The sequence below is a fragment of the Onychostruthus taczanowskii genome, unplaced genomic scaffold (assembly GCF_017590055.1).
Source record: "Onychostruthus taczanowskii isolate IOZ18803 unplaced genomic scaffold, ASM1759005v1 scaffold160, whole genome shotgun sequence".
Classification (NCBI taxonomy): domain Eukaryota; kingdom Metazoa; phylum Chordata; class Aves; order Passeriformes; family Passeridae; genus Onychostruthus; species Onychostruthus taczanowskii.
In genome coordinates this window covers 244,521-388,699 of record NW_024498796.1, presented here as the reverse complement: position 1 = coordinate 388,699, position 144,179 = coordinate 244,521, and the positions used below count along the sequence as shown (strand labels likewise).

Genomic DNA, 144,179 nt, shown 5'->3' with positions numbered 1-144,179 from the left:
TTCTGGAGAGGGAGGCTATATCTTCTGTTTATATTCAAGGAAATTAATGTCAAAGATTGCAATGTGTGTGGTGTAAATAAGAAAGGCCACCAGTGTAGAGCTTCCATTTTTGTGATGAGAACATAAAAGTCAGTTGCTTCTGTTCCAGAGGTGATATTTTACTTAGACATCTGCTCTGTTTGCAGAAAGAAGGCAAAACATCTTTTGTTACTGATTTGCAGACTGAGCGGGTTTGGACATCAATTAAATGTAAGCCTTATGAAAGTCCTTCTATAAACCCTCATGTTTTACTGATAGACTGAGCAGTTCTTTGTTAAAACAAAATTTACATGAGGGACAGAAGAAGTAAAGCAAATAGAAGATGTAAGTTATCATGAAAATAATTGCATTACATCCCTGGAGAACTTTGCCGCTTATAATTCATTTTCTTAGGCTGTAATTTTATGATTAAAACTTTGCCATGGGGAACTATAGCATGCTCTCTAAAGTATTAGCCATAGAAGAAAGCAATTTTTGTATATGTTCACTGAGGGGAAAAAAAATATTGTGAATCTGGCTGCTCAGAGTAGCCAAGGGTGATGGAATTTTATAGGAAATAATTTAAGGGATTTTACAGGATCCATTCTTCTTGATGTCTTCAGAACAAGGTCCTTACTCTTTGTAACAACTTTTGAATTAATAAAAGGAAGGCAAGAGTTGAATATTGGGATTTTTATTACAATTATGTGGCACAAATAACTGGCAATAAAGACAAAAACGTTATATTTAGTTATTATATATTTACCCTACACCATCATCATGCAAATAATCTATAAAGATTCTTTATGTAAAATTTATTTTAATTTCTGGATTTACATTTAGTTGCTAAATTGTCATGACTTACAAGGAAGTGGTAGATGCTTGTGTTCATTTGAACACAGACTTTGTAAAGGTCAAAAAATGAGCAGTCATTCAATACATGCAAGAAACAGTTCGTTAAAATACTTGAATTTCAGCTCTTTGCTGCACCAGTCATCATGAGAATAAAATAAACAGTTCCGATTATTTTTTTCTGTGCTGCAAGTACACTCTCTGAAGCTGTACTTAACTCCACTGTCAGTATCAGGACCACAAGTAACTTTATTAGCAATTGTTTAACCAGTATGTTCTCCATGTCCTTGTTACTAATGCTGTTTGTAAAACTGAGATCAGCCTGTCTCTTTAATTCCTTGAATCTTTGAGCAATGACTCTAAGGTACTATGAAAATACAATTTTTATTCTAGTATCACCATTACAATTGAAAGGATGCAACATAATCCAGACTCAAGCTCTTTAAAATTTCCCTCTTTGCATTTGATGCAATTCTTTATGTTGTTATGATACACAAAAAAATCTCTTACACTACAGAAAATACAGGTAGATGAAACTATTTGTAAAAGACTTTTTAAGCCACAGTTATTTTATTCTACTCATATCTCCTAATTTAAACAGTTCCGTTGAGGGAGGAAATACTAAATACAGAGAGGAGGACTCAAAAAACAAAAAACCAAAAAACAAAACAAAACAAAAAAAAAAAAAAAAAAAAAAAAAAAAAAAAAAAAAAGAGGGAAAAAAAAAAAAAAAAAAAAAAAAAAAAAAAAAAAAAAAAAAAAAAAAAAAAAAAAAAAAAAAAAAAAAAAGGAAAAACACATTTGACTTTGCAAAAGGACAATGTGCTAGAATAAAAAAAAGTAATGACTGGGACAGTGACTTCTGGCACCTTAATGTGTGCCCCACTTGGTATTTTTAAAGCAACTCAATAAAAAATTGAAACATGTATAGTTTTGTGATGAACCTATAGCAATACAATTGTGAGAGGTAATTCGTAATACTTACTGGTAAGAAATCTGACCTAAACAAAGACAGCTATAAATGGCCTGCTGCAGTAAACTCACAACTATATGTTTAAAATAGGTGATGTGCTTGTCATCTTTAAAAGTGATGAATATTACTTAAGAAAAACAAAAAATCTCAGCATGTCATGCTCAACAAGCATATAGAAAACACTTGCATTGTCCTTTTGAGCCATTTTGTAAACATGTTTCAAAAAGCAGCAGACAAATATTTTTGTTTTCTTTAAAGAATAAAACTAATTTTGTTTTCTATTGGGACTAGATAGAAACAATAAGTAATTATTACATGGATAAAATTAATATTCTTTTGTTCATAAAGCTATCATACACACTTCCCCTTGAGAAATTCTCATTTATGGGAAAACATAGTTACCTGAATTTCTTCTGCAAAACAACAAGCAAACTGAAGTGTTTGCATTGCCCAGAAAGTATGAGGCAAATCTAAGTGGATTTTCAGAAATTCCTAAGAATTTTGCAGGTCTGTTCTACAGTCCTATACAATATATGTAAGTGGATAAATCACCCTTTTCCCCCTATGCAACGTGTTAATTAAGGAGTAAGTACATACAGAGAGCATTAATATTAATGACAGTTCAAGTGGCAGAATATTCCACTGTGCAGTTGTTTTTCAGTGTTTCAAGGATAAATAGTTTAATTTGTGATCTAAGCTTAATATGGAAATAACTGAGAAAGAATTGGCAGATAATGCTTTAAGACATTTCGCACATTTTCCTATTTTCTCCTTTTCCATTCGAAAGTGCTCAACTGAGTCTGAATTTGAGCTTTAAATGTCAAAATACTTTCGTAGTAGATGGTGCAATGAATGGACAGTTCATGAGCTAGTTTTGTAAAGCTTTAACACTGGCTTTTAATTTCTTGAACCAAACCAAAAGAGATTAAATGTTGTGTTTCTATTTCCAGCTTTTTTAAGTGGGTTAGGGGCCTTCTCCTTTGGAGCCGTTTCCATTTACTCTGTGTTATTACTGCAACACGAATACTGCTGAGGACTGGGTTCAACTGGCATTCAAGTTCACAGTCCACATTGTGGTTGCTTGAAACTCTTTCTTTTCTTCAAGGATTACTTTTATTTAATTGCTAAAAGCCCACAAACTAACCATTTCAAAGGAAGAGATCTTTCTAATATAGAACAGTAAATTCCCCCATAAAAATGGAGTAAAAACAGCCTTATGTGTCCATAAGAACCTGAGAACCATTTAGGACCAAAGTAACTCACAGGCTTCACACTGCAGTGTTTTGCTTTCTTCATGCAGAGGAAAGGAAAAAAGGTGCCATGGAAAAGAATTACAGAGTTACTGTGTCTCTGTACACTTACAAAGTGGAGGGAAAGGCAATTTACCTAGAAAGACCCAGAAATGTCTAGAATTAAAGCAAAACAGATCCTGGACACACCTAATACAGTACAACTTTATTTTATGTTTTACTCAAGAGTGAACTGTGTCTTACTCAGTCAGTAGAGAAAATTAAATTAGTTAGTACCTGATGGAAAAAAGCATTAGAGACTGTCTTTCAGGCTCAGCAGTGTCTACAGAGAGGGCAAAGTTCCCCCGTCTGAATTATTTTGAATCCAGACAGTGGAGTGCTGTTTTACCAGCAGGACTGGTTTGCTGTGAACACAAGGACCAACATGCTATGAGCCCCAAAGTCACCAGCTGTTTGTTTCTGCATTTAAAAAGTTGGGGAAGCTTTCAAAAAACTATGAGTCTTGCCTTTCTACTCTGGCCTCAGGGATTCTAGTGGCAAATCTGCCTACTTCACAGAATGTCATCCGTGGGATAAGATGACTGAGTCTTGTGTTGATATACATGGGCTAAAATAAACATAACTGTGGCACTTAATATTTCCATTTAAATTTAAGTCAATATTTTTGTTATGATGCTCATTTTCAAAACAATAAACCAGAAACTGTTGGAATATTTGGAGGGTTGATTCTGAAGTTAGTGTTTACACATTTAAAAAATTTGTATGTTCATTCTGTAAAAAAAGTTGTTATAGCTCATCATTACCTCTCATTGGGCAGCACTCTTTTGAAACTTTTGAGTGAGACCAGCGTTTTTGAAGGTCTCACTATAGCTAACTTGTGTTTAGTCAGGCAGAGCATTTTAAGCACTCCAGTTCCCAAACCACCCAAGAAATATCACCAAGAGGAGAAAATTAAAAGCATGAGCTACAAGGTAGGAGTTTCCATATATTGTCTTTGTGAATGTACATTGATCTCAAATATGTCTGAGATGTTCCTTTCATGTCTGATGCAAAAACCAAGTGTCCTGCGAACTGAAAAATGAGGGTCCAGAGGAAAAATGTTAAACAGATCTCAGTGGACACGGATGGCTGTTTTGAATTCCATGGAGGCAGGAGAGAATATTAGTGTTGTCTGTATTAAATAATTAAGACTAAAAGATGTTATTATAGTTGGTCTTAAATGCAGCGATTCTAGCTTGAGTCTGCATTATTTCTGCAAGGCGCTGTAGTTGGAGTCCTGCCACTGGGAAATCTCCCAGCAGTTCGTATGGCTACTGTTTTACTTTGCTTGGCTCAAAAGAAAGGAAAAAAAGCTGTGTGGAAAAATCATGGATCGTAGGAGGAATTGCAGTGCCTCTGCAAACTCATGAAGTGCTAGGCCAGGAAATTATCTAGAAAGGCTGAGAAACATCAGCCAGTAAAGCAGAGCAGCTGCTGACATGCCCAAGCAGGAGCTGTGCTGTACATACCACCAAGATACGTAGTGGTTGACTGTCACCTGGGGGAATAGGGCACTTGTTCCATGTCTATGGAGTGTACAAGAGCCTCTGATTGCTGGTGGTTGCCACCTGCAATGTCACAAAGTCACTTGCTACGTGCAAGGTTTTCCAGGCACTCCAGATATATAGGGTAACATACATCTGAGGATGTAAGTGACTTTGTATGGGCTTGTGTGTGTTTGGTTTAGCAGCTCCCTGATCAGAAGATCTGTGGTAGTTAAATGTCACAAAGTGGATGGATTCTTATCAAGAAACTAAAAAAGGGGGAGGTAGACATCTGAAACCAAAACTAACTTCAAAGCATTTTAATTGTTACAGTCACATTTTTCTTAGACTTTAAGACCATTTTAATTACAGGTCCTATTCAGATAAACATCCTTACCTCATAATCAGGATAAATTGTTTTCATACTTACTGTATTTTTCATAGTAAACCTATTAAAATTACTTAATAGACAGCTAAATTTTAATAGTTTCAGTTTGAACCAGTTATCAAAGACCATGTCTAGATTTATGTCTCTGTGGTGTCTAAGGTTTTAGAACCTTTCTTTGTTGTAATCTGTAGCTACTATTATGTATTTCAGGTTTCTTAAAGGACAGTTTCACTGTGCATTTGTAAAGTGTATGGGCAGATGTTACAGACATAGTCATGGACCTCATGTGCAAACACAAGGAGCCTGCAATGCCAATGTACATGATTTAATTTTTGAAACAAGATCAAGCTTTTGTATAAATATAGGAGTAGATGGAAGAATATAAAAGAGAGACTTTTCCCATATCCCTTTTAGTAAACCCCTACAGAGAACACCACATGTTCATAGTATAATTCAAGTGTTTGGTATCTGCTTTTAGGAGAGTATATTGAAAATATGTCTCATCCTTATTAGAAAAATAGTTTATTCCAGAAAAATTGCACTTATAAACTGTCACTCTCTAGCAGAGATGTCAGTAATGTCACCCACAAGCTCAAATCAACCTACTTTCCAAAAACATGTCTGCAGATGATGGGAGGTTTTTTTATTTTTTTCCACATTAGCACCACATAACACCTGCTGACCTGATCAGCTTTCCAAAATGGGAAATGCTTATTGGTTAGCAGCAGCTAAAAGTATTTAAGAGCTGATGAACATGGGTTTACCATACATAGGAAGTAGTGTCAGCAGAAGCCTGCATTGCTGATATGATGCTCCTTCAATTTGAAGACTACCACAGAAGGATTATGTATTTAAGAAATATACTGTCCTGTATGAGAAGAAAAGGAAGGGAATTTCTCACAACTCTTTTTCTGCCCAAATAGACTTTGTTTCTACAGAGATGAGATTAAGTAGTATATTTTCTTCTGTTTTTCTTTTTTATTGCTTTTACTATATTTTCAAAGACTGTGAAACATACTACTTGTACATATTCAAATCTTAAAGAAAAAACCCAAATTACTTTGAAGACACCAATGTTTCCCCCCTCCCTTTTAAAATGTTTGCATGAAAAAACAAAGCAAAACCGGCCCACAAATGACTCAGCACTCTTACAAATCTTCTTAGTACAGCAAATCTCCCACCAGATTCAGTGGGATGTCATTGTGTGGTTTGCTTTGGATTAATTTAAAAGGGATAGTGCAGGCAAATCATAACCAAAGCAGATTTCTGAAGAACATCTTGCCTGATGTAGTCATAATTCATCATAGTTGTGCATGCAACAGAATACACAACAGTTTTGCCAGCCTGTGGGAATAGTAAACACCTTCTCACACTGAGGTTAGCAGTGTCAGGTCAGCACATTAACCGCTGCAGTGCCCAATTTTTAGGTACCTTAAGTACCTGCTCTGGAACACACTGTCCTAGCTTTGGGTGTCTAGGTTTCCTAAAGCCATGGCTAAAATAAGAGAGAAGGATGTCTAATCATTGAACCAGCAATAGCCACCATGCTGTACAGAGAAGGGGACCTTCAATCATATTCTGCTAAAGATGCTCCAGTGCCAGGTAGGACAATTGAACAAGACTTGAAGCCAAGGATGCAGGAAACAGAAATTCTCTTTTCGTAGCATATTAGATGTATTGTTCCAAACTGCAAAGTTTCTCTAACCCAGGGACTGAGGGTAATGGAGATAAATGCAGGAAACCATCAAGAGGTATAACACCAGCACACCTCTCCTCTGTAAAATAGGGTGTGTCATACAAACTGTTCACTTCAGCTTAGTCTTGAAAGAAATGAAACTGTCACATAAACTGAAGGAAAAGCTATAAAGGAAAAATCTCTGCAGAGTAATAAAAGATATCTGTGACTTCATAAAACATAAAATCTTGTTTTTCCCCTGAATTTTTGGAATATTACATGAAGGAAGAGGTAGTGAAATTGATACAGATGCTGAAGGATACCTGAAGGTACTAGGATTCCCTTTTTCTGAAAAGACCATGAGAAATTTATTGGAAAACAACCTGTTGACTGGTACAAAGCCACCTCAAAAATATTAATTCTTGATTTACTAATCCTAATTCCTGCAATGACATCTAGTTGCATATGAAGAGCAAGAATTTGACACACTACCTTTTGATTTCAGAGGGAAGAGAGGTCTCTTTAGGACTCAATACTACCATAAGTATTGTCTCACATGTACCCAGAATCTACAACAGAGTTTTGCCCATGTTAATGACCAAAACTCTGAGCATCTCAGGCGGTTGTTAGTGTAAGAGAACTCATTTCTCAGAAAGCTTAAGCATAACCAGTGAGAAGTTAAAAATCCCATGCAATAGGAGAGTATTTGTGTAGGAATGAGAGTAATGGGTAAGATCTCTGTACAGGTAGTAAAAACAAATTAGTTTGTGCTTGACAGTAGCTGCTGGATTCTGTTTTCCATGACCAATGCTTTCAGCTCTAGGTAAAATGTGTTGTAATAACTCATTTAGCTCTCCTTCTACTCGGAGACATTTATGAGCCTCAACTTTGAAAACAGAAGTTTTTTCCCTATTTGGGTTTTCTTTCTTCCTGTCTTCCTGTAGAAAATCTTGACCCATTTGCTGGTTCCTTTCTTTAGTGTTGGCTAGTGTTGCTTCTGTGTTTTCCATGCCCACAGGGAACAGCTGCTGTGGTCCACACTGTGAGATATTGAGAAAACCTACAAAAGCCTTTCAAAGAGAAAAGTTTGCATGGTTTTTTTCTAAAATTTGGTGGTTTTGTAACTGTGAATTTGTTTTCTTAGGATTGTCAAAATAAGATTTTCTTCTCTCAGATCCTTAGAAAAGGATCTTTCATTTGAAGACTTTACTTTGCCAGCCTCAGCCATGCTGTAGAACAAAGTTTGCTAGATAGTCAAGGCATGCCATTGGTTCATGTCAGTTAAGACCAAGGAACCTGAAAAAACCTTGAATTAAGAGGACTGTTGCACTTGAGTTGAAGGATTAACAAAATTGAGTAGATTTCAATAAAATCCTGGTTTCAGTGGTGTTATTTGGAATATTTTTAATGAGATTATGCAAAAGCTTATCAATAAAAGAATAATGTTTGTCATGTGTATTTCGATCATACTGTCATACCTGTGAACACATGCAGGTCATGCATATTCAGATGAAAAATTCTGAGGAAATTAGGTTTTGTTTGTATATAACTCACTGTGTAACTCGCAGCTGTTTTTGCATTCTTGAAGACTCCCATACTTTTTGAATGAATTTTTGCTTCATTGCATAAAATTGTTTGTTCATGAAAAATAAACTACATTTCTAAGCTGATGCTTCCTAAGTAATCACTTGCCCCCACAAAAGCCAGAGCCTTGGAAAAATGTAAAGAGCAGATCTGGAAGTGGTGGCCTAAAGTCTGGTAATCAACTAACAAAGAGCATAATTTTACTGGCAGCAACTTTTACTGTCTTGTGGCTGATGGTAGCTACCTCAATAGGCATTTAGTCAGCCTGTAAAGGGATATGCTTTTTCCTATAATACTGCTTGCTACTCAGCACCTCCTATGCCTCCTCCTGATGAAGTTGCTTGAATATGTTTTCAGAATATAATTTCTCTACTGAAAACATCACATTTTGGTATCACCTATGCATAGCTCCCAAAGACTGTGACAAGTTTGTTCACAATGGTATATTTCCATGGAGGTTGAACATTTGTTAATTTACCATACTTGTGCAGACTTTTAATTGTTGCCAGATGTTTTTCCTGTACTAACAATACTAAAAGCTCTCTTGCTCTGTTCACAAATTTAAAGAGGGAGAGAAAAGTGGTTTAACATTGCCTAATTATTTTAGCCTTCATTTCTTATTCTTTATTGTCCAGTCCACTATCAATCTCTTCTGTCCATATATCTTGCCCAAATTTTTCAACTGATTTTTAAGAAGGCTGTGACAAGATGTACAAAATCTACTGCCACATGATAGAAGTCCTTCCTTCCTTCCTTCCTTCCTTCCTTCCTTCCTTCCTTGCTTCCTTCCTTCCTTCCTTCCTTCCTTATTTTTTAAAGTCTACTCCCTTTTTGTCCAGTTCCTTTGGTCTCTCATTATGTACATTATATTAGAAAAAACTCTCCATAAAAGTAATATACCAACGTTCTCAGCCAGCTCTTGAAGTGTCCACTTTCATGATGATAAGAACCAGGACAGCCAGAGAAGCCCTGATCTTTTATAGTTTGCTGTTTAAAGTACAGAAAGTCTTCATGTCTCTATTGTGTGACAAACATAAAACAGTAATAGGCCTCATTTCTGAAAGCAATGTTAATTAAAAAAATATTTGTACCATTATTTTATTTGCTAATAAAAAGCAATGTGGAAAACATGAGCCATTTGGAACACTTCTGTATAAAAATAAACCTTGAGAATGGACCTAAACCTTCTCACTAATATAAGCATTTAATTTTTTGCCTTCACACATTTTTAATAAGGATATTCATGATAATCTGAAAAAAAAAAAAAAAAAAAAAAACCAAAGAAACTTATGACACTCCTTCCTTCCTTCCTTCCTTTCTTCCTTCCTTCCTTCCTTCCTTATTTTTTAAAGTCTACTCCCTTTTTGTCCAGTTCCTTTGGTCTCTCATTATGTACATTATATTAGAAAAAACTCTCCATAAAAGTAATATACCAACGTTCTCAGCCAGCTCTTGAAGTGTCCACTTTCATGATGATAAGAACCAGGACAGCCAGAGAAGCCCTGATCTTTTATAGTTTGCTGTTTAAAGTACAGAAAGTCTTCATGTCTCTATTGTGTGACAAACATAAAACAGTAATAGGCCTCATTTCTGAAAGCAATGTTAATTAAAAAAATATTTGTACCATTATTTTATTTGCTAATAAAAAGCAATGTGGAAAACATGAGCCATTTGGAACACTTCTGTATAAAAATAAACCTTGAGAATGGACCTAAACCTTCTCACTAATATAAGCATTTAATTTTTTGCCTTCACACATTTTTAATAAGGATATTCATGATAATCTGAAAAAAAAAAAAAAAAAAAAAAAAACCAAAGAAACTTATGACACCAGGATTTCTCTGAAATAACAAAGTGGTCAAAAAGTAATCTTTAACTGGAAATGTTCTTTTAAGGTGTGGGGTTTTTTCTCATAAATAATATAAATCTCATTCTTTGAAAATACATACTCATGTACCACAAGTAAAACATAGTCAGAGATGGGTTTGAATCGCAAACAATGAAGTTCTAAATCTGAAGGAAGGTAAAGAAAAAAACCGAAAAACAGACAAGATGCATCTACTCAAAAATTATACTCAAGAAATTTCATTTTTCAGAAAAGCTGTGTTTTCATGAGGGCTAAAAAAGATGCCTATGCAAGCAGTATTCTAATACCACTGCTCTTTACAGTGGTAAAGCAACTTTACGATGCAGATAAAATTTCTTTGAATTTATGACTTAAACTTTCTTCCAAGTTTAGCATCTTCATTACTTGTAATAACAGAAACCAAATTTAAACAAAAAAATTAGCATCTTAGAACAAGAGGTTTTGGGGTTTTTTTAAAAACTACCTTTAAGTTGTTCTAGCTCTAACACCCTCTACCCTGGTCAGAGACACTTTATACCAGATTGCTCAGAGCCACATCCAGCCTAGTCTTGAACACCTCCAGGAATGGAGATGCCACAGCCTCTCTGGACAACCTGTTCCAGTGACTCACCACAGTCACTATAAAGAATTTCTTCCTAATAGCCAATCTAAATTTACCATCTTTCAGTTTGAGGCCATTACCCCTTGTTCTATCACTACATGCCTTTGTGAAAAGGCCCTCCCCAGCCTTCTTGCAGACCACTTTTTGGTACTGAAAGGCCAAAACAAGATTATTCTCTGTGCTGAATAACCCAGTCTTAGGACTTCATAAGTACTCTGATCATCCCTGTGGCCTTCCTATGGAACTGGTCCCATAGGCAGGTCAAAAGCCTTCATGTTCTGGGGACCCTGGAGCTGGATACGGTACTCCAAACAGAATAGAGAATAGAGGGGGAGAATAGCGGGGGACAATCACTTCCTGTGACCTGCTGGTCATTCCTTTTGATGCAGCTCAGGATGCAGTTGTCCTTCTGGGCTGCAACTTGCTGGGTCATGTCAACATTCTTGTAAACCAACACCTCTAAGTCTTTCTCTGCGTAGCTGCTGCCAATTAATTCACTGCCCAGCCTGTATTTGTGCTTGGGATTGCCCTGATACAAGGCCTGCACTTGGGTTTGTTGAACTTTTTGAGATTTACAAAAGAGAGGCCCACCTCTCAAGCCTACCAAGGTCCCTCTGGATGGCACCGCTCCCTGCAGCGTGACTGGATCGCACAGCTTGGTGCTGTCAGCGACCTTGCCAAGGGTGCACCCAATCCCATCACCGGTGTCACTGACAAAGACACTAAACAGTGTCAGTCCCAGTATTCGCCCTTGAGGAGACCACTCATCACTGCTCTCCACTCTCATGAGGATGTCATGTGGGACAATGCCCAGAGCTTTGCTCAAGGCCAGACAAATTATATTTGTTTCTCTTCCCTACTCAGTCTGTAACAGCATCATAGGCAGACACCATATGGTATGATCAGGCATGGTTTGCTCTTCGTGCAGCCATATTGGCTGTCACCACTCAGCTCTTTATTTCACATGTGACTTCACATGGTTTTCAGGAGGATCTGCTCCATAATCTTGACCTTGGCCATAATCTGCTCATAATCTGCTCATAATCTGGACCTTGAGGTGAAACTGCCCGCCCTGTAGCTCCACATTTTTTTAGCTCTTCCCTTTTAAAAAAGGGTCTCAGGTTTTCTCTTTTTCAGTCAGTGAGAACTTCACTACACTGTCATGACTTCTCAAATATGATGGATAGTGGCTTAACCACTTATTTGGTCAGCTCCCTCAGGCCCCTCAGAAATATCTCATCAGATTCTGTGAACTTGTGAAACTTCAGGTTCCTTAGATGTTTTTTTCTTGAGTAATAGCATTATTGAATTCCTGAAAATGTTAAAAATACTGTTACTCATGCTGAAAATTGCTGAAAATGTTAAAAATACTGTTCGATATACTGTTACTCAGTATATTATGTGCCCTCAGAGACAGTAAAAACAAGATAGATACAAGTCTCAGGGTAATGGTACTTCAGTAGGTCTACTGCCACGATGTGGGCTACCTTTTTGCAAATATAAACAAGTCTGCAGTGTGTAATTCTCTCCTTTGAAATGTCATTTTTAAAGTCTTTGTTTCTCTATGGTGTATGAACTCTCTATGGTGAATTCTGTTCAGAAAATATAAGGCAGCTGGATGATCTGCAATTGATAGAAGCACAAATTAGAAGTTTTGCTTGGCTATAATGTAACAGTGGAGTTCATCTGTCCCTATACTTCGATGACCAAAAGATTTTGAATATCTTATAAGCATGGACAAGTAGATAGCAGAGTGTCCTCCTGACCCTCTCTATTTCTATAATATAATGACCTTACACTAACATTTTGCTGAGAAAAATTCAAATAGTCAGTTCAGCAAACCAGGTGCAGTCACGGGATGTGACTATTCTTTGTTAGACACATTTCAAGAATAGTTTTTAAACCAGCCAATGAGACTGGAAACAGACCTGGATGCATAAAATGAAAAATTCAAAGCTGAGCATATAAACAGCTCTGTGTTTTTTATTTAGCTAATTTAATTACATGAACTTAAAACAGACTGAACAGCAACATTCTTCTATAACTTGATGTATTTTAGATGCTGTGAGTGTTTTTTTGTGGGAGAGAGAAGAGAGGCACACAAAGCTCTCTCTGAAAGCAATTAAATACTAATAACAGAGAATGACATCATGCTGCATGACTTCTTCAATTAGAACACCAAGCCATTTCTGACTTAATCATTCCCACTTGTTAATTTGTTCTCTAGAAGTCTTAGCAGACCTGCTTCTTGTCCCAGTTTATTACAGGATTTCTGAATATGGCACCTTTAAAACAGAATTTCAGTTGGATGCAACCTTCTCTTAAAACAGAATCCTGTATTTTTTCCTACAGCAGAACAGGACATCAGTAAGTCACAGGAAAAATTAATAAGAAGTAAATAAATTTCCATAAGTGCTTTCATTTGCTATTTACCAAGAGTGGGGACTGAATCCTCCTTATATTAAGACTAATAAGAAGTTTTGTCATTGACTGCAGCAGAAAGCAAATTTAGCCCAGTTTATGTAAATTACTGTACACCTTCCCAAGAGCTCACCATACAGTTTGTAAGAAAATTATGATTTTATGTCTAATCATGTAAATTAAGTACTTGGGGGAAAACAGGTGAATTTGTAACACTAGTCATTTAAAGGATACTACCAGAGTAACAATAACCAGGGATATTCCTATCAATTATAAGACAGTAAGTATGTGATTTTGGTCTTGCTATGCGTAATTATTTTTGTTTCTCTAACCTGAAGATATTTCCCATTCTGTGTTCATATTAATGAACATCAACATGTTGTTGAAGGATTCTGTTTTTCAATCTTTTGTGCTCTAAATCTAAATGACTGACATTTCAATTACCTGTTTCAAAGTAGTACAGCAACAAGTTACTACCTGTTTCCTTAAAAGTCATTAATAACATTAGAAAGATAACTTTGAGAACAAATTCTTGTTTTCCATCCTCAGAGCAGGTTTGACTTGTAGGAGGTAATTTTCCATTGAAGTAATTGTGTACTATTGATTCCAAAATCCTTTCTAATAATCAACCAGCCTCTCTAATAGTTATAACAGCTCCTAATCTTTCATATGGTTTTGACTGAATTGACAGTGTTTGTCAGGGTAATTGTTTACAAGGCTGTCAGAGCTATAATTGGGCCTGTGAGGAGTACTGAGGCTTATCTGAGCTGAATGTGTCCTGGAGAGTGTAACTGAAGACAAAAATTATAAATATTATGACTCTTTTGCAAAAAATGTGCAAGGAGAGGAAAGAAAGAAGAAAGGAGGAAAAATATAGGTGGTGAATAAACAACAAACAACAACACGAGAAAAAAACCCAAGATCTGCAACAGTTTTGGAGGGAATAAAACTTATTCCAACGTATACATTGGAAAGGAATAATATGATTTTAAAACATCTTTTTTCATGAAATTTTACAAGCTCAATATCTTTGAAATTAAATTCAGATAAATTCAAATAAAATACTAGAATTTCAATACCTCATCTGAACTGAAGCTTCCATCTAGTTTTTAAGGACATAGTAACTTCTTTTCTCTGTTACACACTTCAGAAACTAAAACCAATAAGACCTCCATATAGCCCTGCAAAATATGTAGTACCCCTGTTTTACACATGAAGAAAGACTAAGTAACTTGGATTAGACCACAAGAAAATGATGCTTCAGAGTCAAATTAGAGATTTATAGTTTCTAGTTCTGTGTTCTGGCCATTAAATCACATCTCTGTTCCACCCATGACTATTAACAAACTGACCTCTAAATTAACAGTGAAACATGATCTTGCAATCCTTCTGCAGTATCCCTCTTCCTGTTTCTTCCTTTTTCAGCAGAGTACTCACAGACTTTGTTTCCTAGTGAAAGCTGAAATAGTGGGACCTACTCGGGGCAAGACATTAATGTGGAAAAGTCCCTGTGCGACAAAAGTGATCCAGAGCTTTCTGCAGTGCAGAAGGTCGTGCATCTGACATCTGTACCTGGTGAAAAGCTATTCAAAAGAAAACAGTGGAGCCATTTTCCAACGGCTCCATGTGTGCCCCCCACAGAGAGCTGCAGCTTCTGGCTCAGGATATGGACAGGAACTCTGTTACCACTCTGTACTTTTTCAGCAAGAGAAACTTCTAAACATATAACAATTTAGGTGCCTCTTCATTATTAAGTATATGGGTCTGTTAGCCTGCTGTACATCCCTTTTTCCCAGTAAAAAATCTCTAGTAATCATCTTTATTTATTATCTTTCGTTTCACGGCAGAGTGTAGGCATAGAAATGAAAATGTTCCAGTTAGATCAACTAATGCCGAATTTTTCAGATTACTAAAACCTAATAATTCAATGAGCAGCTTCTGAAGATTTCACTAGACATTTTCTTCTTTCTTCTATTTTTCTCTGAGTCTTATCTTTTATTTTTGTGTAGCCATTTTATTTCTGTTTCACCAATGTGGAAGAAATCCTCATCCCTTTGCTGCCAAAGGCAACAGTGAATATCTCCCTTTGCATCATGGTTTTACCACATGCATGTGATTCATGTGCAATGATCAGCCTTAAAAGCTTCTTGCTATTTTGGAATATTCCAAATACACTGTCTTTCTATCTGAGAGACACATATCTGCTGTATACTTCACAGCAGTAAATTTTCTAGGACAGATGGAAAAATCAGTGCTTGCATAATTCCAGTGGAGTCATTAGGATACCAGAACACAGCATCTTTTTCAGGAGCCGAGAGCCACCTTGCGAGAATGTGAAGGTATAAAGATTTTACCACAGGAAGAAAACTAACATATTTGACTCCTTTCCTAGGCTTGCCGTGTCCTACAAGGAGTATGGTTGGTGGATCACTGCTGAATGTTATAATTTAGAAGAAAATACAGTCTCACTGAGCAGAGATATACAAGGTACTGTAATGTAAAGAAAATACAAATCCTGACTTAGAAAAGCTCAAAATATAGAGGACGGGAGAAGGAGGGAGACATATAGACAGAATGATAGACAGATAGATTGGTTATAATAACAAATTACATTAGGACCACAGTTTTGAAAGATTTCTGTGAAACAAAAGTTGTTCTTACAAGTAGATGTCCTTGCAGAACATGGAGAATTTTTTACTGAACAAATACCACCGTCTGTTGGGCAGGCTGAGGTGAAGCCTACCTCCAAGCCTTGAGGTCTGGATTCTCTCCCACTCACCACAGCTGCTGCTAGACTGAGGAGAAAGCCTGGCCCAGATATTTAATTCCTGTTAATATAGCACACTAAAAAAATTACATCCAGCTTTGCTGCCAAGGCAGAACCACAAGAAGTCTGCCAGTTGTTCCAGCTGGTATCAGTCCCATCCTTCTCCTCCTTCATTTAGTTACAAGACAGTAAGATCAGAGGACTGGGTTTGAAAAAGATATTAGAAAAGCTTGAGTTACCCAGAGCTTTGCCTGAGTTTGAAGTGCAGGTGCTGCAGTCATGTTGAGTGCTGCTGGGTGACACAGTTCAGCTGACCAACCAGCTGATACTATAGAACTGCTTCTCTGCCTAGCAGGGCACAGTGACGGAGTGTGTATGCATATTTGCCTTGATAGTACCCTCACCTTACCTTTGACATGACAAAATTTGGGAATCTAGAATAGAGAGGAGGAGCTGCCTTCAGAATGACCTAGGTGCTGGTGTCATCAGAAGACTTTTTGCCAAGTGGTGCAGGCTGTGTTCTTATGTAATTTAAAAGAAAATTATGATCTCTCAATTTCATCATATGCTTATGTGGGTTTTTCCTTCTGCTTTTGCACCCGAGGTGCTGCACCCAAGTAGAGGCTGCAAAACATAATACCTCTGAGAGCTCTGTGGGTTCTTCTGAGCCCACTAACTTAGGGAAATTTCGTAATCAAGACTTTCGAGCTGGAATGCATAAATACATCAGCCTAACCAAAAAGATTTTCTAGTGCATCCAACAACAGCCAGACTACTGAGGCTTTTGTGATTCCCCGAGTGACACAGGGAATGAGCAAACCCTAACAGGGAAGGAAGGATAAGCTCTGCCACCCTTACTTGATTAAGTAACTATTTTATTCACAGGCATGTAAGTTGCCAGTTGCAAGTTAAGAATTAGAGAACTTATGGGTTGCAAACCTCATTAATGAAGCAATGAATTAGTGACTTAATATATTAGACTAGTCTACAAAGGAGATAGAGCCTTTATTTAACATATTTGTATGTCTCTTTCCTAGAAAAAAAAAAAAAAAAAACTAATTTATGGAATACCTTGTCCTCTAAATTTGAGATACAAATGGACTGTGACAGTTGTTATGATTTTCTATAACTGCTTCTATAACTGTTCTATATGTCTATGAAAATATTAGCTGAAGGATTTAGAATCACAGAATCATACCACACCTCAGGTTGTAAGGAATCCATAAGTACCACCAAGTCCAACACTCTGCTCCTCACACCACTACCTAACAGTCAATTGTATCACCAAGAGTGTTGTCCAGACTCTCCTGGAACTCTGACAGGCTTGGTGCCATGACCTCTTTCCTGGAGAGCGTGTTCCTGCCTCTTCTTCAGGCAAAGAATCTCTCCCTAATGTCCAGTCTAAACTTCCCCTGAGTCATCTTTGTTCCATTTTCTTTTGACTTATTGCTGGTGGCTAGAGGGAGGAAATCATCGCCTCTCACTCCACTGCCCCTCTGAGGAAGCTGTAGACAGTAATGGGACCACCCCTCAGCCATGTCTTCAAGCTGAACAATCCAAGTGACCTCAGCTGCTCCTCATAAGTCTTGCCTCTAGACCTTTGCAGCATGTCAGTCACCCTCCTCTGGACATAGTTTTATTTCCTTATGTTGTGGCAGACACAACTGCCCCCAGCCCTCGAGGTGAGGCTGCCCCAGCTCAGAGCAGAGCAGGACAATCCCCTCCCTTGCCCGGCTGGCGATGCTGTGCCTGATGCACCCCAGGACAGGGCTGGCCCTCCCGGCTGCCAGGGCACTGCTGACCCATGTTCAACTTGTCATCAATCCAGGACCCAGGATCTCTTTCCCTGGGGCTGCCCTCTATCCTCTGACCCCCCAGTTTGAAAATATAATGAGGATTCCCCCATCCCAGCTGGAGAATCCAACACTTGTTAAATTGCATTCAGTTAATGATTACACAGATCTTTTTTCTATCCAGTTCTCTCTCCACCCCCAATGGAGTCTACAGCTCCTCCTAATTTAGTATCACTGGCAACTTGACTTAATGTACATTCAACTCCTCTGTCCAGATAATTTATAAAAACACTGGGGAGCACTGCCCCTAAACTTGATCTCTGGGGAACTCCACTGGTGACTTCACCACAAACTTGTTGAAACCCCCTTCACTACTACATTTTGGACCAGATCCGTTCACCAGTTGTTCAACCATCCTGGTTTAGACTTGTCTAGTTTACTTGATTTGTGAGACAAATCAAAAGCTTTGCTAAAATCCCAAACTACCAATCTACTGGCTTCCCTTGGCCAGCTGGATGGGTGGCCTAGTCACAAGGAAATTAAGTTAGTTAAGACTTTCCCTTTGTGAGCCTGTGCTGTCTATGATCACTGAAGACTCCATTGTCTCTCAAATGTGTATCTATAAATCTCAGGAAAATCTTCTCCCCAGTTTTGCCTTGCAATAAAGTGAAACTCACAGGACTGTATTTACCAGGGTCTTTCTTCTTACACTTACACTTTCTTGAAAATTGGGACACTTTATAGAATCATAGAGTTATAGAATAGTCCGGATTGAAAGGACCCTAAAATCAACTAGTCCAAAATCCCTGCCATGGACAGGAGCATCTTCCACTCAATCAGGCTGCTCAAAGCCCCATCCAGGCTGACCTTAAACACTTCCAGAGATGGAGCTTCCACCACTTCTGTGGGCAACATGTTCCAGTGCTTCACCACCCCCACAGCTACCTCACATTTGTCAGTTCAGTCTTTAGACTGTTGAAAAGTAGTGGAGAGAGGTCTTGTTATGACATCAGCCAGACCTTTCAGTACCCTGGGATGAGTTCCATTAGTCTCCATAGACTTATGTGCATCCAGCTGGATCAGCAACTCACAAACAAGTTCAGAGATAACTGGGAGTTTATATTTCCTCCAGTTACTATCTTCCAGCTCTCCTGGCTCTGGGACCCAGGGATGATTATTGCTATTGAAGACAGGGGTAAAGAAGGTGGTAAAATTCTCTGCTTTGTCCACACCCCAATTTGTGAGGTGACCAGCCTCATCAAGTAATGGGTCAGTGTTAGCTTTGCTTCTTTCACTGTTAACATATATTAAAAAGCTATTTTTGTTGTCCTTCACAGTGCCAGCCAGCTGTAACCGTAACTGAGCTTTGGCCACGTGCATTTTCTCCCTACAGTGGCAAACAACATCTCAGTAGTCCTCCCATGTTGCCTGTCCTGGGATCCAGTGTCCATACACTTCCATTCTCCTCCTAAGTTCTAAAAGATTCCTCCTGGCCCAAGCCAGCCTCATCACCCTCTTGCTTGACTTCCAGTATTTTGGAGTCACCTGTTTCTGCACTCTTAAGACAGGGCTCTTAAAAAGTTGCCAGCATTCATGGACTCCAACACTTTCAATCTTCAGTTGTTGTCCCGTGCCTTTTGTGTATCCTTTGGCAGGGCAGGAAGAGCATTTTGAACAAATGTGGGTCTTTATACCCAGTATGTTTATACACTAGTGGGATCTGTAAGAAGGAGGTGGAGCTCCCATTACCATGGCCTGCAATCTGTGTGGACCTCACACACCATGCTCTGACAATTACAGTGGTGTTCATGTTAACAGTGAAGTTCCTATTGATGCCATTTGTGTCCAAGCATGTCCAGTGAAACCTACTTGGCTGCTAGATGGAATGTCACATAGGCAATTGCCAGGAGCAGCCCAGTGGTGGTAGCCTGGAAAAGACCCAGCAGCAGACCTCCCAGCTGAATTTTCTGAGCTTGAACAGGTCATGTCACAAGGTGAAATCAGCTGCAACAGGTCTTGCTTCTCAGAGAATAGTGTGAGATGTTTGTCCTTCACCAAGGCCTTGTCTTCTCCAGACCTGGTTAATCTGATTCTCCTCTGGAGACACCTGTCACAGACCTCAGGTAGAACTCCTGAAGTTGAGCATTTTTCTCTCCTCACATAAAATTCTCCTGAGTATACAGAAATACAGTTTTGCTGTGCTTCTAAACACACAATTACCTAGTAATTAACGAAAGACTGGTTTTCTCATGTTGGCCTTCAAACTGACTGAGTAATTAACTCTCCTTTTGCAAAAAGGAGCATTTTCTCAGCTTCAATTCAGACTCCAGACTGTGATTCATTTAGGGTTTTCACAAGAAGCCAGTGAGAAAAGGAGGATCCTAGAGTCACTGTAAATATATTTCCCAGATGTCTTACACTTCAGTTGGGATTTGTACAAATGGCCTTTGAGACTAAACGAACCCCACTTATCTGCAGTGCAAAGCTGCCTCTATTGCATTTTCTGTTTGTTACCACAAGCAGTAGGATGACAGTTTGATTACATTTATGGTGTTTAAGGAGCCAGGACTTCCCTTCTGTTACCAGAAGAAGAGAAATCACTTGCTTTGAAACAAAAGACCCTGTAAGTTCATTTTTTGAGCCTTAATCAATAGCTCTTCATGAATGTTTTATTTTAGAGATTAGAGGAAATTATCTCAGGCTAAAGGTATGTGGTTATGCATTACCATGAAAAAAAGTGGTATTCCACACTAGCACACCATTCAAGGACTGCAATTAAAACCAAAAAGAGTAAAATGTCACCAAGCCATAATTTCTGTTCACAACTGCAAACTGATGGAAATGCATGACCTTCTTGTACTATAAATAAGAGTCAGACTTTCTCCAGAGGACACCTCAAATCCAAGTAGTGAGACTCATATAGCATGTAATTTGAGAAAGAAGTAATGAACTTAAAAGGAAACGTAATTCAAATAATGGCTGCAGTGTATTTTAAAATTAGAGGCTGCCTTCACTGCAGTTTCAGAGCTCCCACCGAAGTCTCTAAAGTGGGCAGTAAATAACAGAAATATGGGGCTTGATCTTCAAGTGACTGCTACAGAAGGGACAAAACCTCTAACTAAATTCACAATGAAATGGGTATGTTCAGCAGGACCTTTTCTGGAGAATGAATAAAGCATATCATTTTGTACTAATTTAAATGGTTAATCTTATCAATCATTCTTTTGAATAGTCCTTCTGCTTATCAAAAATTCAAAACCAAAAATTCTCATCAGGAGAGGTAAGGCTGTGTCCATTATTAGCTTAATCCAGATAATCCTGTATATTTTATTTAGTGTGTGTTGCTTCATGTCAAAATTTCTCCATGTCTGTGAAAAGAGAGACGGTGGCTGGAGGGGACTGTGGAGGTGATAATCTTTATGAAGATTCTTGAATCTTTTCCTCACTTAATAAATCCAGCAGTGTCATCTCATAACGTCCTTTACTTTAACATGTCTTTCAGGGTTTATCAAGCTGTTCATGATGGATGCACTCTTGCTGAGGATACTAAAACTATATACATATATTAAAATGCAGTTTAGTTATTATGTAATTCCCAGAGCAGGTAAGAATTTATTTGGTAATACCAGTGACATCTACCTACTGATTTCTTCTTTTAATTTAACCCACAAAGTACTCCTTCCTTCAGAACTCATGAATGAGTGTTCAACAGTCTGGTACTTATTTTATTAAGAAACATAGTTTCTTAATAAAGAAGAAAAGTTAGCACTTCTAATTAGTTCAATTAGTTTCTAATTGGAATTAGTTTCAATTGTGATAAAACTTCAGTTCTCAGAAAAAAAGGCTCCGTGACAATGAAATCCTTAAAACAACATAATTTTTTTTAAAAGACAATGGCAATTAACCCTGTTTTGCATTGTCAAGAGTAGATAGGAGAAAAGAACATGCAAAGGCACATCAGTTATACATTAACATAATTTTGGTTTCTGCAGTCCCTAGGTAACAGTTGGCTACTGGCTTAGGTAGGGATAAGTATCAGTCATTCATGGGTATCTTAGCAAATATAGACTTACATATCTTGAACGAAATATAATTATATAATAATTATATATATAAATATATTACATATATAATTATATATGTAAATATTGTTTCTGTAATGAAAAAATATATAAAGCATTGTAAGAGAAAAAAACACTGAAGTTTTCCTGGAAATTGTGAGGCAACGCTCCTGCTTCTTCAGGCAAAAGCAAAGAAGGCCAATTCTTTATTGTATATTTTTGCATATATTTTCATTTGAATCCCAAGTAACTTACTATTGCAAATCTATCTATTTCTAACGTCATGATTTTAATTTCCATAGGTACTAATTTTTTGGTCACTTTGACATATTTCCAAGCAAAAAGAAGCAGGGTTAAAATCATCATTACTTCCATCTAATGCAAATAATTGCATCTGTTTCATATTTCAGCTCCCTCTGAAGGTTAATTTATTATTTTCAAGATTGTCTATTTTAAAGATAATGAAGTATATGATAAGAAACTACTTTGGATTTAGCCAACAGACAGTGTCTACCAGATCTAGTTGTGCAGGTTAAAGATGACTGCCCCTTTTTTCCCTTCTGTTTTATTCTAGCGTGTTTTGCCAGAATTTACCAAACCTGGCAAATGTCAGCAGCCAAGTTATCAGCACCACCCACTCATTTCACCACCAACAGGGTCAAGGAGAAAACTGGACCAGTAAAAGCCTTCATGGGATGAGATAAATACAGTTTAATAGGGAAAGCAAAAGCCACACAGACAAGCAAAACAAAGCAAGGAATTAATTCTCTGCTTCCCATGGGCAGGCAGGTGTTCAGCCATCTCCAGGAGAGCAGGGCCCCATCACATGTAACAGTGACTTGGGAAAACAAATGCCGTCACTCCAAAAGTTCCCCTTTTCTTCTTCTTTTTCCCCTCAGCTTTATAACCTGAGCATGATGTCATACAGTCTGGAATATCCTTCTGGTCATTTCAGGTCACCTGTCCTGGCTGTGTCTCCTCCCAGCTTCCTGTGCCCCCCCAGCTTCCTCACCATTGTGGTAGCACAAAAAAAGCAGGAAAGGCCTTGGCTCTGTGCAAGCCCTGCCCTGCTCAGCAACAACAAAAACATCTCTCCATTATCAACCCTCTGTTCAGCACAAATCCAAAACTCAGCCCACACCATCCACTGAGAAGATTAACACTACCCCAGCCCAAGACAACACATGTCCTTAGTCTATTCTGGGCAAAACCAGGCAGATAAACACCACCAGTTCATGAAAACCTGGGGAATAGTGGTAATGAAGAATATGAGATTATTATAATCAGTTGGTACTGTTGTTTATGAAATGAGTATTCAACCAGGAAATGAAAAAAAGAGAAGGTTTAATATGTTTAAAGAAAAATGTTGTGAACATGATATCCTGCAATGATGCATTTTCTGTCCTGCAAAAGACATCCATGGTTTAGTGAAATGAAGTAGTTCCCGTGTTTTGCTGTGAAAAAGACAGGCACTACAGTACCTCAACAAATACAAAGCATCATAAATTGTGTGTATAACTCGGGTTATCATAATAAATTTTTTGACATTACATCAATGTAAATAATATCCAATAGAACAATCTTCCTGAGATGTACTAAACTGTTGTCCTTATTGCACAATGTATGAGTAGTCTCAATTATTTTTTTACTCAGAGTTTAAGTGTCTTTTTGCTTAATAGTCATGTCAAAACCAATGACAGTTGCCTTTTATTTCCTGATTTTTTTTAGTTTTATTTCAAGGTATTAAAATATTTTACAAAATAGGTACTAACTCTGATCAATTGAGTTTTTTATTTATTCAGTAACAGATTCCACATTAAGGGCTGTGGGTTTTTTGCAACTCTGGTTAGTTTCAGTTAGTTCATACCACATTGTTGCAGGTCCCAAATTATTTAAGCATGCAGCAATATTACTGACAAGAATACTTAAAATTCCAGATGTAAATGTTCATCTCCATAAGTAGTTATGAATGGGAATTAAAAAGTTACTCTTTTGGACTAATGTAAGTTAGTAGTGTGAGTGATAATAGTAGGTAATAGAGATGAAGAGGAGATAATACAGACCTAAAGTAGGAGTTGCATGGTTTTATATTCAACCATTTTTTTCAGTACAGTGGAACTATACGGCTATTTTAGAAACATTTGCTCCTTATTCTTAGGATTGAAAAGTCTATATAAGGACAGTCTGCAAAAAGGAACAGTCAGTCTGCAGTTTAGGATCATTGCCTGGAGCACGTAGGGTTGGTGCTATGCCTGATTATGAACTGCAGCTCAGAGCTGGCTTGTAAAGTTGCTGCTGACAAGAGGTGACAAGGAGAGATTCTATAGCAACTTTATCAGGCAAAACTAAACCAGGAAAAAAAACCAAAAACAGGGTAAAGTCCTCTGAAACTTGTTTTGGCTAGGCTAGACTGAATGATCTCCAAAGTCCCCTTATAACATGAATGATTCTGTGATGCTGTGAATGTGCAAACCAAGCAGCTGTAGCCTTCCTCAAAACTATTCTAGACAATTTTACAGCAAAGCATTCTTCATTCCAAACTGCTTTTGTCAGCAGGGAGGTTTTGTTCTTTGAAAACTTTTTGTGTTTGAAGTTGCCTTTTTAACCAAATTCAACTTTCTGTTTTGCAGGCTCCATTCCTTGAGGATATCACAGTAACCCTTTTGAAGGGTGAAATGTTCTTAAAAGCATCCCCAAAAGTGTTTCTAATTAGAGCATGCAGCAAATAATTTGAACACATATATTACAATCTCACTGAGCTTTAAACATGAATAATCAACAGAACAGTTCAGAAGGTGAAAGTTAAAACCATATTTAGGTGTTAGGTTTGGATTGCAGTTCAGGAAGGCAAAGGGAAACAGCATCATTGGTCCACTTTTGAGTCTGAGGAATTGCAGTCTTTATTGTAAGGTGAACAGTTCAGCAGTCTTCACACCTGAATATTTGGTAGTCACAGACTAGAAGTCCAGAAAGAGTTAGGAGGAACTTCTGAAAGGTTCTCTGAATAAGATAAAGCTCCTTGCCATCAAAGTTTATGAGTTTTCCAAGCCACCAGGAAAATTAGGCATGAAAGTGCATCAGAAACCTTGTTGGCTATACTAATTAAAAAAAAAAAAAAAAAAAAGTAAAATTTAACAGATGTAAAATTTAACATTGCTAATACAATGATCTAAAATACAAGTTTACAGTGTCTTAAGACAAAAATGGAACCTGTACCCAGGAAACTAAATGAAAAAAGCTGAAAGAAGACATAACTCCTTGGTGAAACCTTAAAATTTGAACAAATAAGATAAAGCTTGTGAACAACCTTATCTGGAATAATACAGCTCACATTCCTACAGTGGTACAGAAACTAATTCAAGAGCTGAAGTAGGATGTAATATTATGGAGAATATGGCATATCGAAAGCCCCAACTCAGCCTTCCTCAAGAGAAAAGGTGTCTAGGAGAAACTGCTATTCTCACAAAGTATTATTGTTTATTAGACTATCAAATGGTCTAAAAAGGACAGGGCTATAGAGAAATCAACAGTGTTGTAAGCAGCTAATTGCAGCAGATCCCAAACTGGTGTTATGTCAGAAAGAGTAGAACTATGATAGAGCTTTAGCAGTCTTCTGATGAATCTCCTGAACATTTCTGAGTGAGCAATTGCTTTGTTTCTATCTGATAAGGGCAGAAAGCTGTAGGTTTTCACACTCTAAATAGGTTATCAGTAAGACAGAAGATTTTCCTGGAAGGGTTGAGGAGCAAGACTGGGAGTCCAGCTTTGGTGCCCCTGGATGCAGGAACAAAGTAGAGCTGTGAGCACTCAAAGTTTCAATAGGTATGGATTTGGTCACTCAGCATCCCATAACAACATGTCTGTCTGTCCATCTTCAGTCTTGGACTACGGTGAAGGTTAGATACGACACTGTAGGAGGAAATCTGGGGTAGACTCCTGAATTTTTACAAACATAGTTTTCACTTATAGACACATCAAAATTTTTTTCTTGAATTTAGTCTCCCACTTTTATATGAATAAAGGAAAATATGAGGGAAAAGAAAAAGAAAAATTTCAGCTCACATAATATCCACATGGCAAAAACCCATCTGGCATTTATCTTTGTTATTAATTGACTTCACAGCTAAAGACTTCAAAGAGGAGCTGTGTGGGAACTGGTAATAATGTAATTTCAAAATTTGTTTTCATTTAAACTCAAATCAATATGCTATATTTAGAAATTTCATATAAAAATGGATTTAAATAAATAATTTCAGTCTTGTAGTATTACTTTAAAAGGCTATCAAAACAGTCCTTCTTAATTTTGATAGGTTTCTTCTGTTTTCTTGTTTAGTTTCTGATGTGTTTTTCAAATGGATTTTCAAGTTTCTATTAAAAGAAAAAAATCAGAATCTTCTCTTAAGACTTTTGAAATATTTCATACCAGTTTATTCCGTTCTGCCTTCCCAGTCATTACATTCCCATGTTTCAGTGCAGACTGAGAGCCATTCTCTTTCAGTGAAAAATTTTGTGAGATCTGTCTACAAGGAATCAGCTTTCTAGAAGATTCTGTCAAACAATCTTTAAAAAAATAAAGACAAATTCTAGAGATATTAGTGCTGACAAATATATCTAGATATTTGTGCTGATTTGTGCTTCATCTTTATTGGCTGATATCACCACAATTTCTTGTCCATAACCTATGGATGTTCCATCTGATCTGTGCTCCTGCCTGCTCAGTTATATCTTCCTTAGGCACAAGTGATTCTATCCTGCTGGCTTCTGGAGCATTTCTTTGAAACTGGTTGTACATTATCTACAAGTTATACCTTATTTTTTAATGTGCTCAAAAAGTGATGGTATACACATATCTTGCCTTTGTAAGTTTGGCTTTAATAAAGTAGGCTAGTACTGCTTGTTTACAATTGCTTTTGTCTCATTTTGTTTCAGAAAGTCAAAACATGCTGTTGTAATAGTAACAACTTTCATTTTCAAAACTCAAATTTTTAAAAATATGTATTTCCTAGGGAATTTTAGTTTTCACTAAAGGAAAGAAAAAAATCATCTTCAGAGAAAGCATAAAAAGTTTCCAAGTCATAGCTTGCAAAATTTTATTAGAGGTTACTGTGCATTTTCAACCTTAGTAGAAGCATTGCATTGCAACTGCAAAATTCAAACATTTTATATGATACAGTGTTATTATATAGTAAATTTAATGCTTTCCACTTTACGGATTTGAAATTTTAAAAATCAAATTCCAGTTTGTTCCTGTGACAAAAATTACTCACAGAGCTTCTAGAAGTGTATTCCACATGTGTCTGTGATGCATGCCAGAAACAGTAAATGAATGTCATTTATGGTGGCTGTGTTGTTGTCTACAGTTACAGAGACCAGAGGATAAAGCTGTGCTTTTGAAAGTTTGTGAAAAGTATTCTTATTGTTAAAGTTCTGTTTTAGCTAGAAGGGGTAGGGTAAAAAACAGGTAACCCATGAGGGATTGTAAAGGAGTGACTGGGATGTAAACGTAGGCTAGCATTCAGAAAGAAAAAGCTTCAAAGGATTTTAGCGTGTACAGTAGCAGTTGCCAATACTGTGGTGCATGTATACAAACCCACACTGATACACAAAACTAGATTTTCAAGAGAATACCCAAGTTTGAAACTACATTTTTTTACATCATCTGACCCCAACTGTTGGCACCACACAGGCAAAAATCTGGTCCCATGGCAAGCAGATGGCATGCACGCCACTCTGTTTACATTTAATTGCAGCTTCCAGATTAATTGATAGTAGGGCATTCGGTTGTGATTATGCAGATCACACTCATTTTTAGCAAAGGTGAAGGAAAAGGTGTTAGGAAAGTCCAGCTGAGTCCCAGTGAATGTCTGAGGCTGGTGGTAGCAGCAAATGTGGGTGGGCAGTGCCAAGCTGTTTGTGATGCTGGCCCAGAGACACCGCCTGGAATGCCAGCTGCTGGAAACCAGATGAGAAGGCACAGTCAGCTCAGTGGCATAGAGAGTGTTTTCTCTGAAGAAAGTATTACAAGAAAATTATACTGGTTAAAGTCCCATCATCTGTAACATTCCAAGACCTTTCCTGAACTTTTGACAGACTGCTTTCAAAAAATATGATTTGTTCAAAATTGTAGCGATTAACAAAATAACTGCAGTGCAGCTCAGTACAAAAGTAGAATAAATGGAGACTGAGAGGAAGTATTTTATTATTTTAAAATATGCTTATAAAATTTAAGGTAGAAAGGCTAAAGGAGTTGTTTCTGGGGCTAACACATTTCACAGAGTTTTTGAGTAGTTAACTTTTTCTCATATACTTCAAAGAAAAAGGGGAGGGGCAAAAAATCTCATTGAAACAGTGTATTTCTTCACAAGAAAAAGCAAATAACAAAACTTTTCTCAGAATTCACATGAAACCAACTCCAATTGGGTATCTTTGAAAATTTCTCCTCTGGCTAATTAGGCATGAAGAAAGGAAGTGAGCCAGCATCCTTTTGTGGATAGCATACCCATGCTGATGAGACTTAGCCACAGCCCCCAGTCAAAGGCAGCTCTCTGGAAAGAGGACTCACAGGAGGGGACAAAGAATAAGGGATGGGTAGGAATTTACTCTATCACAGTACTCACACACTGGCATTTAGATTCTGACATTGAGAAAAAGTTAAACTTTCTAGACAGCAGAAGAGATAAAAGAAAACCCATCTCCAGGATATTAAGATTGCAGTCATAATTGAATTTATTATTTGACAGGGGAGAGAGAGTTGTTTCTCTTTTTTCTTTTCTCTTTTCTTTTCTTTTCTTTTCTTTTCTTTTCTTTTCTTTTCTTTTCTTTTCTTTTCTTTTCTTTTCTTTTCTTTTCTTTTCTTTTCTTTTCTTGTGGGGTGGTGCTTAATGGTTAAGGAGTGAGAATCAGAAAGGGAGAGATTCTGGTAGAGTCACACTCTGGCCTGCCTGGAGCAGGAGCAGCCACCAGGATTACAGATATCATTTATCTGGACTTCTGTAAAGCCTTTGACATGGTTGCTCACAACATCCTTCTTTGTAAATCAAAGAGAGATGGATTTGGTGGGTAGACTTTTAGATGGAAAAGGAATTGTGTGAATGGTCACATGCAGAGGGTAGTGGTCAACAGCTCTGGCTCCTCATGGACGCCAGTGACAAGTGACATCCTCCAGGGGTCTGTAGTGGGACCAGTGGCATTTAATATCTTCATTAATGACAGACAAAGGGATCAAGAGGACCCTCAGCAAATCTGCAGGTGACACCAATCTGAGTGGTGCTATCAACACACCTGAAGGACAGGATGCCATCCAGAGGGGTGTGAAAAAGCTTGGAAAGTGGGCCCATGGGAATCTCACGAGGTTTAACAAGACCAAGTGCAAGGTGCTGCACCTGGGTCAGGACAATCCCCAGTACCAGGTCAGGCTGGGGATGCACAGATCAGAGCACGCCTGGGGAGAAGGACTTGGGGGTGCTGGTAGCTGAGAGGCTGGACATGACCCAGCCATGGGCACTGCCAGCCCAGAAAGCCAAACGTGTCCTGGGCTGCATCCAAAGCAGTGTGGGCAGCAGGGGAGGGAGGACATTCTGCCCCTCTGCTCTGCTCTGCTGAGAGCCCACCTGGAACCCTGCACCCAGCTCTGGGGTCCTAGCACAGGGAGGATATGGACTGTGGAAGTGAGTCCAGATGAGGATCATCAAGATGATTAGAGAGACCTAGCACCTCTCCTGTGAGGAAAGGCTGGGAGAATTGGGATTGTCCAGCCTGGAAAAGAGAAGGCTTTAGGGAGAACTAATTGTAGCCTTACAGGACCTAAAGGGAGCCTACAAGAAAGATGAGGGGGGACTACCTACAGGGCATGCAGTGACAGGAAAAGGAGCAATGGCTTCACACTGACAGTAGATTTAGATTAGATATTAGGAAGAAACTCACATCTGTAAGAATGCTCAGGCACTGGAATAGGTTGCCTAGAGAAGTTGTGCCCCATCCCTGGGAGTGTTTAAAGCCAGGTTGCATGGAGTTCTGAGAAGCCTAATCTAGTGGGAGGTGTCTCTGTCCACAACAATGGGGTTGGAACTAAATTATCTTTACAGTCCTTCCATCCCAAGCCATTCTATGATCCTAAATTCAGCAAACTTTTGGAATGGCTGTAAATCGTCCAGTTTGATGTCTGATAATGAAATTTACCTCATGACTGAAAAAGAAAAAAAGCAACAAATTTAACTTTTTCAGCTGCCCTCACAAGAACAGAACAACTGGAAGTTACAAAGGAGATCGGACAATTAAACTGAGAAAGGTGTCTGTGGGTATTGGAAAATGGGTTTTAGCCAAAGCCCTGGAGGGAGAAGGGTCCCGGTAGTTTGTCCTCTCTATTTACAGAGTTTGTCTCTCTATAAATATCTGATTTATGATACAGCAAGCCTCCCTTGGGTCAGTCTGTTTCGAAGGGAAGGGAAGGGAAGGGAAGGGAAGGGAAGGGAAGGGAGTTCTCTATTACTCTGAAATCTCTCTTACAATATTTAATTTCAAAGGAGGACATCCTCTATATGCATTTGTCTGTGTATACATACATAAAAAAGGAAATATTTAAGGGAAGCAGAAAATGTGTTATGCAAATAATGATGAAAAAGGCCAGGCATTTAATTCTTGAAGAGGTTATCTTTTTTCATAGGTGATATAATGTTTATACTGGATCTATATCAATATACATTTTAAGTTAGGATCATACTAGTAGACTGTCTTCAGACTAGCTTAAAACTATTCCTCAGCTCCTCTCTCTTTGCCTTTAAAAGTAATAATTGGCAACAAAAAAATTCTACTTGCAAGCAGAACCTGGATTCCTGTTCTGGCTGAAATTCAGTGCAAGATAGCTGGCTTGGGTAATGCGTGACCAAAAAAAAAAATTAGCTATGTTGATGCTGCAGTGGTGATTGCAGTAAAATAAAAGAGTGAAAGTTTCCCTCAAAAAAAAAAAAATGTATTTCCTGAAGCACTTACCTGATGAGCAGATGCATGAAATTAAGATTTTTACATTTTTAATTTCAGAAAGCTTCCTAATTTCCATATTTCCACAGCCACATCTTGTTCATTTTAAAGAAACGTAATCACAAAAGATAAATTATATTTAAGAAGTTATAGGGAAATAGAACTCTGCAATTCTGAACACAAAAAGCTGACATGGACTTCTACAACCAGGCAAGCGTAGAACAATCCTGTGTCACCAAAATGTGCATCAATGGCTACGTTTTACAGAACTACTTTCTCAAAATAGACCTGACTTATAAGTACTTTGGTCAGTCCTCATAGACTAATGAGCTGCTTTGCAATAAAATAGGCAGTTTAAAATTATGATGCACACTATGATTTTGTGTGGTGAAAAATGGTGATGAAAGAGTAAAGATGCTGTGAAGATGACCATAGCAGGGTGTTAATCACCTATCGTAATAGCAGTTGTACTCTCAGTGAAAGGCTGATGAAGACCACCAAGTGAAGAGGAAAAAAAAGGTTCTTGATGAAAACTTAGTGGAAATAATAGAGAATATATTTAATTTATAGTGATTGGAGATAGGATGAATTTAAATGCAAATATTTACTACATTAACTTTTGTAAACAGCAATAAAACATCATGACAGGGGTTTGACAAAGCCTGCATATTTTATTTTTGTCTTTAAAAAGTGTAGAGTAATTTCAATATTTGTTTGTATTTTCATTTGTTGAAAAAGCCTTTAACAAGTGACAGACTTTAATTTCCATAATTCTGGAAGCAAGACACTCTTTGATAAGAAGCAGGTTTTCCCCTCTTAATATCCTTATTATTTAAAAATGTGGCAAAAAAAAAAAATAATTGTGGTAGCATCAGCAATGTCCCTGATAAAAATGAGAGGCTACAGGGAAAAAAAATTGCTCAATCATTCTTTCTCTTCAATCTTAAGAAGAAATACTTGGCTTGTGAACACCAGGTAGGAAGACTAGCCCAGATCCAGCAGACAGAAGACATCTTTCTGGAAGCTTCAAGGAACACTGAATTATGAAGAAATGTCACAAGCCTCCAGCAAAATCTAGCCCTTGTTTCATCACAAAAACCCAACAAGAATATTCTAATTAGTGGCAAATAGCAAGCTCTCTCATAGTCTCCTACACATAGGAATAATTCGTGCTCTGGAGTGTGGAATCACTCCACAGCCACTAACTAAGTGCATCCTGGCTAGAGATGCAGTTGTGCAGGCACAGTGTGCTGTTAAAACCAAGAGTGAAACATAAGATGAATGTCCTTATGCCAAAGGCTGATGAGGGAATAAGCCAAGCTGAGGGAAGACCATGGAGAGCTGAGTGGTGGCTGTTAGGATGAGAAAGGTGGGAAGGGTGAAATTCATTGAGTGGGCATCAAGAAGGAGTTGCCTCTGTCCTGTGGAACATTATCCCCTGATTCAGACCTCTCTTGCAGCTGTAGAAGTTCTTAATTAACCTTTAAAGACTCAGAATTAATCTAAATTTCACTGCTTTTTGCAATCTGCTACAGTGGACTGTTGCCTCGTTTTCTTAAAACCAGGTGTTATTTTCTTAAAGCCTGTCATTTTCTTAAATTCACAACACTCTGATTCATTACAAGATGACACTGCAGAATGATGTCCATCTGCTCCTTTGTTTTTGAAAAAGAGGCTTAAAAAAGCATAGTCCGTCTTCTGAAGTCTTCTCATGGAGACCCAGGGGCCTACAGCCCTCATGGAATGGTTGTCTACCTGCACCATACAACAGAATCTACTGCTATTGGATCTGATAAATGTGCCTGGATTGGATCTGATAAATGTACCTGGTATTTGTAACAGTTTTTCTGTTCAAGAAAAATAATGAAATCTAACCACACTCCTGTCATAGTGCCAGGGCTTTGCTTATTTTCAGTAATGATGTCCAGGACAAAGTAGATTTTTAATTGCATGAGACTTCCATGCTGGGTAAAATATATTGAGGTATTTAACATAAGGTTTACATGAGACTAGAGTGTTACCAGCATTTTGGTAAAAGTTCTAAGCAACACTTTTTTAATGTCCTTGATATTAGCAGTCTTGCACATTTATGTGTGAGTCTGTATTGATTAAAAGCAACAGTACATATATCATTCTTTCCCTTCCTCTATAGATCCTCTTTATAGAGACTTCCATGAATTAAAAGTTCAAAGTATTATCAAATCACTTAAAATGCACTGCCATATATGTAATTTCCTCTCTTTTGAGTAATTGTCAATAACAGCACCTCTTTCGTAATTTTACATGAGTCAGTATACTGTATTACTTATTTAGCCAAAAGTTAAAATTGTTGCCAAGTTGATGTTACTGTCATACATCACTTTGACATCTCCCTGCTGACATTGCTCCCACAGGGACAGTGCTTGGATCAAACCTGTCCAACCCAAAATATTCAGTTGTTTAACAATGTGAGCAGGAGTCAGGCTTCTACCATTTACCAAGCAATTAGATGAATCTCTATTGCATGCAGTGACACAAATATATTGTAGATTTATCCATAGTAATTCAGTGGAATTCGAACCTCAGAAACACTAAGGTAGTCTACAATCAAAGTGCTGATTCAGTTCTGAAAAAGTAATATTAAAGAGAAAATATTACAATGAGCTGAAGGTGATTCCAAGACAGAAGTTTGTTTAAAAATAGATGTAAATGATATGCAGATAATTATTTTGAAGGACCCCAAAGCTTGAGTTTCACATTAAGCACAAGCTTAAGCTTTTATCTAACAATTACCTCATACAAAGCTGATTTAATAATTTGAAATATATAGTGTACACATCTCATACAAAGGGATACCATATCTCATACATACTAATAGCACATATATTCAAGCATATATGAATCATTTTAAGCCACACACAAATATTGCAAAACTCTATTCTATCATACTTCTTTAAGTTTGCCTGTATGTTAGAATAATAAGATCCCAGAGTCTCAGTTTTAAATTGCACTAGCAAGTAAAAAGTTGGTTTTAAAGATATTATAATGAAATGAGATGTAAATCTACAGTTACAAAAATCCAAACATTAATTCAGTAAAGAAAAAGTACAGCATTTTCTGGGATCAGAGAGGGCTTTGAATGTACAGTAGTTCATTTGTTAATGAATGCAGAATGGCCAGGAAATAAGAGACCTGTTTCATTATGGCTGCCCCACAGTTACTCAAACCCTTATATTGCAAGAGCATGAAGAGAATAAAAACTTCTTAAGCTGGTTGTCCTTTACTCTGAGACAGGATAATCTTTGAGAAACATTTTACGGTGCATCTTTTGAAGAAAAGTGCATTAGTCTTTACTGAAAAAACATTTGGTTGACCTTGAAAATAAAGCATTCATGAGAAGTATGAGCAGAAGTTTTCATTATTCTCTAAGCCCTCCCTTCAGAGAGACAAAAAATTCCTCCGTCCATTGCAGCTCCACAATACCCAGTTGCCAAGCAACTGATCTTTTATGGTGGATCTCCATGGCAACTGATGTAAACAAAATCATAAATCCCATTACCTAACTAATACTAAGGCTGTGCTATAAAAGGAGAAAGAATCGTGCTGAAGTTTAAAGACATAATACATAAGAGTGACAATGAGATTAAAAATTTAAAACTGTTGTTGAAATTACAGTTAATATGGTTCTTCTTACCAAACTTTCTAATTCTGCAATTTTCTGAAAGCCATTCCAAATAAATTTTCTCCTAATTTAGTAAGTGCATTTACAGCATAATTATACTGCATGAGGAAACCACTACACTTGACTGGTAAACCTGCAGTTACCATTTAAACCAGCCTGTGCGAGGTAGAATTGTGCTAAATTGTTATAGTGAGTTGAAGAGCCCTTAGATAGATAAAGCAAAGCTGATATTGACTGGTCAACTTGGGTGGCTAAGCAGGTTCCACCATTCTTGCCTGTGAGAAAGTCAAAATAGAAGTTACAACATAAAGGTTGTCTTTGGTCCCAGTGAGAAATTCATTCTGGTCAGAACCAGGTCAGAATTGAACACAAGCTCATGGACTCTTCAGAAGGGTCTTGCAGCTATGGCAAAAAGGGACAAGGCAAAGACCTGAACTATTCATGCAGCATTTTCTTTATCTCAGTGGTTGTAGCGCCCATCTGAACACCCTCATCAACAAGTCATTTTAGCAGAGTCCTTTAAAGATAGAAACAATGAAATTTTGCATCTTTGAGTGGAAATAAGCTTCATTTGCATTTCTTTGTTCTACTTAGCCTCTATCTATATGTTTCACTGTATATCTCAGAGAGCAAATGTCTGGGGATTTTCTCTTTTTAAAGGGCTCCTTCTGGATAGACTCTGTCTTTTAAATATCAGCTGGGCATGTGCACTCACATTCCCCTAGGATGGAATCTAGTTAGATCATTAACTTTGGTTACAAGTCCCGCATCTAAAAAGTGATCCATATCTGGCACTTTTGTGACTGATTCTACTTTGAAATATGATCGGCTTGCAATAGTTACGTATAGATCTGCGTATTCTCTTTCAAGTCTGATCATAACACTCCTTTCTTGAACAGTGTGTGTTAAAGCTATGCTTCCAAGAAGGAAAGACATTTTTCTACCCAAAATATACATCATGCTTTTCTTATCTGAATTTATAGTGCAGATGAACTGATCGATTTTAGAAACAAGTATACGATTTGTGTTACATATTTAACTATTTTTTTAAGTATGTAAAACTAATGCATACTTTGAAAAAAAATATGCATTTTTTTACGACTGCAAACTAATAATAGTGGCAAGGGTGTTACAGTTTCAAGTATATGCAAAGTATTCTAAAGTACTGACTGTTCCTTGTGTGAACACCTGTAGTCTTTTAAAAACTATATACATTAACAGATTTTGAATGGAGCAACCAATTAAAGAAGGAAAATTGTAATTTATAGACACCTTCACTAGAAGAGTTTGTGGATTTCTTCTGTCCCTTATAATCTCAAAGCAGTATATTTTAAAATGGATTACTAAATACTGAAGCAAAGACTGAAGAATCCATTTGTTGAACCTTAGGTATGTGCAGTCTAGGTCAAACAATATACTTTTCAGGTATATGTTACTGTATTATGGCATTCCATAGTTCAAATTGGACTAGCTGGTACATTTCTTTTAGGAAAAAAAGGGTTATGTACCTGCCATTGAACATTTCTTTTAGAGACAAAAGCCCTTTTAGAAATGTTAAGTGAAATTCACAATAGTCCTTGTCAATGATAATTAAGTCCTTTAACAACTCTCTAGCCTCTAAAACCTTGTTTTGATAGTAAGACACACATACCAGAAATTCCCCGAAGTACCTCTTTAGGTCTGCCTGAGGACCTAGAGAAGAGAGAAGAATCTGGGTCTTTTTGTAAGAATGTTGTGGAGTCTGTGTGGTCTCCCTGTCTGAGTTAAATCACTCTCTAATTGTTTCACAAATACAGTTTGAGTTAGAAAAGAATTGGAACAGTAAATCCTTAGAGTCATAGAAAAATAGGATCACAGAAACATAGAATCAGAGAATGGTTTGTGTTGAAAGGCACATGAAAGATCATGTGCCTCCTGCCATGGGCAGGGACACCTTCCACTAGACCAGGCTGCTCAGAGTCCTCTGCAGCCCGCACTCGAATGCTTCCAACGATGAGGAGCCCACAACCTCCCTGGATAACCTGTTGCAATGCCTCACTACACTCACTGTAAGGAATTTCTTCTTAATATTCATCTAAAACTGCCCTCTTTCAGCCTTAGGCCATTCTGCTTTTCCTTATCACTGTATCCTTCCTGAGAAGACTCGTATTTTCGTCAGCCTTTCTTTTGTTACTAATATAGATAAGGAACCTTCTATTATAATCTTTGATTTCCTTGGCCAGATTTCCATTTGCCAGTGGTTTAGCTTTTCTAAACAGTTCCATGGCTGTTCAGACAATTTATTTGTATTGCTTCCAGGCTACCTTGCTTTGTTTTCATACTCAGCAATCTACCTGTTTGTGTTTAAATTTGTCCAAGGTCTCCTTGTTCATCCATGAAGACCTCCAGGCCTTCTGCCTGATTCTCTCTTTGTAGGGATGCATTGCTCTCAAGCTTGGAAGCTCCAATATCATACAGCTCTCTCGGGCCCCTCTTCCTTTCCAGGCCCTGTCCCATAGCACTCTACCAAGGAGATCCTTCAAGAGGCCAGAGTCAGCTCTCCTGTAATCCAGCATATTCATCTTGCTTCATTCCCTCCTTGTTGCCCCAGGAATCTCAAACTCCATGGTTTCATGGTCACTGCAACCCAGCCTGCCTTTGGTATTCACATCCCCCACCAGGCCCTTCTTGTTGGTGAGAATGAGGTCTAGCTTAGTGCCTCTCCTTGGCTCCTCTATCACTTGGAGAAGGAAATTGCCATCAGTGCATTCCAAGAACCTCCTGGATTGCTTATGCTCTGCTGTGTTCTCCCTGTAACAGGTGTTGGCGTAGTTGAAGTCCCTCATGAGGACCAGGGCTTGTGAATGTACATCTGCTTCTATCCATCCATGGAGGGTCCCAAAATCTCTGTCTCCCTGGTCAGATTCTCCACAACAAAATCACCAGTCCCTACCCTCTCTTTACTCATAAGCCATAAAGTCTCAGTCAGCTCATCATCCTTCCCAAGGTGGAGGTTCGTGCACCTCAGATGGTGCTCTATGCATTCCAGACAATATCTTCTCACCCTGCTTGGCTTTCTGACCACCGCTGTGATGGATGAAGGTTTTTCTGACATTAGGTAAAGAACCTTCCACTTTCATAAATCAGTAAGACATTATAATAAATTATGTTGGGTTCTGTAGACAAAGTAGCCAAATACTTACGTTTCTGCTTGCCTGCACATTGTTTGGATGAGAAAAACAATAAAGGCACATAGGACCAATTGGCAGTTCCTTACATCACAAAACCACCACAGAACTTGGCAAAATTCAACAGTTTATATTCCTGTGTGAGCCAGGGCTGGAAATATATTGATGCGGTAGATCACATATTTATTAGCAGACTGGGTGTAACAAATGACTATTCTTTTGCAGACTGGTCAGAACAAAAGGATTACATCTTTAAGTAAGTGTGGCATTCTCCCAGTATTTTGGAAGGCAATGAATAGTTAGTGGTCTCAGTGCTAAATTTGGGTTAGTATTACACTCTGCACCAGCTTCCAGTTAAACTAGAATACCTAGAAACGAAGTATCTGCATCAGAACCTCTGTACATCTCACCTGTGCTGATGCACATGAATTAATAGAAGAGTAGAACAGAACCTGGAAGACATAATCTAAATAATGGCACGTGAGGCATTCAGAAATATATGCATTAGGTGGAGAGCCTCAACATCAAAACTCAGAGGCCCTTACAGTTTTCAAAATTATGAATTACTGTTCTTCATAAAAAGGAGAGGTATGCTTTTTATTTTGGTTCACTCAGACTCAGACTGCAGTCAGGAATAGCTTGATTTCTTCATATTTAGGACTTTATTGCATATTCCTGCTCATTTAACTGGGAAAAATGTCTTGATTTCATATGAAAGATGCTTGAACGAGGTTCTTACCTTTCCTGCTGCTATTTTCCCCTCTACCAAGAGAGATCATTGGGTCCTACAAACAGGTAAGAAAACAATGTAGTGTCAGATCTGCCTTGCAGTAAGGCCAAACCATGCCCTGGCAGTCATTCCCCAAGACCTCTTTTCTTCCCGTTAGTAAAATGGCACCAAAATTGCAACATAACAATGAAGAACCCATGCTTTCTGGGGATATTCATTGAAATTGGCATGTGGCTAATTCTTCTGTGGATATAACTTTTCAAAACCCAGACTAGAACAGGAAATTTTTCAGCCTTTGAGCCCCACTGCAGAAGGCTGAGAAGGACAGGCTGTCTTTCTGCAGAATTGAATGGCTCAAGCCTTGTATGACTCCTGTGTGTTCAAGCACAGACCTCACAAGCAGGCATGTGTGAGTGTATTGAAGATTCAGAGGATTATATAATTTGACATCCGCACCTCAAACCTGGCTGTACCACTGCAAATGTTTGTGAAAACCCTAAATAAAAATATAGTCTTTCAAGGAAGCCCCAGCATGACCAAGTATTTCCTTACAACCACCCTGCTCATCAGAAAATCCCACATGACAAAAAAGAGAGCAAATGAGAAAAAAAAAATTGTAGAAATCTGTAATAAAGATTAGCCTCTAAATTGATTCCTACCCTTTTGACATGCTCATTGTTCTCACTCAAATTTTGTGTTTAAAATTATTGTCAAATGGATTTTACAAACATAAATTATTTTTGTTCTTTCTTGTCAATTCAGTCATATCAGAAAAAAAAACATAAATGTTGTTTATAGATAGATTTAAATAAAGTAAGATTTAAATTATTTAAATATTTTTATAATCTTAAATTAAGACATCTTTAAATAACAATAAGACCTCTGTAAGCTCAATTTCTAAATGCAACCAGACTGACCCCTTTATGTATTCATCTGACTTCCTGGATTTCAAGGAGTTAGTTAGACTGTATTCTTACTCTCATGGTTAAATCAGCTTTGCTGCAGCTGTAAATCTGCCTGTAACTATGTAACTATAGGAATCTAACTATGGTCAGTAGCAGAAATACCTTATTAATAACAGTTAACTTGACAGTTAACACAGTCTTCACAAAGTTTGAAAAACTCTCAACTTCTCAACTTGTAATTGAGTATAGAGACTGTATATCTGTAGGGCATCACAAAATACTGTTTAGACTATCTCTTTAGGATTAATTGTTCCTCTCCAATGCTACAGAATAGACTCCTTATTTTAATTTGTTGTTGCATGACATTGTTTTGCTCTAGAAAGTTACTCCTTAGTGTCTTCTAAGTTTAAGTTTTTCTAAAAATAGTTCCCCCTTTAACATGGACATTAGATGAAAATGGAAGGAAAAACCTGATCACACAGAACATATGCTATTTTATATTAAAATTGCAGTAACTATTCTGACCAGCCCAGAGAACAAACACTCCCTTCATAAATATTAGAACCCATCTTTTATGTCTCAGAGATGGACAGAAGAGGGAGTGGTCTGCCATCATCTTTTTAGGAGCTTTTTGCCTAATCTCAAGAGTGTTTTTAGCAACAAGGTAGGGGTGCTTTTGACCACTCTTTCCTATAGAGCTCAAGAAAAACAGAAAGTAAGATAAAACGAACACACAAAATTCACAGGCCAGTCTTTAATTCCAGAAATTAACCAAACGTCTCTGAAATACACAGCATACAACTAAGCTCTCAAATACCACTGCATTTGATTTCAGAAGAACATGGAAGGTACAGCACAGCCTAAAGGTGATTGTCACAGAGCAAGTATTAATCTCCAGAGAAATATATCACACCTACCACCAAATAAAACATGCAGTTTTAAAACACTATAAATCCAGCGGGTTCCCAGATCAAGTAAGGTGAAAATATGATCTGTTTCTTCCAGCACTCCAAGCAATTTGCTGGAAAGGAGGTGGACTATTCAACTAAGATGAATGACAGTGAATACTGGTAACAACCACACACAATTGAGAAAATATTTTTCATAATCATAATTCCACTCCAGTCACTCAGAGGAGGTGTTCCCAGTTTTTCTGGAAAATGGCACCTGTTCAGTAGAAGTATTGATTTTGTGGCATTTTGAAACCTTCCTGTTTCTCTTTCCCCACTGTACAAGAATTAGCGTATTTTTCCCTCCATTCCAATGTACCACTCTACTGTCTTATTTTATGTCTGTGTTTGACTCGAGCATCTCTTGCTCAGTAGCAAGAGATGACAGCCTTTCTTGCTCAGGTATCATAATAAAGCAGCATTACCACAGTTAAGTTGAAGTAATTACACTAATTTTTAGTTAGGAAGTCTATCGACTTCCCTGCTTCTTCTCAGACTTGCTGGAGCAATACTGGTACACAAGGTTTTGTCTACATTTTCCGTCTGTAGCATGTCATATAGCAAAATAAGACTTTTTTTCTATAGTCTTCCCAGAAGAAAGTCTCTCTCTATGCTAAGAATAAACAAAGTATATTAACTAGACTCATCTTAAGCACATACAGCTCATTAAAACATTTTAATATGTTTTTAAGTTTAAGAGAGAAGCCCTAGATAACTGACTAATTCAATAAATTACTCCTCTGTATGTGCTTTCAAATGCTTTTAAGGGCAAGAATCTTTGTTTCTCTAGCACTTTTGCACAACTGCGTAATTCCTTGGTAGTGGGAGCAATGTTGGGATGTGGCAAAATAACAATTGAGCATAAGGCTAAGAGCTTAGCAGTATTTAGGGTAGGATTATATATTTGTATAGATAATCAGACCATCCAAAGTTATTTTGAACAATGTAAAAATTAAAGGAATATATCTTAATTCTTAATTTCTGACAGCAACAACTACCTACTTAAGACCCGTGTAAAGAAGGTTGCAGCAGAGTTATGCGACCAGCTTACTGTGGCAGTAATGCAATTCCTATATTCCTTTATGGCTGTGCAATCAGGCCTGCTTTAGTTGCATTAGTGCCAGACTGAAGTTTACCACCTAAAAAAAATGGATACAATTCTACCTTGAAGAGCTCCTTTACTTTGGAACTAATAAACCACTAAGGCTTTCTGCAGAAAAAGTGGCAAAAATTAATGTGTTATGCATACTGCAAATATGACAATACTTGCATTTTTTGCAAAGGAAAATGAGTCCTTCTGACATTTTTTGGTGCTAAATTCTAAAAGCCTCCTGTTCTCTTCTATAAACTGGCAGATTAGAAATAAGATAAAAAGTAAAACAAGCAACAGAGTTGAGAGAAATTCAGCATGGAAAAGAATTACACTCTTTCTCAGAGTCATAAACAACATGAAATATTTGGGTTTTTTTAAAAAAATAGTTCAACTTCAAAGATGTTCTGTGGTTTCTGACTGTTGAAACAACATTAGATTACAAAATCTTTTTTATTTTTCTGTACTCCCTCTCTAAAGAAGAGGGAAGCTGGAACAAATGAAAACACTAGTCACAAACACCTCCAAAAAATGCTTGCGTAAGGCTTACTTATCTTTTAAATAATATTTGTTAACCATGGATTAGTGGAACAGCCTCTTGTAATTATGGTTGCTGTTCCATTTGTGGCTATCTTCATGAGGCTAGTGAATCTTTAAATTACAGGATGACCACCCGGGAGCACAAGTATTGAATCAGCCACATCTCCATAGGCACCACATTTGGATGATTATCCCGAAAGATGACATGCTAACACACACATACACAACAAAGAAGGTTTATGCTCACAGCTTCAGAGTCACTTTCAGTCCCTGTAGTGACTTTGAGTTCAATAAAACCAGGGTGGCCCCTGACATAATGCGTTCGAATTTAGTATGGGGGAAATCGCTGTTGAAGATAGTCTTTGTTAAACACCGGGCATTCTGACAGCTATCACGGCATCCTTCAGCTATAACTCAGACACTGAGCTGCAATGGGAGTTAGGAAGCTGGACCAAAGAAAAGATGTTTGGTTTGCTTAAAGGTTTGTTGTACACATTTGGTTTGCTGTATACATTTGAAAGAGACATACGTTTATGTTTCGTGTATACACACGTAGATATACACATACATATATTCATGAAACATATACACAAATGTATCAATTAGAAAGAGAAAAAGAAATCCTTTTTGTTCCTAGGAGTCTGTATAGTCAAAGAAATTTTAATGTATGTTTGCTGGTTTTTTTTATTAATGCTTCAGGTCTTACCATTCAAATCACGCCTTCCAAGACAAAAGACTTCATGGTCTTTTTTGCATGGAAATTCATCTTTCAGCCTTAATCTGCAGTCTCTTAGGATCAGATCACAGATCTACTTCTCAAAAATCTGAGTCCAAAGAAGTTCAGTCAGCAAGCAAAGTCGAGAGACTTTGCTTTCTCTCATATCTGCACAGAGTTGTTCTGGCATCAGAGATGAACATAGATGATGACTGAAGGACTTATAAAAAAAGTTGTTCCTTCTTAATCTGAAATTTTGATGGCCAGTTCATAAATACACATAAATTCTTGACTAAAGGCCTTTCTGCAAGCCATACAGCAGATCTGGATACTTTGCCTTTGCCCAGGGCGTAATTACAGGCAGATAAGCAATGTCATTCAAAACCAGCTCTCTTCTTCCAGAAAATTTGCCCTCATATATTCATTGTCCAATAAATAATTCCTTCTGAATAAAAGGTCAGAAAGAGACCCAGCATCCTTCCAAAATCCCACCTTATGTAAACAGAGGCAAAGAATCTGGCTTTTACTTAGTTTTTCATTCCTTGTTTACTGCATAAATTGTATGTGTGCCATATATACACACTTATAGACATATTTTGATGGCATCTAAGAATTCAAAGAGGATTTGGCTCCCCCTTGTAGAGGTCACCATAGAAACACTCTTTTACAAGGTGGTCCTTTCCCCAGAGGCCTTACGAAATAATGCTAGGCCAATGGATGCTTCACTGTCTGTGCAAAGTCTGTTACCAAACAACTGTCAAATTACATATGAGCAGTGCACATCCGAAACAAAAATATTTCCACGTAGAGAGTTCCAGGTAGAAAGTGTAGACCTGTTGTTATTTTGCAACTGCAATGAGTATTCCAAATTGCTTCTGGAGTGATTAAAATTTGCCTGCTGAACTTCAAACAGAGTTCTCTGCACTGTGAGTGAGGATTTGGCCCTTAGTGTTTCTTCTTTTGAAGGGGAGAGGAAGGGGAGTCTGTTTGTTTTACTATGCAAAAATTGTCACAGGAACTTAAAGCATAGGGTGACTCTACATAGTGTAAAGTAGGTCACCTGCAGTGTGTAGAGTAAACCTTGTTCAGACCACATCTCCTGTTTGCCTCCTAACTCTGCATCAGCTTGGGATCTGAGTGTGTTGATACCACACAGTACGCCCTGGCTCTCTTTGGAATGAAAACCTAGATGGAAAACAGCCCCAGTTCAGCTCAGTGGTTCTCCTGGTTTGACAGAGCAGGGGCTGAGAAGCACTGTGGGTCACCCCTGCCCTGCTGCAAGGATGTGGCCCAAGGCAGTAGTAGGTACCCCAGAGTCCTGGCTTTCTGCAGTAGCCTTGAGGGCATGAAGACTGCAGCCATGTGGGCACATCTGGGCTGTTATTCTATACCCCTTCACATCACTGCTGAGGGGCAGAAGAACAGGATTTTCATTTCCTGGAAGAAGCTGACCTTGACTTGAGTCAGGGAAAAAGGCATGGTGGACGGAGGGCCTGTGCACCACTTTTTCCATTGTCCTGGGCTTTGGTGAGCATTTTGCACGTAAATCACCATCTCTATGAACACTTTTATTAGTAGTATTGTTGCTGTTAGTGTTCCTTTTCTTGTTTCATTGCTGATTACAGCAAATTTCTCTTATTTCAGCCAGAAATCTCTGCCTTTTTTCTCCCTCACTAAAGTCCAGAAGGGGGATGCCCTCATGGTTTTCCTTTTAGTGGTAGTACCGCATCTGGGAATACCATCCATAAAACAGGACAGCTATAACTGGTGCCCCCACAAAGGTTTGAGGTAATAACGGATCTACCCAGAGCAGGTTGGAAACAATTTTGATTTAAGGTTCTGTTGTATTACATGCAGAGCCACTGGTCACAATGTTGCTTGTCTGTTCATGTGGTTGTGAAACATAACCCAGTACATGTTCCCCACAGAGCTGCTTTTCACATTTTCTTTTTCCATGATTGCTTTGCTGCTACGCTGTGTGATATTAGTTTATTATATGATAAGATATGATAAGATCGAGAGTAATGATGGTATGTGGGATTTGTATTCGCTTGTAGTCTGGGATGTGCATTTTTTGTTGCATTTCTGCCCTGGCTTTGGATGAAGCCTCTGGAAATTTACCAATAATTGTGCCCAAACTGTGAGGAGAAAGGAAAGGATCGTTTTTCCCAGCCTGTCACCCCCTTTTCCCTTTCAGGCCTGTTACAACAGCTTTTGAGAATTTTAAATTCCTTCTGGATGTTAAGGAAAGTATGTTCTTGTTGCTAGATCTGCATGGTCTCCTCAGCATAATTCACACCATGTTCAGAGTGACAAAAGTTGTTTCTACGAAGGTCATTCACAGATATGCCCTGAGGGTGGATAGTCATGAGTGGCATGGAATGTGGGAGAAAATGGGTCAGGTTTTGGGGAAATTTGCTGCTCTAGTGGTTTGGAAGTTCACCCCTGAGTAACTGCAGGACCCTGTTAAAGCAACAATATTTTCATGGATAGTGCTGTGGCAACTCCAGACAGGAGCAATTTACTGCAGTGTGTTGGGCCACAGCTCCTACTTATTGGACACTGCTCATCACTAGAGAGACCCCTCAGGAGCAGGAGAAGGAAAACAGACCAACAGGCACTGCATCCATTCAAACTGCAGCTGTACCAGAGGAACAACTCATGCCAGTAGTGGTCACACTCATACAGAAAAATGCAAGGAAAAAATCAGTTAGCTTAGTGAGGGATGAAGAGAAAGCAGGGCTCTCAGAACAAGAGGAAGAGACAAGGCCAGAGATAATCACTCAGTTTCTGTGTCTGGCTGAGCTGTGAGATATGTGAATAGATTTCAGATTCCAGTTGGGTGAGACCCAAGTGACCTGTCTGCTTTGATGCTGGGATTTCTTACATTTTGGGATAGCTGCTATGGGGACAGAGGAAATTAGACAGCTGAATACCTTGCCTGGTGTCTCAGAGAACCCTTCTGCTGTGGGGCTGCTGAGGGTTGAAGAACAACAGGTACTGATTGCTACCACATCACCGCACTGTCAGCAAAACTGTGCTAGCTGGGCACCTGCGGTCCCCCCCCATGAGATGATTTGTGAGCTGGAGACCCAGGGAGTGGCCAGCAAGCCTCCCTCACCCTATAACAGACCTGTATGGCCAGTGGAGAATGGAACTCACAGTGGACTGTCAGGGCCTGAATGAAGCCACACAGCCACGCCACCTCTGAGAGCTGCTGTGCTGGACATGTTGCAACTTCAGTATGGACAGAAGTCCAAGGCAGCAAAGTGGTGCCACCATTGACACATCTAATGTGCTTTTCTCCACTCCTTTAGCAGCAGAGGTTTAGTCAGGCCACAGTTTGCTTTCAGCTGGAGGGCTGTGCACTTGCAATTGACTGCCCCAGAGGCAGAAACACAGCCCACTATTTGCCATGGATTGAACCAGACTGCGCTGGAAAAGAGTGAGGCTCCAGAACACCTGCAGTACATTGATGGCATCACAGCATGGGGCAACACAGCAAAGCAAGTTTTTGAGAAAGGAGAGGAAATAATCCAAAAGGCTGGTTTCGCCATAAAACAGAAAAGTCAAGGGACCTGCCCAGGAAATTCAGTTTTCACCAGTAAAATGGCAAGCTGTACATTGTCAGATTGTATGGTTAACAAAACATCAGCTATGCACCCACCAACCAGCAAGAAGGAAATATAAGCTTTCCTAGGCACAAACCCTAGGTGGGTTTTTGTAGGATGTGTATTCCAGATTACAGTCAAATTGTAAACCCTCTCTGTCATATGAAACAGAAGAAGAATGGTAACCCCTGGGCCAGTCAGGAGAGGACAAGATGAGAAAAATATACAAATGCTCTACACTGCAGATAGGGGAGCCACTTGAAAAATTACCCAGGGAGACTCAAGGATGACTACCAGGATTCTGCAGCTGGGGATACAAAGAATCCAAGGCTTGCTGCACCCCAAGAGAAAAAGAGATATGGTTTCTGAAGAGGTTTGATCTCCTCCAGAAGTTTGATCTCCTCCACCCAAGCACAGCTCCTCCCAGCATCCTAATTTCCACCATTGGGCTGGATGCTCAAAGAGAAAGCATCCTTCAAACATCATGACACTGATGATATGGGAAGTAAGAGGCTCACTCTGATCACACAGCGAGCTCGAATAGGAAACCCAAATCACCCAGGGATCTTGTAAGTCTTCACTAACTGGCTTGAAGGTGAACATTTCAAGCAATCATGAGAGGAGAAGGAGGAAGAAAAGATGACGTGCTGACGAGCTCCCACAATATAGCCAGCTAAATGAAAAGCCACACCCTTCGCTGACAGTTCCTGCCATATTGTAGGGATACACTGAAAATGGAAAGCAGCTGCCCAGTGCAGAGAGTCACAGAAGCAATTGAGTGGCAAGGTGGATCAAATCATATTGCAGAGCTAAAAATTTCCCAGCTAGCTTTAGATATTGCTGAATGAGTGAAGTGGCCAGTGCTCTACTTCTGCACTGACTTGTGGATAGTGGACAACCCCAAGAATACACCTGCTCTCCTGTCCTGGAAGACATCTAGGATGGATAGAACCCACAATTATGGACTAAATTAACTCAGTAGACAACTTGGAAGGATGGCCCTTGACTACCGAAATTATACCTGTTCTTATGTGTGTGTACATATATCTTTGAAAGGTGTGGGTCTGGGCAGGATGTCTATGGTGTAGAATAAAAGGTGAATAATATCCTGGTTTTCAGCCAGAACAAAATTAATTTTTTGCAGTAGCAGTGAGAGAGGGGAGCCTGGAGCCACACAGGTATGTCGATGCATCTGGGTTGTTATTTTATATCACCTCAGGTCATTGCTGGGGGCAGAATATGGGACTCTTGCTTCCAGGAAGAAGGTGGCTTGTGGCCAGGTAACATTGTGGTGGTCAGAAGGCCTCTCTACCATTGTTTTTCATTGTCCTAGGCTCTGGTGAGCCTTTGTGCGTGTAAATCACCCTCTCTTTGAACACTTTTGTTATTAGTACTATGTTATTATTACATTGCTCTTACTGTCAATTTTCTTATCTCATTGCTGTTTCCAGTAAATTGCTCTTATCTCAACCCATGATTTCTGCCTTTTTTTCTCTCTTGCCATAGCAAGGAGGAGAGCAGCTCCCAGTTTTCTCTCTAGCCGGAGTGCTAAATTTGAGAAAACCATTCCTAAAACACAACATCCAGGACTTTCAAGAGAGTTGCAGAACTTGCCATGTTATTAATCAGATTACAGCCATCATTTTACTCACTGTTTTCCTGAGGGCAGCTGGGATGTAATGGGCAGTAATGAGGATTTGGTTCTCTGGCAGAATTGGCTTCTCTGGTTTCCTCTCCTTTCTTACACTGAACATTCTGTGAAAGTATTCCTGTGAAATGTCACTGCCTGCTCCCTCATCTCATGTCAAGAATGCACATAGATACAAAATAGTAATTTATGCTAATTTGTCCTCTGCTACCATTATAATTGCATACTACCTGCCTCTGAACTTCTCTGAACTTCTGGGTCTGGGTTCAGGGTGCAGTCATTCACACCACGTCATATTTTAATTCCTACATGACCTTCCTGTAGAACAGATTTTCCTTGGCAGTTAGTAAACAAAATATTGAGGTTCACAACTTCATCCTGTTTATTCCTTGGTCTGTGTAGCCACAATCATATTTATCCAGCAAGAATGTTAATCCTTAGACTGTTTCGCTCTGGCAACAAAATGCTGTGTAGGGAGAAGAGCTCATTCTATTGTTTCCCTATCCAAAATAATTTGGGGGAGGGACAAAAGATGTGGAACAGTTACAAGATGAGACAATCACAGTTGCAATTGTGCAGTAGTCTTTTAAGGCTGATGCAATACTTAAAAGTAGTTTGCTTTGGATACCAAAATGGTTGAAAAGCATTATCAAGGCATAATTTACACCAAAAATTACTTCTGTCTAACAGGACAGGTTAGCTAAGAAGGGTCAAAACTATGATTGCAGTTAGGGACAGAAGGGAATTCATCATATCAGTGGATGAGAAATTAAATTAACAACTATCCCTTTTATAAAAATGCATTTGAGCATGTTGGTGGTTTGATATGGTCAAAAATATCTATCAACATAATTCAAAGGCAGTTTCCTTATCTTTTTTATCATGTGAGAGTGCCCAAGAATATTTGCTTCCCAGATTCACCCATACTACAGCTACAATTTGGACTATAGCCAAAGACCTAGCAAAAAACTCCCACATTACAATATTCCTGTGTTGTTGCTGTAGATATTTTGTCAGATGACTGAAAACCTGGACTAGCATCCATCTGCCATAAAAGTAGCAGAAGGAGCTGCATCCTATTAACTTTTCATGTTGAATTGGGGACAGACCATCACATATGATAAAATATGAAAAATCTGTATTTTCTGGAATATGTAGTGTCCAGCCTTGGTGCAGGGAGTCTCAAAAGCCTTTGCAGAATATACCCGAGTCTCAGTGAGGTAGTGGTGTAGGAAAGCAGGAGACCAGCTGTTTGTAGAAGGGTATTTTCTGCTCTGCTTGTTCCCCATTTTGTAACTGAGAGAAGGATGGTTTGAGTGTCAGCAACTGGCAACTGCTCTGAAGTTGAAGTTTGAACTAAAATTAATCTTAGAACCACAAACTGTTTCATAACATCTTTCATAATAACAACAATTTATTGCCTTATGATGCTAAGTCCTTCCCTGTTTCTTCACTCTGCAAAACCTCTATTGTACTGGTTTCTTCCTGTTTCATTGAAGGGAACAGCTTGAATGAATCAGTGATGAGCCACTCTCCAGAGTTATGAATACCCAGCTATCACTCTCTGTCTTGACTGTCCAGAAAGGCCAGAGCTGCATCTTCAAACAGCTTTCCACTCTTCCATTCTTTTCCCTCTGTGTAAGGGAGACATGGCTGAAATCAGGGTATTAGCCAAGCTTGTGTGCAGTAGAGACTCAGGCTTCCTAATGGCATCAGGTGTCAGCTTGTGCTCTATATTCTGTTAAAAGCCATATCTGCTTGTAATGTTTTTGCGTTCCTTTTAAAGAAAATTGAATCCCCTGTTGAAGACAGGGTGTAGTTGAGACACCCTTACCCAACCATGGGATTTTTCACTGGAACTTTAAGGTTCATCTGAAGATTCCATTAAGCCTTGCAATACATAAACATCAAAGATATGAACTTAAGATCTCAAGAAACAAATGGATAAGTAAGCTGATAACAAAAATGGTATCACATACAAGCTACCAGAATTCTAAGAGATCACTCAGTCTGTTTTCAGATTTCCTCGTTCATAAGTACTCTGGAAAATTTTGCCTGGCTCAGCATATGTTCCTAAATTCTTCAGTTCCTTTGGTGGTGCAGAACCTCCTGTTAGGCCTCTTTGGCTCTTGTCATAACCAGTGTTTTCACAACCAAACTGAAAGAGCTAATGAGTGAACCTTATAGCTTAGCATAAATATGCGATTTAGAGCACATATTAAAAAAATGTAACTCATTACTAACACCGCTTTTCCACTCAAACCAAAGTAAACCAATAATGTTAAAGGGAGGATATGACAAGCTCATCTACAGAGCTTTCATGTTTGGTTACAGACTAATGCCAAGAGCAAAACATTTGTTACGTGCAATGCTGGACACTGTAGGGTTTCATTGTGAATCTGCAAGAGAATGACTGTTCAGCACTTGGATGGAGTACACAGCCAACTAAGATTACCATCCCAGAAAACATGGGACATGAGAAGACTATTGTTTTCTGACCATGAAAAGACCACACACAGAGTTAAAGTGGAATGCACACTGGACCATCTTCAAAAACATAGAAGTTGCATTCTTTGTTATGCTCACAGACTGGTTTAATTAAATACAGGCATTAGGCAGTAAATGTGTTGGCAGTTTCACACCGAAATGCTGCTGTTCTACAAGTGCTGTTCTACTTCCTCACTGTAGTTTATTATTTTAAAATGGTACCACATTTTTTTCGTTCTGCTTAAGACTGTAGAGACTTGCAAGGAAGCATATTTCTATAAATCAGAATCTTTAAAAACACAGCATGAAAACAATTAATTTGTTAATTAATGTATGTTTAAAACTTAAGTAATTAAAAACATAGGTGTTTACAAGGCTTGAGCTTCAAAAGGGTTATGGGTAATATTATAAATTCAAGTGTTTATTGGTTTATATTTCAACAATTATTTTTCTGAGGGCAGGATTTTCTCATTAATGCTATTACTTTTATATATACATATATATTTATCTATGTACTTACATAAATATCATCTATATTTTATTCAGTTTACAGCGTCAAAGCTAGACTGTGCCTGAATAACATAGGTTAAAATGTCTGTGACCAAAAACGTAGCTAATAAAAACTTAATATATAAAACTTAGCTTTTCAGAACATAAACCTGAGCTACTTGACAGTGCATGAGTTTTTAGTCTTGAAAATTCAAGATGTTTAATGATAACACTGATTTTCTTCTCTCAAAGCATCCTTCCAAGGATAAAAGTAACAATGCTAATAGCTTTTCCTTCTAAGGTACTTTTTCTCATTGCAAATTATATATTTGCCTAGTGGACTGCTAAAAAGTCATGATCTCTACAGCTTGTTGACTTGTATAGCTGCAAGCTTAAAATTATGTAAACCTGTCTTGCATAAGCATTTAGAAAGGTTTTATGAAGGTCATCTTTTCCAATTTTTTCCCATTAGAAGCAGGAGATACAAAACCTGACTGTAGATGTGTGCAGACTAAGGCCACAGTCACTGGCTGGGGCGCCTGTTGAAATGATGCCTTGCCTTGAGAAATCCTAAAATCTGCTTATTGAAGCTGCAGTTATGCATACACAGCCTCATCAGCTAAGTTCACAGATTCCAATAAGAACAAAAAAATTATATCTGGCTCATGGACTCAGGAAATAGCAAACTTCAGGCTGGAAAAGATACTTATTCTTGCTGAAAAAACTCTTTTTATTCCTGTTTTAACCTGCCTGCAAAGATTGAATAGGCTTTATTTTAGGGGTGTGTATTAACATGAGCTAGCCAATAACACACTGCTGCTGAGAAGTAGGCACCAGGAAAGTGATCATGGACAAGAAAAGATTTGACTTTGATGGAAGGCTTTCAGAGCCCAGAATCACTTTTTAATCTCTGTAATGTGTGTAGCATCCACTGAGCTGGGAAGTAGGAGAAATCATAATTTCTTCTATGCTTTCTTCATCCTTGCAATTTGTAGCCAAGGAGTTTATCTGTGGGATGAAGTAGTGACAGGAGAGCTCTTCCCTAATTATGTGTTCTTCTGATAGCAAATTTCATTACATCTTCTCTTTTGATATTTTCATTTGGAGACTCAACCTCTGAATTTGGATGGGGTCTTGCTAGGAACCTGAACAACAGCTAGCAACCCTCAGCTTCTAGAAGCAACATTTCCAGGTGGTTAACTTGTTTTCTCTGTACTTGAGGTTGTAAGTGTTTTGTAAGACATATGACTTGGGAGGTGGGAAGAGAACACAGTTGGTTATGTGTTATTTGTATTGTTCTGACTTTACTAGCTCTATTGTGGTTTTAAAACTCTGAATAAAATTCTCCTAAATCCACTCTTTTTAAGCTGCTTCTTTGAGACAATTTCTATTAATTCCATGTGGTTGCCAAAGCACATCCAATATCAGTGTGTCTTCACTTGGGATACCGCTAAGACTTCCCACTAGCATTATTGGATATATGAGGTGGCATCCTGTGGGCAGGTGTCCATTCTACGGACTAAACCCCTCTTAGTGTATCCCAGATATCCTGAACCTGTCATGAAAGACACCAGTGTGCCTAATAACCTATTCCAGGCTACACTGGTAGATAAACACATTGAGCAGTGCAGCTGGTGTGTAAGTGACTAAGGTATAGCTGAGGAACCAGTGCTTGTCTGAATGCGACATTCACCCGCCCTGGTAACTGCGGATATACATCACTGTGTAAATAAATGCTCCCCGGAAGGCACAGCACTGTTTGATCCTGCTTTGAGGAAAAAGGTTATTTCAATAGATGGCATAGACAAAGCCAAAATATTTTGAGGAATGGAATAACTATTTCACTCTTTACAACTTCATTTGCACCTCTGATGCAGATTGCTGATCACAGTTTGCATAGCCCTTGGGTCATGGTGTCCACTGTTTTTTGTGATATACAGGAACAGGGCCATTGAATAATCAGCCTTTTCCACAATTTGACAGCAATATATTTTTTCTGTTCTGAGCCTGCCTCCATGCACATCTCAAGTCAGCATTTAGTATTGAAAACATATGTTGTTTTAATCTGCTTTATGTCTTGTATCAGTAATAACAGCAGCAATATAACCCATTTATTTTGCCTGAATGAAAGAAGCCAAAAGCCACTCTTTTAATGATTTTTCCATTCCTGCTGTTTATATTTTTATAGTGCCTATTAATTGGAAGCTATTAGTAAAACAATACTGTGTACACTATTTAGGAGGCACGGATAAAAAGAACTCATTAGCTGACAAGTTGTTACAGAGAAATACTATGGAGTTTAAAATAAATAAATAAATAAATAAGTGCATGCACTCCAGCCCAGTCTTCAGTGGCTGGCATTGAGAGGATTTCTCCCATTTTCTGAAAGCCCTTCCATGGGGGAGAGTGAGCTTACTTCCTAAGGAAATTACTCTAGAGGTGTCTGTAAGAGAAAACCAGGCACCACTTTGCAGCTCGACAATTGCAATGAGAGTAATCATGAATGAACCCTGAGCCAAAAGAGTGATGCATGTTTACATTATGCTTACTATATTAAGCCTGCAAATGCATAAAAATGTAGCTGCCATGAACAACTGCCATGTATAGCACTTAGTATTCAGGAAAGCATTTGGTTCTGGATACGGGCCTCTGTGTTGACCTTCTGCTTTAAAAAATCCTCTTCCAGCCATTTGCAGGCTTGGAGAGGTGAATGTTCTGAAATGTAGTGCACAGAGCAGCAGATGAGCAGTGCCTATGGGTGTGTTTAATTTAAAGAAACCCCACTGGCTCTGACACTTCAGTTCTGGGACTTCAAAAGGAGCCAAGTTTCCTTCATGCCAAGCAGTTGCTTTGCCCTGTCCCAGTGGCACCCGTGGGCAGGGAGCAGGGGAGCCAATGGACTGCACGTGTGTTTCCCTTGGCATCTGGAGAGGTTCCTCCTCCTCTCTCCAGCCTTATCTGGCACAGGTTATGCTGGTGCTGCTCTTTGTGGGACTGTATGAGTAAAATGAGTCAATGACTGTGTCAAGTTGAAAATTACCTTTAAAAAAACAAAAACAAACAGGTGTTTGTAAGCTGGGTGTACTACCTGATTACTTTGTCTCATGGCTCCATGAGCACTTGAACTGACACCACTAACAGGACAGAAAAATGAGCAAGTGGAAGATGCTTACATGACTTGGCCACTGAGAAACAGGCATGTGTAAAACCTACCTGTAGTCTGGAAAAGAAAATCAATCCGCAAGTATTTGTTTTGTGATTTTTTTGGGATCAGTTAATGTCTGGGTTTTTTTATATAGTGAATTCTCTTATTCCTTCTAGCAAGAAGTTCCCAGAGTGATACATTTAGAGAGGCTAAAGAACCCTTAAAAGTTGGTTTAGATGGTTGCTAAAGAATCAAACACATAATTTCTTTCAAGGTTAACAAATCAGCCTCCTAAGGTTGAGCTTATGTTATCAATCCTGTAATAAATGGAAATATTAGACACTATTAAAAGCAGATGAGTTCTGAAGGTGATTTTAAAAATTACTTTTATTTTTCTACATAGCTGTGAAAAAAATAGTGTCTTCATTAAGTTGATCTTGGAGAAAAAATATTTTCACAATCAATTCTGCATTCTCTTTTGCACATTCAATTGATTAGTGCATTAGTGTTCTAACACTCATTACACAGAAAATGCACTGGTGAGTGACTCCTTAAAGAAGACCAAAAATACAAGTTGATTAAATTATTTTGAATTCCCTGACAAGAAAACAAGTATTATGAAAGAGTGCTGAAATTAAATTGCTCAAGTAGCGCTGCATTCACAATCTAATTCCTTAGGCTTGCCTACGTCCTTTGGACTTACTTTTAAAACCATTCCAGTATCCCACGTAGGCTGATAGAAAAAATAGAAAAAAAAATATCCTGAGTGTGAAAATAGACAGCATTCAATCACACCTGTAAATCCTGGCACAGGTATTTCACCTACTGTGGAGGTCTTTGGTCAGCAAAATAAGAGTCTGCAGGCAAACAGGGGCTTGGCTGCGCCTAATTTCTGTAACCATTATGCAACTCGACTAGCCAAGTGTTAACAGCATCCTGTGCTACTGCACAGGCACAAATCCCTCCATCCACTGATGGCCATGTGGTGGAAGGAAAGGAAAAGCAAAAGAAATAACAACTTCTGCCTGCACCAAAACCTAACTTAATGCCTGGTACATAAAGCTTGGTTATGTTATACCATATTCACAAAAAAACTTCAATTTTTCAAATATTCTGCATTTGCATCTTGTAGCTAGTTGTAGACTAAATACATGTGTCAAGTGATTTTCAAATATTAGTATTTGCACCTATCTTATGTGTATGATTTTTAGCAAGTCTCACTGACTAACCTCCTTTGTGTAAAAGTTCAGAAAATAATCATTGTAAGTTCTTCGTTGTCAGTTCTCGTCACCATTTTAACAATTAGTCCTAGGGACTTTCACTGACAGTACATTAAAAAAAAAAACTTTGCTTCAAAGTTAGTCTTGCATGTGGTACTCTATATTGCATGCTCCATGCTGACATATCAATGATCATGTTGTGAACCCAGCAAGCACCACAGAAAGCCTGGTGGCATCAAGCTCCCTGCTTCCTTGGTCACATTCGGTGCATTAATGTGACAGAGAAATGCGTGGATTGATGAAAAGCTGGTGTTCTTCAATAGGGTGCTTACAGACCTCTCATCAGAGAAATTTTAGGAGCAGACAACTTGTAACAGTCTCACTTTGAGACAATAGATAGAAAGAAAATAGCAGCTGTCTGATGTAGTTAGCAAAAGGGTCAACAAAGGTTTAGACAGCCTCAGGTGGGGAAGCTGGCAGGCTGCATCAATTGCAAAAGGCAAGACAGGGAAGTAAGGATGAAATATGTTGTTTATAGCCATATTCTGCAATTCTTTCCTTGAAAGACAGGCTGGTTAGAGATTTTCCTGCCAAACATTCATATCTGGATTCTTTTACATCTACGTGGAATGATGTGAAGTGCCAGGTCTAGATATTGAGAATTTAGCTCAGTGTTCACTTTCAGCCAGTACTCAATTTTAGAGGTCCAGGATACCAGCTCTGAAAATCAAGTACATGGAGGCAAGGAACATTGAGGCAGTTTTCACATAAAAGCATGTTAAATCACTTTAGAGAAATCTAGTCAAAGAACTAGACGTGAAAGATTTACTTTTGAGGATTTTCCTAAAAATCAAATCAGTCCCAACAAAGATTTTCAGTGATGAATGCATGAGTTTTAACAGAGAGACAGCTTGGAAGAAATCTAAATATCACCCTATCACAGCTTTCTGGTTTGTTTATTTTTTAATCGTATCTTCCATATTTACTTCACAACAGTGAATCATATTGCTTCTAAAGTCTGCCCACAAAACCTTCCACCCACTACATAGATTTTTTCAGCTCACACTGTGTAGAGATGATAATGGAAAAAAATAATAAGCTATGACTCAGGCAAGATGGGGCTACTTTTGCCCACTTTGTTATTTGGATGGGAAGTCATCAACACAGCCTTAGCTGTCAGGAAGGCACACAGAGCCTTCTGCAATAGGGCAGCTAGTGAACAGAGATCCATCCAGAAACTGAATTAACCATCTTCTCTGGCAAGGACTGCACTTGGGTATTGTGCAAGTTGTGTAAAATCTAGTCTGTCCACTAAACCACACTGAGACCTGTGGTTACCTTACCATAAGATGCACATACCAGTCCATTTGCCACCTGTGGCTTGCTACCTGAGTCCACAGTGGTATTTGGGATAGTAAGCCCACAGAAACCAGGAGACTGAGAACAAATACCCAGAGGCCTTTGGTGCTGACACACAGCAGTTCCAAACACCTGTGAAATCCCCACTGGCAGAAGCAGCCACACAGCAAAATGTTTCAGCTCTTCAGTGTATGTAACTCCTGCTTTTCATGAGGTTGTTATTGACTAAGGCACACACCTCAGTAGTCTACAGCTCAGTACTGGGGAAGGTGGTCTCAGTGAGCAGCAGTACTTTTAACTGTACAGATTGACAACAAAGGACATACAACCGTTTTCAGGCATCTTGTTGAATAACACAGAGCTTTTGCAGCTACGGGAAAATTAATGCAAGAAGGCTAAAAATTTTGTGCAAACAATGGATCTACTAATTAGTCTTGTCGGAAACCAAACTGCACAAAAATAATGCCATATCTACAAAGCATTCTTCAATCCCTTCTCTTAAGGAAGATGATTACATGACTTTAATTTGGTTTTCTGAGGAAATGGGAAAAACAGAATTATATAGTCTAGCTGTTCACTGATTTTAACCAGATTTAAGTTTCACTGAGCTTTGCAAAAGAGGGAAATATGTCTGGAAAACCAAGATTCATTAGTACTCAGTTGAATAGAGCAGCTTGTTTATTTCCATTTTTTGTCATCTAACTGATACAGTCAGAATGCAGAAGTTTTGCTTCTCAGCTGTAGAGTGAGGTTCTGAAAAAATATAGCGAAGGTAAGATAGCCTTTGCACAGGCTACACTACCCCTTCCACAGATGGCAAATAAATAGATTTTATCTCATTTAATTTTTTAAAAAGATAATAAAAATAGGTATGTAACTGGTTTTTCTGATAAATTACTCAGAAGCCCCTGAAAAGTTTCTTGTTGATTTACTATGTTATGCTGCTTGCATCATTTTTCTCTTCTATCAGCTGTGATAACAATTGCGATTTTCTATGCTTTTTCTACAGGACAATTTGCCTCACTATGCTCTGTCTATGCGGTCTGCTACCTTCTTTTGTTAAAGTGAAATTGCTGATTTTCACAGGCATTCCCTATTTCTCTTTGCACTCCATAAAAATACAATGAGACGAGCAAGTAGAATACAATAACAGAATAATGCACTAACTTCTGGGTGATGTTTGAAATGCAGAAGCTAATATAAATGAAGAATTCATAAATCCTGGAAAAGAAATTACTCAATTCTGAACTACAATGCAGGTAAAGTAACATTAGGGGGTACTGATGTCCTTAATAATTATTGACCTGAGAATGAGTCCTTAGTGGAAAATGACATTTGGTTTATGAAGGCTTGGTATTTAAAACAACAGAATTTTATGCAGTTCTTTTACCCTTTCTGGTCACAATCCACATGATCAGCTGGTCTACACTGAAAGCCAGCAACACCATTTTAAGGGCAAAAAGATGGGCTCGTTTCTTTACAATAGATGATGAAGGCTACATTTCTTTCTCCTCTGACTTCATATCAGCCTTCCAGATATTTAGATTCTCAGCTGTAGCCACTCATCACCATGCAGGCTTCCAGTCTGGGCTGTTGTCAACGGGCCACCCTAGTGCTTCTTCCTTGCCCTGGACCACTTCTACCAGCTCTATGCCTATACACCTACACAGTGAAACAGATTAAGAAACTCATCTGGCTGAGAGGTAATCATAACAAGAATTAAAACTGATTATGAGTCCTCAAGAATTTTGCTTTGTCTGGCTTGCGGTCATCAGCTCTCAGGCCTTACCTGGTTGAAAACCTAAGCTATGCACTGCAATCAGATAGTGGCCTAGGACTGACCTTTGTACCATAGGACTGCAGGAGCTGCAGTGGTTAGTCACATAAACATTTATTATTTTCCTAGCATTTCTTTTCAAGGTTTCCTTTTGAACATAATTTCTTGTAGTCATAACTTTCCTTCAGACTGCTAGTGAATTGACTTTTCCACCAATGTGTTTTCAGAGGAAGAAACCTACTTCAGAGATGTGGATACATATGTTATCACCTCTGCTTAGCTCTATTGTATGAGGAAGAATATTTTCTAAAATCCCATTCTAGTAAGACTCAATCCTCTTATTGTAGGCATACTGCAGCAAACTCAGTATGTGTTCAATTTTAGAAATCTGAATTCAGATATCCTCCAGGAAAATAAGATGCTCAGGCTGCTGTATGAATAAAAAAAAGAAATACCACTTTGAAACCATATTTAAAAACTCTATTGTAATATCAATAAATGCCAAATTAAATGTAAATTTTTAAACTTCATTCCTCATTTTAGGGATACATAAACTATGATTTACGTGTAGAACATTGTTGAGAACTTAAGTAAAATGCCTATTTGATTATTTAAGAGGAAATCTCAAGAAAGAAGTAAGAAAGATAAAACTGAATGTGCTAAAAATTTCAACATTCAGAACATTCTGTTTGTTTTAGATGCAGAAAAAATTTGTCAGATTTAACACAGCCTGCATGCTGCCAGTTCAACTGGATAAATTCTAACTCAACTGATTTTTTTTACATAAGGTGTAGAAAGTGAACAGAGTCTTTTTAAACTAAAAAATACATCAAATACTTGGATTATTCAATGATTACATACTTTTAAAATGTTTTCCTTTGTGTTTAACAATCTTAGCTGGAAGTGGTTTCCCATAGTTTTAAAAGTGCTAACCACACAGAGCTGCACTGAGTGCTCACAGCATTAAATTCAATGATCAGGCAGAAGGAACTGCTGAAGTGCCAGATCTTTGAAAATACAGAATTTGGTCTAGCCGTGTAGGTATAGACTTAAGCACCAAGTTAAAGACACACCAGTCTGATCTCTACATAACAGCATGCAAGCTATGAGCAATCTTGAGAGCACATTTAATAGAACCTTTAATGCTTGACCATGCAATGAAAGGCCTTGCCAAAATGGATTTTAGTATAGAACTTTTACTAAGACAACAGGTCTTTGTTGCTAAACAGTAAAAAACCCCATTACTTACTACACTGTACATCACACACATTTTTTCCTTATGACTGATTACAGATGAAGAGCCACTATTCCTATACAGGAGCTTGTTAACACATAGAAAAATACTTCCTTTTCAATTATAAGCTCCTTCAAGAAAAGTCTTGAAGAGCAATTTAGAACAATGTAAAAAGTGTCCCATGAGTCCTCAACTCTTGCTAAGGAACACTTCCTTCTGTAGTACTGTATGTTTACTGGATGCTATCTAAAATTACAAAGCTGCATCTTAGTTTCATGAAGGACAAAACAGAAGCAACCATAGTAAACCGCTCTATCGGTGCTAGCCAAATATAACCATTGATCAGCCCTATTTGACTCTTAAATTTAGGAACTAATCCCTAATGTGATGCCTAAGAAACATCTACTTTATTTTAGTGGGTTTTACCCTTGAAATCTATTGCCTTCTTCATCACAGAAAACAATTGATGTCTCTCCCCCTCCCCTTCAGTTGTGTCACACCCAAAATTGTAAGCAGAGCTGGAGCTCAGGACAAATACAAGCTCAAAGCAAGCACTGCTGGCAGTTTGAAAGACTGCAGTTGCTTTCTTCCATTGTTTTCCTTGTCTTTTTTTCTATTATTTTTCCCTAGTGCTGTATGATTCCTGCAGAGACTGTAATTGGAAATGGGGAAAGAACATAAGGAAACCTGTTTACAGAGAACTGTTCACCTACTCAGAAGGACCCTAGCACACATCAGTTTTTCAGTCCAGTTTTACAAACTGAAGGGCATTGTCAACATTTCAGAATAACATCCACATATCAATGTGTTGTTATTTTTATTTGTTTATGCTGTGACAAGAGGAAGAGATCCCACACTATTAGGTAAACCGCAAAAGAGCCTCTTTCAACCTCCAGATTAGCAATTGGCTTTGACATAGTTGTCATGTATTGATTTATATTGCAATAGCTCGAAAGTGTAGGGAGAACTGTAGCCTTCCTAAAGAAGACATAAGAAAAAAACTTGATTAGAGGTAAAGTAGGAAACCTGTCCCCAGATAGATTCCAACTCTGTCAAGCCATGTTCTACAGCATCTTAATCCATCTTGAAAATATGTAAATTGAAAGACAGGAAGGTCCATCTGCTCTCCAGTGAGATTGGGCATAGCTAAAATAAGCCAGAAAAAGCTGAAATGCTATGAACTCAATATATCCTTTCATCTGAATTCACCTCCTGATGTTATCAAGCACCTATAGACAATTTAATATCTAAACACAAAGATCTTTGTTCAAACTGGTGTCTTAAAACTAAAGATTCTTCACTTAACCACCACTTGCTCATCAAGTTACCACAAGAACTCTTAATGTCTTGTGATTCTTCCCCATGGTATAGATCTACAGAATGTCCTCTGAATACAGATATGCCACACTGAATTCAGCCTCAGTATTGTATTATTTTTATTTCTAAGTTCTGTGGAAGAAAAATAAGGATTATTATACATTTGCTTTTTTTTTTTTTTTTTTCCTTCATAACCAATTAACATTAGAAAACACAAGTTCAGAACAGCTTACTCTTGGTCTCATACAAATGACAGGGTGATTCAACCAGCCAAGGGGGCTGCTGCCTACTGTAGCAGTTAAGGAAGAAATACCAGGAATTCTAGATTTGCATGCATTTTAGTTGGTGTATTTCCTACTTTTCTTTTTCATATAAGAAAAGCCTGTCCCAAAAAGACATTTATTACTTAGCAAGAGTTAACAATTACTCCCTAGAGATACATATATATAACTACCATGACAGCTTTGCTCAGTTTGTGGGTCAACAGCGTATTCCTTAACGAAAGAAGGAAAAAACAGAGTTGCTGTTATGACGCAGGTGCTGAAATCTTGGTAACAGTTCCAGAGCAACATGAAACCCCTGTAAATCATTACTGCCTCACAAGGCAACCAGGCAAATATTTTCCCAAACTACTCTTATTTTGCTAAGGGTGTCATCTTGTGGAATTCTTGGAACATTCTTCGGCCCTGATTGGCAGCTGAAGAGGAGGATTAGTTTTCCTCCTGGTGGAGTCATCCGTTATAGCTGAAGGTGATTACTTTTAAGAAAGCAATGTGTCAACAAAGCCAATATTCCCTGACATCTACCACTAATGAGACACATTCTTTTGTTTGCTTTCCAGTGGCATTTCCTAATGACAAAGTCTGGGGTAGTAGGAGTGGGGAGAATAGACAGGCATTTGGTTTCTTTAAGCCACAGCAACTGCACAGACTTTGACATCAAGCTGTTGTAATCTCAATGCAAAAAACACTTAGCACATATAGAACTGTACAGAATTCATTCCACCTGGTGGGTCAGATTTCCCTGTTCCCACTACCACAGTTATTCTCACCTACAAAGCTCTGCAGTGCTGATAGCAATTGCCTTAATGAAAGCATAGGCTGTCCTCTTGAAAACACACTACAAGAGGTGTTCCTTCACATTGTCTCATTTTATCAACTTTTCTCTGACGATTGACAGAATTTTAGGCCATGGTACTTTCCAATTAACAGCACAATTTAAAAAAAAGAAAGTAAATTCTGAGAATGAAATTTATTTCCTGTAACCAAAGCTATAATCTGTGGCAGTATGCCAAAAGGCATTTACATTTCTCTTTAATTATCTAAAGCAATTCACGTACTAAAGCATTCTTTTGAAGCAATATGCCAAGAAAATATGGTTTAGAAGCTTTAATGACTTTATATATGCCAGCAGACAAAGGCAGTTTTCAAAGTACAGTCCAGCACAATGCACTGTACAGTTGCTTAAAATTTCAACTGGTGTCATTCAGCCCACACAGCTACCTATATAGGTAGCATATAAGCACCTAGTTTTCAAAAAAACTGTAAATCCCCACAAAAAAAAAAAAAAAAAAAAAAAAAAAAAAAAAAAAAAACCCCCAAACCCAAAAAAAAAAAAAAAAAAAAAAAAAAAAAAAAAAAAACACCCCAAACCCCAAATAAAAAGAAAAAGAAAGAAAGAAAAAAAAAAACAAAAATAAGAAAAAAACCCAATATTTGGAATTGTCGCTCTTGCAGGATCCATGAGCAGGTCGGAATACTTTATTCATTTTGAAAACAAGCAATGAACTCTTTAATTAGCCTTGCAGTACTAAGACACACAGATGGAAGAATTCTGTTTAAAAACTCAACACCACCATGGTATTCAAGAACAATTAATTCTCAGAAAAGTCAACACTGTTGGAAGTAAGCCCACAATTCTAACAGTCTGCATTTTTCTAAGCTCTTCCATCCAAATATCATGTAGCCTCAGTTTGCAATGGAATTACTGCACAAAAAATTACCACCACATAGGTATTTTAGCAGCCTTAATATCTGCCTACATATGAACACTAACCTTTCCTATGCAAGGTCCCAGGATTTTAAAGTGGATTATTGTTTGTTTGTTTGTTTGCTTGCTTGCAGAGGGGCTCTTGGCAGTGTGGGAAGTGGACAAAATCAAGCATTTCCCACAATCAAGAATATAGTGCATGAAAAGAGACTATAAGTCATAGGTCTTTAGTGAACCAGAAGATCTGCTCTCACTACTACCAGTACAAGCTGGAAATAGCCATTTGCAAAGCTCCAGCCACCTGTCCAGAGAACAAAATTGTGCTTTTCTCAAAGAGAGCACAGTGGCACTAGTAGCAATAAATACAATATACAGAAACATGAGTAAACATTAAACATAGATTCATAAACACAAGTGTGTCTTTGAGTTGTGAATGCTAGACTGCTTGTTCAAACAATTTGTTACAGATGAGTACAGAATTCTCAATAACACATCACTGAACATCATTAACACAGATGCTACTATTGAGTTTCACACATTGAGAAAATATTTACTTAGTGTAATAGCATAGTGAGCACTAAGACTTCATTTATGCATTTACTTTATAGTAAATGACATCATTAATAAAGAAAACAAAACTGATAAATGTAAAAAAAATGTATTGTGATGCATGATTCTTGGAGAAAGAGGGAAAGAATTGCTCTGTGCATTCCTTCCCTACTTTGCAAAATAATAGGCAATTTTTTTCCATTATTATTTAAGAGAAAATACATTCTACCATAAGAATGTCCTGGGTTGTAATTTGCAATGCAATATTTTTACCCAGCCTCATTAAATATAGTAGATAAGACTAACTGGCTGCTCTCACTCAGTGGAACATGAAAGTACTTAACAAAATGAAAAGCCAAAGAAACCATACAAAACACAGCTTCATCGTGATACTGAAGTGTGTGTATCTGGGCAGAAAAACTCTAGTTAAGATAAAATGTCAAGAGCAATCTAACAATTCTTACACCTCAAGGCTTAAACATACCAGCAAAGGACAAGAGAGACTTCTGTCCTGACATCTATAGACAAGCAATTAAAACCCAAAGAGAAGAATGTTAGGCTTCCTGATGAGCAGTTTGGCATTCAGAAACACCGGACTTCCCTGTAGCTGAGCTGCTAGTTTGTTAAAATAGGAAGATGTAAAGGCAGAGATAGTATTTTTTATTAGTCCAGCTTGTACAGCTGGATAAAAAAGCATAACTTTTGGGTGCACAAGCCCTTCAGTTGTGAAAAACCACCTTCAAATTATGCACGTGGGAGCTAAAACTCATAAAAAGGGAAGATATTAGAAGTCCTGGATTCTTTAGGGTTTAGGGCATACTTAAGTGTGTATATAAGACACATAAAAAACCCTCTTCCATTTTCTCCTCCAGCTCCTTCCAAAAACCTCTGTGTGCTCCCTAGGCAATAAATTCCTTTCTCAACTATAATTGGAAGATAGCACCTCTTAACTCCTCTCTATTCCAGAGGCCCAAATACCTTTCCTCTCATTACTATTAAACTCAGCATAATTAAATTCACTGGTACTGTTCTTAACATGCATGTAACTTTGAAGTTCATTATTTCTGTTTCAGAGCTGAAGAAAGTCTTGTGTACAAATTTGCTGAGATTTCCAACTATTCCACTTGTTCCAATTTATTTTTTTTAAAAATTGCCACAACGTACCAAATCACCCTTGGGCTTATTTTTACCACATATGACCCCAACATCCCAACACAACTCTCACTCTGTTTTAAAGGTGGAGTCAAATATGGTCAGTAGCAAGTGATGGCATAGGAAACCTTCTCAGTCCTGGTGATCACTAGTGTTCTAGGAAGCACTACAGGGAGAAGAGCAGACTGTTTAGCCCTTGTATAACCCTTCATGTGGCAGACAAGTAGGAATGACTGGTCAGAAAAACCATAGCAGACTTCCATGACTTACTAATGCTCATGTTCCCAGAGGATTTTTCACCAGATTCCAAGACTTTCTTGGATGAGATGTCATTCTCCCACAGAGAGGTATAGAACTGGGAAACGCTACGGTAGAAACAGGATGTTTATAGATTGATACACACTTCAACACCTCCTCCTAATCATAAATCCTCTCAATAATCACCATGGTTTCAGTAGGTACAAGGTGTGATTCTCTCTCTTAGATCCAGGCAAATTCCTGTGAACTGCTCAGACACATGGTGCTGCTTCTGTAACTTTTCTGCACCACATGAAATTTTCGGTCCCATGGAGATGTTTTGCACCATATTTAGGATGATGAGTAGGATCAACAAAGGGTCTTGTAGATTGGCACACATATCTGAAATTTCACAGCTCCAGCTTTGAGACTGATGGAGAAGAGACGATAGAGAAGATCTGCTTCTCTTTCGCCTTGTGGCACGTGCATTCTCTCTGTATTTCTTGTATGAACGCAGAAGAAACCATATGTGCTACGTTAATTACACCAATAAACATGAGAAACTTCTTAGGCCAGGGATGGCCATTAGCCCAAGGATGACCTGAAGTTTCTCAGGTTTATCAAGCTCATATCAAGCCAGGGATGGCCTGAGAATGCAGCTTAAAGACCCAGTTATTTATTTTCTGCCGAGTTTTCTTCAGCTCTACATTTCTGTTGGTATGGTAGGAATCCCTGGTGTGCCACTGGGTCTTGTGCCCTTGGTGTGACTTTCTGAAGTAAACTGTCAGTCTCAGTCAATGAATTAGCCGTGTAAATCACATACTGTTGAAGTCTTACAGATGATGGGATAATTTCTAACAGCTGAGCTCTAATATTTACTAATCTTTAAAAACTTTCTACCAAAAACTTTTTAACAACATTTTTAATTAAGTCAGTGAATTTTGAGTTCACTTACAAGATTAACAAGCTTTTTGGTTTGGTGGTTTTTTTTTTTTTTTTGGGTTTGTTTTTTTTTTTTTTCCACCTGAAAAGGCCCAGCAGAGTTACAGTGTTAATGTGCTCATTAATAATGACATAATTTTTACTGGAATGTGTTTATTTTATTGCACTATGATACCAAGGAAAGGCAGATATGAAAATAATGATATTTCATAACAGCTGAATATCACACATAAAGGTATAATAGAAGCATTTTCCATTGACATACAGACATGCTTAAATAGAAGACTTCAGGGAAGGATAACGCAGAAAGGGATCTGGGGATTATAGTAACTTCCATCCTGAGCACAAGCCAAAGGAAAAAAAAAATGCCACAACTACAAATAAGGTGAATTCCACACTAGGGTCCATTGGGAGAGGTTCTGTGTGTGAGCCTTCATACCACAACGTTGGAACCAGCTGTGGAGCATCATGGAGAGATTGGTAAAACTCATTAGGGTTTTAAAAAATACACCAGTGGAGAAAGGTAGGATGAATTGCCTGAAGGGTAAAGATTTAAGGAAGTCATGGATAATCTCTCTCTTTTTTATGTAATGAGAAAGGAAATAAATTTTATGATCAATGCTAAAATGGAAAAGAAGCAATATGTCTAAACTATAGAAATGGAAACTTTGGGTTAGACACAGAGAAAATACTAATACCTTTCCAATAGCCAGAACCATACTCCTTACTGTTTCAGTAGAAAAACTGTAGAAGGAGATTTTAAAGGCCAGACTGGGCAACCATCCTCCAGGAATATCATAGGAACCAATCCTCTTTTCAGAAAAAGGACAGAGCAAATGATCTAACACTGCTGGTAGTAGGGTTTTCTGAAGAACCTTTTTTGCCTTTTGAACATCTCTTTTCACAGGGTTTCATCTATCACCAGCCATCAGGAAGATACATGTGATACAAGTAGCAAAGGACTATCAGACTTGTATCTATGGCTATGCTTCCTCTGCATAACAAATGAAAACAAAGTAAACAAAGTAAAAGAAAACAGTGACTCCCCTCTTTCTGCTTCAGAGAAGAACCGGCTTATAGCTTTGCAGTGCTGAGTGATAAGGATGTGACACGCATTTTCTTGATAGTGAGGGTCAGGACTGGAGTAATAAGGGACAGTTTTTATACAAAACAAATGAACAAACAAACAAACAAAACTCAGAAACTTGTTTTCGCTTTAGATCAGATCTGCAGATGCTTTGTACAAGATTCAGTTGTCCAGGCATGAGGCTGCCTGGCCTGGCCAAGACTATGAGACAGTTCTCTTAATCTTAGGTAGCTGTCTGTCTAATTGAGTCTCAAACAGAGGTGTAAGACATGGTTATTGACAAGATGGACTTGTCACATGTTCAGAATGGTTTTCTTGGCATTCTGAACCACCCCATAATTGCAGCCAAAACAGCTTTAGCTGAAGACCTTCAACAGTGGCTCCAGAAGGAAAATACAGAATTGGGTTGAAATATGGTCTTTATTCATATAGGAGCAAAGGGGAATAAAACAGGATAAAACAGAAGCACTGAAGCGTAGTGCTGCTTAGAGGGAGGATGTCTGGTCTTCAGCAGCAAAATCAGTTTGGGCTTAGTTTTCTCAGTTTCCCTTCCCTATTTTTCATGTATGTTTTAAAAATCCTGTAAAACGTATTTTCACATGCTCTTCCAAGTCTTTGTCATTGACACAACCCCCTGTCATGTAAGTTCTGTAGGAAAGAAAAAAATTCTCATTATTTTGATACCTAGCCTAGTTTTATGAAGACCATATATATGGAGTACAGGCTGCTTCATGCAATCGGATTATAAGATGCTTCATAAAATTTTTTCTTATACAATCTTTTCATATTGTTGATAATGAACACATGACTGTAACGTACACATTAATTTCTATTAGTGGAATTTTCTAACAGTAGAGTGATATAAAATATGGCTAAGAAGTATTCCAAAAAGTCATGTGAATCACTGAACCCAATCATGAAGCACATTTTCAAAACATAACAAAACCAGTTTTTTTCTGGGCAACTTGGACAGAGGACTGCAGCAATATAGAATATATTTTATTCTCAAAATATGTTCTAGAGATTCCAAATCTAATAATAAATCAAAAGGGACTAGAGGAAAAGAGTCATCCATAAACAATGAGTGATAATCTTCCAAAGACAGGTACTTTATTCCTTACAATGTGGCCTAATTCAGGAGCAACACTTGACAACTCTAGTCTCAGATCCTGTAACAATACCAGCCACCACGAGTTCCAAAAAAGTAGTAGTAAATTTCTACTTGTATATCCTGCTGTAACTATTCAAAAAAAGCTATTCAAAAGCTTTTAAAATAAAATCGCTGTGGCCTTCCCCAGTAACATTCAGGAATTATTTGCTGGTGGTAACTTCTTGCATTGCCCTGCTTCACTTGAAAGGTGCCTTTCTAGTGGATTCTACCAAAAATTAGCAGGACGGGCATGAAGGTTTTAGGAACAAACATACTAAATCTGGTGCAGTCTGGCTCAGCTGCCAGGAGGAAACTCCTTCTCTCTCCTCTCTGTACCCATCCAACTGTGTATTTCTTCTGACAGGGAAACCGCGTTCCACCAGGCTGGTAGCTTTCACACTCTTCCTCCTCTCGACGCCCAAGGTGGGAGCAGGGGGAGGAGGCAGAGGCTGAAGGAGACCCGCGAGCTCGGGTGCGCTGTGCTGCCGGGGGGAGCAGCGGGGCGGGGTCAGCCGTGCGGGGCTCTCCCGTCCTTCCTTCCTCCGATTTTTTCCTAAAGTTTATTGTAAAGGGGCAACGCTCGCGGGCCGCTCACGTGACCCTGACAGGTCCTGCCTATTGAGAGCCAGACCACCCACATAGAGGACGATGGAGCTGCTTAATAGAAACAGGCATGTAATTGTGAGGCTTTCCAGCACTCGGCAGAATGTCTGCGACATAGGAGGGTTTTTTTTTTACATTTTCAGTTCCTTCGGCGTAAAGGGGAAGGAAGGAAGGAAGGAAGGAAGTAAGGAAGGAAGGAAGGAAGGAAGGAAGGAAGGAAGGAAGGAAGGAAGGAAGGAAGGAAGGAAGGAAGGAAGGAAGGAAGGAAGGAAGGAAGGAAGGAAGGAAGGAAGGAAGGAAGGAAGGAAGGAAGGAAGGAAGGAAGGAAGGAAGGAAGGAAGGAAGGAAGGAAGGAAGGAAGGAAGGAAGGAAGGAAGGAAGGAAGGAAGGAAGGAAGGAAGGAAGGAAGGAAGGAAGGAAGGAAGGAAGGAAGGAAGGAAGGAAGGAAGGAAGGAAGGAAGGAAGGAAGGAAGGAAGGAAGGAAGGAAGGAAGGAAGGAAGGAAGGAAGGAAGGAAGGAAGGAAGGAAGGAAGGAAGGAAGGAAGGAAGGAAGGAAGGAAGGAAGAAAGAAAGAAAGAAAGAAAGAAAGAAGAACGCACTGATGTTCCATTCAAGCCGTGAGTACCAGTGAATGAGGGCGCACCCAGACGTCCAGCACGGCTCACCCCGAGCGGCTCCCACCAGGGCAGTGATGGTAGGTGCCTTCCCTTCGGCGGGGCGGCAGCGGGCCGGGGCCCCGGGACCCGGCGGACAGGGCCCGGGCCCGGGGCGATGTTGGAGGGGCTACATGGGCCTTCGCCGAGGTTCGGAGGGGGCGGGGGTAACTTCCTCTCGCAGTCGGGGGCCGGGGCTATGGACCGGGCAACGGGTGCGGCCCGAGAGGGAAGGACAGCGCGGGGTACGGCGGGCAGGGTGTGACGGGAGCTCGGCGTGGAGCAGGGGCGGCTGGGCTTCCACGGGGCCAGGCGCTGCTCCCTCTCGCCCGGCTTGGCGGTGAGGTGGCTCAGAGCTGCGGTAGGGATGCGCGGGGGACACGCCGCTGATGGGAGGTGGCTCCTGAGGTGACTGCAGTGCCGCAGAGGACGGCCGTCTCTGCTTTTCGCACCTGTGTGAGCTCTGGTCCGAAGCTGCTTTGCGGGGAGCAGAAACTTCTCTGGGGCTAGGCTTTACAGGACAAGGACCGCCTTAGGTTGAAGTCAATATTGGCTTCAGCCCTCGGCTTCAGGACTCGTGTGGCTGGTACCGGGCACCATCAGGACCGGTACAGTGCTGCTGGAATCGGTCTCGTTCCTGCTGTCTCACTGCTTCCAGGGGCTGGAGAGTGGGGGGATGTTCAGTGGCAGATCTCACCCTTTCCGATCCCTTAGCCCCTCTACGGGAGGTAGATCTGGGAGAGGCAAAAGCGCGGAGGGGAGCAGGGAGACATCTGGTATCGTCGGATCCTTTTAAAAGAAGTGTTGGAACCAAAGTGGGTTTGGGAGCCAAAGTTTCACAGCTCCTAACCAGATAGAGAGAGTCTCTCTCTAGAGAGAGTCTCACCTTGTTTCAGCACCAGTCTCATAAGTGTATCTAGTTTCTGGTTACGGCTACTGGGGGCATTGTATGTCTGAATTGTAACATGACGTTGCATCTGGACAGCAGGTAGTGTTGTTTAGAAATATTAGGGCTGAGGAGGGAGGGAAGGAGAAGGAATCTTTTAAAATCTGTTTAAGAGCCTGTAGATATAAAACTGGCAGTCCACTCTGAATTAAAATGTCTTAGGCTTTCCTTTTTTTATCCTTATTTCACACACACATGCACATGCACGCACAGACTCACACACACACCTTTTATTTTGTTCTGCCTTTGCCACAGTGTATAAAGCCCTATTGAGACATGTAGGCGTGATGTGTAAACCGGATTAGCAGTATGAAAGAAAGACATACAATGAGCCTGAATTGTTTTACTTCCTTTTCATTTCTCACGCCTATATCTCTAATAAATTTGTTGCTCCAGCAACAAAGAGATTGTGTGGTTCAGCTTTTTTTTTTCTTCAGGGCCTGATGGCAGAGATCATGGAAGTGAATGCCCTGCCTTCTGGCACATGCAAAACTTGAGCTCTATCTTTACACAGACCCGGTGTTGTCCAGGCTGACTAAAAAAGGTTCAGTGTAACTTTCTCCTCTCAATGCACATTAATGTCCTGCAAGTGGAGGGGCATTTTGCCAGGAAAAGAATCTGATTTGAAGACTACTTGGGTTTATAGAGGTAAAGCTCTTCGTGGAATATGATAAAGTCTGCTAGGGCTGGGATGTCCTTGTAGTTTTGGACGGAGTGGGATGTTCCTCCATCCAATGTCTTACGCAGCTTCCCGTTTGCTCTTCTCCTCTGGGAGTCCGCTGCTGTGCGGGAGGAGTCCAGAAGCCTCGGAGACTCCTCTGGAGGCACATTTTCCCGCAGTCCTCCGCAGAAGAAAATGCCAGCGCTCCTGGGTTGGTGCTGTAGGTCCCTCATTTGCTCCTTTGTGGCGTGCAGAGCAGCTTTCCATTAAAGGAGATCAGGGGTAATTAGCCGCATTATTTTGACAAGTTGGCTCGAGCAGTTCCCTTTCTTCCAGGGCTGAGGAGGGGGAGAGGCCGCCCGCCTCCTTCCCCAGGCGCGGGCGCTGAGCGGTAGCGCTGCCCTGCGGAGCGGCTCCCGCTGCGCGCCGCCGCCCCCCGACGGCAACCCCCGCCGGCCCGGTGGCCAGCACGGCACTCCGAGTGGAAAAGGAGAGGGAGGCTCAGGCTGCCCGGCAGAACCCAGTGACTGTGATCTTATGTCATACCCGGAATCAGGTGTGCGGGCGGAGCACAGGGTTGGGGCAGACCTGTGCACTTGTAGGATGCAAACCTGTGTGAGAGACAAAAAATTTGAGGGAATACAAAAGATTTATTATTTTCCCACAAGTCGGTCTTCTCCCAGAATCAGCACTCTTGTAAACCGTACAAAAGGAACCCAAAGTGGCTGCGCTTAATTTCTGTCTTTTCTTTATTAATCAGACGCTCCAGCAGTGCAAATGTTTTTGGTGGGTGTCTGCAGGTGAAGAGCAACCTGGAAAAAATGTGTTAAACTAACATCACTGTAAATATATGTTACCCATTGTTAATCTCTATTGGATTGATCCCTTGCCTGGCTGGAGAAGTGCTCTGCAGTATCAGGGGTTATGAACACAAAGAGAATGTATGCAAGAGGCAGAGCATTACAAAATGAAGCTGAATAAAGTCAATATTGAAATTCTTGTACACCAGCCTGGGCTGTCTAGGCATTGAAAGGAACAGGTATGAATGGTTGTAGATTGCATTCCCTCTACGTAAGGAGACAACTTCCTAGGCCTTCACCATATAGCATGTCCTAGATAAGAAATCTGGGAGAACCCTTCGAGTTGCTGAAGATGGAGATAGCTCTTGGTGCGGAGGAGCAGTTGCACACTCAGGGCATGCGTATCACCGTCAGCAGTGCTTACAAATGTAAATAAGGGCAGATTGATTAGGAACAACATTATTGCCAGGAATGTAGCAAGCAAGCATCAGCTATGAGGCAGACTGGGGGCAGCCACTGCTCTGACCACCCAAGTGGAGACTTTTACACTGACATTTCTTCCTTGAGGGGGAAAAAAACCCCCAACATACATACACACACCCATCCCAGAAACAAGACAAATTAGATCTCTGCAGTAATTAATCTCTTGTGTATGCTTAAAAAAAAAAAAATCCTTCCAGACCACAGGGAGAGAGGGGAGATTAAGACAATGCTTGTTAAATTTGAGCCTTCAGATAGGGTTTTGGAACCAGCAGTGAGAATGGGCTTTAGGTTACTGTGTGAAGACTAGCAGGCAGGAGATACGTAGGACAGTGAGCTGGGGATTCCAGGTGCTTGAAAGGACACTCTTCCCTGGTTTTGGAGCCTACCAGGAGTCTGAACCAAAATGCTTCTGTGCTCATCCCTTCTTTCTCCATTCCCCTGCCCTGCTACCCGATCAGACACGATGAGGTCGAGTACTTCCAGAAATAGTGTCACATCACTTCCTAGCTAGATGGATGGTCACTCTCGCAAGTGGAAACGTGAATTGGAAGTGGCCGACTGCATCCCAGGAACAGGTTTCAGCCTCAAACAGAAAACAGCCTCCAGCTGCAACCGCTTCAGGTTTCCTTCTCCCATACGTACGCACCCTACGTGTGCTTGCATGACAGTTTGCTGCTCCTAGCAGCTTTCCTGGAGAGTCCTGTGCGGGGCACAGGGCAGGGCTTTCACGGAGACAAGTTTCCCAGGGTGCGAAAAAACGGAGTTGGGATGAAATCAAAGGAAAAACGGACTCCCTAGCCGGCGGGTCTGGCCCTTGAAAGGTCCTGACCGTTGGTGCCTTTAGGCAGTCTCACGGAGAAATCGGTGCTGTGCGGTGCGCACCTCGCTCCCGCCGGCGGCCCCGGCTCCCGGGACGCTGCCAGCCGGCGCTGCCGGCGCCGGGACTGTCCCGCTAAAGGCAGTAGCCAGCCCGCCGAGGGGAGGAGGACGCTTGCAGTGACCAGGGGCCCAGGGATTTTGCTCAGGACCACTGCCCCAGGTACATCCACGGCAGGGCTGAAGGGAAAGGTGCGCAGTGCCGGCGGGTTTGTCGAGCCCCAGGGGCTGCACGGGGTTCTCGTCTCACCTCGGGTCCCCATGCCCCTCTCTTCTTCGCTGCATTTCTCCCACCCCCGCTCCAGCTCCCGATCTCTTTACAGCCGCGCTCCTCCGCCGGCGTGTAGCAGCCGTCCTGCAGGAGGGCAACCCCCCAAAGCACCTCCCCGGCCCGGGCCGGGGGCGGAAGGAAGGGCTGTCTGCGGCCCCCCGCCCCGGTGCCCGTGGGTGTCCGCCACGGCCCGTAGCTGCGTCCGCGGGGAGCCGCGCTGCGGACCGGCGCCGAGCTCGGAGCTGGGGGGAGACGCGCGCAGCTCTAAAGGCAGCAATTAATGTCTGATTCTCAATGAAGAGAGCCGCGGAGAAGCGGTGCCAAAAAAGTAAACAATCGCGTGAAGTCCGAGAAATGTTTAGCGCGGTCAGGCAGGCTGCGTTTCACGGACTTTTACACGAAAAACATCAGAATTGGCTTTCCTCGGGTTTCAGTTAAATAATGAATCCTAAGTTGAAACAGCTAGCTACCGCGCGGCTTTAAATCCCTTACGTGTTAAATTTTCATTGCGTTTTTCTAACTGCACGGAGTGGTTTTCTTGCAAGGAACTGTCTCCTCTTCAGTTAAAAAGAGAGGGGGAGAAAAATCTGGCACTTTCTACCGCAATATCCACCACCCTGTCATTATTCCTGCAAGCCTGGGAATTCAGCTCGGACCTCCCAGTATTTGTTGCAGCTCGAGGCCAACGTGCCTCTAAAAGGATTTTCTTTTAAGGCCTTTAGAAATCGTTTAATGCTGCTTTTTCTTAGTTTCCCTCTCTTTTTCTTAAAAGGGAAAAATGTATTTCTATATGTCCCTGGCGAGAAAGTTCCGCGCGTGTATTTGCAAGCGTCCCGGTTGGGGGTCGGGGGAGGGGAGTAAGGGGAGGGGGGAGTAACACTCTTGAAAAGAAAACGAAGAAGAAAGAGGGAAAAGGCATTCCTTAATGGAAGTATTGCATGCAAAGAAGACTGGATCTCTTTAAGACTCCCCCTGAAGCTGGAGATGCACACACAAGGGTTGCCGGCCTGGGTGGTCTCTCTACTTTGGTGAGCTGTTGCTAAGCAGCTAATAATAGTCATGTTTGCTGAGTAATTTCTGCCCTACCCGAGCCAATCACCTCGCAGAAACCCAAGCCATCTGACAGCCCCGGGGGCGGGCTCTCAGCCCCTTTTTTTTTTCCCTCCCTCTCTCGCTCTCTCTCCACTCATACTCCCCCCACCCCCCACCTATGGACCGGGCAACCCCCCCCCCTCCTCCTCCTCCTCCTCCTCCTCTTTATCCAAATGGAGAGAGTCCTTTTTTTCTTCTTCATCTCATCTCTGGAGCCGAGGGGCTGCAGCTCGGTGCTGCCGCGCACACACCGGGGGAGAGCCCCAGGCAGCCTCCCGCACGCCGCCGCGGCGGGGCCAACCGCGGAACCCCGGCGGCCCCGCGGCCCGCGGGAAGCACCCCGGCCCTGAAGCAGGATGGTGCAGCGCGGCGAGGCAGCCCAGCAGCAGCAGGAGCAGCCGCGGCCCGCTGCGCCGCCGCGCCGCCGCCGCCGCTGAGCGCCGCCGCGGACAGCGGCTTCCCCGAGGCAGCGGAGGCCGGCCGGAGTCGGCGATTTCAACGGGAGCGGAGGCTAGCGCGGCGGCGGCCGGGGGATCCCGGGGGTCGCGCCCGCCCGTCCGCCCGCCCTCGCCGGGCGCGGGGAGCGACCGCCTGCAGCTCGGGGTCCGCGCGCGATGTGGCAATGGCCGCGGCAGCGCCAGCGGCAGCTCTCCCGTCCCGCCGGCGGCGGCAACATGGCCTCGGCCGGTAACGCGTCGGAGCCGGAGACCAGCAGCAGCGCGGGCGGCGGAGGCCACCCCGGCCGGGCGCCGAGAAACGGCGGCGGGAGGCGGCGAAGGACTGGAGGGAATCGGCGCGCCGCGGTGCCCGACCGGGAGTATCTGCAGCGACCAAGCTACTGCGATGCGGCTTTCGCTTTGGAGCAGATTTCAAAGGTGCATTCAATCTCTCACTCTTTTTTTCCAGAGATACACGCTAGTGGTAGTGCTGCTTTTTCCGCGGGGGAGGAGGAGGGAGGTGGTGTGTTTTCTCGCGGGGGTGGAAGGAGGAGATGGAAATGAAACGGCCACCAATAAAATGCTGGGAAAATGAGAGGGACGTCTGTGACTCTTCAGTGCGGGAGAGAGTGCCCTCCTTCCCTCCCTGCTCGCCTGTGCCTGCCCTGGTGCGTGCCTGTGCTGCGGAGCACTTCTTCTCCTAAACTTCCCGTAATAGCCTCGGCTCGGTCCCGGCCTCCCTATGGCTAACCCCAGGCCCGCTCTCCCCCTCTCTCTCTCCGCTTCCTTTCTGCTTCTCCATCCCCTCGTAGCGCCCTGCGATCTAGCCAACACCCGGTCCCGGCCGGAACAGGGGAGAAACCGGCCGGCTTCTTGGCAGAAGTTGTGCTTTTGTGAAGTTTTCCGCCGAGCACCGAGACGGCGACTGCCCTGGGAGAACGGGGTCCCCCAGCAAAGAAGGCAGCGGTTTTCTCCCTTGCCCGGCGGCCGGAGGGGGAGCGAGGGCCATAAACAAATTGCCACCTTAACCCTGCCGCGCCGGTCCCCGCGGAGGACTGGAGGTGCGGGGCGGGGCGGGAGAACAGCCCCGGCCGCCAATCTCCGCTGGCCAAAAAATGTTCAAAGTAAACAATCTCCAAAAGCTGCCTTGCTGCAGGGATGGTTTCACTTCAGGGAGCGGATTTCTAGGCTTTGTAAGAAGAGGGAAAGAAGGAGGAAAAAAAAAATCCATGTGGCTGCCCTCTTCCGTTCACAAATATTGTCGTAACTTACAGATGGCTGCTCTACTTCCTAATTCAGATCACACAGCGTCTCCAAACTCTATGGAAATGAATTACTGCAGATGTTACAGTGCTGCTCACCACGTGGGTCTTGCCTCATCACCAAGCCCTACTAGGAGCTGGGAATGGGGGAAACGGCCACTGCTACCCACTATCTATCACACAATCCCCCCGCGTCTCCTCCCAGCCATTCTGGGGTTCCGAGGAGAACAGGAAAAGGGACTTTTCTTTCTTGTGCCTGTTGAGGTTTGTCGGAAGTGGTTTCTTCTTCCCTGGAGCCACGGGTCTCACCAGCGCGAATGCTTTGCAGCCTGAGCTGGTGGTGATGCCTCGGGCAAGAGAAGAGTATGGTGGTGGCCAGCACAGGCGAGGGCCCGGGGGCCGACGCAGTGTTGTCACCCCCAAACCCGCATGTTGGTCTGGGGCAAGGATGGCTGACAGCAGGTACATCTTGTCCCTGTGTGCGTGCTTGAGGGTGGCTGCTCGGCAAGGCCGCGGGGCAAAGGGCCCTGCTGGAAGGATGCCTGTTTGAGCTGTTCACGGCGCTTCATCCTTCCTCCGGGCTCTGCGCCCCGAGGGACACGAGCTATCTCGAGGGCTGGGGGGCTCCCCCCACTTGTGGCGGCTGCCGCAGCCCGCAACTACTGACCTCTTCTTGCTTTGCAGGGGAAGGCGACGGGACGGAAAGCGCCGCTGTGGCTGCGAGCAAAGTTTCAGAGACTGTTGTTTAAACTGGGCTGTTACATTCAGAAAAACTGCGGGAAGTTTTTGGTTGTCGGCCTCCTGATATTTGGGGCTTTCGCTGTAGGATTAAGGGCAGCTAATCTCGAGACCAACGTGGAGGAGCTGTGGGTGGAAGGTAAGTCCGGGGGTGGTGCCCCTGTTTTCTGTTGCCGTCTCTGCCCGGCTGGCCGGCCGGCAGCGCAGCCCAGGGCCGCTCGGCATGCCCGGGAGGAGCGGCCGCCGGCGGGGAAGGCGGGCGGGAGGCGGGCACTGAGCTGGGGCGCGCAGCCCCGGGCGGCACGTACCACTGCTCCGCCCGCGGGGGGCCGCGGCGGCCAGGCCGTGCACTTGGCGGAGGGCCGCCGGGACAGCCCGTCAGCAGCGCTCCGTGCCCTCACCTCTGCCCCGCCTCGCAGTGCGGGCGAGCTGCGGGCGGCGGGTTTCCGCGTCCCCGCCGGCGGCGGGAAGTGGCGGCGCTGCCGGGAGGCGTCCCCTCCGCCATTTTGGGAGTGCGCGCGGCCGCGGCGGGGGAGGGGCGGGCGGCGCGGCGGGGCGGGAGCCTGTGTGTGGTCCGGGCCCTGGACAGCGTTCAGCTGTGGGGAGCGCGGGGCGCAGCGCTGGAAAAAAAAGAAAGGAAAATAAGAGAGGGAGAGAACGAGGAAAAAAAAAAAAAAAAACCACGAAAGAAAGGCAGCCGAGGCGAAGCGGAGCCTGGAGTGGGGCAGCCAGCCGGGCGGCGCACTCCTCGCTGAGAGCCATGGCTCCAGGCTGCCGGGGGTTTGAGGTTTAGGTGTAGTTCTTGGTGGTGTTTTTTTTCTTCTTTTTTTCTTTCTCGTGTTTTTTTTTTTTTTTTTTTTTTTTTTTTTTTTTTTTTTTTTTTTTTTTTCTGCGGGAAAATACTGTTTATTAAGGATCACGTTCCCCCGTTAGCTGCTGGATGGATGTGGAAACAGAGTTCCTTGTCTGCAGCAATTACTGCTCTAGGTTTATGTCAAAGTAGCTTGCAGCAGTATTTGGCTTATAAAAGTTAATGTGAGAGGCTGCATAAATAATCAGTTCTAAATAGCTCTCTGTACGTGTATGTGTGGAAAAGCTAGGGCTGAGTGGAAACAAAGTCGGTGCCTGTTCTGAAGGTGGTCTGTCGTGCCCCAGGTGAATTAGAGCATATCGGCATCCTTGCAGATGACAGCCGCATTGGGGTCAGGATTGGATTCCGCAGTCATTTAGTAGATGGTGGTTTTTTCTATTGTGGAAAATAGTGATCGTTTTTTGGTCCATGTAGTGTAGTCCAGTAGCTCAAAATATGGTGAGATCTGCTGCCAGCAGTTCTGCCTGAGAAACAGAACAAGGCACTGCTGGGTCCCATCTGTAGGCAGAGACGTGCAATCAGAGTTTGCAGTGGTCACTAACCACACTACCTTAAATACTAATGAAAACAACTGTGAATCTTGTTTTTCTTGCGGTTCATTTTTCTTCCAAACACACTGTGAGGTTGTTGTGGAGAGGTTTCTTTTGTCAGTTTTTGTTCTTAGGTATTTTGTTTCTGCTTTTCTGTGTTAGACAGATTAATATGTGATTGCAGCTCCATCCCACATGCTCTGCTGACATTTATTATCCTGATGTAACTGGTGTTCTCTTGCTTGGAATGGTGATCCTATTCAATTAATGCCACCTGCTTTTTGTAGCCTTGTAATACCAAGAAACTACTTGCTGGTGATGCCTCAGTGACTGGCCTGTCAGTAAAAATACAATTCTCAAGGGAAAAAAATAGGATTGCAAAATAGTTGCTACACTGGTCTCTTCTCATGTCATTATTGTTATGGGGAAGGAATGGGGGGAAGTTCCTAGTATAGAATCTAGTGGAAATTGATCTCTGAGGTTTTTATGACTAAGATGACTTCATAATGTGGCTAGTTTGACAGAGTTGACCTATGTAATTTCACATTTATTTAGTTTAGTTTTTTCATTGAAAAGAAAAGTCTGCATTAAGAAATCCTTGCATTTCAAAAGTAACCAGCAAAAGCTAGCAGATTAAGGTGAAATAAAACATTCTGGATTAAATTTTATTTATTTTCCAGTTTTCCCATTCTAGCACTACGTGACCATTCATAGAAAAGAGCTTGCTATAATGTGCTTTCTTGGCAGTGGCTCTGTAAATGTTCTGCTCATGAGCTAGGGTGTTCGTAACAGATAGCAATTGCATATTTTTTGTACTACAAGCAGGAGTATAGATTGAGAGTGTGAGATGGAACAGATAGCATGAAAAATGCCATTCTTCCTATGCAGAAGTGTAAAGTAGCACCAAACTTTTTCTTCTGCACTTGCATGGAAGTGGTCCTAACAGCTTTAAAGTACCTTCCATGGAGGTTGGTACAGTAAAGGACTCTAGATCAAGGTTTCTTAGTGAAGAAGTAGTGGCTGAATTGTCCTGTTTATTAAAAACAGCGTCTCACTTTACCTTTTACTTTTTGTTTACTGAGAGTTTGGATGAACTAGGCAGTGCTGGCCGAATGTAGAATCCTATAATTGTTTAAGTTGGAAAAGATTAGTAATATCATCAAATCCAACTGCTAAGCCAGCACCATTGTGTTCACCACTGAACCATGTCTTTAAATGTCACATCTAAACACCTTTTAAATACCTCTAGGGATGGTAATTCAAGGGTGGCCTGTTCCAGCACTTAACAGTCCTTTCTGTGAAGAAATTTTTTTGCTGTCCCATCTAAACCTTTCCTGGAACAACTTGAGACCATTACCTCTCATCCTGTCACTTGTTGCCTACATCCTCCATTCAGGTAGCTGTAGAGAGGGATGAGATCATCCCAAGGGTGTATTTCTCCAGGCTAAATTACCCCAGCTCCCTCAGCTGCTCTTCACAGGACTTGTGCTCTGCTGCCCTTCTCTGGACTTGCTCCAGCCCCTCTATGTCTTTCTTGTAGGGAGGAGTCCAAAACTGAACACAGAATTTGAAGTGTGGGCTCAGCAGTGCTGAGTTCAGGGGGATAATCACTGCCATGCTCCTGCTGGCCACACTGTTGCTGATACAGGCCAGGATGCCATTGGCCTTCTTGTCTACCTGGGCACAGCTGGCTCATCTTCAGCATCCCTACGTCTGTTTCCTGGGGTAGCTTTCCAGCCACTCTTCCCCAAGCCTGTAGCCCTGCATGGAGCTGTTAGGACTCAAGGGCAGGATCTGGCACTTCATGTTGTAGAACATGGTATGAACCTCATACCATTGGCCTTGCCCATCCATCCTGTCTAGGTCTCTCTGCAGAGCTTTCCTGTCCTCCTGCAGATCAACACTCGCATGCAGCTTGGTGGTGTCTGGGAACTGACTGGGGGAGCATTTGAACTGCTTATTCAAATAATTGATAAAGATACTAGACAGGACTTGTCCCATCACTGAGCCCTGGGGAGCCCCTCCAGTGACTCCATCTGGATGTAACTTTCTCTGGGCCCTGCCATCCAGTCAGTTTTTAACCCAGTGAACAGTGCACCTGTCCAGACCATGAGCAGCCAGTATCACCAGGACAATGCTGTAGGAAACAGTGTTAAAGACATTATTAAAATTCAGGTAGACAATATCCATGGCCTTTCTCTAATCCACTAAGTTGTAGAAGAAGATAAGATTGGTCAAGCAGCACCTGCCTTTCCGAACCCCATTCCAGCTAGACCTGATCACTGAACTGTCTCGTATGTGCTGTGTAGATTCATAGATTACTTGAAATATACTTCAAGTAACAGTTTTGATTTGGTAGTGAGACTTTTTACAGTTATTACTGCTGAATAAATTGGCAGTATTTAAAGAAACAAATTTGATAGGGTCTGTTTCTGAATACTATGGAACATAATATAGCGCTGAAGTTTGCTGCAAGTAAATTGTTGCTTTAAAACCATTTAAAATAATTAATTAACAAACAGTGAACTTTGAATGAGTTTTAAGACCATGCACATTCCAAGTTAAATGATTAGCAGTCTGAGGCTGCAGCTGTTATGGTTGAAATATTTACATGAGTTTAGAAGCTCACCTGGTAGGCAAACTTTCCAAGAGAGATCTTCAAAACATCGTTCTTTCAGATTTCGTGTAGTAGTCTTCCTTCTTCAGAATTTATGCTAGCATTCTTGGCCTTCTCTGAGCCTCCTGATATCAAAGTGGCTTTCCTCTCAGCTTGTTTCTTGGCACTAAGTGATGTAGAGTAGCTTTTTGTTCTTCAGGGTTTCTTTTAAACATAGTGCTCTTCTGGCTGCTGTTCAGAATACTTCATTTATTACTCTGTGTCCCACAGTGGCTCCATCTATGTTGCTGTCTTGTAGACTTTGCCTGGGACATATACTTGTATCTTCTCAGCACATGAACAGATCTATCATCCCCATGTGCATACCTTGCTGCTGGTGGCAGGGGTTGTCTGCCAGGGCAGACAAATTCTGGACTGGCATTTTAATGGCAGTTCTGTTATTCAGCTTGAGTTGAGCTGCTGTATGTGGGTGTCCATGCATCCTGGAGTTGTGGAGACTGTTTAGCATCTTTATACATTGTACACACAGAGAGGGAAAAAAAAGGCTTTGCATTGATTTCCTCAGTGACTGAATTTTGTTGGACACAGATGTGCTTTTAGAATCATCCATTCATAGCTCAAGAGTGCTCTGGATGGAAAAGAAATCATGCTCATAACTGGATATGTTTATTTGCTACCACTCTAAATAGGCAGTCTTAAGACCCAGTGTGTCAACAGCAGTCACACATGTAAATTCACAGCCTCTGCTTCTGAAAGAAGGTAGTTTTGTGGCTCCAGAGAAGGTTCTGTTAAATGAAGCTTGAGGTTTGGCTACTGCAATGCCTTAAATGATGTTAATTGGAGCAGCTTATAATGGGGGAGATGGTCTAGTTTTGTGCTTTGGTATTTCATTTCATGTCATCATTGTCTTGGGATTTTTTTTCTCCTCACTTTTTTTAAAATTAGCTTTGTTCCTTAAGTGATCAAAGATCATGCTCTTCTTCTCTTCCTTTTTGCTTTCTTCACTATTTGGACTAGCTGAAGTTCAGTCAAAACTATTCCCTCCTTAAGTAGCCCTCTTCACAAAGCTTTGTGAGCTTGAACTGAATTCTAACATGCAGAGCTTCTTCTTTAAGCCAGTTTGGAGGAAGAGGGTGGATGATACATATAAGTAGGACATCTTGCAGAGAATGCTTCAGAACTGCATCCTTCAGTTCAGGTATGTGGAATAAAGTGAGTGTGTTCAAATTGTAAGTGAATTAGGATTGAGTGTGTACATCAGAAATACTTTGTAAGTCATGATTTGGGCTATGTGTAGTATTATTTCCTTTCTCTCTTAAGGGTCAAAAATTGGGTTGCTCTATTGTACTTATGGCTGACCCTTCTTAAAATATGTTAATCTACCCATGCAACTTAAGAATGAGGTGAAAATGAGGAAAGTGTGTGAATGATGCTGGAACCAGTATTATTTCCGTAGATTCTCAGTTTTCTTAACCCAGCAAGATTAAGTGCAGGTGGAGAGAAAAGTTGTTCTTAAGTTCTGCCTGAAGGCACCAGTTAACTTTACACTAGTATTCTTTGGAGAAACAAAAAAGACTAGTAATGGAACAGATCTGCATGAATTTGTTTTTTCAAGGAGACAAATTTATGTAAGTGGGCTGAAGTAATATGCTTGGTTTGAGTACAGTTAGCAGGACTTGACACAGTCAAGTATAATTCCTTTCTCCCACAAACATACGCATTTGTGGACAGCAACAGGGGAGTACTGTTTTAGGTGTGCTTGCTCCTGTATCACTACATTGGCATGATATTGGAGAAGTTACAGAAGTTACCCTGCTCTTCAGTCTGTCACGATGGTTGTTGGCAGGCTCTGTGGCAGTCAAGACATTGTCTCTGACCAAATTCATTAGTTTCCTGTGAATCAGGTGACTTTAGAGCTTACTTGTCCTTGAATGCTGTCTTACACTGTGCTGCATTCCTCAGTGCATATTGAGAGTTCATTGGAAGGTGTTCATCTGGAAAATTTCCAAGCCACTATTTTGTCTGACTTCAGTACGATGATTTATTACATCTCTTTTTTTCCACATCTTAGCTGAAGGATGGTTATCTGAGCAACATGTTTATTTAAATGTTTAGTGATGGAGCACAAAAGTATTTCAGTCCATGCTACTGTTTTGAAGAGTAATATCAATATATTTATTGATATATTGAAGAGGAATATCAATAATATTTACATTATATTTGTGGATAAAAACATCCAGGCAGTGGGTGTTATGTTTCTTTGAATTTGAACTCCCTCTGCTTCTCTGTATTGAAAGTTGTTAAGAAAAGATGTTTAAAGGTTTACTTAGATGTATATTTAATTGATTGTCATCTTTCAAGAGCCTGCTATTAAATTCAAAATCACTGGAGATCTCTGTTAAGTTCCATCTTGACAGGCATCCACATCATTGCTTGGAGTTGGTGCTCCTTGATAAAAAGCTTGTACATGAAAAAATCCCTGCAGGTTCAGCATGTAAAGTTCCTCTTTTATCTGTAAGAGTTTTAATAAAGGGTATTGCCTGTGACCATTCTTTGGTCATTAAAAAGGTAGAGGGTGAAATCCCAAATTCACTGAATGTGGTGGCAGAACTTGGAATGACTTTAGTATGACCAGGCCGTATCCGTGTGCAAAGCCAGAGCAGACTAACAGTCTGCCCATGTGTTATCCTCTTCAGGGAAGGGAAAGAGAAGTTCCTCCTGTAGAACTGGCACCTCTCTAAGCTGTAAGTGCATTGTTGCATGGTTCCTTCTGCCTTTCAGACTTCAGAGGCACTTACTTTACTCAAGGCTGGAGAAAATTAATCTTCACTGTTATTTCCAAACTTAACAGTGTTGCCAATGCCCTGCCAGAATGTGCCCTACAGATCATTGTTTGGAAGGATCTGTTTCTTTCTCTGTTGGAATGTGCATTTAAACAGGGTGGCGCCTGGGCTATGCCATTGTCCTCCTCTTCAGAGCTTTGAGTGTCATCTTGTGCTCTGGGGATTTTGCTGCTTATGAACAGGGTTTGAAGGCATTTCTGTAGCTCTGGAGAGCTTGTAGATTTTGGTACAGAAGTCCTGGAGTGAAATAGGATAGTTGAAAGCAACACTGCTTTATTGTTGTTCCCCATGCTGCTGTTGCTGAGCAGGAACAGGGAAGCATAGGTAAACAAAAGAACTAACTCAGCTGTAGGGCTGGCTGCTACTGAAGCTGTGGTTGTGAGTGGATGTGGATGTGGTAGTGAGTGGTTTGGACCCTACTTACTATCAGCTCTTGCCACCTGCTAAGTGACCTGGTTTTATGTTTATTTGGTTGTTTTTGTAGAGAACTGGCCTTCCTTCCTCATTATTCGTCAGCAGCCAGTGAGTTCAGAAAAGAATGAACTCTAAAAGCCATGGGGGCTCAAGCTTGCTTTCAGCATAGAATGCATTAAGGTAAACCTGAGCTGCTCACCCTGAACCTGTCGATTTCCATGATTTTTTTTTTTCTTTTTTTTTGTGGTAAGAGGTGGTACACGCCCTGCCATTACATAATATTTTCGGTGGTTCCCCAGACAGTAACAATATAATGTAGTGTATGCATGTAACTGTTCTTGACTACTCAACAAATTTAGAGGCTGTTACATCCAAGTGAATGTTGTACTTACACATAACTGTTAGGAGGCTCCAAAATGTGACAGCTTCCAGATGTATGAACCAACTGATCCCTTTATTTAGATTATGCACCACAGCTGATGCCTAGATTAGCGCTGGCTGGACAAAGCTATGGGAGATTTGTCTGGTTTCCATAATGCCATGTTTATATTTCAGTTGGATTTTTCCTTAAAAACTGACCTCCCTGTGACATATTGGAGCTGTGTCCACTAGGATGCTGGCTTTGATGTGTTTTCCACTACTTTCCTTTTGGTGTCTAATGGAAAATGTTCTCATTTTCACACTCTTGGACTATTACACATAATCTTTTTAACTTAACTGTGAATTACCTGCTTCAACCTATAACCACTCAGGTAAAACCATGGTTGTAAAGTTCTTTGCCCCATGGCTAGCATTTTTTCTGATTGATTAAAGCAGCATTTTGGTTATAGACCTTGTTGGGCTGTTACTTGTCAGGTGTTTTCTTCTGTATGCAGAATAAAGTCCAATCTTTTGCACAGTGCTTTTTCTGTCTTCAGAGGGTGCTGTGTGTATATGTGGCTCTAGCTGCTCTATTTCAGAGTTCAGCAGGATCTTGAGTGCAGAATTTTATCAAGAAGTTCACTTTTCTTTGTATATACTATACAGTTATGTGCATTTTCTCAGCCATCCTTATTTTCTTCAGTATTTGTCTTATTTTTCTTCAGTATTTCAGGATTTGGTTCTTTAATTTCTCTGATCTCTGCTGCCTTGTAGTGTGCAGGGAGTCTTGCCCCAGTTATGTTTGTGAGTTACTCTTCCAGGGAAATCTGAAGAAATCAGTAAAACTTCTTAAGGTCTTCATGGCAGTTCTATTTAAGGTCTTCATGACAGTTCTATTATAAGAATGTAGTCATCTCTCAGAGTTCAGAAAAGTAAAGGTGCACAGCATTCATTAATACTTAAGAAACCACACCATTTTCTGCCTTCTTCTGTTGATGCTTTGCTGGAGTGGCAGATTCCCAAGACGGTGCCTCATGATAGAAATCTCTGTGCTTTAAAGTGTGATATCTGTGCTGAGAATGTGTGCCATATTGTAATGGCCCCTTCATTTCTGTGTCCATGAATTAAGAAGAACAGGAAAATATTTTACTCCAGTTTTACGTAATCTGTGCTATTTTATTATCCACTCAGATTGTGCCAAATATGACTGATTAATACCATATACAATAAATTATATTCACCCTTGTTCTTAATTGAGTGACTTTTGACATGGAATAGTTTTTCATTGTACAGTAAAATAGATAGAATGGAATTGAAAGGAGTAGTTTTTAATTCATAATTAAAAAATAAAATATTTCTCTTTATTTCTTTTTTATTGTGTAAACTTAGTTTAATATCTGTAAATACAATTTACTTGTTCTTGGTTTTGCTCTGTTATTTTCATTTACTATCACCTCGCATACTATAAACAGACTGATTTTGGCAGCAGTAGTAGTTTCATGAGGTAAAAAGTTCTTTATGGAAACTGCTGACCATATACATGTTTTGATGTGTGGAGAATTTTAATTTTGGTTTTTAGAATGAATGTCTTGGCTCTAACTTCTGCTTGGTTTTGGGAAACTTAGTTATTTCAGTGCTAGAGCAAAATATACAAGAGGTAAGGGAATGAAGAGAACCATAACTTGATTCTTTCTGCAAAGGTGTTGCTTCTTTAGAGAATTGTACTGAACTTAATTCCAGCTTCAATATACAAGTAATCATTGTGTATTTGAAACATCTGTATTTTGCTCACGTGCGAGCATATGTGCAGTGTTGTACACCCGTATTAGCTGAAGCTCAGTCCTTATACTGTAATACAGTCTTCTTTTAATAACAGTGAGATAAATTATGAGAAACAGTCTTCTCTTGTTTACCAGTATGATGCATTTCTGCCTTTCAGTCAGTAATCAAAAGTTAAGTGCAGCAAACTAGAAATGAGCACTGTTGAGTCAAGTTGTATGATTTTTTTCCCCTGTTAAATTATTGCTTAAGGGCTTCTGGTCCCTAGCTCAGGAATCCTGCCCAAAAATGCCAGATGTATTACACAGTCAAGTATTGCAATGTAAATAGTGTTCTGTGCCATGAGAGCAGGGTGGTCCATCTCCTAGTCAAAAAAAAAAAAAAAAAAAAGGCAGAAAAGGGAAAAATCCACATCATGTTCTGAAATAAACAGTAGTTGTAGTGTTATTTCTGGTTTTGGCTGCACAACCAGTGTTTTGGAGCTGAAAGAACGCAGATAAATTAGTGCTTTGGACTAGCAGAGAACTGAAACTGAGATGCTAGAAAGCAAGATGTGTCTTGGCTGAAAGTCTATAATGCAGTCAAGCAGGCAATGTAATAAATAAAATATTAAAGTAAAGGCCATTGCTGACAGGCAAAACATGTTGCTTTACCTTATTGTGAGCAGCAATCTCTTGGAAGTACAAAGGAAGTGGACAAAGGATGGGAAGTTGGGAAGGTACAGACATAGTGATCTTCTTGATCTCATGCTGTGATTGGGTATGTTACTGGGCCTTCTGAGCATAGACATTGCTGAGCTGTTCTTGTTTTTAATTAAATCTCCTGGATGTGTATTAACAATTACTTACCTTCCAGTGTACTTACCTTATTCAGATGCAGTAGTGGATATAGAAGGTTTAGTTGCACATTTTTCTATTATGTGTATGAACGTGCCATATCGAACTAGTTGGAAAAAGATTCCACAAATCTAACCTGAAAGGAAATTGCCAAGGGTGATGCCATAATCAGATTTACGTTTTGATTATCTGACAAATCTGAACTACCATAGTTTCCTTGGGTGTGTGCAGAGGAGAAGGGGGTTATAGGAACTTTGTGTGATAGACTGTATTTAAATAGCTTCAGGAATGTAATCCCAATGCAGATCTTGTTGTAGTCTCCTCAGTGTGATACTCAGTAGAATGATGAGCTTTAGGGACTCAATTAAACATTTCCCTTACTGCTGACACTAAGCATTAAAAAATGCCCTTATTAATTACAACTTTAATTTTTTTTTTCTTTCTGAGTTACCTGTTCTGTAATGGTAAAAAAGTACTTAAAGAAGATACTCACCAGAAGAACTGGTGCAATAAAGTATCTCCTGGGCATTTTTCTTATTTGCCTCTCAACACGGGCCTCATTCTGATTTCATTTACACCAATCTTCAGTAACTTTTCAAAGGGTTCCCACAGTCAGAAGAAAAGAGAAGCCCTAGCTGTTTAGAAGCTGATGCTGTTTAAGCAGTAGATAATAGAAAATGTAATATTCTAGTGGAAATGATTAAGAAACAAAACCTGAAACATGTTTAGTATGACTTCCAACTGTAGATAAAAGGTAGCTACTTGAGAGAATTGTGAGCAGGTGTAAATATCTATTAAACTGTTCTTTCTAGAGGTTTGGGGAAATAGGATGACCTTTTTCTTCTTTTTTTTTTTTTTTTTTTTTTTTTTTTTTTTTTTTTAAATAGGCTACAGTTTCACATGGCTTGCAAAAGAAATCTTTCTCCCTTTTTGTTTCCCACACCAATTGATTTATCATTTTGCTTGCAAGCAGACTTAGAATGTTAGGGCAGGAACACACTCACTTTTTTCTCGTAACTTTTTTGTTGCGGACCGAAACCAGTTGACTTGAATAAATTTTTCTGTGGTCTGAATGAAGCCAGCAACGTGGAAAAATCTTGCCATTCAGAGCCGTCTGAATGTACATTTCAGCCACACAGTAAGCTGTATTGGTAGGCAGTGGACTGCTAAATACAACCATTTTTCGCAGCGGAGAGTTAGACAGGTGATTAGCATAATTAGCACAGAGTAGGCTATACATATGGTAATGTTAAGTGTGTAAATGCCAGCTGCGGTGTAAAATTTATGTCAGGGGTCGACAGGGCTGTGCGAAAGTATTGTGTTACAGCTGCAGGTCAAAGCCTCCATTGCTTTAGCCCCTTTTCTCTTGTCGGTGAATGCGCTAAACAGAAGAGAAAGACAGAAATATAACAGATAAGGCTTTGATTGAACAGCCTGGTTCTGTGCAAGAGGGACTTCTCTTAAACCACCCGCCCCCCCCCCCAAACCCCCCAAAAACTACACATGCAAAACAAAAGTTCTGCTCTTTCATTATAAATTGTATTTTGCATCATGCTAGATATAAAAGTATTGCAGTCTTTGAGTGATGTCATTACGATGGATGAGGGGAATCTTGCTGGGGGGGAGATGGGGGAAGTACAAGGTGGGTAATTATGCTTTAAAGAGCAAAAACAAACAGAAAACCCCTGTAATTCACCTTCTCCTTTCTTCAATCCAACTCTCTTTTTTTTTTAATGTCTCTGTTACTTACTGCACTTAGGAGGGTAGGAATTAAACAGTCTTGACGGTGACAGCATTAAATGTAATAAAATCTCGACAGTGCAACAATCTTGGAACTGCATGACTGGTTTTAAACTAAGTGCCAGAAGTTCCTCTGTGGTTTTTGTGTGTGGGTTGCTACACTTATTCCCCAGGTTCCTCCCACCTCCTAAACCACTAAATTCTTTATAAATTAAAAATTACTAATACAGGTTTCTTGTTTTAAAGGAACGCAGCGTTGAAGGGTACACATCTTTTTAAGCATTTGAGGGGGAAATTGGTAAATCTTTTTGTTGCTGTAAACTGTTCATTCATATATTTCACTTGCAATTTCCTCCTTCCCCCCCCCCCGCCCTTTTGTATTTTTTGTAGCCGGCTATAAGGAGTGGTGGTGTTGACAGAATATAGTTCACACCACACTGACCTTGTGATGAAACTTCCTCACAGCCGCAGGGGGTCCTTATGAATCGGCCCCTAATCCAGCTAATCCCGCTCGCAACAAAATCGTGAAAGTGGCTCCCAGCGATGTGTGTTTCCCTGCGCAGATGCCGCGGGAAGGAGCGCCGTTGGGAACGCACCAGCGCCTCGGGGCCGGGCCGGCCTTTTGTGCGCGGCCCCCCGGGCCGGCGGCGGGGCCGGAGGGTCCCCTTGGGGCAGGGCTGGGGCTGGCGGCGGGGCCGGCTCCTGGCAGGGCTCCGGGTGGGGCCTGCCGTGTTCTGCCCCGTTCGCTCGGCCTCCTCCCGACCCAGGCCCTGGAGCCGCCCTCAAGGTCCAGAGGGAGCGCGGACCTCCGCACTGGGCTCCGTGGTGAAAAACCTCCAGCACGGCCACAGTGGCCCAAAGCAGAAAATAAAAGCCATGCTGAGGGGTGTGCTTGGCCATTTGTTTGGCTTTTTTTGCCGATCTTTCCTGCTTCAGCATAAATCTGGCCATATGGTCGCAGGCTCAGAGTGTCGGCCGGGAATCTCTGAGTGCATCCTGCACAAAGTGAGACGCGCTCTGTCCTGCTCGGTGTGAATGGCGAGCGAGCGATAAAAAATGGGCCTCCTGACAGATGCAGCACGGCCTCGGGAGCTGGTGGCCAGTAAGAAATATCGAGGTGGGGGAAGCTGTGACAGGCAGCAGGTTCAGTGCTGGGGGGAGCGCTGACCTGACCTGATTGTGTCCAGCAGTGAGAGCAGTTCTGCTTCAGTGCAAAGCCATTCAGAAGGAAGCTGCTTAGGCAACAACAGATGGTACAGCAAGCAGCTGGTAGGGAAAACTTGAAAGGAGCTGTACCCTGTGTTGTAACAGGTTCATTCCTTTCATTTTCCTATGTTAATTTTGCCGTTTCCTAAAAGTGCTATTTAGGAAGTGATATCCTCTAAAAGGTTCTGGATGCTGTTTGCATCTGTTTGCATTACTGTTTGCTGTTCCTTTAAAAAAGTTTGCATTCAAATTTTGTGCTACTCTGTGTACAGATGAAATTTGTGCTATCCCAGGAGTGCAGATGAAAAGACCTAAAAATGCTGTATTTAACCACACAGGAAAACAATTACATATTTGAGGAAAGGGCACTGAGAGGTTAAATGAAAAGTTTGGCCTAGAGGAAAGCTGACTGCTGTGGAGCAACACAGCGAATTGTTTGTAACATATTACCCAGCAGAAGCTCTTATTCAACCTAAAGTAACTTAAAGAAATTGTATTCAGCTGTTTTGAGATCCTTAGCTTTAGACCTTGAAGCCCTTTACATACCCTTCTCAGCAGAACTCCTCTAAACCTTGCCACTTCCATGTACAATTGAGGATTTTTACTTGTTATGAAGTGTGCTTGGCTGTTATCTTAAATTACTGAAGAATAAAAATTCAGCTTGCTCCTCTTGGGGTATATACCATTGTGTGACCATAAACTCTTGGGAGAATTGCAATAATCTGTATTAGCTGCTAAAGGCAGTCTCCTTGATACCTAGGAAAAAGCTAAGTCTAAGCCACTTTTGCTACTATTCTTTTGCTATTTGAGCCATAAAATTCAGCAGTTGGGCTTCTCCACTGAAAGCTATGGTTTAGTTGTGACGCAAAGGGACCATGTCTTTGGAAGGAAATATAGTTTGCTCTCCATGCCCATTCATTCCTCGGTTTCTTTGCTGGGGTGGTCAACAAGGATTGTGACAGTGCTGTTTTATAATGTGGACACCTGCCCCATAGGAAATGGACTGAGACCACCAACTCATTTCACGTAAGTTAGCAAACAGCTGTCAGATGGTAAACAACTTGTGGTCACTATTGTTCCTGGCTGGATTAGGAACGGTGACCCAGAGGTGAACAGCTCATATCCTGTTACCAAGGACATGTGTCACAGCTCAGTAAGCAGCCACTGCATTTTATGTTTAATTGAAAAGTTTGAATTGTGATGTACCAGTTTTGCATATTATTGTATGTTTCAAGGCTCATTGCATGTTGGTTTTGCTTTTTTTTCTTAAGTTTGTACTGTTTAATTTGTTCATTTTGGTGTGCTGTTTTTTTTCCCTGCCCTTTTCCACTCTCTCAACCTAGACGGACACAAAGTGAGAAATCAAAATATCTTTTTCTTTAGCAATCTGTTTTACCCAATCAAAAATAATATTTTTCTGCCTATGGGCAATACGGATGTATACATGTAAAAGTGGATTTTAGCTGATTTTTAGAAAGAAAAGGTTTTAGTTCCTAAAATTGCAGGGAAGGTTTCCCACTACAAGCAGCAGCAGCTGTTGTTGGGCTGTCTTCCTGAATATGCAGACAGCTTTGTGTCCTTGTCGCAGCTCTAAACTTTATCATACTGTGACAGAATGAAAAGGCAACTTTGATGTGTGTTTTTATTTTTGCTATTCATAATTGTGTCAGTGTTAACAAAATTTGTAACAGCAACACTGGAGCCATCCCCAGCATGCGTAAGGAGTAACTTAACTGATATCATATGATGGCTTGAGAGATAAAAAGCAGCCTTTTGAAGTGCTTTGTTGTTGGGTGTTTTCTTGTTAGCTTTTTTTTTTTTTTTTTCATTTGTAGTTTTTTATCTCTGCCTCTTCCTACCCCCCCCTGCCCCACCCCCTCATTTTTTTAAAGTAAAAATGAAGAGCCTGGTATTATCTTATTCTCAGTGTGATAGAAATGCTTCATATGGCCATATTGCTTTTACATTATTCTAAAGTCTTTGTCACTAAAGAGATATGTATACCAATTATATCTTCTTGTTGGGATGTGATGGTGTTCTAGGTGGTGTAGTTTTGTTGGACAGCATAGCTGGGGAGAGGGATAAGAGTAGAGTGTCTGCCTGTGTGTTGGGAAGGGAGATGGTAGGGTGCAGGCTGTTTTAACCTGGGCAGGCACAACGGCTGCTCCATGTGCGCTATGCAGATGAAGAAATGTGTATTCAACGAATGCTGTGCAAGAAAACCTAGACAGACACAGCATGCAATTTCTGACTGCCTGTAGTGCAGTGCTCACAGAGATCATGTCTAGTTACATGATTAATATGATATCTTTTTATTGAGCTGCTGCACAGTCCACTGAATGACCATGTAATCTCTTTAAGACGCTGATTGTTAACCACTGTCTTCTAGCTCTCATAAGCTCACCATTTCTCAACATGGTTTTGTGGTAGCTCAATTTCATTCACTTTCTGTGAAGTCTTTATTTTTGCATTATGTTTTTATAATGTAATCCTGATGGATTTATGACAGCTATCCTTAGCATCATTAGATATATCATTACATGTATTAGTATCTCACAGTTGTTAATATGTTCGGAAATCAACCATGTAAACCAATAGCAATTGTGGCTCTACAAGCAGATGTTTTAAAAGTTTAAAGAAGTGGACATTCCAACCAGAACCATTTCTGCTATCAACTAAACTTGGACTTCCAGAAGGTGTTTTGCACTGTCTCCCAGTAAATGGTTTTGCCTGTCAGGCCTAAAGAATGATAATTCTGAGGAAGGTGTTGTCTTCCCTGCTCTTCTGTCAGGATTCTGACTTAAACTGTCCATGTGCAGAAAAACTATATTCTGTTGCTGACAAAGAGCAGCACCAGACAAGCTCAAACATCTGAGAGAACATGAAGACAGAACTCCCTAGAGAGCAACAGGAAGCTTTAAATCAAAAGGCCATTATTTTTCCGTGCCCAGTAAGAGACAGGATAATTTTCATCTATCTGCTGTAGAACTTCAATTCTTTATATCAGTTTCCTTATAGGAGGTTTCAACCCTTTGTGAATAGTATTTGGCTGCTCTGGTTTTTTCTCATGAGATCTGTGTTCTTTATCAGTAAAAATGGAGATTGTCACTGGTGCCATTAGGTACTGCTTTCTGCCCTGTGACATGTGTGAGTGCTTGTGATGGTGGTACCCAGTCAGGATGGGGAAGCAGAGCTGTGTCTCACGGCCTTATCCCTCTGTCATTGTGATGGACTGAAACTAGCTTCATTGCTTAGTGTTTGAGTAACACCTGTACACACGTTACAGAGATTCCATGAGGAATTGGTATAGAAGAAAGCCCATAATGGCAGTCAAAGCTGAGGGAGATGGGCTGTGCAGGGTGTCAGGGAGAGAGGTATGAAGTCCCTTTCTGGTTCCCATCCTGGCAGAGAGAGTGCTTAAGGGTGAGAAGGCAGGGTGGAGGCAGGATGTCCGTTCTCCATGTAAGTCTAGCATCTTTCTCGGTATGCTGCTGCTTTTTGGGATGGTTGGTGAAGGCTGAGACCCAGGTGAATACATTGGAATATTATTCAGTCTTTGTATGTGATCACTGGATTGTAAGGGAGTTTTATCTTGTATACCTCCTGCTGTACTGGTTACAGGTATTGCAAATTGTAGGAGTTCCCTGCCTTGGCTATTGCCATAAAATAAGCACTGCGAGGGATACTTATCTATATGCCTGATTTATCAAAAAGATCAGCATCTTTCAAAGACACAAAACAAAAACATTGTTTGTGTGAGATGTCTGTGACTATTAGAGGTATGATTCTGTTGCTTTGAGTTTTCGCTGGCACAAGGTTGCTGAATTGCTCTAATGCTACACATTTACAGTCCTGGAAAAAATTAAAAAAGTGGTGTTGTTCAAACAAAGCAGAACTCTGTCTGCCCCTCACGTGCTCAAATGGAAACACCTTGAGGCCCAGAGTCTTCAGAAGGGAGGTTCTTCAGAAAATTGTTTGTGTACCTAAAGCTTGTCTGAGAACTTAGGCTCCAAAACCAGTATGTATTTGTGAGAAACTTGGCTTTGGTTTCTCAAAGTCTGTCCTCCACATTGGTAGGCAAACATTTTATCCCAAATGTTTGTCTCTCAGAAATGTTCTTTTCTAGAGAGAGCTTGCCGTCTACCAAGCTACTGGTTGCGTGGTAGTGCACAAGGTAACTATTGAGTGGTTAATAGAGGTAGTGTTCATGTCCAAGAAAAATAAAGAAACCTCGGGCTATGTGATGCAATTCCAGTAACCTGAAATGAAACATTGTAAGACACTCTGAAAAATAAGTATTTAATGCCTTCAGAGCCACTGGACAGTAAATTAATAAGCAGTGACTTCTGGCTATGTTGGCTTGATCTAGCATTGATCTCTAAGTGTGACAGAGGTCAAATTTATTCCTCAGGCTACTTGGTGTAGAAGGGACTGCAGTGATCGATTCCAGATTCTTTGTAAACATATTGATATAATGCCATGTAAATTTTGACTTTGGTTGTGAGAAAGGCGTAGATAGGACTGACATTCTCAGTGGAATGAGCACATAAGCTGAATGACACAGGAACTTTAAAATGGGTACTAAGTCAGTGGAAAGAATGTGTCAAAAATTGTGCCAATGAAAACAATCACAGTCTTATTCTTACATCACTGAAGGGTGTATCAGTGTTATGCACCAGTCTTAGTGCAAATTACCTTGACTAGCTTCTGTTCCAGCTGGTGGGGAGGCTCAGGAGGAGCAGCAGTGTCTTTCATGGTGTAGGCTGCTGACTTGCTCAAGGCAGATGTGGAGTGTTCTGGCAAAGAGCTAAGAGGGAAGACTGTGGATATCAGAGAGAGTGGGGAGGAGGAAGACACTTTCCTCTTCTCTGGAAAAAACCCAGCTTTTTAATAACTAACCCTCAGCAGTAGAGATGCTGTCAGTTACACTGTTTCATGTTGAGCAGTGGCCTTCAAATACATCCTTGAGAATTAGAAACAGATACATTAAATGCAAAATAATGCCAGGACACTGGTATTACTGCTTTGCTGTGGTTTTTTTTCCTTAAAAAAAAAAAAAAATTGTAGCTAAATCACACCAATGGCATGGTATCTCGTTTTTTGTAGGCAGACACCCATGACACTGCGGGAAGGGTAGTGTACAAGCCACTGCACTGTCTTTTCACCAGTCATGAGACTCTGCGTTGACCTGTTACTTAAGTCATCTTTTGATTATGGGAATTTTTGCCACTAACTCAGCCATCTACGTACTTAATCATAAGGAATCATGTAATAAAAGGCTAGAATGCCATCAAGTGGCTTTTGGTATATCAAAAAAGGACAGTGATATGTGGATTTTTTAAATCAGAATATTAAAGTGAGATGGTTTTGTCTGTCTGATATGAAAAAGAATTGGAAGTATGTATGCCATACATAAAATTTCTGTTAGTAGCATTTTGAGTGTAAAATGTTGCTGTCACCAAGCAGAAGAAAACAAAGTTCATTAAGGAAAACCATGAAATACCAGCATTTTGTTCATTGATCATATTTTCCATTATATTGTTGGTCCTGTGCTGTGGAAATATTATCATGACTATATTACCTTTTTTTTTTTAACAAGTGTAAGGAATGAATTCCTGCAGAATGTGTGAGTTTTGCAGATAATATATATATCCAGCACAGTGGCTTTAGTACATTTCCATGACATTTTGCCATTTCCTAAGTTTTTGTACTACTTGTGAATAATCTGGGGGAAAAAAAAATGGCAACGAGAGTCCTTGATTTTTAAAATAATGCCTCTTCAGCTAATTGTGCTGATTGTGTAGGTTGAAGATATGTGAGTATGGCAGGCTCCAATGATCTTTGCATACTTTTAATTGAAATAAATTGAAGCATAATCGGCAAAAACTTCCTTTCTTCTTCTTTTTTTTTTTTTGTTTGTTTTTTTTTTTGTTTGTTTTTTGTTTTTGTTTTGTTTTGTTTTGTTTGTTTTTTCATTCCCTTTTGCTCTGTTTTACTCCTAATATGTTGAAAGACCACTGATGTGTTCACTTGCTTCTGGTCTGTCCATATGTTTTAACATAATCTGGTTTTGCAGATGAAAATTCTGTCAATGTACATTTATGATTTTTTTTTGGTACCTGCTACATTGTATAAAATATTTGCAGTATTTGGAGTTACTTTTACTATGTTTGGCTGAAGAAATGTAGATAAAGGACCCATCAAAGGAATAGTTAAATGGTATAATGCCTTAAGAAGAATGTGAAGCAGATCTGCTGGTGGGTTCTGGAATTTGTGCCCAGCTTCTTGGGTGGTTTTGCTGCTCCTAGTTGCAATGTTAGAAAGGGGAAAAAAACCAGCTTCTGTTCTGATGACTGACTTGCATGATGCAATTTTGATTAGCTAGATCTGCCTTGTTCAGTGAAGTTAACATCGTTGGACAGGACCTTGATTAGGAAGGGATCATCTCTGTTGATAGTAAACAGTTGGTCACTTTCAGCTGATACGAGAATGATGCTCTTTGTCTTGCATTAAGTATGATTTGTTGGTTCAAGTTCTGGTTAAATTCAAAAGGAAAGTGGGTGGAATGGCAGAGAATATAGTACCAGGAGCAGAAGTTTATGGTAGACTCCCCAGTCCTCATAACATTGGGGCTTTATTGTCTTGACTGGCATTGAGAGACCAAAGAGGGAGAGAGTCACTTTATCTTTGAAGCACTTGCAGTGTAAAGGGTTGTGAAAGAAAGGTCTGGTTACAAAACATGCAGATTAGGATAACTCTGCTCCCCTATTTCCCATATTCCTGGAAGATGAAGTAAAATTCAAGTATCAAGGACTACTGATCGGTGGAATACTGTGGAAAGACAGCAGTGAGCATAAACCTGGGGCTGATGAATGAAAGTATTTTTAGAGTTTAAATCTTGATAAGAGTTAGCAGTAGCATTTTGTTACCATGAAATGCAGTCTCAATCATAGTATGTCCTGTCACTGTAGTAAGAGTGATGTTAAAAAGTTCTAAAGGGATTCTAGGTAAAAGGTTGTACTTTGATTTGTTTTGTTTTGTTTTGCGTACTGTGAGCTAGTCTCTGTTCCATAGTATAAAGGAGGTAATCCCACATGTGGCAGGCTGAAAAAAAATTAGGTGTGTTGTGGAAACACTTATTTCTTCAAAGAATTCTTGAACAAGAAATTAAGCAATGCTTCGTGCCAGAATGTCTGTATGGTTTAATTGTTGATGGTCTCATTCTGACAGCTTTATGCATGCAGGGGCCCAGCTTCTTGCCTGGTGGTCGTTTTAGCCCCAGGGGTGTTGCGGGTGCGTTGAGGGCCTAAGTGATTGAAAAAGGATGTCCCTGCTCAGGCTCAGGAATCTCATCTCCCACTCTGCCAAGTGGTTATGGATCCGTCTTCTGTTATATGACCTAGGAAGAAATAAATATATGTGCTTGATTTCTGTTCACACTGTTGAAAACTAAACTTTGGCAGTAATTCAGATCACCAGTGTCAAGCTTACTAGGACTGAAAAAAATGTAACAAATTAGACCAGATCTGTAGCTTGGATTTACATTCTTGTCCTCCTCATCTGGATGTGGTCTTGATTCAGCTAATAGGCTGAATTAATTGACGTTGCCTCCCACATGCATTGGCTAGAGTAACTACAGGGAGGTATATGAAGTGTATGAACTCTAGCTGGCTGGGGCTTTTGTACAAGGGAAGACAGTTTTCTAATCTTATGCAATGTTTTCTGGCAAGGCAAATTGTGTATAGCTCCCTCTAGAGCCTGTCGACTCTGCAATGTCCCTCTGCCTCTTTTTTTCTTTTTCTTTTTTTCCTCACCATGTTTTAATGTGGAGCACACCGTTAGGCTCATGTGGGTTTAGAAACAGATGTTGCACATGAGCAATCTCCTGCATCACAGCACATTCAGCCAGGTACTGGGCCACTGGAATAAATTAGCTGTAGACAGAATTTTCTGCTACACTCAAACTGCATCTCTTTATATGAACCTGGCATTTTTTAAGTCTGAAGGAAATACTTCTGCTCACTTACTCTTTCCCATCTCCTTTTTTTTTTTTTTTTTTTTTTTTTTTTTTTAAACCAAAGAGAAACATTTGCCTTCTATCTTTGCCAAATTATTTAGTAGAAGAGTGTAAAATAAAACCATTATCTTGAAATTGCTTTTGGAGCCGACTGTACATACAAATATAAGAAATTGTAACATAGTATTTATTCTGGTCTGCCAGGTAAAGTTTTTCCTTTTTTCTTCCTCATCTTTAATTTTAACACTTGGGATATTGGTTATAATATAGAAAAAACAGAGGCTCCAGTTTATGCATCAATGTTTCAGAACAGTAGCAGTAAAGGTATTGTAATGAAGAATGTGGGGTTTTTTTCAGAGATACTAAAAGTTGTTCTTAGCTTTAGAGTTACACAGTGATCAGTTTGAGAAAGAATAGGCCCTGCACACAGTCAGGATTTTCTGACTGGAGAGTGTTTATCAAGAGAATGCAGAATAAGCAGGTACTGGCTAATACAAAGTCCTTAATATTTATCCATCAGTTGGTGGACGAGTGAGTCAGGAGTTAAATTACACACGGCAGAAGATTGGAGAAGAGGCCATGTTCAACCCCCAGCTCATGATCCAGACTCCACAGGAAGATGGTGCTAATGTACTAACAACAGAAGCACTCCGACAGCACCTTGAGTCTGCACTTCAGGCCAGCAGAGTACATGTCTATATGTACAACAGGTGAGGGGAAAATCAAAAGTTTTCTTGATCATATGTAGTAGCTGAAAAATGGACGCGTGCTTTCCTCAATGTGTTTTTAAGTGGTTAGCCCTACTGAGCCTTTCCCTTGGGGCTGTGTTTTGATTTGAGTGTCACTGGTTTCTGATAGCTTGACACTGTGGCATGATAGCTGTGATAAATTGGCATTTAGCAAGTAAGATGGAGTAAGTGGTGTTACGTGAGGCATGCTACAGCATGCAGCATTTCTTTAGGTAAAGGTATAATGTCTGTGGTCTTAAACGTAGAACCTTATGGATAGGATTCCTAACATTGAAAGTCCTTCCATATTAGAGTTGAATTCAATTGCTAATGTCATAAGGAGGTACATAATGGCTGTGAACAGTGGCAGAGGCTAGTGTTCTTCCAATAGTTTGGCTGTAAAGGGAAATGCAGATGTGTTGGAAATGTTAGTGGGAGGAATAAGAGCTGTTTAATAATATAGACAACAGACTGTGCCTTAAAAAGTGTCTGTGGCCCCATACTGATGGTTGGCAGTTGTGTGTTGTCCAACAGAAAAATAATAATGGTGCACCTCAGTACCTCAGGAAAGCAGCAGCACAGGGCTAGGAGGTCTCCCTGAAAAATGGTTCTGCCAGGGTTACTACTTACACAGTGATGTGCCTAGGAGTCCTGCCTGTGAGGCACAAAGCTCCCTGTCTTTCAGCAGATCTTTTCAGCACACCCGGCTGGTTCCTCCATGAGCTACTGCTGAGTGTCCAGTTATCTTTTACGAAGCTCCTGCCCTAAGTCATTAGAAGTCATGGTAGTAGAAATTGTAATGCAGCCAAAATAGGAAGGCAGGAATCCTAATGGTTTATTTTCTTCTACAAGTATTGGCCTGCTGACTATATTTGAGTCCTCTGAGCTGGAGGTGGCTTTTCTCTTACTGGTGTCACCAAGTGATACCTTAAGTCACAAGCAGTCTCATATAAATGAGACTGACAAAAATACAAGATGTATTTTTGTCCCATTAACATGTGTTGACTAGTGTGTATGTACAAAGGCACATCCCTTATTTTGAATGAGTTTTACAGGGAATATAAAGACAACAACTGAAATAAAGGCTTTTTTTTTTTTTTTTTTTTTTTTTTTGTGTGTGAGGTCTAATATACCTATTTTTAATAACTTTTGCCTTACTCAATTATTTGCTGCTTGAGGCCAGTGTGTGTATATGAGTCACAGTTTTAAATGTCTGTTACATTTTCAAAATTAGCTCTCAGTAATTGTACAAGAAGAAAATATTTGTCCTTCATATTTCTTACAGACAGTGGAAATTGGAACATTTGTGTTACAAATCAGGAGAACTCATCACAGAAGCAGGTTACATGGACCAGGTATGTGTAGCAGGCATTTAATTACAAGATTTGTGTATTTTCATGATTCAGCTTGTGCTGCATAGATTATATTCTTGTGTGACTGTGTTTTTCCTCTTTCTGATTTTGACAGATCATAGAATATCTTTATCCTTGCTTAATTATCACTCCTTTGGACTGCTTCTGGGAGGGAGCAAAGCTACAGTCAGGAACTGCCTATCTATTGTAAGGATGTTTTTTCATAACTTTCTGGTCTGAATGTTTTAAATTGTATACAGTGTTTAAACTGTGTACAGTGTTTCAGTTTCATTTCCATTGTTTATTCAGATTCTGATTTAACAGAAAAAATAAAATATGAAGTGTAGTGTACCTGCATAAAAAGTACGCATGGATTTTTTTTTTTTCATTTAACACAAGGTTTACCTGTTTCTATGAGATTATTTGTAAACCTCAATTTAAATCCTCATTTATTTTTCCTGTGCTGCTAGCATGCAAATTAAAATCTAAATTCTGAGTTGAAGTTTTAAGAATTTTATGCTGTGCCTTTTTTTTTATGCCTGGAACAAAGTTTCTGACGGATTTTTTTTTTTCCCCATAAAATACAAAAACATTGTTTGGCTGGGAGTTTTAGACCTAAGAAAATGTCTTGGGTTAATTCCCAAGTCTTCCTGAGGAATAAAGAACAAATCCTTTGCTTCAGAGATCATTAAAGAAACCATATAGTATCTTTTATGGGTGGTTTCTCACAGTTTACGAGTGTGATATTAGATGTCCTGAGTTCTTTAAAGAGTTAATTGTTAATCTGTGCAGACATTTTCTGTTAATTATGCAAGAGTTAGCATTTGAGTTATTGTTTCTGCCCTTGTTCGCATGTCTCTGCAAAAGCAATTTGCAATGGCCATCTCCTAACCTTTAGTGTACAGTTTTAGATGGGGAAATAAGGGGGTTTGTGTTTTCTGGTTGGGAGATTCAGAATAATGACTTAAGCCTGGTTAAGCAGATACAGTGTGGTTTGAACCACAGAATAAGGCAGTCAAAAGCCTTTCTGGTCTGTCAACATCACAAATTCAGAAGTGGGGGGTGGGAGATGTGACAGTGATAGTGGTGACAGCCATGGTAGCAGGAAGGCTTGATGGTTGATAGTCAAGCTGCCAGGGCATTTGGAGGAGCACAGTATTGTTACAGATAAACAAAGATCAGTTTTATTGATTGATTACATTTGCAAGATGATTATTAGACTAGCAAGAAGTAATCTGATACTATGAGAAAGGCTTTCTTTTCTCAGCCCCTTCTCTTCTGTCCCTTTCCCCTCCCCCCTAATTCTTTGAAGCAGCAGTTGGCTGCTTTTTTGTTATTTAGGTTCTTGATAATTTGTTTGCTTTGTTTGCAAGTGAAAGTATTTTTAACCACCTTTACAAGATAACTTTGTAAGAACCAAGTATTTTCGTTCAAATTGCAACTGGGCTTCAAGAAAAGTACATAAACAAATCTAATTAAAGCTTGCCTTACATTTTATGAAACAGCCTTACCAGAAAAGGTTTTAACTTGTAGCAGAAAATAACTCAGTTATTTGTTCAAACATGAATTTTAAAGTATGTTTATTTCGGAACTTCTTTTGTCTTTTTTCTATGTTCTTTTTCTCCTGGTTGCTCTTGCAGAGGGAAGCCTCCTTTGCAGTGGATCAACTTTGACCCCTTAGAATTCTTGGAAGAGTTAAAGAAAATAAACTACCAAGTGGAGAGCTGGGAAGAAATGCTGAATAAAGCAGAGGTTGGTCATGGTTATATGGATCGACCCTGCCTGAATCCTGCTGATCCCGATTGCCCAATCACAGCTCCCAATAAAAATTCCACCAAAGTAAGATTACTTGTCCTTGTGCTTGTCTTTTCAAGGGAGGCTGGGGGGTGGGAAAGGTGGGGGGGGAAGGTCAAACAGAATAGAAGAAAGTACCATTTTCTTGCAAGTAGTATATAGCTTGTATTCTTGCATGATGTCATTTTTCTGTTCCTATTACCTGCTGTTAGCTCACTGTCATGGATTTTGCCTCGTTGTGTGGTGCAGTGCTTAATCCTGTGCATTTGGGGTGAAAGTACAGTTGTTAGCTGTTGCTGTGGCACTGCAGTGATGTGGCATTTCAGCAAACTGGTGCCTCAGACAGACAATAGCCACTGCTAGAACACAGCTGCTGCTGCACCCCCATGCCATGCAGAAAAGCCTTTCCTCAAGTAGCACCAGTTTTGTTGATTTTTTTGAATTTATATATCCCTTTATCAGTCACGCTAGACTTTGGAGAAATAGCCATCTGGTCAACAAGCACCTAGATGATTTCTTGGCTTCATTCATTGAATGCCTTTCTTCTAGTAGACTACCCAGATGGTCTTTAACATCTATGATTCTAGTTCACTGTGTGTTGAATTAAGGTATGAGTTTATAAAGTTACGAAACCTATTAACTGCTTCTTTATAACTTTTTCTAGCCTCTTGATGTAGCCCTTGTTTTGAGTGGTGGATGCTATGGACTATCAAGAAAATACATGCATTGGCAGGAGGAGCTGATTATAGGTGGTACAATCAAGAACAGTTCGGGTAAACTTGTCAGGTAAAAATATTTAAACAAAATGTCAGTTTTAATTTGTTAGGGTTCATTTTTTGGGACACAGCAGTAGGATGATGCAAACTCTATTGCTCTTCACATGTATTATAAATTTCGCTTCAGGGTGATACATCAGAGCAGAATTTAAAAGAATGCTTTGGCTGTTGTTTAAACATAAGGTGGTGTCATCATTTCCTGCTTCTCATCTCAGAATGATGGTGTATGTCAGTCAGAAAGAAAGCTTTTTACTGGCAGCTTTGTTGTTTAGAATGTATGTGTAAAGCATTGAACAGTGTGTAAAGCACTGAACACCTTTGATCACATTCTGAAATATCATCAAAGGAAAAAGGAAGGAAAATAATGTGAGTAATCTAGTAACTCATTTGACTTCTCTCAGAATTCCAAAATATCCACTGAATGTTTTATTCAGGATCAATACAGAGAATAGTCTATTTTCATGTCCCTGTGTTGTTAATACAGCTTTGAGTAGTAAAACAAACTCAAACCCTTTACTTTAGACTTCTGAACGAAGATGTAGAATGCTGGACTTTAGTGGGGGAATAAAACAGTGTAATTTACTGTTCTGAAAAATGCAGGCCCTACTAAACAAAATGAAGAATAACTTTTTCCAGAGAACTTTTAACCTTTTTAGCATTCACACAATACATTGGTAAGTCTCTCAAGAAAGAGCCAAGTAAGGCAATTCTATTGAAAAAGAAACTGGTTCCTTCTCTTATTAATTAATGGTTCCTTCTTCTTATCAACTAATATGAGCATCTGAAATTGTTGGATGGAGTTGCATACTGTGGAAATTCAGGATGGATTGCCTTTGTGTATTCCCCACAGCTTATTAGGCATGAGGAGTTTATTCTACTACTTCTCTCCAAGGGGTAAAAAAGACCAAGGTCTTCAAATCACATTTTGCCAGCATTTACAAGACCTCATAGCAATAATTTCCTGTGGCATCCTCACAGCAATCTGTCTCATCAAACATGAATTTTAGAACAGATTTGTAGGGTTATATTCTTTTCTCCTGAAACTAATCCTACTGAAAATAGTGTCAAAACTCTTATTAACTTCAGTGAAAACAGATTTAGCCTCAATACTTGCGTGGAGCAGTACAGCTGCACCAGATACACAGTAGAATGATTATACTCTGTTCAATTTTAATACAAGCATATGCCCTATAAAATCAAGAACTCAAGCAAGCTCCTGTCAGAATTGCTTTTGGGACTTCATGCCATGAAAATATTTTCCTGAAAATGCTCAGTTTATGCCTATTTCTCCTCTCTCTTCTCTCCATGTCACAGTGCCCAGGCTTTGCAAACCATGTTTCAGTTAATGACCCCTAAGCAAATGTATGAGCATTTCAAAGGGTATGAATATGTTTCACATATCAACTGGAATGAGGACAAGGCAGCAGCAATTCTGGAAGCCTGGCAGAGGATGTATGTTGAGGTAAAACTGAAAATAACTTAGATACTATACTATAAAGTCCTGCTAAGATCCACTGCCTACTTTTTACAGTATTTCCTTAAGGAATATGCTTAAACCAGAACTAAGTCATTGCCTCCCTGTTTTTAAGAGCTCTTTTGGTGGTTTGTTGGTTGGTTTTTTGTGGTTTTTTTTTTTTTTTTTTTTTTTGGGTTTTTTTTTTTTTTTTTTTGTTGTTGTTTTTGTTTTGTTTTGGTTTTGTTTTGTTTTTTGGGTTTTTTTTTTTTGTTTGGTTGGTTTTGGTTTTTTTTGTTTTTTTCCCCAGTAAGAAGCTGCTTGGTTATTCCTGTATGAGAAACCATGAAGGTTTTACTTTTTTGTGCCTGGGACAATTTTGTTTAGTTGGAGCTGAGAAGAAACCAAAGAGCTAGCTGGAATTTAAAAGCTCTTGGTTGGTGTGATTATTCTAAAGGTGTCTGGAAAACATAAGCCACCCATGGGCTGCTCCCTCAGCAGCAGCCCAGGTGAGGAGGCTGTGTGACAATGCCTGCCCTCTGTGTCCCAAAACCTGCGCTGTTTCTGACCTCTGCAAATGGCCAGGCAGGGAGGGGCAAAGAAATGGCTGGCCTGGGTTAAGTGCAAAACTGGTACTGCATTGTGGAGTTACAGGAAGGGGTTCAAGTTAAGTGTTTGTAGTGAGCTGGGCATGTAGTGAGTAGGCTTTCCTGAAGGGTGCAAATTCTGTCTCATAATCAGCAGCTTGCCAGAAGAAAATCAGGAAACACATCAGTGTTGTACCACATCAGTGAAATGTCTACGTACAGCATGAGCTTTAGCAGCAACATTAAGGCAAAAAGATTTGATTTCAGATGTTTTCTGAACAGATGATGGTATTGACTTCTTTTGACTAAATGACTGAAATAAAAGGAAAAAATTCTTTATTCACACAAAGTTTTATTTTTCTTTTCATAGGTTGTTCATCAAAGTGTTGCACAAAACTCTACTCAGAAGGTGCTTTCCTTCACTACAACCACCCTGGATGACATCTTGAAGTCGTTCTCTGATGTCAGTGCTATCCGAGTAGCTAGTGGCTACTTACTAATGGTAATAAAATAAATCTATTTCATTTTCTTTGGTGGAAGAGCAAGGCTTAAAAATATACTTTATTGTTACCAGTTTGTAGTCCAGAGTATTTTACAAATATTTAAAATAAAACCTACAGTTTGTAAACTTTACCTCAGGCTTCTCACCTGTTCCACTTTGTAACCTCTGTGACATTGTGTAAGGATCTGTAGGGTGGGTGGGGAGAGAGAGACAGCTAATAGAGAAGGATCCATTCTAATATTTTGGTTTTTTTCCCCCAAATTTCCCTCCCTGCCTCCTTTCCTTAGCTTGCCTATGCCTGTTTAACGATGCTGCGGTGGGACTGTGCCAAGTCTCAGGGTGCTGTGGGGCTGGCAGGAGTCTTGTTGGTTGCACTCTCTGTGGCTGCAGGATTGGGCCTGTGCTCGTTGATTGGAATTTCCTTTAATGCTGCCACAACTCAGGTATTTAGAAGACACAAGTCTGCTATTAAATTGCAAGTATTCTGCTAATGAATGAACACAAGTGAATCTTTGAGAAATAAAGCAGTGAAAAAATATTTTGGCTCTAGATTTTTACTTGTGCTGTTTTCCTATTTCATAGCTTATGCTGTGATAAATTAAATTATCATGCTGACAAATGATAGTGAAAAAAAACCCCAGGTATTATGTAATCTGTATAATTCTTGTTTGGTTTTTCTGTGTCCCAGTACAAGTGGGGGCATCCTAAGTACCTAAGAAGTTGCAGATTTGTTTTTACATCTGAATATACCAGGATGTTCAAGTTATAAAAATATTTAGAATGTAACTTGAATTATTATCAGATATTTGTCTATCCAAAACTTGAATTACTTCTGGTGAGAATTTCTACCTGTTAATGGTACATTTTAAATGCCTGAGCGACATTCCAGAATAAAAGTTAATACCTGTATTGCATTCTTTCCATTTTCATTTTATCCTTAGATTTGTGTAGAGTGTGATGTAAAAGTTGCTATAATTAGCCATTTAATGGCTAGCTGCATGGCAGATCATAACACAATCTATTTGGGGTTTGTTTTGTTTTGTTTCTTCCCCAAGGTTTTGCCTTTTCTTGCTCTTGGAGTTGGTGTAGATGATGTTTTCCTTCTGGCACATGCATTTAGTGAAACGGGACAGAATAAGAGAATTCCATTTGAGGTAATGACAAAATGGAGATTCGCAGGAAAATAAAACAGAAAGTTTCATATAGGAAGAGATACTCATACGCAGAATTAATCAGTGGAGTTGGGGTTTTTTTAAATAGCTTTTCCTAGGGTCTAGAAATTCTTATTTCTGTCAAAATAGGAAATTATAGCAATATATGTGGTCCTAGGACATTTTTGAATGTTCACATCCTTGCTTCCTTTATTTTTTTTTTTGTAATGTCTTACGTTTATTTTCTCTTGAAATTTTAATTTATAGGCTGTTTCATAAAGACAGACTTCCATAATCCAAATTCCGCCAAAAATTTCAGTGAAAGTTGATGCAAATCTAGGAACAAACTCAAATAGGAGTCTTGACAATGAGATGATAAAATGATTTTAATAAAAGAACACAGAATAGAAGAGATAAGGGGGAAAGCGAGGGAAGACAGCTTTACTTCTTTTTTATGGTCATAAAATTGAGTTATTTTCTGTATTTTTCTCTTGTTTTTATTTTCTGAAGTTTATAATTGACCATGACATTTCAAAGCATAACATATGACTGATAGTAAGTCTAAGGTGTCATCACTTTTATGATCCTTTACTTTATCTATATTTTTAGTCTCAGTCCAAATTTTCACATCCGAAGTACACCCCATTTAAAACTAGTGTATATTTACTGATTTTGTTTTGTATGAGCACTCTTCCATGTGCTCTCTCCAGATGGTTTTGTATGCAGGCAGTACAACCTCACTCTATAATCTTTGTCTGCTTCATAATAGCCTGTTGGGTGAGGAAAGTGTCATGTGTTTATCTTGATTTCTTGGTGGGTTTTGTGTGGTCCCTAGACTTGGTGGAGTTCTCTTTGTTTGTTTTGTTATATATTTTTTCAAGATGTGTGGCTATGTTATGCCTCTATGCTGTTAATACATGCTTATTTTGTCTGAAAAATGGGAACACCAAGTGATTCCACTGGTAAAAATGAAATGCTTCTCAACTGCAGATGTATTTAATACATTGTCAGTGCCCATTTAGTTTTGTGTTCTGAAGCTAGAATCAATTCTAGTCATGTTTTCTGCCCTCAAAAACTTGAGCACTTCATCTATGTTCCTACTGAACAGTAAACTTGGTATATAGTTTTCTCACATACTCTGAATTTATATTCAGAATTTAATTGTAATAATTTTTCACTGCTACTGTGTTTATGCCTGTAGGATGACCCCTTCATTTGCAGGACATCACCTTATTTGCTTGACTTTTAAGATGCATCCTTTGTTTTGCAGGACAGAACAGGTGAATGTCTGAAGCGAACAGGAGCAAGTGTAGCCCTTACATCTATCAGCAATGTTACTGCTTTCTTTATGGCTGCCTTAATTCCAATTCCGGCTTTAAGAGCGTTTTCACTCCAAGTAAGTTTATATCCTGTTTTGCTAGCTCTGTGGAAGTGCAGTGATGGTATTTGTTAGTGGTGTCACTGAAGCCTAATTTTGGTTCTACTGCAGTTCACTGAGCCAGAACCTCACTGCAGCAGTACCCCAGACCTGGGCAGTGACAACTGCTGCCTGCTCCCCATTCTCCTGCTCCCTCTTCTCATGCACAGAGTCTCTCACATCCTGCTAGCAGGTGAAAGAATACTCTGGCCCTCCACAGCTGGGTTGAATGCAAAACCCAAGCTATATGTCCCTAAGAAGTTCCCAGATGGATTTGTGTTCTAAAGTCAAAAGGAGTAGGCTGCGGTATACTGTAATATTTCTCAGCAGCAATTTAATCCTTTCATTCATGTTTGTCCAGTTTGCTGCTCTTAAAAACTATGAGTGGAATGACAGCAGTACATATGAATTTGTAATTTTAATAATTACTGTAGCATTTTTTACTGCCTTACTCACAGTAATTTTAGCAAACTTGGAGAAAACTTGATAATTGCGTGTTCCAAATGGGTACAAAGAAAATGCGAATTTTATGTGCTCAGCCATGCATTGCTTGATCTCCCTTTCTCTGTCTTCTTGTATTTGTTTATGATAATATACCTTCAGAAATATGAAATATTTATGATATTGGAGAAGGATTTCTTCTAAAAGTGAAGACTGAAGAAAGATTTGGAAGTTTCTCCCCTGACACAAGCAATTTATAGCACTACAGAGCAGTGTACTATTTCAGTAGTTATTTTTCTTCTTTTCTGGCCTGGTTCTTCATTGATTTTTATTCCCATTGAGCCCTTGGCTACTCAGATGAAGCAGGGCTGCAATTTTTCCTAATACGTGTGGCAATTACTGCTGTTCTCAGAGATTTAAGTATGCTTGCATTAAACTGTAAAATGGTAAACTGTTTGTGATTGCAGTTATGTTACTAATAATACAGAATCTGAAAAATACAAAAGCTAAAACCTGAGGCATTAATAATTTATTTACATTTCCTTCTCAATAGGCAATTTGATAGAGAATAATAGAGAATGTAAAGGCCTCACTGGTTTTCTTTATCATTTAGCAGACACTTGTGGCGATTAAACCTAGATGTTTAGCCTTGAATGTTAGCAGTGTTTAGCTCTGCTGATTTGCCAAAACCTAGATGTCTCTTTTTACAGATCATATGATAGTGAATTGTTTTATTTTATAGAATCACAGAATAGCTTGAGTTATAACAGACCTTTTGAAGGTCATCTAGTCCAACCCTGTCCCCCACACCCTGAGCAGGGACATCTTTAACTAGATTTATCTGGGCAACTTGTTCTAGTATTTTCCTACCCAAATTTTAAAAACTACTTCTTTCTTACATCTATTTGAAATGTACCCTCTTTCAGTTTAAAGTCATTCCTCTTGTTTTGTCACTACATACCCTTGTGAAAAGCCCCTCTCCAGCCTCCTTGTAGCTCCCCTTTAGGTATTGGGAGGCTGCTGTAAGGTCCTTCCAGAAATCTCTCTTCTCCAGGCTGTATAATCCCAATTCTCCCAGCCTTTCCTCACAGGAGAGGTGCTAGGTCCCTCTAATCATCTTGATGATCCTCCTCTGGAGTCACTCCAACAGTTCCATGTCCTCCCTGTGTTGGGACCCCAGAGCTGGGTGCAGGGTTCCAGGTGGGCTCTCAGCAGAGCAGAGTAGAGTGGCAGAATCCCCTCCCTCCCCTGCTTTGGATGCAGCCCAGGGCACGTTTGGCTTTCTGGGCTGGGAGTGCCCATGGCTGGGTCATGTCCAGCCTCTCAGCCACCCCCAAGTCCTTCTCCCCAGGCCTGCTCTCCATCTGCTCATTCCTCAGCCTGATCTGATACCGGGATACCAGGTACAAGTGCAGGTGCAGGATTGTGCACTTGGCTTTGTTGAACCTCATTAGGTTTGCATGGTAAAGACTAAGCTTATCGGTGATATACTTTTGGTAGTATATCACTTCTTCCACTGGAAGAAGTTATTTATGTCTCCTAAGTCTACGTCCCAATTTCAAATATTTGACAGGCACCTTCAGCAGCTAACAGGATACTGGAGGTCATCAGACTGTAGTACCCGCTTTACAGAAGTTACATCAGCCTAAATGCATTTCATAAAGAAGTATTCAACACAAATTGGCCATTTTGTTGTAATCCCACTGCTGAGCTGTTGAGTGTGAGCCACCAATATTAATTCTGTCTTATCTGATTTAATTTTGCTTATTTTTTTTGTTTTCACTCTTCAGCATCAGAATGTGACAGGTTGTCTTTGGACATATGTGGAGACAACAGCTGTAATTGGTACTATAATCAGTTAACTTACATGTGCCTGTCCTAAACCAATTTATTTTTGCCTACTGCCGTGCTACAGACTGAGTAACTGAACGTTTAAAACAAAGTCTGCATAGCAAAATGACAAACAAAAAGTTTCCAGTGAGATTTCCACACATACATACTGTATTATTGTATGAACATGTTGATATTATTCAGAACAAAAACATCAACATATTTTATAAGGCAGTGATTAATATGGAATTTATGTGTAGGAACCTACATGAGTGTCCAGAAATTAGGTTTTGAATTGCTCAAAATTTTCTCACTTGGTAATTTGTCTTTGCCAGAGCACAGTAGCCCCGTATACATATGTAAGAGGTGAAACATGCAAAGGAGGAGCAGTGGAAGACTTATATTCATTGATGTCAGAGCTACATATATGACTGATACACTTAAAAGTTAGCAACCACTAAAATTAAATCTTTTGTTGTTAGGAAGGAACATCTATTAGTTGCTTTGTCTAGCTTCACCAGGTAAAATCAAAATCAGGTGTTACTTTGATCTCAGTACTTGGAATCAGAGAACCATGGCAGTTTTGGTGGGTGGTCTGTATTTTTGTATGGATTTCTTTATTTACAGTCTCCTTCCTTTCTCTCCCTCTTACTCAGACTTGTTTAAACAAGAAGTCCTTGCTGTCTTTGATGGCTTCCTAGCAAAACTTAAAAAGCAGTAAAATACTGCTGCATTTACTTTTCACAGTTACCACCATCTTATCATCTAGATAATGAATTTTTAATAGACAGGCTTGAAAAAGAAGGATTGCTCTTGATCTTGTTTTGCTCTTCATTCACTTTCCTTGAGACATTACAAGGTAATTGTCAACCCTTCCATAATTTTGAGGCCCAGTATTGGTAAAATAACCTGGCTGCTGAGGGAGAATAAATAATTTTCTACATCTGTAAGCTAAACTTCTAGTTAGAAACTCATGCTCATCAGCGCCTTCTTCTGTCTCAGCTTTTGTCATATTCTGCCAGCTAAAGCAGTTCATTGATACCTCTGAGCTGGTTATTTACTTTATGGAACTCAAACACTTCAAGTCTGATGCTGTCTTAAGAGTCTGCTAAGGTTAGCTCTTTCCAAAACTTAAAAAGTGGAATTTAGTTCTTTTGAAAGTGAGATCTTTAAAGTTAATTACATGCACAGATAGGGACTGTTTTAGCTCTTTCCCTGTTCTATTTTTTTTTTTTTTAATTTGTTAATCTTATTAGCCCCTTATTTAAGCAGTTTTAGGGCTTTGAGATTGCTGAATATGACTAAATACTCAGTCATAAAAATCATCTCTAAGAGTGCTCAAGACTCTAAAGCAGTAGGTCCTGTATTTTCAGACATGTTTTGTTTCTTAAAATGGTGATGAAGGAAGAGGTTATTGGAGAAATCCGCTGCAAGTTTTGAAGCTTACAATAGGAATATCTTAAACATAGCCCTTCGTTTTGAGTATAAGTGAAGGAAGTCATAGCTGAGTCTAACTACCTCTGGGCTGTATTATTTCCTAAGACAGACTGTTCAGAGACTGTCACAGTAAATCTACCCAGGAAAGATAAGGTAAAAAAAAAAATACAAACCTCTTTTCTCTTACATCAGAAACTTCCTTCCCTAACAGCAGAGGAGTGGTGTGGATCCACTGATGAGCAGAGGTAGAACTTCGCCCAAGAACTGTTAGAAATAAACTTTTTCCCTCACCACAAGAATGACAAGTTTTTTCCTAAATGTAGAAGTCCATTACCAGGTGGCAGTGGTGGGTTTCTGGAGAGAAAGAATGTATGCTTTTAAGCTCATTCCATTATCTTACTCTGCTGAAGTGGTTCATCCCCCACCTTTATCCACACCATTTACATTTCCCTGCCCCTGACATGAGAATTTAACAAGCAGAATTAAAGCCTAAGGGAAAAGGGGGCAGGGGACGAGGATCTGAGCCTGTACCATATCAGGAGGGAGTTGCAGATAGAGAGCAGTAGGGTGGAAGTTTTCCTGACAGACCTCCTCATCTGTTCATCACCTCTGGCTATACAGCACACCCGGTCTCCTTGGGTGGGCTGCCAGGAATGGCACATAGCAGCACATACTTCAGCGGGGCCCCAGCACATACCTACCAGCCTGGCTCCCTGCTCTCTTGCTGCCTCCAGCACAGACTACCATTCTTCTGTCTCTGTTAACAGTTGCAGCAGCAATAATATTTTTAAGCTGTGCATTATGAAAAGATGCAAAAACTGTAGCATGTTTCTCAGGAAGTGACCAACATAATTTTTTCTGATTAATGGATTTTTTTTACTGCTCTCTGATCTCACTTCAGTGAATGCCTTCATTTTACACTCTTGAGTAGGTCCCATTTTATTCCTTCTGGACTAATCTTACTTTCATTATTTCCCAAGGAAAATGTCTGAGGCCTTTTTCTCTCCCATTTGACCTCTGATCTCTGAAGGTGAGAGAAGATGCCCTGTTCTTGGAAATCCTAAGCATGCTTTCAGCCTGGGTGCTGCCTGTACTGAGGACGCTCAGCTGCCACAGTTCCTTGTTGCTTTTACAGATTGTGGCTGTTGTCATGATCTCAGTTCTCATACTTTCCTATTCCGCAGCACTGTGTGTATGAATGGCATTGGGAGGGCAGCAGTGGCAGATGCATCGGATTGGGGACTGAATCACTCCTCAGTAATCATCCTTTCCTCTCCTTATCAAGTCAGAGCGTGGGGTTTCTTTGATGGGACAACATATTAGAATTCATAGAAGAACTTACTTAGTTGTGAAGGCTGAGAGCAGTTAATCCTTGTAATGCTGAGTTAAGGTGGACGAGATAGAGTGTGCAATATATAGGTAGTGCAATATTAAGCTCTAGGAATCTATTGAAATTAAAATCAGAACAGAGGTTGCTTTGAAATATTTTACTTTTAGGGTAGTTATTACATCAGCACTAGGATGGCACAGTGGAAAATCTAGTAGTTCTAAAAAGAGATGTAAGTAGGCAGATTTACTATGTGTTGTTGGATTAGTTTTGATACTTCCTAAAAAAAATCAAATGTTAATATAACTAAATTTAATGGCATCTCTACCACACAGTTAAGTATTAGTTTTCAGATTCAGTAATATTGGTGATTCAAGGATGTTGAGGTCTAGTAAGGGAACTGATATGACGTGAAGTATTTGCAGTTTTTAGAGCAGAAAGAGAGGACTTCTGTTAGTTTTTTGGCCATGCTGAGAGAAGTAAGAATTATTGAGTCAGACTTCAGCTATTTTTTCCAAATCTCAGTAAATCTTAGCTGATCCTTGATACAAGATCTTGGTTAGGCACAACTAATTATTCATGTTATATGGGTGATTCATCCTTTTTTTTGGTTTAGCACCAGCAAAGAAAGCAGTTGTAAGAATGAGGTCCAACAAACACCTTTCTTTCAACAGCAGCCATTTGTTTTGCTGACAGATTGAATTAATTCTAGAGCAGATCAAAAGTAAATCACTTAATTTTAAAGTCTTGGCTATGACCTTGCCTACCTTTCTGTGTGCATATTTATAAATCATTAAATAATCATTGGATCTTTTCTTGCAAAGATGACTAAATACTAATTTGTCTTCAAGTACCAGGTATATTCTGTTTTAGTAGCCACGTCTACAGACAACAAACAGTACTAAAATCTTACTTCAAGCAGGCTGGAGACTAGGAAACAGAAACAGCAATAAAACTAGCTTTTGTACACAGTATATTTTTGAATGAAATTACTAGAAAATATTTACGTAACTAGTTGGTTCTGTCATTTTAAGAACAGTAAAAACAATATCTAAGCTTTTTATTATATTCTGACTATTTCAAAACTGTAAAAATCATTCAGGGTGTTATTACTTTCATTTTTGCAGATAAATTTAAGCAATTTATGTAATTTAATTGAAAAGCCACTAAAGAATTTTTAAAACATGGATTTTGGATATCATATTGTTCGCACTGCCAATTTTGAGGTCTGATCTCTCAAGATCAAAAGGAACCATATATTTCTTTTGGAAAAAAAGACATCACATTTATATTGGGTCATTTTTATAGCCCAACTTTTGTTCTTTTTTTAAGACTGTATTAACTCAAGTAGTCAGTATTTCAGAAGTTACAGGTGGAGGGACTTGATAGTTTATATACAGATAGCTTAACATATTGAGATAGCTACTGCTTGCCAAATGGGTAAAACATAAGGCTTTCAAACGGTTTTTTCTTTTCATTGGTTGGTGGCTGAACATTTTTTTTTTCATAGTGTTTCTCCTACTCTTACAACTGTCTTCCAGTTCCCAGTGCCCAGCTTTCCCTTTGTAATGTGTAGGGCTCCTAACAATTCTGCATTACAAATAAATGCTATCAATAATAATGATAGATGCTGCACCACATATGTTTATGGAAATTCTCTGGGAATCTCTGTGTGGGAAAGGGTTTGGAGTATGGTTTGAAAGGGGGTGGGCGGGGAGGTTGTTTTTTTCATTATGTGATACTTGCTTTACAAATTAAATCAAGTATTCTTATTCCAATTTAAGACTCATTTTGGTGGACTGGCTCATAAATCAAGCTCTGTTAAACACAGGCGTATTGATACATATATTTGCTATGAGATGCTAGTTTAATTTTGATTATACTTTAAAAATAATCCCTGATAAATTCAAAATACTGCTCTTTCTTGGCTAAACTTTTAAGTAAGACTATCAAGTGCACAGTATTTCACAAAAGTGATCTGTTTTTTTTGAAATTTACTGAGATCTTCTTTTCTGATTTAATAACATGCTTTAATACTATTGTGATACTTAAATTGCTTCAGATCCCATAAATGTAAGACCTTCAGTTCTAGTTTCAGGTTTTCTTCCATTTTATTTTGCTTTGAGACTCTAAATATGTCAGATTTTTATGTAAAAATATGATTACTGAGTAAACAGACTGTTTTTCCTCTTTAAAAATAATCACCACATATCCAGGCACAGATGTATTATAATAATACAAGGTTGAGTATTAAATTAAGTTAATTCACCACAATAGTCCTACCATAATGAAATGGGGATGTAAATACATATCTCTGTGTGCTCAGGCAAAAGCTTGAAAGCATCAGGTGGATTGCAATGGTAAATGGGGATGAGAATTGAAAGGGATTTTTATGCTTTGTAAAGCTGATGCCCTAAATGAAGTTTGGCAGCATTACTTATCCTATGATTGTCTCTAGGCAGCAGTTGTGGTGGTGTTCAATTTTGCTATGGTTCTGCTGATTTTCCCTGCTATCCTGAGCATAGACCTTTATCGTCGGGAAGACAGGAGACTGGACATATTTTGCTGTTTTACAAGGTGAGAATTAGCAGTAGCTTTGTCCTTCCTGTGGTCACCAATCAGTGCATCCATTCCTTGTCACGAGGGGGAGTTCTTCATTAAAGAAGAATGTTATTGTTACCATTTCATTGCTAGTGACTGGCTTATGTTTGCTGCCTTGTTTTTTACCTGCTTGAAGGGAAAAGCTGAAATACATCTGCCTCCCTCTCTTCCCCCACATCCCCTTTCCCCCATACTTTTCCCTTCATTCCTACATATGTTCATTTTGACTGTTGGAGAACAACATTCTGAAAGCAGATGAAAGATCCATTATTTAGGAATATCTTGAAGTATTTTTAGAAGGTTATGACTTACTGCAAGGTGTCCAGTACCAGTACTGGCTAATCTTGGAAAGCTGTTCATAACTCAGGATACTGAAAAGCCTGACTTACAGTAAATCATTATGTGTTAATTTTTATGCTTTTATGCCTTTAAACCTAAATAAATAATCTGTGAAATTACTTCCCCTTAGGTGAGTTTTTCATAGCACTATAAGGAATAATTGCTACCTTTACAGGATAATGCTTGATAAAGTGTCCTTTGTGGCTGCAGTAGTATTACAGAATGGTGATACTGCCATTCAAAAGTGTGTACAAACATACTCTCGCCTGATACACAGCCAACTCTGAGCCTATAATGGGGGTTAGGAGTCTGCTGTCATCAGTGGAGCCACTGCTTGGAAAAGAAACATCTTTTCTACCTTAGTTTTTACTTTTGACTGCATTGAAGAGGATGAGCTACACTTCTACATGTACTCCTACTGTCATAACCAAGATGTAGAGAATCTGCATTGGGACACTATAGCCTTTTGCACGCATCCAGGAGCTGATAGTTTAATATTTAATGTCAAAGGAAGAAAACATTTTACTAAATTTGTCTCTGAGGGCATGGTTAAAACAGGGAGTAGATCCCAAGCTATTTCTTATTCAGTCATAGTTCCCGAGAACAGCTGAATGTATCAGAGTATTGGAGCCCTGTTTCTCAAGAACTCAGGACACTCAGACCTTCTATTTATTCCCTTATCTAAAGCTGCACGAAATGTGCATCAGAATTCAGCCTCTTTGCATGTGAAGAAATGCAGTTAGTGAGAGCTTGCTTTGATTAGGTAGGCAACATTCTGAATTCCTCTTGTTTTTGTAGGATTTGTGCACTTGGTGAAAGATATCTGACATTGTTTTGTATCATCCATTTGTCATTTCTCATGTACAGGAATAGGCTTGTCTCTGATAATTATATTTTTTTAATATAAACTAGGTAACTATTAGGGTCCTGCATAGACTAAAATAAAGGGAATACTTCAATTACTTCTGTGATTTTGTCTCTTCATATGGCCCATCGTTCCTAAGAATTAATCCTTTCATTAATATTTTAATGTTTTCCCGATTCATAAAATATTCAGTCAGTATGTGGCAAATCATTTCAACCTGCCTCCCAAAAGTCTGAGATCTTATCCAGAAGGCCCAGATATTATTTAACGCTTACTTCATTTGTTCTAAACACAGGAACTAGCTATGTTATGCATTTCCCTCTTCATATAAATATCTTAATTCTCAGCGTGGGTACAGAGATGCAAACTCACAGACTTACTGTGCATTCAGATGTACAACTGAATCTGTTGTACATCAGAGGTACCACCATCTGATAAGCAAGTATAATTAATGCAGTGATGTGTGTACATGTCAGTGGCTTCACACAGATGCTGTTTCCTTCTTCCTGGAGGACAAGAAATTAGCAGGTATTCTCAGGGCCCTACACTATGAACAATGTCTGAGAGATGTTTCCTAAATGCACAGAATGAAATTAATATCTAAGTGTTACACATAATTAATGTAAACTCTGCGATAGCAGTAGAAGCAATCTCAGATGAAAGCATGTTATCCTGTCTAGCCTGATTAAAATAAGGATCTGTCTCAATGTGATCAGACGTTTTTTTCTTCTCTTACAGCCCGTGTGTCACTAGAGTGATTCAGGTTGAGCCTCAAGCGTATGCAGAAAATGACAATACTTGCTACAGTCCTCCACCCCCATACAGCAGCCACAGTTTTGCACATGAAACTCAGATTACAATGCAGTCCACAGTGCAGCTGCGTACAGAATATGATCCTCACACGCAGGTGTACTACACCACAGCAGAGCCTCGCTCAGAAATATCTGTGCAGCCAGTGACAGTGACACAAGATAACCTGAGCTGCCAGAGCCCAGAAAGCACAAGCTCGACGAGGGATTTACTTTCCCAATTCTCAGACTCCAGTATACATTGCCTTGAGCAACCCTGTACGAAGTGGACGCTCTCATCTTTTGCAGAAAAGCATTATGCTCCATTCCTCCTAAAACCAAAAGCTAAGGTAATCGGAGAACTATTTACCAGGTTTGCAAAATTAGATTTCTGCCTTGTCCAGTTAAAAAACTATCCTAGCAATGGCTTTAAATATGAGGAATAAATACAACTCTTGTGAAGTAACAGTTTTTAATCATTTACAGCTGATTTTTTTTTTAGAAGTTTTATCTGGCAAGTGCTATAGAGACATACTTAAAATATATGTTATGAGTGAGGGTTCTGGTGACTTTTAGTAACACAAGCTTGTGAACAGTGAAATTAATGTCACTTTTAAACTTTACTACAATAGAAACTTCTCATCCATAATGCAGAGCTCCTTCAAGGAAGAACAAATGACATTAGTCTTGTAGTATGCATATGCATGAAAAAAAATCAGAAAAATAAAAGCTTGAAAGTACTGATGGATGTTAATTTTTAATTTGGCTTTGTAGTATGACACTATGATTTGTTAGCTCCGTTAGAAGCCTAAAACCAAATACATCTCTGTTTTCTGTTGCAGATTGTGGTTATTTTTCTTTTTCTGGGTTTACTTGGGCTCAGCCTTTATGGAACTACCCGGGTAAGAGATGGACTAGATCTCACAGACATTGTACCACGGGAAACACGGGAATATGACTTTATTGCTGCACAGTTCAAGTACTTTTCATTCTACAACATGTATATTGTGACTCAAAAAGCAGACTATCCAAATGTCCAGCACTTACTTTATGAACTTCACAGAAGTTTCAGCAACGTGGCATATGTTTTGTTGGAAGAGGATAGGCAGCTCCCCAAGATGTGGTTGCACTACTTTCGAGACTGGCTGCAAGGTAAGAGAGCGTTATAGAAACTTTTCCTAGTTTGTCAGAAAGAGCAGCTGTTCACAGTGGTATTGCTGTAATACAGTCACACAGTTAAAGGCTCTGAGCAGTTGGGAGAATGCCTAGATGCTGCTTTGAACTCACATGTGGGCTCACACTATGTCACTTATTTTCTTTGTGTTTAAGTTTACTCCCCAGTAAGACAGTTTTGAAGCTTCAGGGGATTATATCCATGCCATTCATGTCTAAGCAGTTGATAAGGTGTTATGCATTATAGCCAAATACGGCCCTGTGTCTTGGGTAAATAAATATTTGGTGAGTGTTTTCAGAGCAGAGAATGAAAAATCCCTGTCCGCTGATGTATTGTGACACAGACTTAACTTTCAGCTCTTGAGTGATCTTGCTGGCTACAACTGGGACTGCTGGCATGAAGAAAACTCAGTGTGGCTTGTGTGTTTTATTGGGCTAGGAACTTACTGCATAGTCCAGGTTTCCAATCAACTACACTTACCCTTTCTGTGGTGCTGCTTTTCTGTGCTGAAGTGTAACAGGGTGGGGAAAGATAAGAGAGACCTGGCCTTTCAGGTACTGTGATGATAATTATATTGAAACCAAGTAATTGAATATTGAAGATACTTTGACAGCCAACATACCCTGCCCAGGATTACTTTGATGCTACCTATGTCTTTCTATTGGGAGAATCTCTAGAAAGTGTTTGCAAAAAAAAAAAAAAAATTGTGCTGACCTGATGAGACTGTAAATTTTAAACTTAATTGTGTACAGATGACCACTGCAGCCTGTGATTCTTAGAGAACATATAAGTAACTGTCAGTATCTGTTGTATTTTATTCCTTCTGAAAATATGTTAAACAATATTAGGAAAGCAGATGCATGTAAGTGACAAATCTACACAAAATGAGGTTTCCCATGTGTTTAATGCATTCCTAAATAATGCAAAGCAGTATTTCAGCTATTAGCTTTGGGGTTTTTTAATGGTTTTTAAATACATTGGATCCATTCATTGCAGTCTACTTACTGGAAGCTTTATTTAAAATATTTTGCTCACATAAGCATATTGAGTGTAAGGGACGGCATTACTGGCAGGAAGAAAATTCAATGTAGCTAGATGTTTGCTGGATTGGAACCTTACTATACTTGCTAGAATTCTAAGCAATCGTCCTTCTACATGCTTTTCCAAATTATCTTAAACCTCTGCTGTTTACTTTGGGTTTTTTTGTGGTTATTTTTTGCTGCTGTTCCAAAACAGTAGGAAAAAGTGTGTCTGGTGTCCCCCCTTTCTCTTTTTCCCCCTCCCCCACGAGGGAGATGGAAATCTGAGATTGTGTTCAGGAAGCTTTATTAGTGCTCAACCTCAGCAGAGTCTGCCAACGATAAAGTCAGGAGGAGGTGCCCTTGGATTTGCTCCTTTGCAGGCTGCTCTAAATGAAATGCTGGAGGCTGGCCCACTTGCTGTTACTCCCAGGAGTGCTCCCATTCCCAGTGCCCCTCTGTCAGGCGCACCACATACCTTCCCAAACCCCTTTCACTTTGGGTGCCTCCCTGTCCTCTTTGCAATCCCTTGTGTCCCTCTTGCGCTAAGGACTGTTTGTGTGGCCAAGGGCCTGCATGTCCCCTAACACTGTATGCCCGTGCTCGTGTGTGTTCTGTGCACCCATGCTCTTCTCATAGCGTTGTTCATACTCTGTACTTAGCTCAGCACATAGTTACTTTTCCCCTCCAGTCCATGTTAGCCAGCCTATTCTTATTTGTCCTCTGCTTTTCTTCCACTAGAGGAGCAGTGTATATTCCTGGTACCTGGGGCATACTGACAGGCTGTGTGGAGCTCAAATGTCGCAGTAGAATAGTCAGGGTGACTCCAGGAAGCTGACTTACTGTGGTCCGTGTGACATGCCAGTCCTGTGACAGGCTGTGGATTGGCCTTTTGATCACACGCAGCTTTAGAATTAATCAGTATGATTATTAATTAGTGTTTAGGTCTGTATCCTTACCTCTTCTCCCTACTTTTTCTGAGGGGTCACAACTAATACAACCCTGTTGCTTTGTAAAGTTGCAGGGCTCTTGGCACAGAGTGTGATACTGCATTCATGGGGCTCTAAAGGAGGATGTTGAGATGTATCAATAGAAAGAGATTATATTTTCAAGTGGTACAGGGAATTGATGTTACAGGGGGAAGCTAGACTGTTGTACTAAAAGCTGCCATGCTTGTAGTAGTTGGGGAATTATTTTAAAGGTGCAGTCTAACAGGCAGAATAACACCTGATTGTTACCAACTATGGCTGATGCCAAAAGAGTCCAGGGAAGGGAAGATGAAGATAGAATTTACAAACAAGGTACAGATGAGAATCCTCCGTGAGGTAGAGCAATTCTACTGGCATAGTTTTATGTGCTGGAAAGACTGGATAATCGAAGTAGGAGCAGCTTTGACCTGCATAGCTAATTCTTGCCGACTTGACTGTGAATCCAGTGCCAGAGGTTAATGGCTCAAGATGGCCTTCTGACACACACACATTTGTCCAGCAGAATGGAGCATGTAACACCATGTCAACAACCATTTTTTACTAAGAAGGCATCCTTGGTTTAGCTGTGCATTCTCCCTCATCTAATAGCAGGGAGTTTGCCTTCTGCCTCATGCACTTATCTTTTCAGAGACCCCTTTTATTTTGCTTTCTAGTACTGTTTATGTTACCATATTTTCTATTACTGAAAATGCAACAGAAGAAAAGTCTACACTAATCATTCATTTAAACTGGAAATGTTAACATTGCTTTTGTTAGTGACCAAATGTAAATGAGGTAGCTTGGACTCCCTGACAGCTTCTAATTAGGCTTTTTGTTTTTGCAAAGGGAAATCTTATGCAGTGTTTCAAGGTGGCAGCTGCTCACATGAGCTAGTAGGAATTCCTTCCTCACCCCCACTCTGACATAATTTTTGATATTGTCACTTTCTTCTGAAGCACTAAGTGAAAGTGACTGCTCATGTGAAAAAATCCCTTATAAAAAGTTTTAAAAATTCCCTTAATTTCTATTAACTTTTCTGCAGAAAGATGTCAGCAAGATACTTTCCTCTTTCTGCTCAGAAACATATAATTTATCCCACTTATGATAGATTAAGTATCTATTAAAATAATTGTTATGGACATGTTTGCTTTGAAAGCAGCAAAATCTACTACAAATTTTGCAGTGTAATAGCAAATTTTACTTCTTGCAAGTTTGAAATTTTTCAGAAATTAAGTACAACTGCCAATGGTTTCTTAATATTCTTTCTGTAGACTTTCAGCTTCAGCAAGGTGAATTATAAAATGACCTGAAACATAAAAGTGTTTAAGCTAGCTGAAGAATAAAAGTGTAAAAGGGAGCAGAGTTTGAAGGATGACCAAACCTGTGAGAATAAGGGAGCAGGGGAGTGTAGTAGAGATGTAAGAGAGCTGAGTTTTCACCCACTGCAGTAATGTTTCCAAGTACATGCCCTTTTTTGCAACCTCAGACTGGTATGTCATATGCCAATGGATTTGTTTGTTGTTGTGTCTGTGGAGCCCCCTGACAGGAGTGGGATGTTTATGTGAAGCTGTGCTCTGATGTGCTGTCTATCCTAGCAGTTTGTGTGCTCCTTCTGTGGAAAGGAGACACTTCTCCTGGAAGTGTCTCCCTCACACTGTTCTTAGGTAGTCTCCTTCTTTTCCATGTGCTTTTTTGACAGCATCTTGTTCACTTTCCAAAGCCATTGTGTTTCTTGTCAGTGATATGATAGCCCAGATACTCTCACTTGGCCACTTTGTGAAAAACTGATGTGGAGCTGAACTTGGCACAGAAGGATGGATTGGTATTTTTGTGTACTTGTACCAGTGTTTCCCCTCTGTGCAGTGCCAGCAAGTAGTGCTTTTTTGAAAGGGAACCTTAAAGTCCTTTGGTGATGTCAGAAAACCTGATTGCGAATTGTCCTCCTCCTGGAGCAGTGCTAGAGGACTGCATGCAGAGATCTGGCAGTCGTCTTTCATAATTTGGGTCTCAGCCTGTTGGCTTCACATGATTTGCCGTGGTTTAGTGAGACAGCATAGGAGGCAGTTTTCTAAGGAGGAGAGGACGAGTTTGTCAATGGGAATGGGTACGCTGCCCCGAGACAGTGTCAGCTGGGTGCATTTTCTCTTCCAGTGCCCTCATCTCAGTACAGCTGTAGCTAACCTATCCAGCCTGCAGTGATGGTTTTCATTACGGCTCCTCGGCCCAGCTGTGAGGTGGGTCGACGATTTCCTCCACCGCCACTCCCCCGGCCTTTTTCTTCCCTTCCCTGGACATGCGGTTTGTCATCTGCATGCACAGAGCCTCCTTGTACTGGGCTGTGGCTTCCTGTACTAAATCTGATCCAAATTTCTGCTGTGAGGTATTCCCTCCCTCTTGAAGGGTGGCAAGGAGGAAAATAACAGTTGAGAGTGAATAGGTGTTGGCTGTGATCTTTACACGTGCTGGCAGCAGATCTCATGACTTGTGTTAGCTGCACAAGTTGAACAGATGGAACAAATTGACAAAATCGTGTTCACTCACGCTGTGCTTGAGGAGCAGCTGAGTTGCTGTTTGAAGTTGAAAGTTTGAGTGTTTTTCTCCCCGCTCGTAGTGGAATTTCTGGTTATAGCATAGAAGCTATTGCCCCAGTGCTCTGCAGTAGCTCAAAACAGTAATGAGAGTTGTGTGTGTCCTCCTCTCTGGCTCCGTGCACTCAGCCAGGGTTTTGGTGAGGCAGAGGCTAGTAAGAAGAACGTTTCCCTTCTAGATAACAGACTTATGTCTCCTTTGGTGGCAAGATGGTGAAGCTAGATGAGAGCTGAGCTCAGCCCTTTTCTGTTCTAAACAAGATTAACTCTTTCCCATACACTTCACCAAGTGGAATACTTGGGGAAGATCTTCAATTTCCCTTGAGGGGAAGACATTTTTGCCAAATCACAAGGCATCTGCAGCTTGCTAGCTCAACTTTGCTGGTTTGCACAACCTGGAGACTCCTGAGGCTTCTCCCTTGCATTTTCTTGCTTCTCCTGCCTTTCTTTGGGCAAAATATTGGACACACAACTGACACTTCCCATACACTGTCAGTGTGGGGCCCCAAATTTAGGGGGAACCAGGTCAGTAATTTTCATCCTGATTCAGCTATGAAAAAGCATCATTATTCTTTCTCCTTCTGAAACTTGTTTATAATATTAACCTGCTTTTTTTATTCACCTTTCAATTCTTCACCTGCTTATTTTGTCTCTCCTTTGTCTCTCTTAATTCCTCAGGACTTCAGGATGCATTTGACAGCGACTGGGAAACTGGGAAGATCACTTACAACAGCTATAAAAATGGTTCTGATGATGCTGTTTTGGCTTACAAACTCTTGGTACAAACAGGCAACCATGCAAAGCCCATTGACATCAACCAGGTAGTGTATTGGAGTCCATGCTGGGTTACACAACAATACACAAGTCATCAGGAGTGGGGGAAGCTGCAAAGTCTACAGAGGTTGTAGTATCTTTTTTCCAGCGCAAGGAGCTGAATGTCTGAATTATGCCTTTCTTGTATGGCCTTGCTGATGTTGCTGAAGCCACTCCTCAGATGCACTATGGCCTATGTTGCAAAGTGCTTAAATCAACATGGCAAATACCAGTCCTAGATTGTTACTGGGTGGTGGGCATTTTGTGCTCTCATTCCAGACATGCACAGTTTCCATGGAAATTGTTGTGAAAAACACATCTCTGCATCCATAGGTGTATGGAGTTCAGTCCTATGCTGGACATTTGCAATTATTTGTTTTGTTCCTACTGATTTGTTCAAAGAAGAACAATTTAAAAAAGATATTGATGAATTATAGAGGAAGGAGACTGAAATGATTACATGCAGTATCATATTCTTGTACCACCATCACTAAATACATCTGAAGTGCTGTAAAACTACAAATGGCAGTTGTTAAAGCTGACTAAATAAAATATGCCTGAGGTTACCACAGCATGACTGCATTTGCTGTAGCCATTTGTAAGTGAAAATACATTAGGAATGAGTCCTTACTAAAAGTAGATTTCAAATGCTGAAGAAGAAATTCTTCAATAACATACCTTCTCTTCTCTGAGAGTCATCATCAACTCACTGTACTTTCAGGCAGAAAAATAGTGTTTTTAATGAACTTCTTGGCAGTTCTGCTTACTGTCTTTCTTTTTTTCTTCTTGGCATTAAAGGTTGACAGATTTACAGAGTACATTGTTCAAAGTTACTGTAGTGTGTGAAACACACTGCTGTATAGCAACATGCAACATGCTGTCAGGTCTGAATGAAGCTTCAGCAATGAATTAGGCAAAGAAAGGGAGTCGAAGAGAAAAACCTTCAGTGAGATTTTGTTTAGCAGAGTGTACCAGGTACGCTGTGGAACAAATGCAATTGGACTGCAGCTGCTGATATAATTTCCTGTGCCTGGGAGGGAGAAAAGTGTGGTGCACCCACAGGGGTTGAGTGCTGTACTGTGCAGTTCCAGAGACAGCTTGAAGACATACAGTTGTTGCATATCCTGTGGACTAATTGAATCCAGATCCTTGGAATCCAACTTTTTTTTTTTTTTTTAACTGCTGTCACTGTTGTTTTTCATTTCATTAAAAAGACCTGGAACTGGAGCTCAGCCAGAATTTTAAATAAACAAAACAAAAAGCCCCAGTAATACTTTTCACCCATGGAGTCCTCTGTAAGAGCTCTAGCTGTGCAGGATTTGGCTAACAGAACCTTGGAAATATACCACTGCTGTTTACCCCACAGATGCATTTGCCCACAGTGACTCAAATAACACGGGGCAGTCATCTGCTTTTTTGACACTGGGCATTTTCTGAATACATAGGTCATAGGAGGCAAGTGTTAGCAAAATTTATACAGATGTTGTTTTACTTTTATAGCTCTCCTCCATTTACTGGGTGGCATTTCCTTCAGTGTTAACAACAGAGGTTAACTGCACACAGACATGTATAGGGACTCTTGCCAGGTTTTCTTTCCGTGTCTTTAAATATGTTTCTCCAACTTAGTTGTTTTTCATTCTTGGCTGCAGTTTTTCAGAATTTGGATTTAATTGGTTCAGTGTATTCTAGAACCATCTGTTGATTTACTGGTTATTGTAAATATTATATGAGTACTAATTTATAAATAACCACTGTCACTGCATTTTCTTAGATTTTGTTTTTGTTGTCCAGCAATAGTTTACTGATAAGTGCTTTCAAATGAAGATTCATACCCTCTTGCTTTTACCCTTCTATACGTGTGTTGCATCTCCAGGCCATTTATTGAAAGCATTATGGCAAGAGCGCTGAAAGCAAAACTTATTCTGTGAAAGCCTTCTAATTTCTTCCTATTTTGCAGTTGACTAAACAGCGTCTGGTGGATGCGGATGGAATCATTAACCCAAATGCTTTCTACATCTACCTGACAGCCTGGGTTAGCAATGACCCTGTGGCGTATGCTGCCTCTCAAGCTAACATCCGCCCGCACCGCCCAGAGTGGGTCCATGACAAAGCAGACTACATGCCAGAAACACGGCTGAGGAGTAAGTTGTGTTTCGTCTTAACATCCTACAGTTTACATGAGTGCCCCCACTCCTTCCTTCCAGCACCAGTAACCCCTGATGCTGCACAGGGCTCAGAAGCATAAGCAGGAGAAGACACTGTGTTACCTATAGTCATAGGAGATCCAAGCACTGCTGAGACTGTGACACCATTGCAGGGTTTTATCATGTTGAATAATGAGTTATAGAACAGTTTAAAGCTCCAAAAATTTATAGTAAGCATTGCTTTTTAAAGTGTTACCTGATAGTTCTGTCTGTGTGAGAAACCTGGGCATTTCATGAAATTCCTTCCTGAGTTATTCTGAAATTTCATTACTGAAATTCTATCATGGTTGTTCTCAGTTCTTAATATCTAAAATTTTTACCAAGGTAACTCATACACTTAGCTACTGCAGTGATATCATATAAGAGCTCGAGGGACTAGGGGAGAAGTCCCACTTCACACCATTCACTGTTTTCCTGGCACCAATACCAAAAGCTGGCTTTGATTCAGCTTTCAATTGAGGATTGCTAGTTGGACACCAGTAGGGAAGGAGAGAGGGCATATAGGGGACAACTGGTGCACTTGGAAACGTGGTTGGATAACCATGCTTCAGTGTATCCAAACCCTAGAGCTTTGTGGCAGTCGGCCAAGTTTTGTCTTAATGAAAATTTATAGTTGAGATTATAATAGGGCAAATCATGTTAAGCAAGTCAACTGAATGAAGCTGCAGGGTTGGAACACACAATGGCAGTAACCGAAAGCTTGTTGAAGAAGACTTCTTTTCTAGTCATAGAGGAGACCTTGCATTACACTCAATAAGAAATATAGAGAGTGTTGGTTTGTCAAATTATTAAGAGATAAAATGTTATGTATTTCCTCGGTAAGCCATTATTTCTATATTATGGGGATTTTTCCTCCACTAATTTCCATCTGAATGTGGATTTCTGCATCTGAATTTCCAAATATTTGATGGAAATCTTTAAAAAACAACCAACCTACTCAAGCCTAATTTTTCTCTAGTTTTGTGTCAGTGGATCTCAGTTAATCTCAGGGAAAAGACCTTTGATTTCAAAGAAACTGCATAAAAGAGGAGCATTTGGATAAAATTTTTTAATTGTTTGATTGTCTACTCTTATGTTGCAGTTAGGGATTTTTGACTAGGTATTCAGTAAAAAGCACTATAACATTGATCACGATTAAATACATGAATTGAAAGATAACTGTTAAATGATACATAACTGTTAGGGAACTTGGTGGAGGCTGTGTTCGTCCCGTCACACTGCATGATAAAATAGAGTAATCTCAGGTACTGTTTCCAGTTTCTCTTTATTGGAGAGTTTTAAAACTATAATTAATCCAAACAAATAAATTCAAATTCGCCACCTTTTATGCATTTTGCTGTGAAGAATAAGATGTTTTGCTAACCCTGGTCTCTGTATATCATCTTCTTCCCAAAAGTGCATTTTAACACTGCTGTCATTTTCCTAGTTCCAGCAGCCGAGCCCATAGAATATGCTCAGTTTCCTTTCTACCTCAATGGATTGCGTGAAACTTCTGACTTTGTGGAGGCTATCGAGAAAGTGAGAGCTATCTGTAATAACTACACCAGCTTGGGAATCTCCAGCTACCCTAATGGTTACCCATTTCTCTTCTGGGAGCAGTACATTGGACTTCGTCACTGGCTCCTCTTATCCATTAGTGTGGTTTTAGCTTGCACGTTTCTGGTGTGTGCCCTCTTCCTCCTAAACCCCTGGACAGCTGGGATCATTGTAAGTTTATTATAAGGGTCTTTGTTGAAGTCAAATTCCTTTCAGCATAGCTCTTGCTGTAGTCGGGAAGGTTTTGTTTATGTCTGGGCCTCTGGTGGAGTATGTATATTGCATCATTCATTATATATTTATTCAACTTGAGGGGTAGGGTTCATGCTGAAGGTACAAACCTTAATAGCCTTAATCTTCTGGCCACCTTTTTTTCAGGTTTAAAGGTTTCTTAGAAAGGTACATAAACTTTTACTCTTGCTCAAATGTGCACTAACATAAGAAATAAAGGCACAGAGGAAAATTAAGAGCTTTATTAAAACAATTTCAAATTCTGTATTCCTTTTCTTCTGTTGTCACACATAATTATTTTTCAAGGCAGTTGCTTATGACTAGCTTGTCTGTAAATTTTCCCAGCCATTTCTGAATGCAATATTTCTAGAAAAAACTGAAATGCTTATGTTGTACGGACTGTGGAAAGCCTGTAACTGAGCGAGGAGAAAGAGCATAAAATTATAAACTGCAATGAGTACTCCTCCATGCTTTCTGCAAGGCACCAAAAGCCTCTCAGTAAACATTCAAGTTAAATTGAATGATGATGTCCCTATGTTTAAATTCCATAAACTATTGTATGGTTTATAAAAAGCCAGAAGTAGAAAAGCATAAAACAGTTACTAGTTTTTTTAATGTACATTTATATGACAGGTATGTTAAAAGGTAAATGTTTAGTCTAGAATATTTTTCATAGCACATTATCAAGCAATTTATGTTATTATTCTTGATTGATTAGCTTATAAAATCATTTATTGCAGTGCATACTTTTTCTACTTTGGTAAAGGAGTTTATTTTCAGAGTCTACCATTGCTTTTATAAGTGTGTCTATTTTTCTTTTTTTCCCCTCTGCTTGGTTTTAGCTACTTTTAAAGTTCATTCTCCAGATTTCCTTCCCTCCCTTTTCCTCAGTTTTTTTTTTACAAGGTAGATGAAAGAAAAATAAAAGCTTCCCCTTATATTTAACTGCTCACTTTGCCCATGTCAATCCCCCCCAAATACCTTAAAAGCTGAGAGTCTCTCTGTAACCTGAGACTCACCAGCTGATTATGGCATTCAGTTTCTTCTGTGCTTTACACATCCTCACTTACATTTGCAGTTCTACAAAAGAGTTCAAATACAGGTAGTTGAAAGATACTTTTTTTGGAAGGATTGTCTGAAAGATGAGTGAAAAAGAAAAATGTACTTGTTGGGAGTATCCATGATAAGGAGGAATAAATGGTTTTTCAGTTCACTGATGGATTGTAACCAATACAAAGCTGGTGCTTCATGTGTTAACTGGTTCTTAGGGTGTAATTTTGAGTGGCATGCAGCAGCATTCGTTGCCATTCAGAATAATGAAACAAGTAAGAGCAGCTTGTCTTTGGGAATATAGGATGGCTTTGAGGAATATGTCCTATGGTAACCATGTTCTTTGGAAATGTCTTTTTCCTCATTGTCTGGAGTATAAGAAAATACTAACAGATGTTTGAAATCATCTAGGTGGTGGTGCTGGCGCTGATGACTGTGGAGCTGTTTGGCATGATGGGTCTAATTGGAATAAAGCTGAGTGCAGTGCCTGTGGTTATCCTGATTGCTTCTGTTGGCATTGGTGTGGAATTCACTGTTCATGTTGCTTTGGTACGTAAAATCAAGAAGCATTTTAAAAATGTCTTAAAATAAAATTGTGGCAGTGTTCAGATCACAAATCCTCACAGTTTCTTGTCAGTTACATGATTCTCAGAAGGAAAATGGTCACAGTTTTGTGTACCTTTCTGTTTGTCTCAATGGAACAGAGTTGATCTTGATGAGGTGTTTTCTGACTATTGAGTCAGTCTCCCAGGAGACAAGAAAGAATAATTAGCTGTGATACCTGTTTGTCTGATTAATGCAATTATATAGAGAAAACAGAGATCTTAAATCACCTTGCTTCATTCCAGACTCTCATGATCCTTGTCTGAAGCCTCAATGTTGCTGCATCAGCTTTACACAGCTTTTTGTTGCCTCTTGTGTGTAGATTCCCTGTCTTGCAAAAGAGAATTCTTCAGATGAGTTTTTCAAAATCAGATATTGTCATTTGGTATTTTTGGACTTCTTGAATGTGAACATGTTTGAATTAGTGTTCCATTTGTAAAATCTGCATCTTCTTTTCAGAAGCCATTGGCCAATAATAGTGGGCACAAACATGCAGTCTGTAGGAAACTATTTTTCTACTGTTTATCTAGTGGTTTAGGTGATGTACAGAGTTAGGGCACATAAAGTCACCCTAAATGAAAAGAATCATTTTGAGAAAAACCAGAGTGGAAATAGGGTAAGGTTAAAGAGGAGCAATTGGATCCCTCAAGTGATGACATCTTTTTTTACCTTGCTGATACAGATAGACTTGTGGAGGTAAATGAATTTGCTAGGACTTGGAATCATTTGGGAAGTGTTAGTGTAGATGAGGAAGAAAGAAATGCCAGCTTCTTAGTATTGAGGACTTAAAACAGAAAAAATTGAATTAAAAAAAGGACAAAAGAGTTGTTTCTAGATGGGAAGAAACAAACTTAATTTACAGGACTTTAGTGATCACCTGTGCCTGAAGGTAAAATGCCAAGCAAACTGAAAATAGTGGTTTTCTCACATTCACACTGGAGATAAAAAACTTGGTAACATATAAATAGTCAAATCAGTGTTGTGTAAACCAAAACGATAGTGCTGGAACTTTTAATGCCAAATTTAACTGAGTTTAAGAGTGATTCACAATCCACTAGTGGGTCAGGTTTTGCTATTGCTTATGAACTGTGACCTTGTTTTTTTCTAGTTGTAGAAAGAGAGATTTAAATTCCAGGACTGTGAGGAAGATAGCTGCTTCAGCACATATCTTAATAGCCAGTAGGGAATTAACTAAAGAGAGCCCTTACAAATCACAATAAGATCAGTCATGTTCTTGTTTTCTTAAACCATTAAGTCATACACAGATTAGACAAATTTATAACACCAGCATTTGCATGTTCTTGATGAAGCTTATGCATACAGAGTTGTAGGGATGAAGACAGTTCACTAGTGATTTTGTTGCTCAGCCACTACCATGTTCAGCACTATTCCTAGGATAATTTGTATGTATAGAACTGCCAGCTTTGAAGTCCTAAAAGTTTCCAAAACCTTTTTGAGTGAAATGAAAATGTTAAAAAATGTCACAGAAGCCATGGACCCACAAGAATGAGAAGAACAGCCAGGCAATTTTCACACCTGAAGTGCTTTCACTAGGATGTGGATTCTTTTCTGGTGGAAATAGGCAAATCCAGAGACAAAAGGCTACTGTTGCAAGTAGGCATTGCTTCCAGAATTATTATGGTCTGACTCTGTTACCAGTGCTTACTCTGGTTGTGTGCCTTCAGCAGCTGCTATGTGGTATATCTGCAGGATCAAGCCTTCTCTCAAGGGTTAGGCAGCTACAGAGATAATTTTGATAAACTGTAGTTTAGAGTAATTAACTGATGGAAATCTGTGTATACTAGGAGAGAGGCTGTTTGGAAGGTTGTATACATCTGCCTAAGGAAATGAACTTTTTTGTTTTACAGGCGTTTTTAACTGCCATAGGAGACGGGAACCATAGGGCTGTCCTTGCATTGGAACACATGTTTGCACCAGTGCTGGATGGGGCCGTGTCCACTCTGCTTGGGGTGTTAATGCTTGCAGGATCAGAGTTTGATTTTATTGTCAGGTAAAGCATTTTTGTGTTTTGACTTTCTTTCAAAAATAAAAATAGGTGTGCTTTTAATTTTTATTCACTTCAGTGAATCTATCATTTTATTACTATGCATGGTGTGTCAAGTATGCTTATGTCATGGTCCTGCTTTCCCTCTGTGTTATTAACTCCTTGTTACTTGCTAGACGTGGTAGTGTTTCCTTTGCTGACATTAAAATCTGTTCCAGGAAAATCTGAGACTTAGCATGAAGGAACACAAAGATATTGCTCTTTAGAAAGTTTACTGATTCTGGGTTTGAATTAGTTCAAAGCATCTTGTATTGTCCAGTATTAGCTGCAGCTGACCTTTAGCCTTGAGGTCCTCTAGATTTCTTGTATGCACAAGAATTTGTATGCAAAAGACATGTGAACCTACAAACATTCAACTGTGCTGCAAGTGACTCTCTCAGGGCTTCCCCTTCTATCCTTATGTAGGTTTTACATAATGAGGAAAAGGGGTGGGGGAATGTGGGGGGGAGAAGGCGCTGTTTGGGAGCTGGGGAACCATAAATACGAACACAGAACTTCATACTAAAATTTTGTACAGCAAAGCCTAAAGGCCCTTCTGTTTAGAACTACAAGCAGGCTGTTTCTTGTGAATATAATTAAGAATGTGTGTTTGTCAAGTATAGAGGAAAGCAAGTCTTTTCTTGAGGGGAATTTGAGAAGTGCAATGAAACAGATCCTCTTCTATTCCAAACAACCTGTGGAGCTCTGCAAAATGGCTAATCTTAGAAGTAACACAGGCTCTTTGTGGTAAACTGTAGTGCACACACACAAAAAAAAATAATCCAAGCCCTAAAATGGAACTGAGGTAGAGCTGGGCCAAATAAAAATGCTCTGAAAGATGGCTTAACTACTTAAGTAGACATAAGCTGGATAGATGACTAGACTTAACTGACATCCATTTGACAACAAGAACAACAAATGTCAGGGGCAGGAACTGAGAGAATGACTGCTAAATCTCATCATTTTGTTTATGTATGAAAGAGATTTGAAGAAAGCAGGCAGTTTGTAGTTAGATCTCATGAAACCTACATGAAAATTATTACTGTATAGGCATTCCATGTCCTGAAATAAATTTTTTTTCCCCAAAATCTCTATTTTTTAACTTTATTGAAGAAATATAATTATTCTTTTAGGACCTGGTTTTGTAAGCGTTGGAACATTTTGACGCACAGGTTACTGATAGTTTTAACCTAAATTTACAGGGGTATATTTTTGGTGTGCTACTTTCCTACTTAACAGATGAAACTTTGGCACACATTTTTGTGTCATAGCAAATGGAAGATTGTAGCAGCCCTTCACACCAAATTTGGATTGGATGTGCTCTCAGTTTATAAAATGAGCCTTTCAACTTTTCAACTTAGGTTATTTTACTTTTTTTGGCCATCAGTTTCTGTTTTTATAGCACAATCTCACTTCAGTTTGCTGTGTTTAAAAAATATAATAGAATAAACTATGGGGAGCCTGAGCATTGTTAGAGTGGGCGAAGAAGATCCTAAACTTCCGGAAAGCGACAGATTAGTCCAGCAATGTGGAAGACTAAGTAAATTAACAGACACTGTATACACCAACTGGTCAAAGCTATAATCCTCCTGTTTATTCTAACGTTAGATGGATGAGATGCAAATGTTTTTAATGTCTGTTGTTGATCTGTGTCCCAGTTTAAAGTTCTGGTGGTTTATGTTAGTAGAGTAGATTGGCTTGCTGATTTTTGTTAATGCAGATCAGAAATTCCCAAATGTTTACAATAGCAGGATATTTATAGTTTTACAGGAGTCTGATATATTTGATCAGATGTGGAAACAGGGAGGCAGTAAAGTTTGTTGCCAGCTAGACAATGTAATCAGCAGACCCATTAGTAGCAAACTTGCCCTCTGTTCTTCTCCTTTGCCTTCTCCTCCAGGAATTTACCAAGACTGAGTCCTTGAAATCATTAGTTACAATGCAGCCTTAAGTTTAGTCTGATCCCCAGCTGTGCCAAATACCAACTAGCAAGACTTTCCTTTTACTGACAGGTTTACCTTGGTATTCATGAAGGATCCCAGACCTTAGCCCTCAGTGGTGGGAAAGGACAACTACTTGTGCACTTTTCTCTTCTTCCATAGTATTTCAGCCTTTATGTTTGAATTGGCTGACGCAAAACAAGAGTATTCAGAGATGCTAAATTGTTCAACAAAAGATTAGCCTGCAATGCAGCTCTGCCATTGTGGAGCGCTCTTACTCAGTACAATGCTGAAGCTTACTATAGAATGGGCATTTTCTTTGCAGAAAGCGGGTTCCTGTGTTGTAAAAGAGTTGCAATTCAAGCTATTTGGTAAAACTGGAACTCACAGAAATCTAGGTGTTAAGTTTGATTAATGAACAGCAAGGAAAACCCTTACTTGATGTACTGTAGATTTAATTAGACATTCTGCTGTAAGTTGCAGAAGCATTTCACAGTGGATTAGCTGCAGGGAGAAGAGGACTTCTTTTCGTTCTACACTAAATTGTTTAAATTCTACACCCTTCACTTCATTTGTTTGCTTCTGCTGGGTTTTCACTAATGGGGGCCCCTTTTCATTGTATTTGTGCTTTCAATCCATTCAGCCATTCCCTGGGCATTCCATATTTTTGTGTTTGTGTAACACATTCATAAATAACATTACATGCTTCCAGATTCTGACAAATTAACAAATTTAATTTTTTTGTTTCCTTTCTCAACTAACACTTTGTGGAATGTAGCTTCTCTAATTCAAAAGGTAAAAACACCTATATTTTATATGGAAAGTGACATAATTGTTTCCTTTTATGTTAGTAATATGTTAGAGTTAATTTAGTATCTGTATTATTTTAACATATGCAGGAGTAATTTGTAATCCCTTGTTTCTAACAGTGGCTATTCTCTCTCCCAAACCATTTAAACTGTACTTCAGGTATTTCTTTGCTGTTTTGGCAATCCTAACCATTCTAGGAGTTCTCAATGGATTGGTGCTGCTTCCTGTTCTTCTCTCATTCTTTGGACCATACCCTGAGGTGAGTAAAATTAATGGTGAACAGAAAAATAATACTATGTCCCCCTCAATCACCCCTCAGTTTTAGAAAGTATTTTTTAAATACTTTTTTTCTTGGATTAAGTTTCTTGCTCAGGTTCTTTATAAATTTTTATTACAAGTGCTGTTTGTTACATAGTTGATAATACTAGTTTTTAAAGCTGTTTTTTTTTTTTTTTTTTGTTTTTTAATAAGTCTTGTTTTAGAAGTCACAATAAGCAAACCTGATAGTGTTATTTATACTACTAGCGTAATGTGATATGCAAACAAATTTGTAAAATAAGGATTTCCCTCAATATTTTGCAAGAGATAGTTTGTTTTGTACGCATATTTTCTACTTTCCTACCTCACTGGCTCTGTTGCATTCCTGGAAGTGTTTAACTGAGCAGACCACCAGGAAGGCCTATGTGGACCAACACACACCGTGGTGGTCGGCAGACCACACCTTGATAACCATGATTGGTCTGCCAGGTCCCCACAGCCCAGTCACCTCTCCCTGCAGCATTCTCCTGCCTCAAGTAGCATTTTTGACGTGGGGAAAGCTTCACTTAGATATGTCATCACTCAGATGACTTTACAGTGCAAAGTCCAAGTCCAGACTCAGGATTCACAGATACCAAATTTATTTTTGGTTGTCGGTCATTTATTGCCTGCTCTGTAGTTAATATAATTATTGTATTATGAGGGGTTATCTCTATCACGTGTCAATAGAATCAATGTGCTATGTTTCACATATATGTGTGTGTGCACAAGAATAAAGCACAAGGTAAGTATTCAGCAGTGGTCTATTTCAGAAGTGTTTGGGTTCTTTTAATAATAGCAAAACAGTTTTGACAACAGTGTGTACTCTCCTAATTCCTAACAGTATGTATGGCCTGTCTCTTACTCAAACAATGTGAATGTGTGTGTTATTACTGCATATATGGCTATGATGTGTGTATCCATCTCTCTTTGCAAACAGACACGTAGTAACACTGTCCCAACCCATTGAGGTGATTTTATGAAATCACTGCTAGTGCTTGCTGAAGGGGGAGGGGAGCCCACGTATTATTTTTATATTTGCAAGTGCATGCACATACACACACGTATGCTCTTCCTGATACAATGATATTCAGAAGAATCTGTGTAGTCTTGTTTACATAAGTATCTGCAGGTGGAGGTCATGTCTTTTATACTTCCATTAATTTTTTCAGTTCAGTATCTGTGTTCATCAGAAAACTGTTGCTAAGCGTGTTGTGGCTTGGCAGGGTGTATTTGGAAGAACATTGTTTGTGTCAAGCAGTAGTGATTAAAAGCGTAAAGCTAGCTGAATGTAACTGAAAGTGTTGCTGTCATCAGGTTTCTCCAGCTAATGGACAGGACAGATTGCCCACACCATCTCCTGAGCCACCCCCTGGTACTGTGAGGTTTGCACTGCCACCTGGCCACACAAATAATGCTTCAGATTCCTCTGATTCTGAGTACAGCTCTCAAACCACAGTGTCTGGCATCAGTGAAGAGCTGCATCAGTACGAGGCCACACAAGGTCCTGGGGCACCAGTCCATCAAGTAATAGTGGAAGCAACTGAGAATCCTCTCTTTGCAAGATCCACTGTAAGTGGCTTTCTTATGTATTAGCAGGCGGGCAAGAAGAAGTTTTTTGGTGTGTTTTGTTTTTTGGTTTTTCTTTTTGTTTTTGTTTTTTTTTTTTTTTAATCTGTTTATTTTCGTGGAAAACTCATTTTGACTGATTGTACTTTGTGACTTTGTGCCAAAACCTGTTTGCAAGGAGTGAAGGTTTTCCTCATTCTCTCCTTTAGAACTGAGCTGGGGTAAAGTGGTGGTACAAAAGCACGGCCTTTGGCATGGGTAATTGCTGTTACATCCCATTGGCACCAGCCACAAGAGAGAGCTCTCAGTCTGTTTAATGACTGTTTTCAGAGACAGGAGGAGGAGAGATTACAGGATCCAACCTCTTTCACACAGCTCCATGTGGATTGCTATCATCTACCTCTCTGTGGCAGCACATTTAGGGGAGAAAGATTAGAGCCAGAAGGAAGCAGTTTAAGTGTTGTACCAAATCTTGGGCCTTGTTGCATCTTCCTACTGGGTTGGCATAATTGCGATTTCAAAGGAAAGTGAAAAAGCTCTGTCTCCTACCCCTGCTGATGTTGCATGCTGAGCTGCAACGCGGATCTGGTTTTGTTCAGCAGAGGCCTAGAAATAGGTACAAGCACAGCCACATTTGAAGTTCGTCACGGTTTATTGACTGATGTAGCTGCTGTGCTTCACGCTCTTTATGGAAATCAGAAAACAGATTCCTACCATCTATACAAACTACCCTACTAACATCCTGTGTATATTCCCTGCATGGAATAGCCTTTTCCAAATGCCTGCAATTCTGCTTGTTAAAACCAAGTGCTTGTCACCCATCCCTCTGAAAAGATGGACCAGCATGTAGGAATCTTACAATAATGTTTTCAGCTGTCATCCTGTGTTTTTCTTAAGATGTACTTTCCAGGTTTCAATAACTTCAGTCAAAAACCATGGAAAAATCAATTATCAGATTCCACAATATTCCCTTTGTAGAGTCAGAGCATTATTATTATTATTATTCCCAGCACAAAATATAAGCAAGTGTAGTATTTGCTTGCTTTGCTTTGTCAGAGGCGTAACTGTGCGTGTCTCTCTCAGGTGGCTCAGCCGGAAGCAAGGCATCAGCCGAGCCCTCGGCTGCAGCCGAATCCAGAGCCCAGCGCACAGCAGCCGTGGCATCAGGGCAGGCAGCCCAAAAGGGAAGCGAGGGAAGGGCCGCGACCACCTCCTTACCACCCTCGCAGGGATGCTTTCGAAATTTCTACTGAAGGGCACCCGGGACCCAGCAGCAGCAGGGATCGCTTGGGCCACAAGGCTCGCTCCCACAGCGTGAGGAGCCCGGCATTCGGGGCTGCGGGCGCCACAGGAGCAGCCTACTGCCAGCCCATCACTACTGTGACTGCCTCGGCCTCAGTCACTGTCGCTGTCCACCCTGCCCTGCACAGCCACAGCTCTCGGGGAGCAAGCTTTCCATCCTACGAGGGACATCACGAAGCCAGCCATGCTCCATTTGAGGACCCCCATGTGCCTTTCAATGTGCGGTGTGAAAGAAGAAATTCTAAAGTGGAAGTTATAGAACTGCAAGATGTTGAATGTGAGGAAAGGATACCTAGCAACAATTCACAATAAGGTAGGTCCATCCCATGCAAGCTTTGGCCTGTGTCAAAAAGCTTGGTGTGATCAAAAGAAAGAGGAAAAATAAAGTTTCTCAGAGGTAACTTTTCATAGATAGCACTACTTACAGGTCACACTGATCACCTTAAATCTGCTTACTGTGAATATAGTACATTTTGCACTAGACATGAGGTTGGCTAAGATAGTGCACTGCAACACTGGGAAGTCACAGTGCATTCAGGTATTAACTGCTTCGAAGAGCCTTGCAAAATGGATAAGTGTATCATACAATCCCAGTTTTCCAGATAAGGAAAATAAAGTAGAGTTTTGTATAGCAGTTTCTGAGCTGCGTGACTGCATTTACCATTGTGTAAGTCCTGTCATCTGATCCCTGAATCAGGCATGCTCTAAAACATTATATAAAATGACATTGCCTAGGAGAGTTTAAAATTGCCAGTTACTTCAGGAGTTGTCATCTCTTGAATGAAATACTTCATGAAAGAAAGTCCATTTAAAGTCCATAATAAGGACTGAATCCCTCCGGAAGATGAGCCAAGTGAGAAGTGGGAAGTCCTACCATGTCTAGTGCAGTGCTGCTCAGCAGAGCATCCCCTGCTCTTTGGGGGGGCCTTCAGAGACCTCCCCAGTGACCTGGGGCAGCTGCAGTGGCAATTGCAGGTTTGTACAGGACAGAGCTGCCCATTGGGCTTTTAAACTGAAAATTTCTTGGGCCTCTTACATGAAAAACTATTTCTCACTATTTTTACAATGCTCTTCTCTTGCAGGGGAAAAAGAACGTGTTAGAGTAGTTACTTATCTGTGGATTACTGCTTTTTCTCTTTGCTTGTCTGAGCTTTTCAGTGACAGACACCAGTCTGAGCAGAGCAAGTAATTTTATTTTGGTTCTAGAATATTTTGCACGTACACATGCATGCATGTGTATACACACATTGAGTTTTGATGGAAATTTTTATGATAACTCAAAATGAAACCACTTTCTGAATTATAAAATGTCTCTCCAAACATCCCAAAGCGTAAACAGACGTGAATGCCTTTAGACTTCCAGTCTAGAAATATGACAAATATTAGCATCCACAGAATAAGATAATACTTGGGCTTAGTTTTTTCAAGCTGAAGGGTATGGTAATGTGAGATTCTTAAATAAGCTCAGTATTCAATGTAGCATGCTTCTCCTTCAACTATTCATTGGTTTTTGACTGAATTTGTCACAGCTATCTAAAACTGCGAACTTAGAAATTAAAGCATCTACATTTTTCTAACTGGCATCAGTATTTATTCACCAGGAAATTAATGACTGAGATGAAAGTAGAGCTAGCATTTCCTGACTGCTAACTCTAATTACAAGAATAATGAAATGAGTTGGTTTCATTTGATTTGTTTTTCTTGAAATTTAGTGAATGTTTGCTTTTTTATCTCTCCTTATTTGTACAGGGTAATAACTGAAGCAAAGAAGAGGCCAAAGATGGAAAACTGTATTCCAGAACTGCTTGAAGAGAAGAACTGCTTGAAGTTGTAAAAAAACACATGCTGCATCAGGACAACAGTTCACTGTTACTGTAACCTATTGTATTATTTTGTTAAATATTTCTTTTAAGTATTTAAAAGATGTACACATATGTAATATACAAAAGAATGATGTAAAGTAGTACAGTTTGGAGTAATTTGCCTTTGGGCAATAGAATGGGGACAATATTGTGTGCTCTTTGTACTTTTTGTACATTGATATCTGTGCCACAACTAAGCTTAATCTAGTTCTAAATTTCAGCATAAGTTGCTGCTGCTTAAATATTTTATAATTTACTTGTACAATTCTATGCAAATATTGCTTATGTAATAGGATTTTTTTTAAGGTACATGTCTGTTTAAAATATTTTAAATTTGTGTATCACAACCCTGTGGTAGTATGAAATGTCCTGTTAACTTTCAAACACGCTATGTGTGGTAATTTTTAAAAGAAGCAAATATGAAGAAAAGCAAGTTAATCTGAGAGGCTTACATAGACTTAGCTATGTGCAGGTTTTGTTTTGCTGTATGTGTCCAAGTGTGCATCTGGAAATATGCGTGCTTTTGTGTGCATGTTCCTGGTGTACTCTAGTTTCTCTTTTACTGTATGTTAACACTTGGTGGGCTTACAAACCCACTGATGCTGATGTGAGTCTGGCTTTCCCTCTTAGTAGGCACTAGTGAAAACTCTGTTGTTGTTTACCAATATATACAACTATAGATTGCCATCATCAAAGGCCCAACTAAAATACTAGAGAAGACAGGGAGTTGAGGTTTAGAATTATGTTTCAGTTCCCAAATCCTTAATGACCTGTTTCACATGACTTTAGTCAAGTCACTTAACTGCCCGATGCCTCAGTCTTTCATTCTGTAGAATGGTTATAATTACACTTACCTACCTCCCAGGAATGTTGTGAGGCTTAATTACAGTTCATGTAGTGCTTTGAGGGTTTTTTTTTTCCCCTCACAAAGTATGCCAGGTAAGTGCAAGCACTATAACCGTTATTTTTTCACTTCCAAAGGTGCTGAATATTGACAGGTGCTGGTGGTTATAGAAATACAATGAGCATCTGCCTTATTTTGATACTGTTAATTTGAAATGGCTGGATAATGGATTGTTTAATGGTCAGCCACAGCTTAGCTGAGTCATTACAGCATTGAAAGCAGTATCTTTGGTCACCTTATTTTCATGGCAGGAAGGAATTAATAGTAAGTAGTAAAAATCAAATGGAAAGATTAAAAAAAAAAAAAGTATATTCACTTTTAAATATAAATGGCTTTCTGGTGGGCCGGGATGGTAATGACACTTAAAGCCTGGGTAGTTATTTTCTTTATTGTTTGTGTTTTCCCATGCTGCATTGGCACTTTTAATTATAACAGCTAAACTGGGATCTCTTTGCGAAACTAATTTAGCTTTTTGTACTATTGTTTTTAAACTAAAAGGGGATTGTCGCAGGTGAAGGGTCTGGAAAAACACTACAATCTGTGTTTCAGTTGGAAACAAACTGTAGGAACAAAGAACCTTAATTTAAAATAATGCAACACAAGTTTTCATTATCTCAGTCTTCTTTTTTTAATCTTTTTTTCTGCCCTTCACCAAGCTGTTTTTTTAGAACAGGTAGATGTTCACTTTTGTATTCAGAGCCAAACACAACCAATATTCAGTTTCTAAACGCAGCAGTGGTGGGGCTTTTCTTTATGTGTACCTGAACAGCAGTGGCCAATTCTTTGATGGGAAAGTGTTTTTCTCCAGTGGCTTCAGGGAGTCTATCTTTGCCTACAGACCTTGCCAGCAAAACGAATGGGGATAATTAGAATGCACAAATTTCCATGCCTTTTTTGCTCACTTGAAAACACTTTGATATGAGGCACTTGTTTACAGATCTCCAATGTGAACGCTCGAAGAGCAGGTGGCGAGAGCCTGGTGTCATTCCTGTGATACATAAGCTACTGTTTCAGTGCACACCAAGGGTTAATGTCACAACTGCCTACTGGTCCAGTTCACTGTCTAACATGAAAACTCTTGATGACAAAAAGATGAGGGGCCTCAATTTAGCACTAGCAGCATAGTGACCTCAGATCATACACACTCTGCAACAAAACTGTATGATACTAATTGGAAGCCACCTTCAACCACCAAGCTTGTGCGCTCACGTGTCAGAGACTGGCAGGGCTCCCACTGGCACCACTCTGTGCCGCAGGCTGCCTTGCTTCCTGCTCTTCCTCGGAGGGAAAGGGCCCAGGGCAAGCTGCAGTGTCTCCCACCTGCCCCTGCCCGAGTCTTCCTGCGTGCTTGTGTGTGGGTGAGCTGTCTGCTGCTTTGTGCACAATGTAGACCACCTTCTTCGATAGTCATATTGGCAAGGGGAGAACTCAGTGGCTGGCAACATTTATTTTGTTTTGGTTTTGTTTCTTAACTTTTTTAATCATGTGTGATATTTATATTTTTGTATCATAAGAATGTTTTTCTTACAGTATTTGTCATGCCAGTTTATAACAAACAAAATGCAGGGATTTTATTTCTATTGGAAACACTATTACAGTTATGTTTGTACTGTTTAATGGATTTTTATTTGTATAGAGTGCTTACTAATGTTAAATAGGAAAGAGTATATAACATTTACATTATGGACTTGTTGTAGCTTTTAGTGTAAGGAATTAAAAGGAAAAAAAATATTCAAACTGGGACTCATTGCCTGCCTGTGTGGTAGGAATGGTTTTGTGTCATTTCAGTTACAAAGATAAAATTATGCCATATAATTTATTTATATGAAAATTTATTTTTGTAGTGTACATAGTAGTCATCAAGTCTTTTGACAGAAGTATATTTTTAAAGAGTTTATATGTAATGATGATACCATTATGTTTTGGAACACTGCTGAGATACAATTACAGTGCACACTTTTCCTTGTAAACCCCCTGGAGAAAAGAAAGTGTTTTACAGTGTTAAGAGAGAAAGAGAGTGTGAATATTCATACAATTCTGAACTGTGTTTTAGTTACCATTTGTGATCTAGCGTGGTTCTCATTTTAAGCTTTGAATGGAAATTGTACAAACTCTCTAAATATTAATGTTCAAACACTGATAGAAAATCTAACATGAATAAAAAAATATTATAACTTACTGGTTATGGATTTGGTTGTTTATGGAATGCTTCTTTATTTACTGCTGGCTATCTCTGCAGGTGCAACCATGCAATCATTCTGATTTGGAGCATGAATCTGAGATTTTCAGTATTTGGGATGTATGGGATATTCAGATTTGCTCATTTTGGGGCAGGAGCCATTTGTTACCCTGTCTAAAGCATACTTGCTGGTCCTTGTCTGTTGATTCTGTTTATTACCTTTGCATGTTGGGGGATAGGTTTAGGACTGGGTTATGCATGTCATTCTCACTTTGAATGAAACAATTTGTTGACTAAAGCACCTTATATAAAGGTTATTTCTTCTTAGACGTGGGAGGAAATATTTTGTCTTTTTCCCACCTCTGTGGTTGCACCCTAAATTGGTTAACAGAATCAGTCTGGTATTTCCACTTTGTGGAAGAAAAAATAAATGCATTCTGAGTTCTGAAAACTACAGCCTTCCCTAAGAAGGGAGACTCTTGACAAAATTCCCTCTGGGAAGTGTGCTACTGCTTGCCAGCCAGAATGCAGGTCCCTGTGCCCTGCACAAGCCCCACTAGGCAGGGAGGAGAAGCTACAGTGGGCAGCAGAGAATAGAGTAACAACATCTGTCTGAAGTCATTCGTATCACAAACTGCAGTATGGTTTCTTCTGTGCAGATGCTCTGCAAGCATCCTTCAAAGTGCCACAGAGCCAGCAGTCCTTTACTTCATCCTTTAACCCTTAGATGATTTTTTTACATGAGACTTCTAAACTTGTCCTAAGGAAAAAGCCCAAACCTGTCTTGATATAATTTATAATTCAGCCTTTACTTTCCATGGCCAGAGTAAATACAAATACAATTTTCAATTTTATGTTTTCTGGAAGTTTAACCACAAAAGAGAAAAGCAGAGTTAAAGGACTTGAACTGCAAAACTTCAACACATATGTTTTTACTACTCAAAATACTCTCCCTCACACCCTCAGGATTAGCCAGCCTGAGTCAGGTTGCAGATTTGGCTCTTGTGAATACAGCCCATGAGAATAGCGCTCACTTAGGCCTTGCTTTAGCTCAGCTCACTCACTTCATCTTTCATGTTCCAGCCATCCATGGGAGCTGCTCCATTCACACAGCTGGAAGCCATGTAAATAAATCAATACATTCTGTCCATCAGAACATGGAATTTTTTTTCCTTTAAACATCCTGTTTTGCAACAACAATAGTTATTTACATAGTATTACTTGTAATGTTTAGTTTTCTTATCATTTTGCTGTCAGTCTGATTAACCTCAGGTAAGAACTTGATCTGATTTTTGCCAGAGGTTGGCCATATTTATTCAGGACTTAAGTAAACATGTCGCCAAATTTTTGTTGGCATAATGCATGTATTTAACAGCTCAGGAATGCTTCATGCTGCTAAACTGCAGCAGCACCGATATATGAACAGGTGTTTCATTTTTGTTAACTTTTACTCCCAAGGAGTGTTTGAGACACTGACTGTTTATATCTGAATATACCATTGCCAAATTGTAATTATTTTTAATGTCTGCTTCAAGCAATGAGAACAATTACTACTTTCCAACTCCATTTAATCATTCTTGTCTTTTTTGTTGCAAACATGTTGAATCTTATTGCTTGAACAGGGTGCGTGCCAGGCAACAACACTACCTAGCTTGAGTGGCTTGAAAAAACACATGCCCATTTTAACTTTCCCTGGTTAATTTCAGCTAATTAAGCACAAAAATCAAGCAGTACTTGGCTTTGGAAAAAATAAAGTTAAATGT

The 144,179-nt window shown here is 39.8% G+C and overlaps 1 protein-coding gene across 4 annotated transcripts; it reads left to right on the top strand.

Moving 5' to 3' along the window:
- The first annotated feature begins 74,916 nt into the window (after positions 1 to 74,916).
- PTCH1 (patched 1) lies at positions 74,917 to 142,415 on the top strand. 4 transcript variants are annotated; one of them, XM_041399465.1, is made up of 24 exons: positions 74,917 to 75,160; positions 76,669 to 76,861; positions 98,456 to 98,645; positions 99,949 to 100,018; positions 100,131 to 100,222; positions 101,656 to 101,854; positions 102,474 to 102,595; positions 103,900 to 104,047; positions 104,996 to 105,127; positions 105,415 to 105,570; positions 106,183 to 106,281; positions 107,549 to 107,674; positions 115,189 to 115,307; positions 117,274 to 117,673; positions 118,166 to 118,475; positions 123,751 to 123,893; positions 125,843 to 126,026; positions 127,516 to 127,796; positions 129,318 to 129,455; positions 131,378 to 131,520; positions 134,463 to 134,562; positions 135,918 to 136,172; positions 137,253 to 137,784; positions 139,221 to 142,415. In XM_041399465.1, exons 1-23 carry the CDS (start codon positions 74,960 to 74,962, stop codon positions 137,781 to 137,783), a joined length of 4,332 nt encoding a protein of 1,443 aa, XP_041255399.1. In that variant the 5' UTR covers positions 74,917 to 74,959; the 3' UTR covers position 137,784; positions 139,221 to 142,415. The 4 variants fall into 4 exon arrangements, with proteins under 4 accessions (XP_041255399.1, XP_041255400.1, XP_041255401.1 ...); XM_041399466.1 differs by lacking the exon at positions 106,183 to 106,281; XM_041399467.1 differs by lacking the exons at positions 106,183 to 106,281; positions 107,549 to 107,674.
- Positions 142,416 to 144,179: the final 1,764 nt, after the last annotated feature.

Coding starts and splice junctions, on each gene's coding strand:
- PTCH1 (XM_041399465.1), top strand. CDS start 74,960: ATGGCCTCGGCCGGTAACGCGTCGGAGCCGGAGACCAGCAGCAGCGCG. Junction 98,646..99,948: donor CATGTCTATATGTACAACAG/GTGAGGGGAAAA, acceptor TATTTCTTACAG/ACAGTGGAAATTGGAACATT. Junction 115,308..117,273: donor ATATTTTGCTGTTTTACAAG/GTGAGAATTAGC, acceptor CTTCTCTTACAG/CCCGTGTGTCACTAGAGTGA.